Source organism: Myxocyprinus asiaticus, chromosome 20 (genome assembly GCF_019703515.2).
Source record: "Myxocyprinus asiaticus isolate MX2 ecotype Aquarium Trade chromosome 20, UBuf_Myxa_2, whole genome shotgun sequence".
NCBI classification, from domain to species: Eukaryota; Metazoa; Chordata; class Actinopteri; order Cypriniformes; family Catostomidae; genus Myxocyprinus; species Myxocyprinus asiaticus.
Genome location: NC_059363.1, coordinates 14,252,470 through 14,371,381, shown reverse-complemented (window position 1 = coordinate 14,371,381; position 118,912 = coordinate 14,252,470). Strand labels below are relative to the sequence as shown.

The following is a 118,912-nucleotide window of genomic DNA, read 5'->3' as shown; positions in this document are numbered from 1 at the left end:
ATTAGAGACTCTTTGAATAATAATAAAACAAATAATAATAAAAAAGCTATAAAGACCTCAATTATTTGTGAGCTTTAAAGGTGCATTCAGTAACTTTTGTCTTTGTGTCATCTTGGATTTACACTGACACCTTGGATGCAGCAACATTTAAAATCGATAGTTTTCAATTTCAGATGCCATTGTAGAAATGTAGTATTCACAATCAGCCATGATAACTTTAATCAATGAGTGAAAGTGTCCAATAACAGGACGGTTACTTAGATTAAGCGAGTAGTATTTCGCTGGTCATGTGATTCTAAAATGGCAGCCCCCATGTGCGGACCCTCTCCATGTAGAATAAAACAGCTTTTAAAAGGTTTCTGATATGACTGGAGTCTTCATTTGAATGTGAGTGCTCATGATTTCCTTCATATATTGCAGAATTACATTTCATGTCTTTAGGAGTTAAAAAAAAAAATAATTTCCTTGTTAATGCACCTTTAAAAATATATATATTTGAATTACATATGTATTTTTATACCTTTATCTTGTTTTATATTATTCCCTTCCTCTGACGATTTTTTCTTTCTTTTTTATTTTTTGAGTTTTAAGTAATTTTATACATATCCTGCTGTATAATGTTTCATATTTGTAATTACACACACACACACACACACACACACACACACACACACACACACAGAAACGTATATTGCTGATGTTCAATGAAAAAAAATCCACACCTTTGCAGAAATCAGGCATAGAAACATTATAATGAAAAACAGAGCTTATGAACAGACAATAAAAGTTGCTCAAGATCATTTGATTTACCTCCTTTAGAGGTGTCAAACAATGCATAATTATAACTCTAAATTGAATTTAAGGAAGTGGAATTAAATTAAAATGGAATAATATTAATTCACTCAAAGATATTCATATAACTCTATTTTAAGTTTATAATAATACCTTTGCATTTTAAAGTCTGAACTACCCATAAACATGTTATCATACACACAGCATATGGGGGATTTACATAAGCATTAGATTAAATAAATACAATATAATAATTAATATAAATAATTATTGAATAATATATTCATAATTATTAATTAATATTAATAATCGACATATAAATTACCAATGTTGGAATTTTGTATTTCATTAATTTTTCCAGAATGCTCTAATTTACAGTCTACAAAATGGAGCTTAATGGAATTTAATATTTATTTTTAAGTTAATTTTATTTAAAGTTACCTGAAAACAATGTGGGTGACATTTTGTTTGGTGCTGAATTATAAGCTAAAATTGTAAAATATAAAATATATAATTATAGGCTACTATTATTTTAAATGACTGCATAATTATTTAAGTATGCAATCATGCAGAATTAAATACAATTATTGTCATAGCTAAAAATGAACTGAAATGTTTTTATTATTTTGCTGCTTTCTTGATATACAAAAAACATAATGCTGATGACTGTTATCAAATAAATGATCCACTTCTTTATTTTATTTTTTTAAAATGAGTTAATGAGTTAATAGACAATTAACCTACATCTAAATAAAATGTAGAAAAATACCCAAGATGATCTGTTCTGTCTGTTTCAGAACACCTTTGATTATTTGCATTAACTCACCCACATGTTAATACATAAAGAAGAAACCTGCTGCTGAACCATAAGAGCAACAGGTTCTGAGCATGTTATATTTCTTTAAAGCTACCTTTGCCACTCTGAAGCCCATATCACTATTTAATTCATCCCCTATTGAGACCCAGAGAGCCAATTACACTTTCATTGTGCTGTTTTCAATATGGCACCAGCTGGTCTGTCCCTGCTGCTCTCCACCGAGGCCCAGAGTTTTGTTAAAGTTTACAAGGCTGTGGCAGTTATATGACCTGTGCCATCTCCATTCATTACCTTAATTAACCATCATTAGGCCTGCTATATGGGCCAATCTGTGGTTCTCTCCTACACTTTGCGACGTCCCCATCTGAGCGTGAATTTCAGCCAGTGAGTGACCCATAATGATGGGTCCTTATGAGGGGGATGGAGATGGTTTTGATGGTATTCATTTGACGCTTTCCATTTAGTGTATCTCTGAGCACAGTGCGAGCCTGAAAAGACCATATGCTCTCACTTTATGTGTGTGTGTGTGTGTGTGTGTAAGTGTATCTATCTAGGACACAAGGTCCAGCAGGGGGTGAGGGACAACAGACCGCCTTGTATAAGACCGTTCTCACTTATCAAAAAACTCCAAACTGTTTCACACTGACCAGGCATCGCTGCCCCAAAGAGGAGATGCATACATGACTTCCCCCCATTATATCTTAAGCAGTCATTACAGACGTATGTCAACAGTTGCAGCAGAAAGCACTACGCCCCCTCCTTTCTCCCTCCTTGGCCCTGAATACATGACCTGATCATTGTCTTTACTGTCATTGTTTTTATAGCAATAACAGTGTATATATATATATATATATATATATATATATATATATATATATATATATATATATATATACAGTTGTGCTCAAAAGTTTGCGTACCCTGGCAGAAATTATGAAATTTTGGCATTGATTTTGAAAATATGACTGATCATGCAAAAAAAATATTTTATTTAAGGATAGTGATCATATGAAGCCATTTATTATCACATAGTTGTTTGGTTCCTTTTTAAATCATAATGATAACAGAAATCACCCAAATGGCCCTGATCAAAAGTTTACATACCCTTGAATGTTTGGCCTTGTTACAGACACACAAGGTGACACACACAGGTTTAAATGGCAATTAAAGTTAGATTTCCCACACCTGTGGCTTTTTAAATTGCAATTAGTGTCTGTGTATAAATAGTCAATGAGTTTGTTAGCTCTCACGTGGATACACTGAGCAGGCTAGATACTGAGCCATGGGGAGCAGAAAAAAACTGTGAAAAGACCTGCGTAACAAAGTAATGGAACTTTATAAAGATGGAAAAGGATATAAAAAAATATCCAAAGCCTTGAAAATGCCAGTCAGTACTGTTCAATCATTTATTAAGAAGTGGAAAATTCGGGGATCTCTTAATACCAAGCCAAGGTCAGGTAGACCAAGAAAGATTTCAGCCACAACTGCCAAAAGAATTGTTCAGGATACAAAGAAAAACCCACAGGTAACCTCAGGAGAAATACAAGCTGATCTGGAAAAAGATGGTGTGGTTGTTTCAAGGAGCACAATACAACGATACTTGAACAAAAATGAACTGCATGGTCGAGGTGCCAGAAAGAAGCCCGGTTACAATATGCCCGACAACACCTTGACACGCCTCACAGCTTCTGGCACACTGTAATTTGGAGTGACGAGACCAAAATAGAGCTTTATGGTCATAACCATAAGCGTTGTGGAAAGGAAAAAGGCTGGAAAAATCACTCTGGACCCCACTCACCATGCCCATTACCTTTTTGAACTGTTGCCTTCTGGCCGACGCTTCAGAGCTCTGAGCACCAGAACCGTCAGGCACAGGAACAGTTTTTTCCTTCAGGCTATCCATCTCATGAACAGTTAAAACTGCTCCTTTGAGCAATAACTATGTGCAATACACAGTTTAGTCTTTTTTATATTTATCCAACACATCCAACCTCTTCTGCCATTTCATTCCTATGAAAAAACAAAAACAAAAAAACATTTGCACTGTATATAACAGATTTGTATTTGCACTGTACATAACAGATAACAGATTTGTATTAGACTGCACTACATATGTGTATGTGTGTATGTATGTATGTGTGTGTCTGTATGTGTATAACTATTTTTTATTTTTTATTATTATCTATGTCTTGCTGCTGTTTTTGTATTGTTGTACACTGGAAGCTCCTATCACCAAGGAAAATTCCTTGTATGTGTAAGCATACTTGGCAATAAAGCTGATTCTGATTCTGATTCTGGTTATGTTTGGAGAGGGGTCAATAAGGCCTATAGTGAAAAGAATACCATCCCCACTGTGAAGCATGGTGGTGGTTTACTGATGTTTTGGGGGTGTGTGAGTTCTAATGGCACGGGGAATCTTGTGAAAATTGATGGCAAGATGAATGCAGCATGTTATCAGAAAATACTGGCAGACAATTTGCATTCTTCTGCACGAAAGCTGCGCATGGAACGCTCTTGGACTTTCCAGCACGACAATGACCCTAAGCACAACGCCATGTTGACCCTCCAGTGGTTACAGCAGAAAAAGGTGAAGGTTCTGGAGTGGCCATCACAGTCTCCTGACCTTAATTTCATCGAGCCACTCTGGGGAGATCTCAAATGTGCGGTTCATGCAAGACCACCAAAGACTTTGCATGACCTGGAGGCATTTTGCCAAGACGAATGGGCAGCTATACCACCTGCAAGAATCTGGGGCCTCATAGACAACTATTACAAAAGACTGCACGCTGTCATTGATGCTAAAGGGGGCAATACACAGTATTAAGAACTAAAGGTATGCAGACTTTTGAACATGGCTAATTTCATTTTTATCATTGTTGCCATGTTTTGTTTTATGATTGTGCCATTCTGTTATAACCTACAGTTGAATATGAATCCCATAAGAAATAAAAGAAATGTGTTTTGCCTGCTCTCTCATGTTTTCTTTAAAAATGGTACATATATTACCAATTCTCCAAGGGTATGCAAACTTTTGAGCACAACTGTATATATATATATATATATATATATATATATATATATATATACATACATACATACATATAGCCTATACACCATATATACAATAGCAGTAAAACACAGCCACTGGTGTTAATTTTCTTGATTAGCTGAAGAGACGTTATGTATGTTTTCCACCAAAGACATGATCTTTTTGTTTCATTCAATAACTCTAAATTGCAGTGAGATACTGTAATCCCCACTCAAAATACATCTATACAGCATATAAATATGTAATTTAACATGTAAGCCCCTAATAGCTTTTTAGCAGTTCATGCTTAATGGTCCCTTGATCTCTTGCCCACATTTTTAACAATGATGATTAGACCATTAGTGGAGGGTGGAAGTTATGCTGTGGTCTGCATAAACATTCAAAGCAATTTCATAGCAATTACTGTACATCACATTATTAAAAGGCACTCTTAATAGTAAAGCCACTAATCCAGTTCGCTTAAGCTAAACAAAATGGATGGACATACACAGACCATCACTGATCTACCCGTATATTCCCTGCCCTGTTAATGCTGAGGAGATTGGTCTTTTTTTATTTTCTAGATAAAAGTTTTGTTTTTGTTTTTTAATAGATGAGTTGGACCAGATAGTGAAGGAAAAGTACCTAGCATACATGGGAATTCCTTTTTATGCTATTTAAAAAGCATCCTAGGTGGACACCTCATGAAATTGGTTGAGAGCTGTAAGCAAAGATTGGCTATTTTATCCGGTCACTACAACATTCGCATTAGTGGTATTTCATAGTTTTGATGACTTTACTATTATTCTAGTATGTGAAATGGTTATAACAATGAATGAGTAAGTATGTCCAAACATTTATAATGTAGTTCTTTTGAATATTTTGGAAAGGCAAGCAGTTTTTTAGTTTGTCTTCCATATTCATGACTGATTTACCATGATCACTGTTTTGTTTGCTGAATTAAGTCATAACAAAGTCATGACTTGTACAACCCCAATTCCAAAGAAGTTGGGACGCTGTGTAAAATGTAAATAAAAACAGAATGCAATGATTTGCAAATCTCATAAACCCATATTTTATTCACAATAGAACATAGAAAACATATCAAATGTTTAAACTGAGTAAATGTACCAGTTTAAGAAAAAAATAAGGTAATTCTGAATTTGATGGCAGCAACACGTCTCAAAAAAGTTGAGACAGGGCCATGTTTCCCCTCTTCTTTTAACAACAGTCTGTATACATCTGGGAACTGAGGAGACCAGTTGCTGGAGTTTTGGGAGAGGAATGTTGTCCCATTCGTGTCTGATACAGGATTCTAGCTGCTCAACAGTCCTGGGTCTTCTTTGTCGTATTTTTCGTTTCATGATGCGCCAAATGTTTTCAATTGGTGAAAGGTCTGGACTGCAGGCAGGCCAGTTCAGCACCCGGACTCTTCTACTACGAACAGGGTTGGGAGGGTTACTTTTGAAATGTATTCCACTACATATTACAGAATACATGCTGTAAAATGTAATTTGTAACATATTCCATTAGATTACTCAAGGTCAGTAACGTATTCTAAATACTTTGGAATACTTCTTCAGCACTGGTAGATTTTTTCACTTGTTCTGACTATGAAAAATACACGTTAAAAATACATTCTCTGAAAAACCTAAATATCTTATGCAGTGTTATTTCTAAAACAAGATAAATCAAATTGATCTTGTTTTAAGGATTTTTAGATATTTTTACAGGAAAACAATACAAAAATTATTATCAAGAATACGATTTTTGTCCTAATATCAAAGGTCTTACTAGAAAAAAGAAATTATGATCTAACGTGAATTTTCTTGATTAAAAAATATGATCGTGCCTGGTAACATAGCAATTTTAGTTTAGCATAAAGCTGACAATTTACACAAGGTTTATTTCTATTTCTTCTGCTCCAAACTTACTTCAAACTTACTTCTCTGTCTGCTCGTATGAATGTAACACATCATAAGAAAGTGTTTCACCGCTGTTCAATGCACTTTGGATCGCATCATTTACATGTATAAATGTTTTCCATCTGAAAGGACTAAATATTAAATGAAACAAATGACAATAAAATGCAAAGTAATCTCTTCAGTAATCAAAATACTTTTTGAATGTAACTGTATTCTAAATACCAATGATTTCAATTGTAACTGTAATGGAATACAGTTACTTATATTTTGTATTTTAAATACGTAATCCCGTTACATGTATTCCGTTACTCCCCAACCCTGACTACGAAGCCATGCAAATGTAATAGATGCAGTATGCAGTTTAGCATTTTCTTGCTGAAATATGCAAGGCCTTCCCTGAAAAAGATGTCATCTGGATGGAAACATATGTTGCTCTAAAACCTGTATATACCTTTCAGCATTGATGGTGCCTTTCCAGATGTGCAAGCTGCCCATTCCATAGGCACTAATTCATCCCGCGCACAGAGATTTCTCCAGATTCTCGGAATCATTTGATGATATTATGTACTGTAGATGATGAGATATTCAAAGTCTTCGCAATTTTACGTTGAGGAACGTTATTCTGAAATTGTCCCACAATTTGTAGATGCAGTTTTTCGCAGATTGGTGAACCTCTACCCATCTTTACTTCTGAGAGACTCTGCCTCTCTAAGGTACTCTTTTTATACCCAGTCATGTTACTGACCTGTTGCCAATTAACCTATTTAGTTGCAAAATGTTCCTCCAGCTGTTTCTTTTTAGCAACACTTGCTTTTCCAGCCTTTTGTTGCCCCCATCCCAACTTTTTTGAGACGTGTTGTGGCCATCAAATTCAAAATTAACTTATTTTTTTCTTAAAATGGTACATTTCCTCACCTTAAACATTTGATATGTTTTCTATGTTCTACTGTGAATAAAATATGGGTTTATGAGATTTGCAAATCATTGCATTCTGTTTTATTTACATTTTACACAGCGTCCCAACTTTTTCGGAATTGGGGTTGTAAAATTCTTTAAACTTATAAAGCATATTTAAACTATAGCATTATGTACAGTTTAGGTAGAGGTAAACATCTTTCATTTTTTTTTCTCTTAATTGAATGTAACTTGAAATGGAATGGAATGGTACTTTATCTTTTTTCAGAAAAGTACAACTCTTTTTATACAGACTTGTGCTTTTTTGTGTGCATTTTTTAATGCACACAAAATTAAGAAATTATCTTCCTAGAATTAAACAATACATTAATCCTGCTTTCATTGCTTAATCTGAGTGAGCTCACTGCCTTGTGGTGTGTGTGTGTGTGTTTTGGGGGGTCCAAAATTACATTAGATCTGCTGTAGTGGAATTAGTTATTGTTCCTTATTATCAGATTGTTTTTTTTTTAAGCAACATTGCAGGAAATTCCCTGAAAATCCAGTTGAACACACATTTTAATTTCATTTCTGTGGTTTAATCGTGTTGAAGGCAGCGTAAATAATCCAATGGGATTATGTTTTTTTTTTTCTTTTCAAATACTTTCATTTGAGGCTCTTAAGAAAAACGACTGATTCAGTGTTACTCTGTATTTACTGTAAAAGAATAGGCAGAGACAAATGACAAGCGATTACAACCAAACCATAACACCATGTATTTGAACATTAGAAACAGGCATTCTGGTATTGCCGTGCCCAGCTGCATCCTCTCCGCCACACATTCAATCATTCAGTGTAGGCTGCTTTAACATATATGTCCTGTGTGCAGTACATACAGTATATCTAACAGACACAGGATAACTCACTTGGTGAAATTAGATGTTTCTCGCTGTCCAGATGTCCATCTCAGGCTTCTAATCCACAAAGAAATGAGTTGAAATAGGAGTCATCGATTAACAATTATTCTAATATACTTATTGTGAATAATATCCTCCTCTAAATCCTTCCTAATAATCCTCCTTACACCATCACGTGTATTACATATATGTAAAAGTGTGTACATGAAGAGAGTGGGGGAAGTCACATGGTATAGCCGTGTGTTGTCAGTCTTCCAGTATTTTCTGGTATATAAAGTATAGGGAAATATATAAATGTATTTTATGTATTTATAAATGTATATCTTTTCATGCTGTTGTAACCAGAACTCTGAATACATTCCAAAAGTTTATGTCATTAGTGTCATAAAGAGGCTGACATGACGCTATCTTTTTTAACACTTAATTTAGACTAGTGTATCCACATATAAACCAATATAACATAAAGCAGAATAAGAAAAAGTCATATAAGATTTGCAGTATTTGTCAAAGTATCTCTCAGAAGTGCAACAATCCCATGGTTTTTGAGACTGGAAATCTGCAGTTGTCCTCAGTGAAGGTGGCAACCCTGAGATTTCCCATGATGCCATGCTGCACCACTTTAAAACCTCATCCAGACTCTCATTTGTTATGGATGGCATTAGCCTGTTCAAATCCAATTCTCATCTACCAACATACTACATTTTATAGATGGAAAATAAAAGGATAAAGCAGCTAATGCCTTTTTGATTCATTATATAATAGTGTTGTTTTTCTGAGAGCAGACAAGGGAAATTATAATAATAATAATGGAATAATTTAAATAAATTTACTTTAGTTAATGTGCTCTGTGTGGGCTAATCTGAAGGAAATGGCCCATAAATCACACAGAGAAAAAAGAGGGAGAATCCCAACTAAAGTAAATCCTAAAATAAATAAATCACTTTAGTTCATTTGGCTGGTCTGAACAAGAGTGAGAGAAATAATAATGTATCATTATTTGTCATGCCACCAGAGCAAAGTAAAAGAAAGAGATATGTATTACATAGTTAAATTAGTATGCAATGTTTCTGAGAAGAAACACAAGAAAAGTAGAATGAGTTGCACTAAGGTTGCATTTGACCTCTGCACATTTTTACTGTCCAGAAGTCCACTGGATTTATAAATCACACCGGCCATTGCAAGGTCAAGTATTAACAGTATTCTTATATAGCTATTTATGAAATATTTTAGATTGATAAATTATATTGAGTTTAATTTTTATATTTGGGCTTGATCTATGAATGGATTGTTTTCTATTCTATTTGAAGTCTTCTTTTCAAAAATAATGGCCTAACCAAACTGTTCTCCCTACATACAGTATGATAATGACATATTTTTTGCATTATAATAACAATACAACAATAGCATGCATTATTGAAATTATATGTTTGTCTGTTTGTGCTGATTAATCAATATTTTACAGACATACTTTGTTAAACTCTCCTGAAATTGTGAATTGAAGGCAATGAAAGCAATTTTCTTTCAGCCATGTAGGCAACAGTTGATCAAAAATGTACATTTACATTTACATTTATTCATTTGGCAGACGCTTTTATCCAAGGCAACTTACAAAAGAGGAAAACATAAGCGAATCATCTTAAGGAGACAGTGGTACAAAAAGTGCCATATTACAAAGTATCACTAGCATCAGAATAGTAGCATTCAAAACAGATTAAAGTGCAACAAGAAATTATATTTTGTATTATTATTTTTTTTTTAGTGACTGGTTCAGTGCTCATGGAAAAGTTTTGTTTTCAGCCGTTTTTTGAAGACAGAAAGTGAGTCAGCTTCACGGATGGAGTTGGGAAGGTCATTCCACCAACATGGTATGATGAAGCCGAAAGTCCGGGAAAGTGTTCTGGTGCCTCTTTGTGTTGATACAACAAGGCGACGTTCCTTAGCCAACCGCAGGCTTCTAGTGGGCGCGTAGCTCTGCAGAAATTATTTTAGGTATGCTGGAGCAGACCCAGTGACTGTTCTGTATGCCAGCATCAGAGCCTTGAATTTGATACGTGCATCAACCGGAAGCCAGTGAATAGAGACAAGGAGTGGTGTAACATGCGTTCTCTTTGGTTTATTAAAGACCAGATGTGCTGCTGCATTCTGGATCATTTGCAGAGGTCTAATTGCATATGCAGGGAGGCCTGCAATGAGAGCGTTACAGTAGTCCGGTCTAGTTATGACAAGTGACTGAACAAGAAGTTGTGGGGCATGTTCAGAGAGAAAGGGTCTTATCTTCCTGATATTGTAGAGTGTAAATCTACATGATCTTGTGGTCTTTGAGATGTGGTCTGTGAAATTTAGTTTGTTATCGATAGTTACCCCTAGCATAAAGTGGTGTCGTTGGGATTGAAAGACAAGTAGAGTTGCGTGTCATCAGTGTAGCAGTTGTAAGAGAAACCATGTGCCTGAGTGATGTGTCCCAGTGATGTTGTGTATATAGAGAAGAGAAGTGGCCCAAGCACTGATCCCTGAGGTACCCCAGTAAGTAGCTGATGTGGCTTGGACACCTCACCTCTCAAGGGTACCTTGAAGGACCTACCTGAGAGATAGGAATTAAACCAGTCAAGCACAGTTCCTGTGATGCCCAGCGAAGAGAGGGTGGAGAGTAAGATCTGATGGTTGACTGTGTCAAAGGCTGCAGAAAGGTCCAGTAGAATCAGGGCAGATGATCTGGATTCAGCTTTCGCCCGTCTCAGCAGCTCAGTGACAAACAGCAGGGCAGTCTCTGTGGAGTGTCCACTTTTGAAGCCTGACTGATTGTCATCCAGCAGCTTGTTCTGTGAGATATAGGCAGAGATTTGATTGAAAACTGCCCTTTCAAGTGTTTTTGCCATGAATGGGATGAGAGAGACTGGTCTTTAGTGTTCTACTTGTGTGGGGTTAAGTGTGGGTTTCTTCAGCAGCGGGGTTACTCGAGCCTGCTTAAATGTAGTGGGAAAAGTACCTGTAAGTAGAGATGTGTTAATTATGTGTGTGAGTGCAGGTAGGATGGATGGAGAGATGGCCTGGAGAAGGTGAGAAGAAATGGGGTCAAGGGAACAGGTGGTGGGGTGGTTGGAGAGGAGGAGTTTAGAGACCTCAATGTCAGTCAGAGGAGAAAACATAGAGACAGAATGGTTGCATACAGGAGACAGGTGTTTGACAGGGTGTGGTGCTGAGAATGTATTGCTGATGGTTGTAACCTTATTAGTAAAGAATGTGGTGAAGACATCTGCTGTCAGTGATGTGTCAGGTGGTGGAGGGGGAGGGCAGAGAAGTGTGTTGAATGTTCTGAACAAGCTGCGAGTGTCTGTGTTGATTTTGATCTTGCTCTGGTAATAGGAATTTTTTCCAGATTTAACATTATCTGAAGAAGTTGCAAGCAGAGACTGATACTTACCTAGATCTGCTGGATCTTTAGATTTCCGCCATCTCCTCTCAGCTCACCTGAGGTCAGTCCGATGTTCACGAAGGACGCCAGAGAGCCAGGGGCTGGGTAGTGTAGTACGTGCTGGCCTAGAGGAGAGAGGACAGAAAAAGTGTATGTAAACACTTCTTTTTGCAGATGATGTTTTGAGCTAAACAGATGTTCTGCTGAAAATTCCAATTGGTAGGACTTGGTTATAACCCTGTTTCTATTTCATAGAATAATATATTCCCATAGCCACTTAAAAGTAATTAAAAGCAATTTCTCCATTTCTCCCTTTTTTATTTTGGCATCCTAACACTAAAATCACTTTGGATTGTGCTTCTAGTTTTCCTTTAGCAAACAATGTGTCTGGATAACATGCATTTTAGAGAGAATTCTAAAGTTTGGAATTACTATGACATGTTTGTTGTTTTTAAATGATGTGATACATTTACTCACCAAGGTTGCGCTAAACTGATTTAAAAAAACTACAGTAAATTTTAATGTTATATTTCTCTTTCAAATAAATTGTATATTCTGCATACTTTCTTTTCATCCAATAATTGTACAGCAATGACAGCTTTGCAGACAGAAAGCAATTAATTAAAATGAATTATGAATTGTCATCCTATGCTTTCCCATATTTAATTGACTTGTAGAGTCCACCAACTGTAAAAAAAAAAAAAAAAAAAAAAAAAAGACTTTTATTGCTAATGTGCTTGTACCAAATTAGCACATTATTATGATTTCTTCAGGATGAGGGAACACAGAATTGTCTTTGCAGACATAGTATTGAAAATGAGGCATTGCCATCACAAGGAAAAATTGGATTATTAAGCAGTTATTTCAAACTGTATTTATAATTTGCAACAATAACAGTACTTTTGATTGTATTTTTAACAATTAAATGTTAGGTATCTCTTTCAACTCCTTTTGTTTCAAATACATAAAATGCCTTAGTTATTTCAGAATGTTTAATGGCATTGTATGAGAGAAATTGCTATGTATAGAATGATTTCATACACATCAGCCATGTGAAGGTCTGTTCACTTTAACACCCCTGACCTTGCAGATCTAATGCTTCTACACTGAACTCATGCTACAACAGGGGCAAATGAAAACATATGATCCTTTTGGTATTAGCAATAAAATCATGAGGATAATCAATTCTATGTTCTAAAATTAAAGGGCAGTGATAAAGGGGATGATTACTGTCACTGTTTAAAATCCTCTTCACATGCACTATAGGAAGCCAACCGAAAAGATCAAAGATTTTTGCAGCGCAGGAGATCAACGCTTAGGCAGCAATCATAAGATCCCAACTTTAATCAGAAGTATTAGCAAAAACATATTTCTGTTTCATCATTGTCTTCCTTAAATAAAGGATTCTTAACGTAAGCCTGTCACTGTTTTATAGTGTTTTTAATATTCAAAGAGCAACAAAAGAGCAGCTTTCACTGAAAAACCTGTTCCAATCAGATTTGAGGAAAATGGCATTCACAGCTTGTTAAATGCATTGTACGGTTCAATTTACTGCAGCACTGTGCAAAAAAAAAAAAAAAAGATCATGTGGACTTTGACCTTCTGGTCATAAAGTAATTTTTGCACTGTTACACAATTTTTCATTTTCCCCAAATATTTTTAAATAAATCTGAGACTGTTAAACACACAAAACAGAACAAAAGTTGTTTAAAAAAACTACAATAGATGGAAAAAATTTATAAAAACATTTACATAATATACCAAGTAGGGGAGTAGGGGTGACTGGGGCTAGTTGTCACACGGGGAAGTAGTCACACAAAGAAAAAGTCACAAGGGTTATATCTCAGTGTCTATGAGGTTTGAGTCAAATTACACAAATGCATGTTTTCTTTCTTTTTAGTCATTTTGTACTGTATGTTGGTTTTAAACACCCTGCACAAAACTGACATTAATTAAATTTTAATTTCAACATATGTTGCTATAGCTACTGGGTATACAAATGAACACAATAAAACCACATTAGGATACATTCAAGCAAGGGTCAACTAAAAAATGAAAGTAGACTATAACTGAAAACCTGTGTTCTCAGAACAAGAGTATTTTCCATAAATGTCAAGTCAGTGCCAGAGTTGTCACGTGTTTTTTCATGTGTTTAAAACAATGTTTTTATATTTCTGTATGTTATCTTTTACATCTTCATTGTTTCAGTAATTGTTTTATGTGTCATAATTATTTTACTGTTTAAATTTTTCTGAAAAGCCTATAATAGAATGTTTAATGCCAGGTTCCAATATGACAACTTACCCCATATAGTGTGACAACATTCCCCAACGAAGGTCAACATGTGTTCAGTGAACTGATCTTTTTCTTTAAGGAGACTTTAAGGTATGTATCTAAATTGACTTATATTGACATAATATTCACCGTTAAAAACTAGCCCCGGTCTCCCCTACTCAAACCCCCAAACCTTCAGCCCTTGCCCAAAGACTCAATTATTTTGTTTTGCTGGCTTTGCCACCCCTGTCGTCATTAACCCTGATTGAGCTTCAAACAGGAGTCGTTTAATATCCGGATAACCTGGTCATTTCATTGTTTTGTCCTAACAGGGCATTATTACAGTAATGAGAACGAAATCAAATCACTTAATGTGTTACCGAGTGGGGCAGGCTCTCAGCCACCCAGCCAAATCACTCTTCACATTTGCTTTTAATTTAAGCAATCCAGTAGAATACTCATTAGTGGGTGAGAAGATTAACTCAAAGAGATGTCTGCCTTATGATGTCTTTCCTGTGACTTTAATCCGTGTTAACTTGGATTTCTGGCCCACAATGAGATTATCTTTAAAATAAAGTGATGTTCCATCAATAAGATACATCTTTATCATCATCATCATCATCATCATCATCATTAACTAATATTTTAATAGGCTATTGTCGTTGTCATTGTTGTGAAATATTATGAAAGTGCTTTGCATGCATCTTTTGCATTACAGTCACAGAGGTTTTTGAATCCACAGTGAAAAAAAATCTGATCTGAGGACTTTTAATTTATCAAATTAATATTGCTTGTTTTCATATGGCCTACTGTGGGGAAACCACACTGAAAATCTGGGATTTTATTTTCATTTAAACATGGAAATATACAGAACGTTTTTGGAATTTGAACATGTTCAACAAAGAAACCCCCCGCTATGTTATGATTTCAAAACACTTCTACTTTAACACATGATTTTAAAAATGATACATTTTAACACTTGTATTGCAGACCCACCTACTGTACATATACACACTTATTCCTATATTGTAAGTTTGCTTGGTAGCTCACCTGATAGAGTGTTGGACTTTGGGACTCAACAACCGCGGTTTGAGTCCAGTCAAATATGCATTAAAGTGAAAGTGCCATGGAAGCGAAACGGAATGACATGGTTGGTTCAGTAAATGTGTTTTGTTTTTTCATTTTTTTCATTTTGAATTTACATTTTAAAACACAATCGGTTAGGATTAGGTGTTGGTTTTGTTCAGCTCTCACTTATCTTTTTGGACACTATTGGTTAGGTTAACTATTTAGGCTAGGGAGGTAGGCTAAGTTTTACTTATTAAAACCTCCATCTAATATTCACCTTAAAACCTTGTCTGATTACAACCTCATTTTGATAGGTTTTGGTGCCCCCTGCTGGACATTTCACTTGAAAACTGCAGCCAAACATGTAATGAAGCAGTTAATTTCAGTTTTGCAAAAACGTTGCAATGCTCATGTAAATTTCATGAGATCAGCCTGAAAAAGAAGGCCTTCTAAAATCTACTACACCTTCTGAGAAGGCCTGCCTTGATTTCTTCTGTTTTGAAGCCATGTTTGCTATTGTCCATTTGAGATTAACAAAATTAAAATCACAACTGAATGTCCTTCATGGAGGGTAAAAAATAAATAAAATAAAAATTGCCTGATCACCATCTCACTTTCCTGGCAGCTGCAGAGGATGCCGGCTGTCTGTCATGGAGCATATGCACAAAATTAGCCACAGAGTGAATGTCTTACACCAGACAGGGATACAGACGGGTCTCTAACACTGCTATGGCTGCATGCCCCACTGCATCCTCATGCCAACCATGCAGAGAGCTCTACAGACATGTTTCTGTCTGGAAACATGAACAGGAACCAGTCATCTATTCCCTGTGTACTTTTATTTAAAGGTGAAGTGTGTACTTTTTAATGCTAAAATACTTTCTCTTTACCCAGTAAAAATTGTGGCTTTGTGGTGTTATCTGATTTTGATTTTTGAACATCCTGACCAATCTGACACAGCAAGCAACATCATCCCCATCAATGGCATTAGATTGGATTATTTGTTTGTCCGACCAATGGTAGATGAGGGAGTGTTTGAAAAACCTGTTTGAAAAGAGTTCTTTTTGCAATTTAGTTTGGTGACACTAGTGGTACAGAAATGACAGAAATTACCCTATGCTTTTCTTTTAGCAATCACTAAATATTTTGCTTTAGGGGACTTTTCTGGAATAAAATAGTAGTATTTTTAATATTATCTAAAGCTATGTCATTTCTGCGACACTAGCATCACCAAATCAATTACAAAAATAAACATAGTTTTCAAACAGATTTCGGAATACACCCACCATCTTGAAAATTGGTTGAAAATTAGATAGTCCCACCCCAAATTTATGACAGTTTGAGTCAATGTTGCTGTATAGGGCTGGCTGGACAGCTGGACCACAAACAGAGCAATATTTAAAAGCACCACAAAAAGGCACGTTGTTAAATTTTTTGGGGGAAACAACTTAAAAATGATTTACTTGTCTCTGCATATTAAGCTGGGAAAGGAGAACATATTTTAACAATGAAACAAGACAAGAAAAAACAAACAAAACAAAAAACAGCGACTTCAATTTCTACAAAAATTATAGTGCGTCATAAAATATTTATTGTCCATCCTACAATCGTTTCCAATTGCTTAAGGCTCGTAGAGTGTCTTATCTTGGTTGTCATGTTATATGTTATATGTTATATGTATGTTTAACTGTGTTTAATTGGTCATAGCTTTCTTTCCATTGTCCTTAATGCTTAATGCACATTTTTTAAAGATAAATGGATTTCAGTAATGAAAGGTCATTAATATATTTTGTACTTATTAAGCATAAAATGCAATAAACTGTATTTTGCTATGGTTTTGCACAAAATGGTAAAATAATAACGACGTGAAAAATGACGTTAGCTATTTTGAAGGAAATGGAAGGATGTTTTACACTCTCATGTTTCAAATTAATTTAAGACACAAAATTTAGTTAGACATCTGAAATTGAGGAAGTTTCATAAGTTACACTTGAATTGTGTTCATTTACCACATAATGAACTTTTGATCTCTAAATGACAGGAAGGGATAATTCATTTGTCATCCATTGTAAATCAATGTTTGCATTTTTAAAACTGATTTTCTTCTTATTTTCCTTTCCCCCCTCTTTTTCAATCTGTTCTTAGCCTCATTTGGCTTAATCCTGCTACCACAGAGGGTGGGGTGGCCACAGTGGGTGAGTAGATGGTTGGTTGGTGGTAAATCAGGGTGAGAGGGACTCAACGCCAAGGGGACAGGCGCTCTCCAGTGCTGATGGCACTCCCACTGGATTACGGGTAATGGCACTTCGATGAGAAAATGAGTTAAATGTACAGTGCATGTTTTCAGGTTGTGGTTGTTGAAATGTAAGAACAAGCACCTAACTTGTGCTATGGACATGAATGATCTCTTAAATTGCACAGTTTGTTGAGGAGAGGTGTGAAATTACTTTTCTTAATGATTGGACGACTTGTCACCTGGTAAATGAATTAGTGATTGTCGCCTATAGAAAATACTTCTCAACGCACTAAAAACACTCAGCAACACACTCCTGTTCTACCCGCTCCGTAGGCGACTTGAACTGGTGTCTCCGGCATGAGAGGTGGGTGCGCTAACAAGGAGACTATAGGCTACAGCCTCTAGCGTCAGTCACTAGTGCACCTGTTAGGGTCTTTTTTTATACAATTTAGCTTGAATTATATTAATTATATTTTTCATTAGAAGAGATGTTTTTATAGCTTTCTTGTTTAAGAGTGAGGTTTATACACATTGCACAGCAATCTATCAGCTGGCTCGGGTTACACTAACCCCCACAAACCTCACTCCCATCCGGGTCATGGCACCATTATGACGCTCCTGTTCTACCCACTCCATACGGGACTCGAACCGGTGTCTCCGGCATGGGAGGCTAACAAGGAGGCTAAAGGCTACAGCCTCTAGTGTCAGTCACTAGTGTACCTCTTGAGGTGAGTGAGGTTTATACACATTGCACAGCTCTCTATCAGCTGGCTGCGGTTACAATGGTAACTGCATAGGAACACCTTGGCAACCACCCATGACTCCCAGTGTTGTGACTTTTGCACAGGCAAGCACCACTCACAGTTTTTCAGAAAATGTAAAAATAAATAAATAAATTAAATAATTATATTTTTTTAAACTAAATGATAGTTCTAAGGCACTTCCTTCCTATGTCAATTTTTCTGATACTTCTGAAAAGGTATTTTAATGGAATTTTGGGGCTGTGGAACCTCAGTCCAGAGCCCAGAATATTTTAGCTCTCAAGCAACTTTGATTTTTTTTTTATTTTATAAATCTGCATTATTCTCACACTATAAAAATACTATCCTGTATATATATTCATACTGTGTTTACATAAGTACATAAAGTAGGCTATAGTTTTTTATAGTGTGAGAATGAGGCAGGATGGGATGGCCTTGGGGAAAGAGAAGGCTGTCTACTCATGGAGCCGTAGCTATGTGCCTCTGTAACAGATTGAAGCCAGATTGGGAGACATTTTGACAAGAGTCAGGAACTTGTGAGTTTGTCCTGCTCCTCAAGGTTAGCTATTACATATTAGCACATGACATCTGCCATTCAACGACAAATGCCACAGGGCTGAGAGCACTCCATCAAGCTCCATTCACGTTCCTCTGATTAATGGAATTGTTGTAATCTAGAATTACTTAATTTCTTAAGATTTCTTCTCTCAGAGAACTGATCAGTGCAATGTCTCTATACCTCTGCCACCCGAGAGGTAGCCTAACATAAATATTTTAATATGTAGCCAAAACTAATCTGCTGTGGAAATATACAGTATCTGCTGACCTCTCAGGATAAGCGTATTCTCTTCTATGTAAAAGTTGGAAGAATTAAATAATGTCATTGTGGCCTAACAGATAAAGACAGCTTAGGTTCTGACTTTGAACTGATGAATGTTCAAATAATCACGTGATTGTGAGAAAAGATAGATATTTGTAGATGTACTCTGAGTTGGTAATCCTAACAATTGCTCTTTCCTTTTCCCTCCACCCAGATACGAACCATATGCCTCATAACATATGTGATTATTTTTAAGATGGACAATAAAGGGACGATATTCTTTCCACTCATTTAATAATCCCAGCATCTGATTTAATATTGCAACTATTATTCAAATCAAAGGCAGATTTTGTTTTTATTATTCTTTTATAATACTCTTATGATTTCTCCCTATCACTTACAGAAAAGTCCTCTGCCAGTTAAAGCTAAACCCCTTCTCTACTACCATTGAGGATTGGGGCGTTAGCTTGGTGGAATTAACTTCAACATATTTTAATTTTTGTTGTGACGTAAAGTATACAAGTACTGTTTCAAATCTGTTTTTTTGCTGTATTTATTTAATCTAGTCTCACAGATTTTCAGTTTTTGGTTTTAAAATAGGAAGTAACGGTGACCCAAAATGAGCAAATGAAAGCAGATTCATGAAAAAATTGCTTTCTGAGATTCATCCTGACATTATTGCAAAACAAACCAAAATAAGAGTGAGCAGGACCCTGACACGAAGCTTTATTACACTTAATAATTTTTTTTTTTTTGACATTTCAGTTATTTAATATTATTGATATATTATATAATATAAAATTATTTTATAATACCATAATGTTAATAAATATATTATTTTATTTTATTTAATTTTTTTTATTATTTGTGTTGAAGTTATTAAGAGTATGGTTCACCAAAAAATGAAAATTCTCTCATCATTTACTCACCCTCATGCCATCCCAAACTCGTATGACTTTCTTTCTTCTCTGGAACACAAATGAAAATATTCAGAAAAATCTATTATATGTTTTTGTCCATACAATGAAATTTATGAAAAGATAGTGAATAAGGACTTACATTTTGATCTGTTTCTTACCCAGAGCGATTGTATTACTTCAGAAGACATGGATTAAACCATTAAACAATGTCCAACAATAGAGCGTGCTTCCAGTGTTGTTCTAAATTCCCTATGTGTATACTGGGAGGACTTTTATTATGAAACTTTTATGTTGTGTTTGACGCTGGTTGACGATAGTCTCCGCTATTCCGCTATTGCAGTTTCCTTTCACTTCCACTTTCGTTTGCTCTGACATTTCTTCAGGTGTTAATGTGCATGATTGAATGTAAGTTTATTCAGTTATACACAGTTATTAGTGATGTATGCTCATTATGTTGTCGTGTTTAAATACTAAACTTGTCTTAATGAAATTTATGTTGTTCATGATGATTGTAATATGCAAGTTATATACGGTGATTCACATGAATACATTCGCTGTTATTAACACTTTCCTCACCATGATGTTTTACATATATTGTGTCAGTAACAAGTTGTTGTTTACATTTATGTTATCAGATATACACTGGTATATATTTTATTCTGTTTATTTCAGAAAGACCATACTTAATACCATATTTAATGCCACATTTGATATCACCTTTGTGATCATATCACCGCAGCTGTACCATATGCAGTCCAAACTGGATCATTGTTGAGGCATCCATCACTAATGCTTCGTGCCACCATTTGCTCACATCTGTGCTAGATATCTCTTCTGTGCACTACTCAAAGCCTCTTTGATGCCAACTGCTGTGTAACGTGTAGTACTGCTATGCATTCAAAGTCTTCATATAAAAAGAGTTGAACATTTCTCTGTCTCCTGCCACGCTTCTAACCGGAGCCCCATAGTGGATTAACATTCTACCCAACTACCTTCATAATAAAGAATTACAGTCGAGCCGGATGCTTCACTCATTATGGTGATATGGAGCGACAGAGCAAGTTTCACTCACCTGATACCACACATTCTGTTTGCACACATGCAAGAGCACGCCAGCTCTCAACACATCTGCAAGCTTACAAAGTTACATTGCCTAAATCTCTGCTGCCAGGCACTGGGCTTCACGACAGTCCATACCACCAGCCAAGGATGGACCACACAGCAGTGCAACTAACCCTCAGTGGACAGGATGAGCCAGTCTCGACTGTGGAACAGTCTGGTGCACTCGCCACCACCTCCAGTCCCTGTTTACCAGCTACTGCCTGCGGCACCTCCACTCCAGCCAGTTCCAATCCCATCACTACCTAAGAATAATAGTGAAAGAGAGTTTACAGATCTGAAGATGGCATTAGACAATCTCTTCAATCCTCACACTGAGCTTACAGAACATTACAAATACAGGGTGCTGATGGAACAAATAGTCCTGGAGGAAACAAGGCTAATCGCCCAAGCATGCCGGCATTATCTTGCGCCCTATACAGCAGCTATGACAGCCTTGCAACGTCAGTATGACCAACCAAGCATGCTGATGTCACTTGAGGGGCCACAGGACGAGAACTCACTTGTACAGGGCATGTTGATAGACTACTCAGTAAGCTACCCAAGTATTACAGGGACAGCTTCATCGAGCACATCCAGTTATGAGGCAGACTGAGCACTGACAGCCTCAACCCATATAATCTGCATGATCTTTTTGACTGGTTGAAGGTCAAGGCAGAGGCCCAGCATCTATCATCTAAAATGGTACAGTGCTATCAGACTTATAGGATTCAAGCCCCATGCAGAGAACGTCAGCCTGTTCTAAAGCCCCAAACTCGGTCTATTGCTGTCTATCATGGCAGCGACTAGCCCAAAGAGGTCAGAGCAGTGCATTCTGTCCATACAGAGACCGCTCATGCTCAGCAATCAGATAAGAGACTGAAACATCTGTGTCTGTTCTGTAAAATTCAAGAGCACTACTTGTCACAGTGCAGTGAAATCACTGAGCGTTCGCCTGAGCAAATCCTTAAGTGGATAAAGAATGGCAAGAAATGCTGGAAATGCGGACGTACAAGTCATAAATGTGAGGAATGCACACTAAAGAAACCTTGTGGAGAATGTGGCAATGTACACCTCGGAGTCCTGCATCACATCGCCCAGCAGGGTCCTAACATTGTGCTACTTACAACATCACAAGTTCGAGCCTATCTGACTCCTCCTAGCCCAACAGGACGTGTTTAACTGAAAGTCGTTCCAGTGCTGAGGTCTGTATCTACTTATGCTATCCTGGATGATGGAGATCAGTGGAGCATTATCCTTCCAGCAGCAGTTTGGCAGCTAGGACTAGAGGGAAGGGAAGAGACTATGGCTCTTCGCACCATCCGGCATGATATCACCCAGTTGAAGGGACAGTTAATTTACCTGTTGCTTTCCACACAGTCAAGTCTAAAGGAGAAGTACAGCCTTACAAGTGTGTTTACTACTCCTCTCCTTATGTTAACTGAGCAGACTTACCCTATTAAGAGGCTCCAGGGATGCTATTACCATCTTAGAGGGGTTCCTCTTCCATCCTTTGAAAAGGTCCAGCCCCTCCTCTTAATTAGGTCTGACCACACAAGTCTGATCACAGCCAAGGAGCCCATCAGACTAGGACCAGCAGCTGTATGTACACAGCCTGGTTGGGTTCTCCAGGGACCAGATGGAATTCTCCCGTATCAGTTACCTTCACAACAGTGTTTATTCTATTCCCTTACACCACTGCGAGATCCTGTCTAACTTCGGCTCATCTGTGACTGTACCAACCCCCCTTCTTCTAGACTGGAGTTGATTGCTTTGGGACCTTCATTGTTAAAATCGGCCATCGCTCAGAAAAGCGATGGGGTGTCATATTCAAGTGTTTGATGACTCGATGCATTCATCTTGACATCCTCAACAGCACTGACACAGATGCATTTTTGTTGGCACTGAGGCGCTTTGTAGCTCGCAGAGGAACCCCATCTGAAATCCTCTCTGATCAAGGGACCAATTCCGGGGAGCTGAGACAGAGCTAAGGGAAGCTTTCAAGGAGATGGAGCCCAAGCTGCAAGAGCAGCTGGCTGACTATCAGATAACCTTTAAGATGAATCCTCCTGCCGCACCACACTTTGGAGGTGCATGGGAAAGGGAGATCAGATCAGTAAAGTCTGCCTTCGAAGTAGTTGTAGGCAGTCAGCCTGTTCCAGAGGAAGTATTGCAAACAGTACTGATCGAGATAGAGGGCATCCTGAACAGCAAGCCATTAGAATATGTCTCATCGCATGTGGCAGACTTAGACCCTATTACCCTTAACCTTCTGCTCATTGGGTGGTGAGACGGCTCACTTCCCCAAGTGGTTTACACTCCAGAGCCCCTATCTAAGCGCTGCTGGAGTCATTCTCAGACCATTGTTGATCACTTCTGGTCATACTACACCCGACATTACCACGTTTGCCTCCAGACTCGCCAGAAGTGGCAGCGGGAAACCCAAGATCTAACTGAGAATGCAGTGGTGATGATAGTAGATGGTCGGGTCGTCAAACTGATACCCAGTGCTGATGGACACATTAGGTCAGCTCAAGTCCAGGTCAATGATCGTTTATACCTATGACCTGTTGCCAAACTTGTTTGAATTCCAGCACTTCCAGATGGAGGTGAAACTAAACCCAAAGACTAGGGAATTTATCTTCATACATATTAGCTATGCTAATCTGGGGGCGGCTGTTCTAAATTCCCTATGTGTATACTGGGAGGACTTTTATTATGAAACCCTGATGGCGTGGGCCTTCCTCAGGGAGAGTAACAACATTGATTAAACCACTTGAGTTGTATGAATTACTTTTATGCTGCCTTTATGTCCTTTTTGGAGCTTGAAACTTTTGACCCCATTGACTCACAATGCATGGACAAAAATTTCCTCATACATTCTTTAAAATATCTTTGTGTTCTGCAAAAGAATTAAAGTCATACAAGTTTGCCACCTGCTCTGTACTATTTTTGGGAGTAGCATACATCCCCCCTAAAGGGGCAGATACTCTAGAAGTGGTGATTACTGCTTTTAGAAAAAGTCATGACGCATCAATGTATTACTCCCTGCTAATTCAGAGTCTGGGGGACGGAGCTTCAACTTTTCTCAAGAGATTATGGGAGAAATATTTAAACTTGGTATTGGAAGAGGGAGTGTGGGCTCGGATTCAAAAAAACATCAAGTCTACATCTAGAGATTCAAGGGTGCATCTGATGCAATTTAAGATTTTGCATTGATTCTATTGGACCCCTCTAGATTGTATAGACTTGGTCTTAAAGACACACTCAACTGCTGGCGATGCAATTCAGAAGACGGGAACACAACCCATGTTTTTTGGGAATGTGTTAAGATACAAGAATTTTGGTTGAGGGTTCAGACATTTATGTGTGACATATTGGACACACAATTTTCATTTTGCCCCAGACTCTGCATCTTAGGTGATGAGGCAGTCTTTAATTTTGGGGATAGCCACATAAAAATTTGGGTCCTAACCGGAGTTATGGTTGGCAGACAAATTACTCTTAGGGGGTGGAAGATGGCTGGGGCACCCTCGTTTTGGGAGTGATGCGGGGAGATGGGCGGGGTGGCAGCATTTGAGGAGGTGATTTTTAGAAGGCTGGGAAAATGGGATTTGTTTGATAGGAATTTTTGGAGGGTTCTCGGGGAGGGGCAGTGGAGAGGGATTTTTAATTTTTTTGTTTGATGTGTATGTGCATTCTTGATTTTTGAAAGTATATTTTTATAGGTTTAAAAAATAATTTAAAAAATAATGTTACAATTCTAAGTGACCACTGTAGACCACAAACCAATCAGTTTGTGTTGGGTGGGGGGTGGGAATATTCGGGAGGGAGGGGTTTAATTTATATAATTGATTCCGTATTTTATGTTGTGTTTGTCTGTCTTGTGGATGGAATCAATAAAAAAATTTTTTATAACAAAGTCATACAAGTTTGAGGCGGCATAAGAGTGAGTAAAAGATGAGAGAATTTTCTATTTTGGGTGAACCATCACTTTAAAGAGACCGCGGAATGATAAACAGATAACTAGAAAATCCATTGCCTATAATAATAGTAAAACAAACTGTTTAGCAGTCATTATACAAACATATTTAAATGCAGAATGCCAAGATTAACCAAATCAGAATCAAGTATTCCAGAAAACACTGTAATAAAAATATTTGTCCAGAGAATACCATGATTAACCAATCAGAATCAAGTGCTGTATTACATAGAGACATGTAATTAATCAGTGTAATTGTATGGATGAGACAGAAGATGAAAGACACCACAGTTGACACAGAGGCTTTTTATGGCACATTCATAAAACCACATTGCTCATTCTCTCTATGGGGCAGCACAGTGACGGTTGGTTGTCTGGACAGCAGAATGTTTTTCTGATCAAGGCCTTATAATGAGTCCCCATCTTATAATTGACTTGATGATTCCTTTCTAATTAGCACACTTTAAGGAAGTGGATAAAGAAGAAGAGAAAGAAAGGAGAGAGCGAGACAGAAGCGTGTGGTGGTGGGTGGAAGGGGTGGGGGGGGGGGGGGGTTGGGGGTAGTAAGAGAGTGATCACTGTCTAATACGTTAAGTGAGTCAGACAGGCCTTTGCTGGGGTGTGAATAGTGTCTTTGTTAGCTAGGTTAACTGAACTGGATGCACAGAGGTCATTATGAAGCACTCAGTTGGTGTTTAGGAGCCAGGGTGGACTGGGAAGAGAAATCGGCCCTGGATTTGAAATAAAAACCGGGCCAAAATTTGTTGACCGGGGTGTGGGTGGTATTTAAACAAAAGTTGTTTTGCGGGGGGGGGGAGGGGGGGGGGAGTTTTGGCTGTTCGGCCCACTGGGAAATGTCCCGTTTCTCCCTATGGCCAGTCCGCCCCTTTTAGGAGCTATCCCACTTTACACCGTTACCTTAAACTTCTCCCTTCCTCTGTCTGTCTGTCTTGTTTTTTTTAAATATTGAAAATAGATGTCCTGTAACATACATACATAAGTCAAACTACTGTTTCAGGCCTTTTTTTCTTAATTTGGATATTTGGAGAAAGAAACTGTCCATTATTGTATCTGTGCATTAAATACATCAGGGTCACAAAGCCTAGCTAATCACATGTGACTCAGGAAGGGCCAAGCTGTGCCGCCTAAGAGAAAGTGTTGAAGATGGGACACTTGAGTTCCTTGCGAAACCTGTTCCTCTGTTTAAAGGGAAAGGCCTTTGGATATTTTCACATTTTTCAAATGATTTTACCAAAATAAGAGTAAAGCTTTTTTAGAATTTAACAAATTTTTGTAAACATGAATTCAACTGAGCTGTTCTTTAAAATTAACTTTCAAATCTGAAATTACAATTGAAGTCAGAAGTTTACAATTCCTGACATTTAATCGTAGAAAACATTCCCTGTCTTAGGTCAGTTAGGATCACTACTATATCTTAAGAATGTGAAATGTCAGAAAAATAGTAGAGAGAATGATTTAGTTCAGCTTTTATTTCTTTCATCACATTCCCAGTGGGTCAGAAGTTTACATACACTTTGTTAGTATTTGGTAGCATTGCCTTTAAATTGTTTAACTTGGGTCAAACGTTTTGGGTAGCCTTCCACAAGCTTCTCATAAGTTGCTGGAATTTTGGCCCATTCCTCCAGACAGAACTGGTGTAACTGAGTCAGGTTTGTAGGCCTTCAAGCTCGCACACGCTTTTTCAGTTCTGCCCACAAATTTTCTATCAGATTGAGGTCAGGGCTTTGTCTTGAGATGTTGCTTCAATATATCCACATAATTTTCCTTCCTCACAATACCATCTATTTTGTGAAGTGCACCAGTCCCTCCTGCAGCAAAGCATCCCAACAACATGATGCTGGCACCCCCATGCTTCACGGTTGGTATGGTGTTCTTTGGCTTGCAAGCCTCACCCTTTTTACTCCAAACATAACAATGGTCATTATGGCCAAACAGTTACATTTTTGTTTCATTAGACCAGAGGACATTTCCCCAAAAAGTAAGACCTTTGTCCCCATGTGCACTTACAAACTGTAGTCTGGCTTTTTTATTGCGGTGTTGGAGCATTGGCTTCTTTCTTGCTGAACAGCCTTTCAGGTTATGTCGATATAGGACTCGTTTTACTGTGGATATAGATACTTGTCTACCTGTTTCCTCCAGCATCTTCACAAGGTCCTTTGTTGTTGTTCTGGGATTGATTTGCACTTTTCGCACCAAACTACGTTCATCTCTAGGAGACAGAACGCATCTCCTTCCTGAGCGGAATGATGGCTGAGTGGTCCCATGGTGTTTATACTTGTGTACTATTGTTTGTGCAGATGAACGTGGTACCTTCAGGCATTTGGAAATTGCTCCCAAGAGCAATATTACACTTTTTTTTTTCTGAGGTTTTGGCTGATTTCTTTTGATTTTCCCATGATGTCAAGCAAAGAGGCACTGAGTTTGAAAGTAGGCCTTAAAATACATCCACAGTTACACCTCCAGTTCAGTACACCTCCTATCAGAAGCTAATTGGCTAATTGTCTAATGGCTTGACATCATTTTCTGGAATTTTCCAAGTAGCTTAAAGGCACAGTTAACTAAGTGTATGTAAACTTCTGACACACTGGAACTGTGATATAATCAATTAAAAGTGAAACAATCTGTCTGTAAACAATTGTTGGAAAAATCACTTGTGTCATGCACAAAGTATATGTCCTAAACGACTTGCCAAAACCATAGTTTGCTAATATTAAATCTGTGGAGTGGTTAAAATGAGTTTTAATGACTTCAAAGTGTATGTAAACTTCTGACTTCAACTGTATGTAAATGGAACCTAGCTATAATCTGTACGCATGGCATGTGTCTTCTCTGCATATAAACGCATACAAAATTACTGTGGGGAGCTAATCGAGGTTTAACAATGTTTATAAAATACCTCTGGCCCTCTGCATCCCCCAGTAATCTTTAATCCTTAACTGTTATGCATAACGCAGACTAACCATACAGTACATGCAGTTGCATTGTTTATATTTTGACAGATTTGTAACGTGTCTTGCACATTGCGTGGCGTGGCCTCACTTCGGATGTGAGTTACAACGAGACTGTAAGGCTCTAAGAAGACCAAACTCCAGATTTACAGACATCAGAGATCATTAGTGGCCTTGACTAATTTACAAAAATTTAATCCCACGACTACCCGTTGTTTACATCACTGAATTAGGTTAATCTACAAGGAGGGCTATTTGCATAAATGTGCATTTTTTGAATAATTAGTGGGCCAGAGGGGGTGAATGGGGTGTGATCGGCGGGAGGGGTGACGCATGGCCAGACTATTCTTGCCCCCCGTATCTAGTATAAACAATGGACCAGCTAAACAATTAAAAACAAACTCAGTTGGGCCTGATGTTTAGAAGGCATTGTTGAAGATGACCCAGGACATAATCACTGTCTGGATATAGAATTATAGCAATTACTGCTATCGTTTACAATGCTTTTCACATGTGCCGCACAAACACACAAAATCTAAATTATGAAGTTCCTCTCCCATCTGCCAAATTGCCTCATATTCAAACAATCAAGGCTTTGTTGATTCTATGGAAGTTTGTATTAATAAATTAAACTATTAAACATCTTGCGATATGGAATGATACACTTAAACTGATCATTTTGCTTCACAAAAAGGAGTCGCACAAAAGTCTATTAAACACAATGTGGCGAAAACACGGAAATCTGCACTGTGCATTACCATTTGACTTTACTAAGCCTTGTATTCTTCACAGTGGGTGCACAAAAATCAGTTGCATTTCACCAGTTCAGCTGAATTTAGATTGTGTTCCCAAACAGGGGCAGAATATGATTAGCAAGGGCCCCGGGGCCAATTTTCTTTTAAAGAAAGCCCTGCGAAGGCATCATTTAAGCCAAAATCCCATAGACTACATTACATTAACAGAATGTTTATATGAGCAACAAGTCTGTTTTTGAATGTTTGTGATTTCAAACTTCAGCTGTCAAAACTTACACACAGGCCCTTTAATCTGTTTTAAGATGCTCTCTTCTATCTTTCTTTCTTTCTTTCTTTTTTCTGACTGTAAGACCTGTAAAATTTTTAACTTCAAGCATTTAAAACTATTTTAGACATTCAGACAAGGTTTTGTCAAACCAACATTATAGTTTGTCTCGACAAACTTTACATATCTAGTTTAATCGGTACTTTTGTCCAACACAAAATAAAATATCAATATTTTATTTTTCCCAACCACCTAAGCCAAGGTATTTTTTTGTAATGTAAGGCAAACATGCAGTTTTAGCAGTGAATGGTATAATAAACGTTTTTGTTCGACAGCCCATTTATACAACGAAAAAAAGCTTAACCATATAAAATCAAAATCAGCAAAGATTTCACATAAAAAGATGAGTGCATCAAAATATGAAGGTAGCTATTTTGGTAATTATATTACACTGTCTTCTACTTCAAGAAGTGCATGGAAACTTTCACCAGGAGACAGTAGACATCTCATACACATCATGATGATGATGCAGAGGCTTTAGAGAGTCATGTATCAAATATGATATGCACGGCGTTATAGGGTTAAAGAGTGGGTCAAAAAATGTAATTAGATACAGGAAAGCAAAAGTGTCCTATAAGAGGACTGGGGGCCCCCATAGTCATAGGGCCCTGTTGAGAGGGGCCTTGAATAAGCTGTGAGGCACACATATTTAAGAATATATAAACATTTGTTTTCAAAGTTGATGGGCCATGAGACCTTGAACCCCAACCCCATGTGTGTGCAGGGTTTTAATCAACTCAGCTCTCTGAGTCCCAGGTGGGCTTTTCCATGCTTTTATACTTATACTCCAGAGACAAAGAAATCACATCCTAACACCTCACACACTTCCATAGCACACTTCCTCACACAATGCATTTATCTCTGTATGTGTGTGTTCTGGTGTGTGTTTGTTTTAGCTCTTTGCCTTTATTACTCTCAATGGTCTGTAACAGACTGCAAGGACCAACCCAATTTTTTTATTTATTTTTTTATTTTGCCACTAACAGGAAACACATTAAATACTGATCAAAAAGTCTTTAAATTCAGTCTCCAAAAAATCTGCATTCGTTCAGTGTTAGGGCTCTGTTTGTATATAACTGTCACGAAAAAAAAAAAAAAAGTTCTACTCATGCATTGATTTAAGTGTAATTAAATTGCTTTAAAAAGAAAGCAAAAAGCTGGGTTACAGTGAGGCACTTATAATGAAAGTGAACGGGGCCAATTCGTAAACGCTAAAATACATATTGTTTCAAAAGTATAGCCACAAGATGTAAACATTATACATGTTAACAGGATTTTAGTGTGATAAAACTGCTTACTAACCTTATATGTGTAATGTTATATCCAAAATTACAACTTTGTTGTCCTGACAACAAAACCCTGTAATACTGTTTTTGGATATACTGTAACTTTACACAGATAAGGGTTAGTAAACGATTTTATCACACTAAAATCTTGTTCATCTTGTGGCAATACTTCTGAAACAATGTGCATTTTAATGTTTATAGACTGGCCTCTATAAACTTCCATTTTAAGTGTCTTACTGTAACCAATTTTTTTAATAAACGAGGAGTTGAAATCATTTTTTGTGGTATTTAGCATTATGTTTAGCATTAGCAAATGCTGTTGACTGAGCTTGACTTGTATTGAACCTGGAATACTCCTCTAATGCACTGCTTACTCCAGGGGTAGGCAACCTTTTTGACATGGAGTGCCATTTTTTATTTTCCTGGTCAATGGCTGTGCTATTAACAGAAAGTGAAGCACTACCAGCTCTTGATGTGCAAATGACTTGCACGCGCTGCACGAGTCTGTTGGGTATATTGCAGTCTCGTCACATTTTAACTTTTTGTTTAGCCTCCCATTCAGCTCATAAAAACACGCTGCGTTATCATGAGGAAGGATTACATTAAGATGTAGATTGGAATGCAGGTGCGGAATTTATATAAATAAAATAGTCATCTCCTCTCTCGTCGTTGCTGGCGTGCCAGTGATTACCCCTCCGAGTGCCAATGCTGGCACGTGTGCCATGGGTTGCCGACCCGATAGAATAGCCTAAGTCAGAATTGGTTTCAGCAAAAAATGTCAAAGCATATTAGTACCTTGCAATATTTGGTGGCTCATCTGAGCACTATGGGCTAATTTTTTTTTTCTCCCAGAAAGAAAAAGCCTGTATTTTAAGAACTGAACATTCATAAAATCCAATGGAAAAAACATCAGCCACCAGGGAACATTCATTAGGGTCAATGTAAAGATAGTGATTCAACAAAAGGCGAACAAATTTCCAAAACAGAGGAAATTAATTACTAAATCTCACAGATTTGTGCATCCACAGATAAGCTTCCAGTGGAGCTAAGAATATAAAACCTCAACATAAATTATTTAGCACTCCAGGATGAATACTTCACCGGTGTAATTACAATTCGTGGCATTAATGTAGCATAAGTTCCAAAAAACGACTCGCAGCTTACAAAATATAACCCCATCAAAATGCAAACCGTAGCTCTGAATAAGTTACACATTTTGTGCACAAATGCTGTTAAGCCTGTTCTCCTCTAATACAGCAAACTGATTATCTGTCTGGTCTCCCTTTGCATGTTTGAAAGCACCCGAATGAACATAGCTGCATCAGGTGTTCATTATTATTATTATATAAAAGATTATATATGGTTGGGATGAGCAAAAAAAAAAAAAAAAACAACAATTCAGATTACTATTGTGCACACATTTAATTTTGCTTACTATTAATTTACGCTTTATTTTGACCTGATTTGGGACAAATAGGATAGTGGGTTACTGCTGCTTTCTGGATAAGGCTTCTGTGAAACAGACAACAGCTGACCTGAAAGGCGCAGCTGTCTTCTGTAGATTCTGGTGATTGAATTTCTTAGACTATGTGATCCACAGCGTATTTGTGGAACATCAAGCAAGATGTCTCACAGCATGATCAAGGGATCATCCAGTGTTGTGGATGTAAAAGCAATGAGTGGCAGGGCGAGGAGGGAGCTGATAGTCAGGCTGACGACTGGTCAGACTGTGTTGATACAGGGGTTAAGTGGCGGTGTGTCATGTTCTTGGTGATTACAATTTGGCCCGAATCATAATAGATTGTGTGAAACATCTGGAGATCTAAGGGCCCAGATGTTTGCACAACAAACACATAAGACCTTCGATCCTAGAGCACACACACACACACGCACACACACACACACACACACATTTACAGAGCTACCCAAGAATCAAGGATTTGGATTTGAACATCTGCCCAATGTTGTAAAGTGACAAAAGAAAAAAAAAAGAAAAAAACAGAATGACCACACATTTTTGACAAGAGGATCCATGACTAAGTTTTTGAGGGAACTTGTCCCCTGCAGCTTTCAAGAGCAACTTGTGAGCAGGGCTGTCTTATTCGTTCCTTAATGCTAAAATCTATGTAGCCTGTCAAACTTATTTGATGTAAAAGACCTTTTGCCAATTACATCACATGTACCGTTCATGTTCTGTTTGGGTCTGTGAGATCCCAGGCCACTTTAATAGCTCGAAAATATTAGGTTGATGCTTCTTGACTTTTCCTAATCTTTTTAGAACTGACTGTCTGTCCTCCATTAAAATAGTGTATTACTTACTGTATGTTTGTGGATGCAGAGACCCAAGATATAAAATTACTTAATAACTTAAATGCAATGCATTTTGCTATGATTCTCTGACTGGTATACACAAGTATAGGCCAACACTTTTACCTAAACAACATGATCCCAAACAGAAACAATGTTACTAGAATGATTATGAAACATTAGCCTGTATACTCTGAAAAGCTACATGCATTGTTTTACAAGAGAGGGTTAAAGCTTCACTGATAGGCCCTATTTGCCTGTAGATTTGTGAGGAACAATGAAATAATAATAATTTAATTTAAAGGGAATAAGATAATTGAAAGGGAAAATAAGAGGTTAATTTTACACATCTCTCTGGAACCACAAACATAAAAACAGTTAAAAAAAAGTCTCAAAAGAACGGGAGGGATAGCATCTGTATATGTCGTTTTGCTCAATTCATATTTGCCATTCTGTTGGCAGCAATGGGCTATTTCTCCTAGGTGGGTGTTGGGCTCGCACAGAACCGCCCTGCGCGTGCGGGTTTGTTGCTATTCCCAGTGGTGGGATCCTGCTCAGAATTAGGGCACGTGGCATGTCTATTAGTCAAACAATCTCCATGTGCCGCGCGCCATGGCCAGAGAAAATTAGAGCAAACAGCGATTTTTTGATGTTACGCTCTTTAAGAGATTAATAATCTTGGCGGTGGAGAATCGGCTGGAAATCTTCTCTGGAAAATAATGAGCGGAGAAACATTTACTGATTAGTTTAATCCAGGATTATCCTATCTGATGACACCATGAAACCCAGCCTTGTAATCTGGCCCTTAAAATAACATAATTTATTTCCTCGCTTTCCCGCAAACACATTTTAAGTGTGTTGTTAACGTGAGTTACCTAGCTCCGTGAATTAAAGGCTATAAAGGGGTTTGTTTTATCTGTCCTCTTCCATTGAGTTGTGCTTATGAACAAAAGCAGAGCCAGGAATGCAGCCAGCAATCAACGGTCAAGTGTTTGTTTACCCTTGAAGATGCGCCACGGGAATGTTTTCCGTATTATAAAACGTGTATTATTATAACATTATTATATAATAATAATTATTATACAATTATACACAAATGATTCTCGACAACAGTAATATTCATGATTGCAATGTTAATTTGTTTTAACTCTAAGCAACCTGTTAGCCAAAAGACACTCCAGAATTTGAAGGAGTCAGAGTACAGACAAACACCCAAATAGGCCTAAATAAATAGCCTACAAAAAAACAAAAAACGAAAAAACATGTTTGTTAAATAGGAGCAAAACTGTCTCAAGTTTAGGCCATAAGATTTCATGAGTAGCCTACATTTAAAGAGAAATGTAATTATGTAATAGTCGCATATTAATAAATGAATAAATACTTTTATCAAGTTCCGTAATAAGGACATGTCTTCTAATCTGGGGTTTCCCTGATTATTTAGGAAATAATAAATGAAATAATATATAGGCCTACATTGGTTCAAAGTAAGATAATAATAATAATAATAATAATAATAATTTGCTTATAATTATAGTCTATACTAATCTAATAGTAATAATAATAACAATAATAATAATAATACAACTTAATAGCCAGAGCCCTAACATGATCACATATGATCTCTCTCGTTTTCTCTCGTATTGTCACATTTCATCACAGTTTTAGTTAACGTTTGGTTACATTAAGCTACAGTTATGTGGATTAACAGCTCCCTTTAACTGGCAGTTAAAAAGCTGGAAGTCTTCCTCGTGGAAATGGGCCCTAAAAGCAGATTTTACGGAGTCGAGCTCTTTATATGACAGATTAATGTAATAAACGAATTTAATGGACTTCAATTAATTATCTTGATTTCTCTTATTGTTTTTTATTTTTTTATTTTATTTTATTTTTTTACAGACCGACTTTTATTAAAACACCTGGGGTGTTCTATGTCCAATCATCTCGACATGACAACATTACTGTAACTTTGACCTCATTTTACAAAATACTTTTACGCATAAGGAGCTTCAGTTTCTCTGATTGCTGACGTATTACCTTAACGAACGAAATAAAGTAATAAATAAAATAAAATAAAGAAATTATCGCATATAATGTCCAATTAATTGCCAAAAGTTGTCAGGTAGCTCATTTTCTATAACATTTATGTTATTAAAGTTTAATAGGCACTTTTCACTATGTATAATAATTATGATTTATTTACGATATTTAAAAAGCATTATTTTTACAAATAGCATCTGCCTTATTTTTATCGGTTTATATGTTGAAGTAGCGTATGCATTCGCACAAATCATAGCCTACTTGAAAATAGCTTGTTTTCGTAAGCAATGTGGATTTTATTTATTTATTTATTTATTTAAAGCACGAAATCATTTCAAACAGCAAAAACGGCAACGAGTGAATAAACGCCCAAGTGATTTTTATTTACAATCAAACTAAATGAATGATATAACTTTATATTGTATGTATGCAAGGACATTGAGGTCTTTCTTTAATGATGTAAAATGAACTAGCCCTGAGCATTGTGTCAAGAGCACTGCACGTGTAATAGTAATGCCTCTCTGCACAACTGAACAACTATTGAAATTGCATTTTTCTTCGTTTTATTTCTTTTTCAATTTTATTCTTAAGAATACAATTAATTATTTCTGCCTCAAAATGTTTTAGTTATTTGAAATTACACAGATCTCTTGGTTGCCAGGTCCTAATTATTGTACATTCTGATCTCATGTGAAATCTTACATTGTCATAAATCAAACATTTTCAATAACCCATTAACAAGTCGTCCGTATAAGAGCCAGCGCATAGTTATGAGTGAAATCTTCTATCTAAAGGGGGGGAAAAAACTACTTAGAACCAATTCAGATAGGGGAAGAAAATCGGATTAAAGGGAAAATTGGTGGCAATTAATCCTTTGTGATTGAAAAAGGGAAACGCCTCCTCATAGTAGACATATCTGAAGTTGAATCTGATTGGACGATTGCAGTGATGTGCTGGATTGGAGAGTGGGATAAATTGTCCCACCAGACCGCATAACCGTCCCACCAGGTTGCACTCAGCAGAGAGAACGTGACTAAACAGCCATGACGGGAAGAGAAGAGGCAATGGACGAAAAACCGAAAGTCAAACTTTATCCATCTTTCGGAATCGACAAATCGCGTCTTAATGGATCTGGATTTAGGTCCAAAGGGTTTGCCATCACAGACCTGCTCGGTCTAGAGTCGGAACTTCAGCCACATCAGTCTGGTCCATGTGCCAGCGGAGAAGGGCAGAGCGCGGGAGTCGGAGGATTTTCTTTCCCGGGAGGCTCTTTGCCACTCGGGTTAGGCTTTCTGTGCAGTTTGGCGGCGCAGCAACCTCCCGGGGCCCCGTGTTTTCTGCCGGGCCATATCCCGCTCCTACAGTCACGGACAGAGAGCCACTTCATGCAAAACTTGGAGCAGCAACGGGACGCCTATTCTGGTACACATCCCTTACCTTTATTTGTTCATGAATTGGATGGTTTGCCGAGTCGAAGAGCTGTTCACAGAAGCTGGTGCTGAAATTGACCATGCGTTCTGATGTTTCTTATTTGCAATGGAGACCAATGAATCCTCAATATTTTAAGTGAATCATTTGGGGATTTTTGTTTACACTAACTAATTTGGTTTTAAGTTACATATGTGATGGGTTAATTCTATATTTTTTTATTAATATGTATACAATTTTTATTAATATTATTAAACACAGCGTTTGTTTGATGCATTGCCAAAATCAGTCTTGCTTAACATAGCCTACTTTTCTATGGTTATCTGTCAAGGTTTGGTATTTTTAATAAAAACCAAAAAATGTCATTTATTACAGATGATGACTGTCTTTCCGGTGATCGCAATGATGGGAAAAACTCAGGGAACTCACAAAAAAGGAAGAAGCGAAGGCACAGGTATTAGGCTACTCGCTTGTAATTTGGGGTGTTACATAAAATGTTTACTTGTTTGGGAATGGGACTCATTCGTTAACCGCTCATTTTGGGTTTTAGGACAGTTTTTACCTCACATCAGCTCGAGGAGCTGGAGAAAGCCTTCCACGAGGCGCACTATCCAGATGTTTACGCAAGAGAAATGCTGGCTATGAAGACAGAGCTACCAGAGGACAGAATACAGGTTGGCTGATTTTTACAGACAACATATGATTCTATTTTTCTCTTCCTTTTCTTTCTCAATCTCTCTCTCTCTCTCTCTCTCTCTCTCTCTCTCTCTCTCTCTCTCTCTCTCTCTCGAATAATTAATGGTCAAATTTGTTTTTGGACAGGTATGGTTCCAAAATCGCCGTGCAAAGTGGAGGAAAAGGGAGAAGTGTTGGGGCCGCAGCAGTGTCATGGCAGAATACGGGCTGTATGGTGCCATGGTGCGTCACTCTATTCCACTTCCAGAATCCATCATCAACTCCGCCAAGAATGGAATGATGGGCTCGTGCGCTCCCTGGCTTCTAGGTGAGCCAGCAGGTGGTTTTCCTATTTAGTACTCAAAAAACTCAAATATGTATTTGATCACTTGAATACATAGCTGAGGTGTCTCGTGAAGTGTATGTTTGGTCTTTGTGCGTTTTGATATACAAACTGTTTAAAATAGTTCTGCTAGTTATAATTATTTATTAATTTTCTTATTTTTTTATTTTTTTTTAATAGTGACCTTTTTTTCCTCTTTTTTCTAAAATTCAGGAATGCACAAAAAGTCTCTCGAAATTACGAAAAAAGCCCCCGGCACACCTGAATCGACGCATTCCGATTCGTATTCGGACGAACACAGAGTGAAAGACAGCGACACCGCATGGTCAACTAGAGGCAATGCAGCAGACGACTCGGAGGACATGGCGATAGATTTGTCCAGCACTTCCAAACAAGAGAGCAAAAGCACTTTGAAACGATCACCACCTCGCACAGAATCCAGCAGTGATTCTGAAAACGAAAGCTAGACATTAAATATGAACAATGTGAATGTGGACAATTTTGACGAGCACACATGCACACAGAGACAAAAAGGACTTCCGATTTTTTAAAATGTCTCTTGGTCATGCCAACCTTTTGACAATGGTTTTGTCTTTTAGCATTCCTGTGTTGTTATTATATGTTTTTTTGTTTTGTTGTTGTTGTTGTTGTTTCAAATATTTGAATGCTAGAGAGTATTTCTGAATTACTTTTACTTTGATGTGTAAAAATGATTAATGTAAAAAGAGCTAATTAATAGAAAATGTTGCTTTGATGGGCATTATCCATAAATCTGATTTTTCAAAAAGTTATCCTATTTTTTTTATTTTTATTTTTTATTTTTTAACGTTCTTTCTTTTTTCCTCTCTTTAAGAAAATGTAAGTCACCGGTGATGGTGACACTTGTTAATCATCATTGTGAATATCAGAATATTTTCTTGAAAGTCCAGTGTGTCTGATGGAAATATGTGTGAGTTTGTGAGGGATTTTAAAGCACTTTACCAGCTGTGATGATGAATGTTTTGCACTGACAGTGTCATTCACAGAGCAATATAATACCAGCAAAAGCAAATCCACATCATGACAAAAATAAATGATATTTTATGATTTTTGATTGCTGTTTCTTTATTGTTTTGGTGCACCAAAAATAATAATTTTATGTAACAGAGACAATATCTACTATGTCTTAGAGTTTTACTGACTTGCCACATCACTTGAAAAAGAGGGTTGAGAAACTGGCTAATTTCATCACTTGAGCCATTTTCCTGCTCTCAAGGGCATCAACACTGATGTATAGAAGAGGGTTTCCAGTAAGGATGCTACTGACCCATTACATGGTCTGTTAACACCCCTATACCATCTGAAAAAATGTTAAGGAGCATTCAAGCCAGAACAACCAGGCCAACTGGGAAGGTTAAGAAGTTTGTTCCCAGAAACTGTCTAATTACTTAACACCCCAGTATGCCCAGAAATTAATTTAAACAACCTTAAAGAAATATTCTGGGTTCTATACAAGTTAAGCTCAATCGACAGCATTTGAGGCATATTGTTGATTACCACAAAAATAAATTTTTTAATTTAAAAAAAAAAAAAAAAAAAAAAAAAATCATCATTGAGGCACTTACAATGGAAGTGAATGGGGGCAATTTCTGAAGGGTTTAAAGGCAGAAACGTCAAGCTTATAATTTTATAAAAAGCACTTACATTAATTCTTCAGTTAAAACTCATGAATTATTTGAGCTGTAAAGTTTAAATAGTAATTTTTACAGTTGTTTTAGGATTTTAGAGTTGTTGACATTACATCGTCATGACAATGAAGTTGTAAAATTGGCTATAACTTTAAACAGAAAAGGTTAGTAAGTGATTTTATCACACCAAAATCATGTTTACACGTATATTGTTTATGTCTTGTTGGCTATACTTTTGAAAAAGTTAGTATTTTAACCTTTAAAAATTGTCCCCCATTCACTTCCATTGTAAATGCCTCACTGTAACCCAGAGTTTTGCTTTTTATTAAAGAAAAAGAGGGGCAAGTCAAAATTCATTTTTGTGGTAATCAATATTATGCCACAAATTATGTTGATCGAGCTGAACTTGAACTGAACCCGGAATATTCCTTTAACACAACCTCTACTCTTATACAGACATGTTAAACAAACCATTGCAAGAACGTCACCTCACAATAGACCTGCAGCCTCCAGATCAGCTGCGACAACATATCTGAGGACAGTTCTTCTGCTTCTGGGTCCATGATCCCCATACCAGAAACATCCTATGACACAAACACATAGCACAAATATATTTAATTTAAGCAACTATATGTCACTACATGATCTAGAAAAGTAAAATACATAAGTAACTGCATATGGAATAGTTTAATTAAAATACACACAAAAGGAATCGTAAATACTATAAACAGATATATTTGTATTGGCATATGTACTGTAATTTACAAGAAACTTTCAAACGTTATTTATCAGGAAATATTTTCTTTTAACTACTCTGATATCATTTGGTAATGGACATATAAACAATTTGATGGTATCCATTGTTTTCATTTTTTAAGGTAATCTCAATAATATGACATTAGGAAAGTAATTGTTTTGTTAGAGGTTTAAAGAGAGAGAGAGAGAGAGAGAGAGAGTAGAAAAACAGATTAGCAGAGGACAGGGGCATGAAAACAGGGATTAAAAACACTTCAGCCTGAGACAAGCTCAGAACCTTGGAATTAAATCTATTAAAATATTATCAATCAATGCTGATCTCAGTAATCTTTTTGTGCCAACTGCCCTTAACAAAATAACAATTATAGATGATGGGTCCATTATAAACTATTACGCACGGGGGTAAGAAGGAAGATAATCCTGCTTTTTGTTGGAAATTGCCATTAATGCAAAACAATATTAAATAACCTGATTTTAGGGCATCCCAAAAAGGAATTATATAAACATCTGTAGACAGAATGTGACCTAGGAAGGGCCGATCACTGCAAAAGGAAATTGATTAACCATTTTTGTATGTTCAAGATCTAATTTTTTTCTTATTGTATCCATCTTGAGGACATTAAGTTGACACTCACTATGCATACATGCTGCACACAGAAGATGAGGACTGAACACAACTAGTTCCATGATGCCAGTGTCCTGGTAGAGTTGGTTCACATGACCAGTGGTGGAGCTGGTCTCTAATCCCAGTGATTCAATGGGGGCTAGTTCACTCTTGACCCCCACCAGGGATTTAAGTCAAAGACCAATCAACAAAACAGACTGTCAATAAAACACATTAATCAGTGTTGACAGTGCAGTTCTTCAGCATGTGTCTACAAAAGGAATAGCAAATAAAAGTTTAGACAAACTTGACTGTATATACAGTATGTTTCTCATGATCTTAAAATATTTTGATCTGATGGCTTGTGCTTAAATGCCTGAAATTAGTTTTGAAGATCAATGTAATAAATAAAATGTATTTTTAAATACATTTAAAAACTTTCAGTACTGATTATTCAAGAAACATATTTTTTTAAACCACATATATGATTAAATGTCACCTAATATTGTATTTACCCTGTACACAAGACAATGTCTAATAACATCTGCTTTATAAAGCAGAACACAGATTACATGCCAAAAGATCGTTATAAAACAAAAAGTATGTCCAAAAAATATCCAAACAAATGGTATTATATAAAAGATAGCCTAACTTACCATCTGTTCTAGCAAGATGGGTTTAACAGTAAACCCCATCCAGGATATTTTCAGATGCTTTGTAGCCAAGCTCCATTTGTAAAAATTAGCTGTGTTTGTTGTACTTTCAGAAACATCTGTATATGAGAGAGAGAGGGAGAGAGAGAGAGAGAGAGAGAGAGAGAGAGAGAGAGAGAGAGAGAGAGATGTTGAAGGGATTGGCAGAGGCCAAAGTATTGTTGATGTTTATGATAATGGTGAAGAGAAAACATCATGTGCTCTGCTAATTTGTAAGTAGCTTATGAGCAAAGAGAGCTCCAAACGTACAGATGTACACTTGGCATACAGCAGTCCTTTGGCAAGCCCTGTGGAATCACATAACTGAACAAAGCTGATTTGGTTTAGCATTTCCCTAATGAAGTTGACAAGGTTGCCTGAAGCAAGATTATTTGGCATTGCACTGCATTGCTAGTGCACAGCCTCTTATAATGTGGTAATTTTCTTATGTGGTTTTGAAACCAGCCAGTGTTTCATGGGGTTTAGCTTTGAAAGGTTCTCTAGTGGGCCAATATCAAAAAGCATTTCATACCATCTAGTAAAGAAGTATTCAAATGTACAAGCCTAAAGTAAACAAATATACTACACCTCTGCACAATCATTTTGATTTGTGTTTGCTTGTAACTGAATGATGCAGATTTATAAAACAGACACGTACTGTAAAATTTCTGAGTACAAGTATCTATTGTAGAAACGAGGGTCCATTGCTTAACCAAGTAGTGCTGCCATCTAGTGGCTATAGATCTCATTCAGTACCGCCATAATTGATTTTGGAAGGGAATGAAAACGAGGCTGTGAGACTCTTCAATGGCATGCACAGTATAAAGCCTTATAAAGCTCCTAGACCACATCTAAAAGTTTTTTGTCTTCTGAAATTTTTGGAAAGATGATTTTTTTGTTTGTTTTTATCCCCCAATGTTTCATCAGCGGAATAATCTGAAAACATTAAATTACAGTAAATGTTGATATAGTATATGTATAAACCACTAAACAGAAATGTTACATATTTTGTAGAAAGATATGTACAAAGTATGTGCCTTAATTGTTTAACATTTTAACAGTTCATTGGCCCAATTTACCTGAATTCACTGTATTTTTTTACCACCAGTATTATAATTCAAGTAAATTATAATCATTTGAGCATTTTGGTTACTTTTTGAACAAATAAATATATGCATAAAACATTTGTAATAAGACCACAATTTATGAAACATATATGTTTTTTTAAAAGGTATCGTGTAGCATGTGAGCCATATCAAAATGATATGGCAGAAATGGGATTTGAAAGAAAACAGCAGAATGTGACATAAAACCACAGAAAAACAAGCTGATTACTTTCAGCAAGTAAACATTTAACGCACGCAGCAGAGTGCAGTGGTGTGCACAGGATGTAGGCAGTAATTATGTCTGATATGTTGTTTATTGGGATTAGCATTAATTTGCGATTAGCACACAGAACATCTGCATCCTGCATCAAAAATGAATTAGAGTAATCCCTTGATTTTTAGAAGAATATTTCATCTCTGTAGGTCCATGCAATGCCAGTGAATGGGTGCCAAAATTTTGATGCCCCAAAAATCATATAAAGGCATCATAAAAGTAATACATACAACTCTAGTGTTTTAATCCACATTTTTAGAAGTGATATGACAGGTGTGGGTGAGAAACAGATCGATAAGTCATTTTTTGCTTGAAATTCTTCTCCCTGCCCAGTAGGGGGTGATATGCATGAAGAATGTGAATCACCATAAACACAAGAAAAAGAATGTGAAAGTGATCTGTTTCTCACCCACACCTATCATATCACTTCTGACGATATTCATTTAACCACTAAATTTTAGGGATTACTTTTATGCTGACTTATGTGATTTTTGGAGCTTCAAAATTTTGGCACCCATTCACTTGCACTGTATGGACCAACAGAGAAAACTGAGAAATTCTTCTAAAAATCTTTGTTTGTGTTCAGCAGAAGAAAGAAAGTCATACATTTCTGGGATGGCATAAGGGTGAGTAAATGATGAGAGAATTTTAATTTTTGGGTGAAATGTTCCTTTTAATTTAGTCTAGCTTTTATGTGGCATTATGTCTTTACACTGAATTTTGAGCAGGCACACAGCAGGCTTAACTCGGCTGTGTCAAGACACCTTTAGAGTGCATTCCAATTTTACATTTTATTAGTGTGTGCCACAATAATATGAAAGACAAAAAAAGGAAGCGGTCTTCTTTTGATGCAAGTAAGCAAAATGTGGCTTCGCAGTGTGGTTTGGCTGGTCATTGTTGGTTCTGGTTTGTCAACCCTTTCCCCAACTCTTTATGGAGGAAAAAGACAACCGGCTTATTTTTGAACATCAGGTGTTTGGTTTATAAGTGTCTTTTCATTTCACAGGCAGCAGGCTTTTCACACTAGTAGTGATTCACACATTAACGAATCAGTGTTTTTGAACAAATCTTTTAAGTAAACAAATCTTTTATATTCAATTCCATTTTTAATGAATCAGTTGAATCAATGATTCAATGACTTGCTCATCACGCATTGCATACATTTGCGACACCTACTGTCATATAAGATGTAAACTACAGAAATGGTCTGGTTACTGAACGCATCAGTGAATGAATCTGAGTGAATCTCTTTGGTGAACGGATTTAAAAGACTTGCATCAATGGGATGAATCAAAATCCCCACAATCAGGTTTAGGGCTCTCCCCAGTTATTTGTATGGTATTCGCAAACAGTGACTTAACTGTCGTAACATGCTAGTTGACTGTTACGTTCTCTCCTATGATAGAACCACGGAGGTTATCTCAGTAATTAAAGGATCTTTGCTAGAGCTACCATCGTTAAAGTTGCACTCAGTAATTTTTGGAAGTATGTCGAAGTATGGCTTACAGTGACCACTAGTGGCCTGGATGCTGCATCATTCAAACACAGTAGTTTCAGTTACCAATGGCACTGAAGAAATCCACTATTCACAGTAAACCAATAATTTAATCCATGAATGAAAGTGTCCAAGAACAGGGCAGTTATTGAGATAAAGCGATTCGTATTTAGCTGGTCATGTGATGCTAACCTGACTGCCCCCATGAGGTGCCCCTGCACCATGCACTACAAGGTTACTGATATGACTGAACTCTTCATCTCACATGAGTGGTCATGATTTTATACTTTTGATTCAAAATTACTATTAATTTCTTTAGAAGAAAATCTTTTTAAATGAGGAAATAAATTACTGAGTGCACATTTAATGGACCCTTTCAAAGTCTTTCTTTCAAGTCAGTCCACTGGCGGCCATCTTTGGAATGCTCCTGGGAGGCTATTTCCAGTCATGCCAGTGCAGCTCCTATCTACTTGAATGGGGGAACCCCAAAATCTCAAAAACGGTATGTAAAGATTACGATCAAAGAACATATTTCAAATCAGCAGTAAAATCTGACAACGTTGGGATCATTAATTATGCTTCTTTACTTCAAATTACTTCAAACACTCCCTCAGCAGCTGTATTAGAAACCTCATTGTAGCTGTGGTAACTCATTGTTTATAATTAAATAAAATGCACATTTTGTAAAACGTTTGTGAAAAGAGCCCATGGGGTTATTTCTTAGTCCACTTAATTGCGCAGAAACACGTTATTAGGTTTTTGTTTATCCCACTCTGATGATCAATTGTGCCAAATAATGCATTGACAGGTTCCCAGAGACTTTTATTTTGAAGTTTTTATTTCCGCCCTCTGATCGCTGCTTCCTTCACACCCTCAGGCGGAGAAAGTAAGCGGAGATCTGATGGCTTTGAAAAGGATCCAGAAGGTAAATCTTTTATTTTTAAACAGAACAGATGTCTTAAAATTAGAATGTCTTATCGGTGTTTCAAAAGATCAACATACGACTAATACAATTAATCACCTTCCAACCCAAATTACTCTGTAAAGTTAGAAGGTTTGAAGAATTTATCTTTTCTTTTTTTTTTTTTTTTTTTTTTTCTTCTCGGGCAGCTGAAAAGATCTAGATGTGGTGAACAAAGCGAACACAGGAAGTTAAAATTATATTACATTCAAAATAATAATTGTCTTTATTCATCCGCGGTTAAACAAGCTAAACTATATTTATACAGGAAGGAATAGTTCAACAATTATGAAGTAGTAAATACATTATATAAAAAAAGTTAGATGGACATTTGTAATGTTTGTATGTAGGATTTCCTGGGACAGATTACTTTTGCATTCCTTTTTTAATTCAGATGAGCTTATTGTAACAAAAATCACAAGATTGTGGTTGTCAAAAATGCCAGTCGACTAGTTGATATATACAGTTAATATTTGGGTTAAAGTGATTGTTACCAAAGTCCTATTATCAGTTGTCAGTTTTTGGTCTTTATTTAAACCTTGCATTTGTTTTTAAGTGAAGGATAAGATCTCATGAATCTTCATATTTCACCATCAAGTTTGATACTGTGATTTTTCACCTGTTAGCAATATATGTATTGGGAGCCTCACCTAAACCTCACTCCCCTGGCCTCAAGAGGCGCACTAGCTACTGACTCTAGGGGCTGTAGACTTTAGCCTCCTTGTTAGCATGCCCGCCTCAGCAGGACCGGTTACAGTGGTGCCGTGACCCGGATGGGAGTGAGGGTTAGGGGGGTGAGTGTAATGGGAGCCAGTTGGTAGGTAGCTGTGCAGTATGTAAACCTCACTCCCCTGGCTTCAAGAGACGCACTAGCAACTGACGCTAGAGGCTGTAGCCTTTAGCCTCCTCCTTAGCACGCCCGCCTCCAGTGCCGGTTCGAATCCCGTTTGGAGCAGGTTGAGCAGGACTGGTTACATACACAAATCTACTTTTCAAACCTAGTTTAAGCCATAGTACCAGCTTTGATGCTTCTTATAAATCTGTTTTTTGAAGCATAGCAAGTTAACTGTTTGTACTGTTTCCAATGTGTTTGTAGGAGCTACAGGACTTGCAACGGGATCCACCCTCGCAATGCTCTGCAGGACCACTTGGAGAGGACTGTGAGTGTGTTTGCCAGTAATGTACTCAATGACACAATGTCAGTCAATGCTTTGAGTGACTGGATGGTCATTTTACTGTATTGTATTTGCCCTTTTAGTATTCCACTGGCAAGCAACAATAATGGGTCCAGTAAGTACATATGAATAACTTCAGCTCCATATCAATTAATGAATTTACCACTATGGCCTCAACAAAACAAGTGAATTTGCTTCTGCTCGCTCGTTCTCTCTCTCTCTCTCTCTCTCTCTCTCTCTCTCTCTCTCTCTCTCTCTCTCTCTCTCTCTCTCTCCCCCTTCTAGGGTGATAGTCCATATCAGGGAGGGGTATTCTTCCTCACAATTCATTTCCCGACTGATTATCCTTTTAAACCTCCAAAGGTGAGTGGAGAATGACATGCACTGCCACCTGTTCTATTGATTGTATGCTATAAGATGTCTCTAATTAACACCTTTTCAGTAAAACATGATCTCATCTACTTGTATGTTGTTTATATGTATGTAGTCTGCTAAATTGGCAACACATTCACATTTCAGTCTGAACTCTAGGCTTAGTTAAATTGTTGGTAAGGCTGCATTTGATTGAGCGGTAGACAAAGGGATATTTGTTTGAGGTGATGGTGTCAAATCAGATAAGATGATTTTTTGTGTGTCACTCTAACAGGTTGCCTTCACAACAAAAATCTACCACCCAAATATCAACAGTAATGGAAGCATCTGTCTGGACATTCTGCGCTCCCAGTGGTCACCTGCCCTCACTGTTTCCAAAGGTAAAGGGCATATAGACACTCATGCACATTTATTTTCAGTTCTCTCCACCCCTATTTTTAATAAAATATCAATTTTATTCATTTGTTACTTTGATCAATTCCACTGGGGCTCAACCAGTCAGTTATGTGTGGTTGCAGGGTTTACAGTGCATTCAGAAAGTATTCAGACCCCATCATTTTTTTCACATTTTGTTATGTTGCAGCCTTATGCTAAAATGCTTTAAATCATTATTATTTGTTTTTACATCAATCTACACTCCATAATGACAAAGCAAAAAACAGATTTTTGATAACTTTGCAATTGTATTAAAAAGAAAAAACTGAAATATCGCATTGAAATAAGTATTCAGACCCTTTGCTATGACATTTGAAATTTAGCTCAGGTGCATCCCATTTCTGTATTATCTTTGAGATGTTTCTGCACTTTTATTGGAGTCCAACTGTGGCAAATTCAATTGATTTGACATGTTTGGGAAAGGCACAAATCTATCTAAATAAGGTCTCACAGCTGAAAATGCATATCAGAGCAAAAATCAAGCCATGAGGTCAAAGGAACTGCCTGCAGAGCTCAGAGACAGAATTGTGTCGAGGCACAGATCTGGGGAAGGTTACAAAAAAAAGGGCTGCGTTGCAGGTTCCCAAGAGCACAGTGGTCTCCATAATTTTTAAATGGAAGAAGTTTGGAACAACCAGGGCTCTTCCTAGAGCTGGCTGCCCAGCCAAACTGAGCAATTGGGGGAGAAGGGCCTTGGTAAGAGAGGTGACCAAGAACCTGATGGTCACTGTTTGAGCTACAGAGATCATGTGTGGAGATGGGAGAAACTTGCAGAAGGACAGCCATCACTGCAACATTCCACCGATCTGGGCTTTATGGCAGAGTGGCCAGACGGAAGCCTCTCCTCAATGCGAGACACAAAAAAGCACCTAAAGGACTCTTAGACTGTGAGAAACAAGATTCTCTGGTCTGATGAAACAAAGATTGAACTGTTTGGCCTCGATTCCAAGTGTCATGTCTGGAGGAAACCAGGCACGCTCATCACCTGTGCAATACCATCCCAACTGTGAAGCATGGCGGTGGTACCATCATGCTGTGGGGGTGTTTTTCAGTGGCAGGGACTGGGGGATTGGTCTGGGTTGAAGGAAAGCTGAATGCAGAAAATACAGAGATATCCTTAATGAAAACCTGGTCCAGAGCACTCAGGACCTCAGACTGGGCCAAAGGTTCACCTTCCAACAGGACAATGACCCTAAGCACACAGCCAAGACAATGCAAGTGTGGCTTAGGGACAACTCTGTGAATGTCCTTGAGTGGCCCAACAAGGGCCCAGACTTGAACCCAATCGAACATCTCTGGAGAGACCTGAAAATGGCTGTTCACCAATGGTCCCCATCCAACCTGACAGAGCTTGAGAGGATCTTCAGGGACGAATGGCAGAAAATCCCCAAATTCAGGTGTGCAAAGCTTGTCACATCATACCCAAAAAGACTTGAGGGTCTGAATATTTTCTGAATGCACTGTATGTCTTTTTCAGTTATATTTCAATACACTGAGTCACACCACTCCTTGTCAAGTAGTAAATGGTGAAGTTTTATGGTCAAATCTCACCAAGAGAGCTGAAAAAGGACATTAGAGAACTTGAAGTAATAAAAGATAGATTGAATGCTTGAAAAGATTGAATTGGCTGATCCTGCTATGGATGTGCACGGTTACATGGTTACATTTTTTAACATTCGGTTAACCGCAAGGTTTCACGAACGGTTATTCGTTTTTTCTTCTTAAGTCTAGACCAAGAATAAAGAAAGTTTATTGCAATGGATTTTCCTCAAACACTACTCAAAATTGCAGCAAATAAAGTGCACAATGAGCTTTGAGCCTAAATATCACAATACATAGATCTTCAAATTATGAAATCTAACATTAACGGCAAACAAACATAATCCAACTGTCATTGCCTGTATATGCGCTCTGCCTGGGCAGCTTCACATTTATGTGAGGCACCGAATGCAAGTATTGCCAAGTGCGTGGTGATACACTGCTGTGGTTAAAAAAAACCTCTTTGGTGTACTTTGATTTTAAAATGGTTTAAAATCAAATGGCATTGAACTTGTCTAATTATTGTATGTAATTAAGCACACCAGAGCAATAGGGAAAAACACTGCCCCCTGACCTGGTATTAAGGTGCATTTTTGGTGATCTGATCACTTATGGTCAGCGCTAAATACAGGTCTAAACTGGGTCTGAAATGTTTTGTGAGCGGATCACAAAAACCACATGCGAATGTGATCAAAAACGCAGATGACCGCATCACATGTGAGGTGTAAACGCTAATCTGTCTTATATGTGTCATGGCAGCAGTGAAGTACCACCCCTAACCTGTCAATCAACCGTTGCGCTAAAACAAGAGTTTAAACTTTGCCAGTTATGAGCGGTCTAAAAGGAAATATCCATCTGATCTGAAAATGTAAAAAAGCAGATACTGTATATACACAAGCATAAGAACTTCACAGATCTTCTTCAGTGTGTCTGAAATCAACATGCAGAGACTTATGAGAAGCACGAACATCTGCAGTTCAGGTTAATACAACGAATCCACTAAAATAATGGACAATTCTGCTCTAAATGTTGATTTTGTGCTTAGATTAAATTTCAGCTGCATCTGGGAGAAATAGCATGCCGTTTGTTTTTGCGCTTTGTCTTTTCTGACTTTGTTGCGGTTCATTATCATGCAGTAACACACTGACATAGTGACTGATGTATGTCGTCATGAAACAACCTGGAATCCTGTTTAATGGTGTAACAGTCCTCTATGCAACCTGAACTTCTTCAGAATGCAACACAATGAATGAAACATAACGCATGTGTTTCGAGATGCATTTATAAAAATGTACGTTCTTTTGAACTTTTTTTAAAATGCTGCAATCCTGCATGAGACGCTGAGTCAATTCAGCGCAACAGTCAAAGACGTCTGTCTAACGCATGTTAACAAGTATAAATAAAAACAGCGCATTTCACACAAAACATGTTTGAACAGCCCCTAGCTCGCCCTTTATTTGGAAAAACTGACCCAAACCCAGCCAGAAAACCTGTCGGGTTTGTCGGAAGTTACCGAGTTTGGGTTGAAGACCTCTATTGTATGTGTAGAATAACTGAATAGTGATTTTGTTATTCGATTAGTGGTGTGTCGAACGGTTAAACGAATGTCGATTATCCGTACACATTCCTAGATCCTGCTAATCCCAAATTATATTAGAGCACTGATTCTGCACTGTTTATGCAGAATACTTGGTGAATTTGTCGATACATTAACAAATTATTCTGTTTTCTGTTGTTGTTTTTCAGTTTTATTATCCATATGCTCACTACTTTGTGACCCAAATCCAGATGACCCTTTAGTTCCAGATATTGCACACATCTATAAATCGGACAAAGATAAGTAAGTAACCTTGTGTGCATGACTTCTCGCTCTTTCACTCTTTATTAGTTGACTGACTTCTTCAGCATGAACCATTTACTCTGCTAACTTGTCATAACATAAGAGCATTTTGTTCAAAGGAATGTGACGTATTACGATTTTGGCTCAAGTTTTCCTTTATAGCTGAAATGTTCTGTTGTTTAATGAGAGTATGATGACTGTGGTTTACGCAGGTTTGATCATTCCAGAGTTTTTGCCCTTTTTCTCAATTTTCTTCATTTCTGTCGAGCAAAGAGTAGGACAACGTTTGAGTACCAAATGGCTCATACTGATCAGCTTGACAGCTGACACTGTATGTTTTTATAGCTTTGTTAAAACTTATTTAAACATCCACTGAATGGATGAATCAGTATTTTAGATGGATTCTGTTGCCATATATTGCTGAACCAATTTATTATTATATTATTTTTATGGGATTTTTCTCATTTTGGTGATTACATTTCCATAGTGTCATGTGAATTAAGATGGCTGTTCCTCTTTTTTCTTTTTTTTTTTTTTTTTTAGGTATAACAGACTAGCAAGGGAATGGACTCAGAAGTACGCAATGTAACTTAATTTGACTGGACGGCAAGATTTTGAAATGGTCGCACATAGACACTATTACTGCATACAGCTCTGCAACGCACCTGAACGGAGACAGAAATTTACCAACAGAAGAACGTCCCCCACCACAAACGCATACCATGTACGCACAACTTAAACTGAAACTATTTGCTCAGATGGCCAAGTCACGTGTTCCCATTCACCGAGGCATCCTGGAACAAAAGCTACCTATCAGTTCACAAAAATATTTTTATTTTCCAATGGATAAGTTACTTTTTTGGTAATTTTATTGTATAGAAATAATAACAATACTGGATAATTTTTATTGTTTTTTCATTAAAAGGTGTTATAAAAATATATCTCACAGTAGCTGTTTTATGATGACACTCTGTGTGTGTGTGTGTGTGTGTGTGTGTGTGTGTGTGTGTGTGTGTGTGAGAGAGAGAGAGAGAGAGAGAGAGAGAAAGAAGAGACGAGAGACATGATTGTACATGCGTGATCTTGGAATTAGATCACATCAGGGATGAAACAGTACACATTTTGCTCACATTTCTGTTAAAACAAATTAATAAAAAATAATTTAAAGGTGAAGTGAGTAGTTTCTGCACCTGATGTCGTCAAACGGAGTCAAGTTTTAAACATTTAAGTACTATGCATTTCTTTAGAGCTAACACTTTTCAAATGAGGGAAAATACTGAGTGCAACTTAAAACAAGGATAGGACAAATCATTTTTACATAAAAAAAAAATGTGTTGCAGAGGTAGTCCACGAGGTGGTGATATTTATCCCTTTAATTCTCTACAGGGACCTACTTTAGCAGTTCTTAAACTTTTATGAAATTTTAAAGTCAAACCTATTATAACAGTCTCGTGCAGAGACATTCGTTTTATAAAGGTGGCGTTGTTTCAAAAGTGTCTACAAAATGTCAGCATATTTAACCGTTTCAGTGATTAGTTTAATTTCCAGAGAATGTCCCGGGAATACAGGAGGCGCGCAATTTGGATATGATCTGAAAGTTTGGGAGGCGAGTGGGCGGTTATCCTGACACGTGAATGCTCCCATTGGAGTACTTCCATCCATCTATCCATCTCCTCCAACTATAGTGTGTTCTGGTCCCAGAGCCAGAGGAAAAGTAGAGGGGAGAGGAATTTAAGGGCAGATTGATATACTCGGGGGGCAGTAACTGGCCAGAAGGGCTTCAAAGGACGACTGGTGAAAACGTGCCCTGGATTCGGCATGTTTTTCTCCTAATGTTGACATTACGGTTCGCCTCTTGTCCATATAAACCCCGTTTAGTAAAGTTTGGGACACTTCTAAAGCGCAATGGCTGACCCGTTGAGTTTCATGCATCAGTCTGATCAGGGCTCCAGCAGCGAGCGGAGCGACGATTCCCCGTCTGCCGTGTCTGAGGATGACTCGAGCGGCCACATCTCCCCGCCTGACCCAGACTGGACCGAAGAGAGGTTTCGAGTTGACCGAAAGAAGCTAGAAACTATGTTACTGGGTATGTTATTCCTCAGAACCTTTACTCAAAACTTCCTTCAAGAGCTTGGGGGATAATATGATGTTTGAATACTTTTGAGGAAGAGTTCGAGTCTCATAAAGAGTTGTGTCTAAAAATAACACATTTGGATGTTACAATGTTTCCTCGAAGTCCGTCTTTAAGGAAATGTTTTGAGGATGCGGCCTTTGTTGTGTTGGACCATTGATTTATGTAGTGGCCAAATATGACATTCACACGAACTAACAACATTGGCCGATATTTTTGTATTGAAACCATTTGTTGTGTGTAATATTAACTGTCCCTGCTTGAAAAAAGAAAAGAAAAAAAAAGTTAAAACCAGCCTAGGCTGGTTGGTTGGTCTTAGTTGGTCCATAGGCTGGTTTTAGAGGGGTTTGGGGCACTTTTAGCTGGTCAGGCAGTGAGAACTGGGTCTCACCCAGCTGAACCAGCAGATCACCAACTTGTCCAGTCTGGGAGCCCAGTTTAAACGATCTAAGACCTGCCAACCAGTTTAGACTGGTTTTAAATATATACAACCTAAATTTAGCATTAACGTAAAGTACATTTAGTTACCCTTCTTCTTGTTGGGAACTGAACTGATGAAGTCAGAGGGCGCTAGACTTCATCAGTTCGGTTCCCAACAAGAAGAAGGGTAACTAAATTTACTTTACGTTAATGCTAAACTTAGGTTGTAACATAACTTGCATCCTGTGAGTGGGAAGATTTAAAGAGTAGTTAACCTAAAAAAAAAAAAAAAAGAAAATTCTTAACATTTACTCAACCTCATGCCATCCTAGATGTGTATAACTTTCTTCTGCAGAACACAAACAAAGATTTTTAGAAGACTATTTCAGCTCTGTAGTTCTTAAACGCAAGTTAATGGTGACCAAAAAGTTGAAGCTCCAAAAAGCACATAAAGGTTGCATACAAGTAATCCATAAAACTCCAGTGGTTTAATCCGTCTTTTTACGTGATTTAATCGATTCTGGATGATAACAGACAATACATTTTTTATTTTTTTTGCTGTACATCTTGCCATTGCAGTCTTTAGGCAAGATCATGATTTCAAGCTCGATTACACTTCCTAGATACATGCTCAGAGTGCTAGGTGGTGCTAGGAAGTGTAATCGAGCTTGAAATCATGATCTTACCTAGAGACTACTGATGTCAAGATTTATAGTGAAAAAGTCTGTGAAAAATTTTGGTCTGATCTCACCCCAAACCAATAAGATCACTTGAGAAGACATGGATTAAACCAATAGAGTCAAATTGATTACTTTTATGCTTCCTTTTTTGTGCTTTTTGGAGCTTTAAAATTTTGGTCCCCATTCTTTTGCATTGTGTGGACTGACAGAGCTGTGATATTCTTCTAAAAATCTTTGTTTGTGTTCTGCAGAAGAAAGAACTCCTATACATGGATGACATGAGAGTGAGTAGGCTAAATTATTAGAGAATTTAAATTTTTCCTTGAAGCTCCATAAAGGCTAATATTCCCATATTTTTTGGTGCAAATGTGGAATCAGCCAAGGTTTTCGGTGTCCCGGTTGCATATAGCACCTTAAGTGTAATTTTCCCTTAAGAACACCCTAAAGTTTCCCTTAAATTTAAAGGAGTTGCAGAAAATAACCGTTAAGTGTTATTTAAGGGGTTTTATAAGTAAGATGTCATATTCCCTTTCGATTTTCCTTAAGTATTTATTTTTGACTTAAGGACGCCTTTAAAATACGCTAAGTGTTGCATAAAGCCCGTTAAGTGCCATTTTTCTAAGTAAACCTTAAGGTTGGGAAAACTTCACCTTAAGTGTATGTTAAGAGTTAAAAGGTTTCTAAAAAACAAGATGGCCTAGTTTATAGAACCAACTGAAGAGTACAGTAGGTCAAGTAAATTTTTTCCCGATAGAAAAACTATTGCAGGAGTACATATTTGACAATCACATAATATGAGAAATTGCCAGCAAGCTGGAGGGTGATCTAATAGGAACACACACACAGAAATGTGCCTAGTATTTTCTGCTCTCTGCATCTTTATAAACTGTATAAATGGATGCAATACAATCATGTCGCAAGTTAATTTGCAATATATCGCGAATATGTATATAGGCTATATATCTTACAGTCTTACTGACCACCACTCATATTCTTAATTTAGGATGGCAATCAGTTCTCTGCACAGTTATACAAGCATCTAAACATCTTATACCACCATGTGCCCCTTACCTGGCACAGTCATTGAAACTCAAAGATGTCTTCTGCAGGAGGGTGTTTACTGGACGTAAAAGCAGAATCCTTCATTAAATGGTCCACATGCAAAACTCAGGATGTTTTTTTTACTTACACGGGAAAGATTTTAACTCAAAAAAGTGTTTGAATCTATTAATTTCCAGGATTGTACATCATACAAATGGAAATCCACCCGTGTTTCCTCAAGAAATTAGTTAGAAAAAACTTTATGCAGTAATCACAAATGTCTGTGATTGGTGCAGCCTGAAAACTGCTGAGAAAAGGGACCGTTATCGCGTGACAATGCTCCCCTTGTGCTTTTATTTGCCACTTCAGAAGAGGTCGGACAATAATTCACACATTAATAATGATACTGAGAAAGTATAATAGTAAGTTAAATGAAAATAAAAATATAGTATAAAGTTAAAGTATTTTCTATGTGGTAAAATTGCCCAAATGTTGGTCGGGACATCTCCGATCTTCTGAAAGTAGGTAGGGACATGTTGTATCCATGGTAACAGTAGAATTTTATTATGGTAAAATCTGGCTCACTGTAGTAAATTCCTTAATGGTTTCCCTTAGCTAAGAGAACTGTCAAAGGGATTATAGGCAACGCCCTCATGTTATTTCCTTAGGTAAGGGAAAAATCACACTTTAAGTGTTATACTTAAGGGAAAAACTTAAGCTGTTTTATGCAACTGGGCACAGGCATGTTATATAGGCGGATCATGAATACTTGCTTAGACCATTCCCAGTAATTTGCACTCAGCAGTGCAAAAATAAAAATGCCAGATATAGCATATGAAAATGAGATCGACACAGGCACACTGGTACAATTGAAGTCAGAAATTTACATACACTTAGGTTGAAGTCATTAAAACTCTTTTTTTAACCACTACTTAGATTTAATATTAGCAGTCTATAGATTTGGCAAGTCGTTTAGGACATGTACTTTGTGCATGACACAAGTAATTTTTCCAACAATTGTTTACAGACAGATTGTTTCACTTTTAATTGACTATATCACAATTCTAGTGGGTCAGAAGTTTACATACACTAAGTTAACTGTGCCTTTAAGCAGCTTGGAAAATTCCAGAAAATGATGTCATGCCTTTAGGCAATTAGCTTCTGATAGGCTAATTGGAGTCAATTGGAGGTGTACCTGTGGATGTATTTTATGGCCTACCTTCAAACTAAGTGCCTCTTTGCTTGACATCATGGGAAAATCAAAAGAAATCAGCCTCAGAAAAATTGTGGACCTGCACAAGTCTGGTTCATCCTTGGGAGCAATTTCCAAATCCCTGAAGGTACCATGTTCATCTGTACAAACAATTGTATGCAAGTATAAATACCATGGGACCATGCAGCCATCATACCACTCAGGAAGGAGACGCATTCTGTTTCCTAGAGATGAACGTAGTTTGGTGCGAAAAGTGCAAATCAATCACAGAACAACAGCAAAGGACCTTGTGAAGATGCTGGAGAAAACGGGTAGACAAGTATCTATATCCACAGTAAAACGAGTCCTCTATCGACATAACCTGAAAGGCCGCTCAGCAAGGAAGTAGCCACTCCTCCAAAACCACCATAAAAAAGCCAGACTACAGTTTGCAAGTGCACATGGGGACAAAGAGAAATGTTTTTGGAGAAATGTCCTCTGGTCTGATGAAACAAAAAAGGGTGAGGCTTGCAAGCTGAAGAACACCATCCCAGCTGTGAAGCATGAGGGTGGCAGCGTTATGTTGTGGGGGTGCTTTGCTGCAGGAGGGACTGGTGCACTTCACAATATAGATGGCATCATGAGGAAGGAAAATTATGTGGATATATTGAAGCAACATCTCAAGACATCAGGGATTGGGTCTTCCAAATGGACAATGACCCCAAGCATACCTCCAAAGTTGTGGCAAAATGGCTTAAGGACAACAAAGTGAAGGTAGTGGAGTGGCCATCACAAAGCCCTGACCTCAATCTGATAGAAAATATGTGGGCAGAACTGAAAAAGCGTTTGCGGGCAAGGAGGCCTACAAACCTGACTCAGTTACACTGAGGTGGAATGGGCCAAAATTACAGCATCTTATTTTAAGAAGCTTGTGGAAGGCTACCCAAAATGTTTGACCCAAGTTAAATCATTTAAATGCAATGCTACCAAATACTAACAAAGTGTATGTAAACTTCTGACCCACTGGGAATGTGATAAAAGAAATAAAAGCTGAAATAAATAATTCTCTCTACTATTATTCTGACATTTCACATTCTTAAAATAAAGTAGTGATTCTAACTGACCTAAGACAGGGAATGTTTTCTACAGTTAAATGTCAGGAATTGTGAAAAACTGAGTTTAAATGTATTTGGCTAATGTATATGTAAACTTCTGACTTCAGCTGTACCTCAAGGGCATCACTGTCACTGTCAGTCTTTGAAAACATACACTGGTGGCCAAAAGTTTGGAATAATGTAAAGATTTTGCTCTTAAGGAAAGAAATTGGTACTTTTATTCACCAAATTGGCATTCAACTGATAACAGTATATAGTCAGGACAGTAATAATGTGAATTTTTTTTTTTTTTTTTTCAAAATTACAATTTGAATTTTTTTTTCAGAACTTCTTAAACTACTTCATAGTTTCATCCCTGATGTGATCTAATTCCAAGACCACACATGTACAATCATGTCTCTCGTCTCTTCTTTCTCTCTCTCTCTCTCTCTCTCTCTCTCTCTCTTTATCTCTCTCACACACACACACACACAGTGTCATCATAAAACAGCTACTGTGAGATATATTTTTATAACACCTTTTAATGCAAAAACAATAAAAATGATCCAGTATTGTTATTATTTTTATACAATAAAATTACCAAAAAAGTAACTTATCCATTGGAAAATAAAAATATTTTTGTGAACTGATAGTACATTCGGTTTTCATAATTGATTTCTCTTTTGTTGGTTAAGATGTGCATATGTGCTAACAACATTTCTGTACAACTGCGGTGATAATTTTTTACATCTGTAGATTTGACTGTACACAACTAAGCAATTTACATAAATAAATTTCACTGATCAAATGCTCAGCTAAACGGTGCGACCCATGATTAGCAAAACAGTGTAACTAAACTATCACCAGAAAAGCTTAAATATGTGCTATGGTCTGGATAACTAATGACGGCTAAATGCTGTTGCTTGCACCATTGAGCGTTGTTAAACTCATCACTGATTGCTGAGGCTCCCGCCTATGAACAATGAGTTGTGCACAGAGAGCGCTCTGGTATTTCAGATGGCGAAACAATTTAATCAAAAATCAGTTGGAGGGCCAGACAGAGATGATTGGCAGGCTGGATTTGGCATGTGGGCCGCCAGTTGACTAGCCCTGGTTTACTTTATGGAACAGTTTTGCTCTTGTTTTCCAGGAAATGGGAGAGAGTGCGAGAAAGAGACTGAGAGTTCTGATTAAAATCATAAAACAAAAACATTGTGGTGAGGAAGAGATAAAGAGGGGAGACCAACTTTTCTGATTGTTTGAAAGGGTTACTAGGGCTGTTAATTTAACACATTAATGATAAATTATATATATATATATATATATATATATATAAAGCTTTAAAAAAATTAAAGCAATTAATCATGTCCCATGTCTGGACTGTAATAAGGAATATTCCTGTCATCAGAGCAATACAAGCTTTAAGTACCACCTGTTTTCAACAAGGGGCAGTAAGCTAAACTCCAGCTGTATTGGCTATGCACAGCTGTACAGACAACAAACCACACTCAGGCTTTCTTGACACTAGCGACAGCACAAGATAAGGATGAGTTCTTGCGTTCAAACACAGCTGGACAGTGCGCAATTTCAAATGCAGCGATCTTGAGATGTGTTTTTCTACATTTCAAACTGCGTTTAACTTGACACAGCAACCAAAAAAGCGCTGTTTATGACACAACGCAACCAAAGTGAGACAGTCAAAGTATCCTTCTGACGCATGTGTACATTGACGCGTCCTTAAAAAAGTCCTTATAATAAATCTGTCTCAATCAGATTGATGAATTCAATTGCAAACTTAATTGCTGTGGACTGTATGCTAATTAAATGCTTACGTTCAATAATATTGAAAGAAACAATATATTCTAAAGTCACTTTTTGTATTGTCTTATCAGTGCCACAATAATGTAATGCATTTATTTTTTTTTATATATATATATATATATATTATTCTCTATTTATAATTATTATAATATGATTAATTAACCATATACTGTATTATTGTTATCTGGGGGGGCATTCTCAGCATATATTTATAAATGCGATTAATCTACATGTCATGTTAATTAGATTCAGTTAAGTTGATTAGAAATTTGAATCGATTGACAGCCCATTAGTACACACAAAAATTAATATTCTGTCATCATTTACTCACTTTGCACTTGCACTTTTTATCAGACAATGAGACTGAAGGGTGACAAGCTGTAATTGTGCCACAAATCAAGAACAACATGAGGGTGAGTAAATTATGACAGAATGTTCATTTTTGGGTGAACTAATCCTTGTAATATCCTTCTTTAGACAGACCACGACAATATGCGCTCATTTTATAGGCTTATTCAGAAAGAGTAATGGAGAGAAGTGGATCACCTCTGATTCATGTTCGCGTAAGGAAAACTAGAAGCAGTTAGGTTTCATCAGAAAGCACCCTAAGTTAGATAGTCATACTATGATGTCATATAATCACTCAAAGAAGAAGTATGAAATAATAGGAGGGAAAATGCATGTAAACACCCTTTCAAACATGAGTCTCCCTTTCCCTCAGTTTTTCTTGCTCTCTGTCTGATTTGTGCTGAATTTTCTTGAAATAGTTTGTATATTAGGATTGTGTTTTTTTGTTTTGTTTTTTGTACCCTAATGACTTACATCAGATGTCTGGTTTTGATTAAAAACAGAAGAATGTATGCTGGCTTGACCCTTTATTCTGTGTGATAGGGAATTCTGAAAAGAATGAAGTGTTTGTTTTGTAAAGTTTATTCCGGCACTTTTATTAAATTAATTTGTCCCCCTGTGGCTTTTTGATCAAAATGTGTATTTTTGTGGGTTGTTCTCCATCGCAGCAAGAACTAAGACTTTGTATGAACATAATAAAGATATTGCCAGCTCTAATTTTCAATATATCTCACCTACCAGTTAGCTCCTGGCTGTTGTGTGTGCATGTGTGGATTGGGGTGGCAAGGTTTTGTTAGCTACATTTTGAGCAAAAGTACTGCGTGTCAGTAATTTGTTTATGCACATAAATTCTGACATGTGGATTTTATCTGGTGAGTCTAATGTTGTTTGACTGCAAGTTCAGTGTTTATGAACTGTGTGTGTGTGTGTGTGCGTGTGTGTGTGTGTGTGTGTGTGTGTGTGTATATGTATATACTAGTTGCTGCATGTGTGTCTGGGTTTGTGAGTGAAGAAACAGGAAGTGCGTTCTGTTTTGGGAATGTGTTCATGGCTCGGTTCGCTGTTGCCATTGAAACACAGGTCTGTTGCCTGTGGTTTTGGGTTTATATATGCATATATGTGCACATAACTTGAATATTGAAGGCATACTCACATGTTAATTTAGACATTTGTTTAAGGAATAAATTAATAGCAATCAGACATTGATTTGTATTTATAAATTATTAACCATATTTGGTGTTCCTGAATGTAGTGTGTTCATACAAGTGTGGTGTCATCTTGGTAACAAGAGTTTTATGGATTGACAGACAAAGCACAGTGCATTTCAAAGCCAGCAGGCTGATTTAAAAAAAATTGTATTTCAATGGTAAAGACGTTGGCTACCACCCCTGGAGTTCGCTAGTTCGAATCCCAGGGTGCGCTGAGTGACTCCAGCCAGGTCTCCTAAGCAACCAAATTTGCCCGGTTGCTAGGGAGGGTAGAGTCACATGGGGTAACCTCCTCGTGATCGCTCTAATGTGGTTCGTTCTCGGTGGGGCGCGTGGTGAGTTGGGCGTGGTTGCCGCGGTGGATGGCGTGAAGCCTCCACACGCGCTATATCTCCGTGGAAACGTGCTCAAAAAGCCACGTGATAAGATGCGCGGGTTGACAGTCTGAGGCAGCTGGGATTTGTCCTCCACCACCCGGACTGAGGCGAATCACTATGCGACCACGAGGACTTAAAAGCACATTGGGAATTGGGCATTCCAAATTGGCAGGAAAAAAAAAAAAAAAAAAAAAATATATATATATATATATATATATATATATATATATATATATATATATATATATATATATATATTTCAACTGGCAGGTCATTTTAACTGGTGCTATATTTAACTTTAACTATATGCTGCAGTATTCCTCTCAGAAGACTTCCATGTGTCTCTTTACAACTACAAATCTTTTTACTAATTTCATCAGATTTTTTTCATTGTTTTTGTGAAGTGCCTCAGACTTGAGAGCTGAATCTCAAAGAACTGATGTGTTGGATCAAAAAATAGTGAGGAAGAGTTTTAGATTTGCCGAAACCTCACTAGTACTCATAACCCATCAGACAAAAAAAAAAAAAAAAAAAAAAATGCCCCCGTTTCATTTACAGTGTAGCTAAATCCTTGTATATCCGACTTAAACAGACACTTCGGAGAGCCCTTGAATACATTTTCTGCACACCAGATATATATATAAGACTAGCATCATTTTTGCAGATTGATGACATGTAACGGTCTGTGCTATGGACATGAATAATACCTCAAATCACGCGGCTTGTAGAGGAGAAGGGTGTCCTATTCTAATCGACTGGACATATGTGACCTCCAACATTTTGTCACTTTTTTCCCAGAGACACTTTTCAAGTTTTATGCACTAAAGTAAAAAGGAAAGCATTTGAATAATTACTGTAAATCAGCCAAAATGTAAAGAATTCTATCTCGACAATGGTTTAAAGTAGAAACTAGAAGCATAATAATAATAATTATATATTTCAGAAAGCTTAGCTGTTCCTTCTTTATGAGGCCAATCCGTAAACGTTAAAATACTTACTGTAAAATATAGCTACAAGATGTAAACAATATGCATGTTTACATGATTTTAGTGTGATTAAATTGCTAACCATTTCTGTGTAACATTATATTCAATTTTACAACTTCGTTACCATGACAACATAACCCTGTAAACCCTAAAACAGCAGTAAAAACGATGATTTAAAAGTCTTCACAACTCAGAGTTTTATATGTGTTTAAATGTCTTTTAGAAATGATAAGCTTCACATTTCTGGATTTTAAACCCTCCTAGAGCCCTATGATTTCCATGATGTGGAAAACACGGACAGAATCACGTAATCCAGTCATAAAAATGTAATTAACTATAGAACACGGAATGGCATGGAATTTGACACATTTGAGATAAATTAAAATCGAGGTTGACTGATAGTGGATTTTACAAATACCGATAACTAAGTTGGGCAGTACCTGCCTATAACCGATTAATCAACCAATAGTTTTTAAAATTGATACTGAATTAAAAAATTACACTCAAAGTAAAATAGTGCTGAACTTTATTACAAAAATAAACAGTACTGACTGAACCATGAATATGTATAGTACTTTTTTAATTAAATAAATATATAAATATGAATATATATGAACTAATATTTGAATTTTAAAGTCAGCTGATTTTTAAATTGACGTTGTTTCCTTAGTCCACAAGAGGACGCAATAAATACATAAACCATTCAGCACCATCATATTATTGCATAGAACATTCCTATCCTGGCTGTTAAAAACGAGCATTTCATTTTCAACTAATGTGCATAAAATAAATAAATAAAAAGTTTTAGTCGGTCCATATTCTCAAATGTTAAGTCAAAAGTAAAATGGGGAGGGGGGGCTTGAATATACAGTTCACATGATGTTACACTTGCACTGATTCCTACTACTCCAGACTCAAGCTTCATAATAACAGCGAAATACCACATTGTTTTTTATTCAGTACAGTTGTATGTTGAGTAGCAATATTCATAGATAGCAGTGGTATTTGGCTGAACTCGGTGGTGAAGTGGTTCAGACTTTCAGCCCAGGCCATGGGCTGTTCAAACAGATGGAACACAACAGACTGGAACCAAACGCGAGGATCTCGAGACACATATTTCCAAGTTGAACATCTTTCCTGACAAAGCATTTAAACAACTCATTGCTTAAATCTTAGAAACACTTATAAGAGAGCAAGACACAATGGCCAAAGAGCTCCACCAACTGTAAGGGTCTGTTCACACTGAACGCTTTTGCAACCATCCATTTTTTTTTCTATGTAAGTGCGCGTTAGACGAACATCTTTGTTTCCCTTTGTTTTTGTTTATTCAGCGTCTCATGCAGGAGCGCTGTTTTTTAGATGATGTGTCTAATTAAAAAGAACTTTAGAAGCATATTGAGACACCTGCTTTCTGTTAAACTGTATTTGTTGCGCTCTGTCTAGCCTTTTTAGCACAAGAATGTGATCGATCTGAAGTCATTGTATTACAGTGAGTATATATTTTTTTTTTATTGAAATCAGATGCATTTCTGATTTGTTTATATGCTTCCCTCTGCTGCATGAAGGTATTAATTTGCTTTCTCATGTCACTAGCTTTAAATATGCAGCTTAGCTGGCTAACGAATGCATAAAGTGACCAGCTGGATATAAACTAATGCAAATAGATGGTAACAGATAGTAACAATTGTGACATTTAAACTTTTGTGTAGGACTTGCGTGTATTTTTGTCACATTGTTTTAACCGCTTGAGGTTAGCTTTAATGTTTGCATCCCCTCAGCCTTGTCGGCAAAGAAACTGTTGTTCTCTACTAATGCAGCATCTAGTCAACAAATTAATTACTTTATAATGATGTGACAACGTGTACTGTAGTATACTGTATACATACCTTTTCGTTGTTGTTTTAAATCTGCATCTGAAGTGTTCCGCTCCATGCAGAGTGTAGTCTCACGTGTCAAAACAAACACCACAAGGCATCAGTGAAGTGATAGTTTTTATTTTGCCTCTAGAGGCCGCTCTCATACTGTATAACGACAGTGGACCCATGCCAGCAGCTCCAGCACCGGACGCAATGGGGAAAAACTATCAGTGTGGATTTTGCAATCTGTTATCAGTGCAGATTAATCGGCAAAACCGATATATTGGTCGACCTCTAAATTAAATGTATGAATGCACAATTAATCAAAGTAAAATCATGATATGCCTTGATGATGATTAAACCACCAAAGAATTTTATTTAATTAAATAAGTATTCAGTCTACATGTGCTGCGCACGTTCTGTGTGTGTAGATGACAAAGAGCCGAGCACTTATTCACTGTGAAGCATGCAGCACATGCAGACTATGCATTTATAAAATTAAATCGCAGCCTTTTGTGATTTACTAAGCACACTAAGCCAGAGAGCGAACTGCTTATGCGGAAGTGAGAAGCTGTCATCAAAAACATACAAATTAAAGGGCTTTGTTCAGTTTTCCACCAAAATAAAAGCTCAGTTTAAGTAGATGAGTGAAACTGAAGAAATTGTGACAGAAATATATTACTATTGTATAGTAAAATGTAAAATTCAATGTAGTATTAATAAGTACTATTAATAATAAATAATAAAAATCTATCAAAGTATATATTTAAGTAAAATCTCACAAGCAAGAGTGCTGTTGTACTAAATAGAAGTTTTCTGCTGTGCAGCACTGTATTTGAGATAAAGTAGCTCCAATGTTTTGTTTTGGAATGTGCTGTGAGGATCTGCAAGCACTTCATTTGACAAAAATATCACCTCTCTATTGTATTATTGCAATTCCCTTTATTTTGGTCTTCCTCAATCCTCACTTTTCCGTCTTCAATTGGTTCAAAATGCTGCGGCCAGATTTTTGACATCATCTAGAAAATTTGATCATATTACCCCAATCCTGGCCTCTCTGCACTGGCTTCCTATTTATTTCACGATACAATTTAAAATACTGTTGTTTGTTTTTAAAGCTCTTAATGACCAGGCCCCATCATATATTAGGGATTTAATACAGCCATACTTACCTACTTGGTCTTTAAGATATGCTGACAAACTATTATTGCATATTCCCCGTTCACATTTTATACGTAAGGTTGATAGAGCCTTTGCAAGAAATACATTTTACTTACTTTAAAACAAGTAATTCAGAAAACAGAAAACACAGAATTTGGGAAAAAATAAAACAGATTTTATAGGGTTCTACACTCCAAAAACTGTCCCCATTCACTTACTTTGTAAGTGCCTCACTTTAACTTCGGATTTTGCCTTTTTGAAAGAAAAGGAGGGACGAGTTGAAATAACTTTTTGTGATAATCAACATTATGCCACAAATGCTGTTGATTGGACTTGTATTGAACTCTGATTATTCCTTTAGAAAACCACTCAGAACCCCCTATCAACCCCATAGCAACACTTTGGCAACCATTCAGAACACTCTAGCATCATGTAACCCTTTAATTCATGACCCTCATGTTTTCTACAGAAAATTTTACATTTTAAGTAAAAATCTAGTTGATCATATTGCTTGTTTTCCATCTTAAGTCAGATTGGAAAATATCAGTACAGTTTCTGAGGAACATTACTAGCCCAAGTGTTAGTTTCCTGTGGCCAGATGTTTCAGCTTTGGTGTCTGAGTTTGCTTTAGTTCAAACACGCTTGTTTTTCACAATTTTTTAGGACAAGGGCTCTGAGTACAAAAAATTGTACAACCAGTGCATATTGGCATGTGTTCATAAAGTAAAGTTATGCCATTGCACACAAAATGCCTAAGAAGATGAAAGCTTAGAATCTGTAGAATAAGTGGCAGAAGACTTAAGTTTGCACTTTGATAGGGTCGTGCTTACATATGCCGTGATTTATGTTTCCTGCCGTGAGAGGTTTCCGTATCCAATCAGATTACACTCCATTCTATCAAAGGGTGTGACATCACAGCAGAACAAGTTGTTGAAATTAAGACTACAGTTGATGTGAATCACATTAGCCAGTGATCTGCCACCAGTCTTTTTCTCATATTGATGCAGATTTGAATCCAGAGGCTGATCTCGGATCAGTTTCTCTGATCTCTCGCCCACACTTTGGATAATCGTGGAACTTCCCTTAAACTCCAGAGCTAAGACAAACACACTGATACAATTACAGTTATATTCTTACACTCGCTTGCTCAACACATTCCTAACACATATAGTTCACAGGAGCTATTCTATAATCAAACACTAGTCTCTTATGTGTGTGTGAAGCTGTGTTTCATTAGAGCAGAAATGTGGAGTTCTTCTGACCCACATCCTAAACAGAGCACAGGCAAGAGCTGAACTCAACACGTGCACACACTGCATTTAACATTCTGTCTGGTTTGAGGCTTGCAATTTATATTTTTTTGTTCCTCTGTGTTGTCTGTGTGTTTGAATAGGTAGCTTGTTTTTAATTTGACGTATGTTTTTTGTGGATGTGAAAGTAGAGCTGGACAATAGAACTTACATCTCAATGTTTTTTTTAAGCTTTTGACTATATTCAAGAAGTATCACAATGTTTACTGTATGTTTTTGCTCTGAAATGGCTTAGAAGAGTGCTTTTTATTTTATTTTATCAGAGAAACCATTATTTCAACCAGCCATAATACTGTTTTTCAACCAGCAAAACAAGCAGAATGAAGCAGATTCAGTGTTTAATGCAATGCAAGAAACAAAAAAATGTAGTTAACCCTATACTGTACAGCCTTGTTTATCATATTTAATTCATGATTTTCTAAAGGCTGTAAATCATCAACATGAATACTTTGCTGAAAAACCTGTTTTATGCAATGTGCTTGATTTCTACTGGTCCTGGTGAAAGTTTTAGTGCTCTTCTGGAAGTAGACCTTGTAATATCATTGTCAAAACAGTCGCCTTTGTATTGTGATGTACATGACATTTGCTGTGAAATCTTTGCTGGTTTTGATGAAGTAAAACTACAATAATGTTTATATTGCTAATGATATTTCAAAATGAGTATTTGCTGAATTGAAACAACTTGGTTAAAATGTCATCATAATTTGTTTTTTTAGAAAAATCACGTTTTTGAGGTATATCTCTCAATAATAATCCCACCAGAATAAATAACAAATTTTAAGTGGGAACTGATATTTATATGTATGTATGTATGTATGTGTGTATATATATATATATATATATATATATATATATATATATATATATATATATATATATATATATATATATAATATATGCAGCGTTTCTGTCATTACAAATATGTAATTGTTTTACATTACCAGCTATGATGTCATCTTACTATAAACTCCTGAGTTAACTATTTAACTTTTTTTTTAAAGATCAGTATAGTGTTTGGTGCATAAAAGCATATGATAATTGTTTGTGTGTGTGTGTGTATATATATATATATATATATATATATATATATATATACACAGTGCATCCGGAAAGTATTCACAGCGCTTCACTTTTTCCACATTTTGTTATGCTACAGCCTTATTCCAAAATGGATTAAATTCATTATTTTCCTCAAAATTCTACAAACAATACCCCATAATGACAACGTGAAAGAAGTTTGTTTGAAATCTTTGCAAATTTATAAAAAAAAAAAAAAATAAACGAAAAAAAAAATCACATGTTCATAAGTATTCACAGCCTTTGCTCAATACTTTGTTGAAGCACCTTTGGCACCAATTACAGCCTCAAGTCTTTTTGAGTATGATGCTAAAAGCTTGGCACACCTATTTTTGGGCAGTTTCTCCCATTCTTCTTTGCAGGACCTCTCAAGCTCCATCAGGTTGGATGGGGAGCGTCGGTGCACAGCCATTTTCAGATCTCTCCAGAGATGTTCAATCGGGTTCAAGTCTGGGCTCTGGCTGGGCCACTCAAGGACATTCACAGAGTTGTCCCGTAGCCACTCCTTTGTTATTTTGGCTGTGTGCTTAGGGTCGTTGTCCTGTTGGAAGATGAACCTTCACCCCAGTCTGAGGTCCAGAGCACTGTGGAGCAGGTTTTCATCAATGATGTCTCTGTACATTGCTGCATTCATCTTTCCCTCGATCCTGACTAGTCTCCCAGTTCCTGCCGCTGAAAAACATCCCCACAGCATGATGCTGTCACCACCATGCTTCACTGTAGGGATGGTATTGGCCAGGTGATGAGTGGTGCCTGGTTTCCTCCAGACATGACGCTTGCCATTCAGGCCAAAGTGTTCAATCTTTGTTTCTCATGATCTGTGAGTCCTTCAGGTGCCTTTTGGCAAACTCCAGGCGGGCTGTCATGTGCCTTTTACCGAGGAGTGGTTCCGTCTGAATTTAATCCATTTTGGAATAAGGCTGTAACATAACAAAATGTGGAAAAAGTGAAGCGCTTTCCGGATGCACTGTGTATATATATATATATATATTAGGGTTGCACGGTTTACCGGTACTAACGCGGTATCGCAATACCAAAAAAATTAAAATGGTACGATATCATCTTGTTGCTAATTTCAGTACCATATTACAGTATGCTGTCATTAGCAAAATGGTATGAGATGTGAGTTTTGAGATGAAATAAATGACAAATTGAAAATAAAATAAAAAACCTCTGGATATGGCCAAAGGTGATCATTAAACAGCAGAAGGATGTCATTTAATTAAATAATATACAGTAACATGCGCTGCACGCTACAGAATGAACAAGAGGTGCCACTCTGTTCATCTGCTTCACACACACACACAGGCTCACGCATGCGCACACACTCACACAAACTCAACACATGTTACTGGTTCTTAATTTTCATGCAGTGTGTTTATAGTATAAACGGCTGTTAACACTTAAATGAACTCCTCCAGTGCAGCTCGGAGATTTCAGCTCAAGAGTCGCAATAGGATTATCCCAGCACTAATGGAAAGCTTGATATAACTAACCCGAAAAACAGGAAGGACTCAAAAGTCTGTCAGAATAAGTCCCGCTAACATGATAGCTCTATTCAAATGGATGCATGAAATTGAAGACAGAAAAATTTAACTACTGTTTAAAAATGTAATATTCAAAAAGTAGCAATAATACTTATATTAACAATTATATAATATGAAATGGTTGTTTTAATATTATTATTATTATTATTATTATTATCTGTACGCAATATCACAAATGCAAGTGTTTTATCAGCATGTTGTGATTCAGCCATAACAGCCTTGTGCCACAGGTAATCAGATTTGTTTTCCATTAATGTTTTCATAAATACTGTGAAGCTCTGTGTGAAGCATTTTATTTGACCAAAAATAAAATTGCAATTGTTTGGTAAATATATATATATATATATATATATATATATATATATATATATATATATATATATAGATAGATAGATAGATAGATAGATATGTATATAGATTTTTATTTTTTTAATTTTTTTTAATAAAGCTGTATGTATCAATTTGATTAAACACCATTTGATTAAAATAGTTAACATAGAATCCAGAAAAATTAAAACGGAAAACATAATTTGTATCTGTGAGACTTTATGCATTTCTTTTAATCAAGTCATTTTCTGTGTATTTTCATAGAAAATCTGAGGCTTTTTATTTGTTGATTATAGTATCGATTTAGTATTGATACCGAGGTATCAGGGCTGGTATCGTACCGAAGCCAAAATTTTGGTATCGGAGCAACCCTTATATAATATATATATATATATTCACACTGGCGGCCAAAAGTTTGGAATAATGTACAGATTTTGCTGTTTCGGAAGGAAATTGGTACTTTAATTCATCAGTTGCTTACATGTTCATGTCTTTTTAAAGATGTCGTTCCGTTAGTGTTCCTTGTGCGAGAGGCACATCCCACCATTAAATCAGCATGAGAGCTGCATTCTCTGTCTGGGCTGTGCCCACGCAGAGTCAGCTCTCATGGAGACAGACTGCCATCACTGTGAGGGCATGAGTTTCAAGACACTGCTCTCGCGAATCGCCCTCATTCTGAGGGATGATTCAGCCTCATGCGCCCTCCCACCCGCGTCTTTTGTGACACCCAAGGGATCACACGAGGAGGCACGGCGGGGCCGCGAGATCGAGCCAGCACACACCCCGTGAGCCCCTCAATTTCCATGCAGCGCATCTATGCTAATGCATTATGTGCATGGCCTCGTCTCGTTCGGCACAATCTCGCCTTGATGAATGGTTCCTGCAGTCCGGCCACCTTCAGTCGACCGTGTCTCGTAGATCTGCCCCGTTCTTCCCTGAAGTCTATAATGAACTGTCAAAATTCTGGTGCGCACCCTATTCATCTCACCCACGCAGCGATTACTACATCCTCCAATGTGGATCATGGGGAGGAAAATGGTTGTGCCAAACTACCCCCCTGAAGAGGCGGTAGCGGTACATTTCTGCCCAGCGAGTAGCAGGGCGTGGAACTCACGCCCCGTTCATCTTTCTAAGCCGTGCCGACTAATGTCCGCAGTGGCTGGAAGAGCATACTCGGTGGCAGGCCAAACTGGTTCAGCACTCCGCGCGATGACGGTGCTCAGCTAAGCTCCTTAAACAAATGGACGAGCAAGGCTACAATCCAGAGACGTTCAAAGAGCTCCGCACCGCTACGGACTTAGTGCTGCGAGCCACGAAAGTTACTGCACAGGCCATTGGCAAGTCAATAAGCAATTTGGTGTTTTTGGATCGTCACATCTGGCTGACCCTCATGAAAATGTGTGACACAGGAAAAGCCGCTCTATTTGATGCTCCGGTGTCTCCAGCCGGCTTTTTCAGAGGCTCTGTGAATAGAATTGCTGAGTGCTATGTCACGACTCGGCAACAATCACAGGCTATGATACATTTTATACCAAAACAGATAAGTATTTCATCACAACTGACTCGCTCCCGCTCTGTCTCGGTCCAGCGGCCAGCTAAAAACTCCACACCACATTAATCACATGCAATAAAGTTTGCACATTATGCACAACCGCTTCCCAATGGTGAGCGGCGCATTATATCATGTATGAACATACAAAGATTGCAAAAGAGTACAGCGCTCTCACGAGACGCTCACACTTTTTCAGTAAGAGCTTTCTAACTCCAAAGCCCACACATTATGCACAACCGCTTCCCAATGGCGAGCGCCGCATTATATCATGTATGAACATACAAAGATAGTAAATAGTACAGTCATTTCATTTTCCTGTGCATCGCGGTAATTTGCCACTGTCTGACTGCTCTAGCACAATGGACAGCGCCAGCCTTCTACCAACAGGCTGTTATGCTGGGTCAAGTTTACAGAAAGAAAGCGCTGACCGCAAATGCATCCAACACAGATTGGAGCGTGATGTGTAATGGATGCCTGACTTTCGACACCTGAAAACAGGTGCGAAACGGCCGTGACATGCCAACTGCCTAGAGCTACTGGCTGTTTTTATAGCTTTGAGAGCTTTTCATTCCGATATTGTGAATCAACACATTCTGATTCGTTCGGACAACACAACAGTAGTGGCGTAAATATGACACGCTGGCCCAGGTGTGGCCGGTGAAACACAAGTATGCGCTTCGCCTGGTGCACCTCCTTCATTCTGTCATCAGCAAAGTCTGAGTGGACATGGAAACAGTTCTGTTAATTGCGCCAAAATGGCCCAATTAGCCATGGTTTCCGGAAATGATAGAGATGTTATACAGCTCGCCATGGGAATACCGCTGAGGAGGGATCTCCTCTCTCAAGCGCAAGGCACAATTTGGCATCCCCAGCCCAAGCTGTGGAACCTGCATGTGTGGCCCCTGAATGGAGCACGCTAAATGCGTCAGAACTGACACATTCAGTCATGAACACATTTTACAGGCCAGAGCGCCATCCACGAGACGACTCTATGCGCTAAAATTGAATGTGTTCACTGATTGGTGTCTTTCACATGGCAAAGACCCAGTAAATTTTGATTTAATCATAAAGTTCCTTAAAGGAGCAAGATGATTAAATCCACCTCGCCCGGCACAGTCCTGACTTGGGACCTAATTTTGGTCCTAAAAGCGCTCGCAGGGTCCCCCTTCGAACCTTTGGATTCTGTTGATTTGTGCATGCTCTCCATTAAAACCGCACTACTGCTGGCTGTGGCGGTCACTTAAATGCACTATCAATTGACAATTCATGTCTGGAGTTTGGCCTTAGTTTTTCAAAAGCCAGAAAAGGCTATGTGCCTAAGGTTCTAACCATGACCTTCAGAGCACAGGTAGTTCACCTTCAAGCTTTCTTCCCTCTTCCATTTATTCCGGATGAGGAACAATCCTTGCATTTGTTATGCCCTGTGCGGGTGCTACACGCATACATTGAGCGCACCCGCCAGTTCAGACTGTCTGATCAGCTCTTTGTGTGCTATGGAGGATGCACGAAAGGAATGTCCGTCTCCAAGCAAAGACTTTCTCACTGGATCGTTGATGCGATTGTCCTGGCTTACAAATTGCAGGGTAAGATCTGCCCAATTGGTGTTAAAGCACACTCAACTAGAGTCATGGCCTCCTCATGGGCATGGGCGAACGGTGTGTATTTACAAGACATACGTTTTGCAGCAGGATGGTCTTCTCAAAACACATTTGCAAGGTTTTACAACCTAGGCTCAACGCCTCTCTCTTCACAAGTCCTCTTTGTTTAGAGTGCTTGCCATTTCGTTTCCCAAATATATACTTATGCCCCTCCCCTTAAGTACGGGCTCTCCATCATTTTACACAACCGCCCGCATCAGACCGTTGTAATTTACCATAAAGTCACAAGCAATTCATTATAAATAAACTCCCTTCCCGACTGGGTTCGTGAAGGCGTTAATTCGTACTATATGACTATAGTTCATATATTCATTCTGAGTGCTCCCCTCCTGGCTCAACATGAGGGTCACTCACTTGTGGCATACTCATATCGGTTGCCGTCCCGTGGGACTGTGGCGTCATGTTTACTCTCTGGAAGGTTATGTCGTGTAGTGCGGCGTGATGGGATTCTCCTCCCGATATGCGTTAGCACGCTATGTCAAGTGTACTGAGTCGTAAGGGAACGTCTCGGTTACGTATTTAACCGTGGTTCCCTGAGACGAAGGGAATGAGACATTGCAAATGCTGGCCGCACTACAAGACTCAAGAGTTCTTCTGGGGTGCGAGCGATGCACTCCTTGTCCCTCAGTCAGAAAATTCTGAGGAATGGTGTTTGTGCATCTGCTTTTATAGCAGACAGCTTCGCGCCTAAAAGGGCGGGGCTCAAACACCATAGCCAGTATTAGAATATTGGCGTTATTGTAGAGAGGTTTCAACTAGATCATGTGGAAGGACAACTCCCCATATGCGTTAGCATGCAATGTCTCGTTCCCTTCATCTCAGGGAACCGAGGTTACGTATGGAACCTAGATGTTCTCTGTATTCCCACATTGAGTTTACCTGTAATAATGGCCATAAACTATCAAATATTTATTGGAAGTGGGGCATCTATTTTTTAAGCAATCATCACAAAATCTAATTTACATGAGGAGAAAGATTGCATTGCATTCAAATGGTAATTTATTTACACAGACATAACTTAAATGATAATTTGCTGAAAATAGCCTTCTTAGATCATCTGGATTCAGTCAGATTTATTGCACAGAATGTGTTTGTGCATCTGTAACTGCATGTGTAACTTTAATCAAGTCCGACGGACATCTTTTTCGTAACATTATTTTAGGTTGCTTCATAAAAGCCTATATTGCAAAACGGTTGTGTAGATAAATACGTTTAGAATGCATTCCAATATTTTTATTTGCTGAGTTCAGCATGTCCCGCGTGGCGATGAAGGGCTCAACTTCTCTCGCGCATCTGAACACGCAACACCACAATTGCATGCAGATAAGCTTACCGGGCAGTGATGGACCAATGCTCCAGTGACCAGCAAGTACATGAGAATTGGATGATTTTTGAAGGATTGTTCATAAGACAGACATATTTGTAATTGTAGCTCTTGCTCTCCATGTTGGGGTGTAGAAAAGTGCTGAAATTTGTGAATGGATGGGTGGATGTGATTTTGTTTGTGATTTTAGGTTCATTTAGAGTTTTAGATGACGAAGATTGTCCCATTTCCAACCCTTTTATTTCCTCCCATTTGAGGTTTGTTGTTCTGACCTCTCTATGAAATCCATATTTCAACTTTATAGGGAAAGCTGTCACGATCCTGTCACTTGGTTAGTCTGGCTTTTTGTGTGACAGGGTTGTGACATCATTGTTCTGTTCTGTCTTGTGTTTTGTCTTCTGTCTTTGTGCGAGCGCACGGCTTCGGTTGTGGTTTCCCTGCCATGCGCTCTTCGGTCGGTCTCATGTCTCATGATCGGAGCATGGTGTCAGGAACCTGACTTCCCTGTCTGGTTCGGTTTCCGTTTTGGTGTCTGGATCCGGACACTCATGTTCCATGTCTTGTCTTGTATTGGTGTGAGTGCACTGTGCTTATGTCACCTTGGCGGGATGCATTTGCGTCAATAATATGTGTCTGTCTCTCGCGGATGTGCATTGCGCTCACTTTGCACTTCGCGCCCAGGTTGCGAGCTGTCTTCATATTCATGTTCGTCTTATCTGTCGATTGGCATGAGCGCATGGTGGCTCGTGCCATTCGAGTGTCTTCGTTTTTGTGAGAGCACGTGGCGTTGTTTTGTTTCTGTTTTGCCTCGTGTCTGTCTGTCTTGCGTCATACCACTCCTCATTGTTTGCTTATTATTAGTTCATTAGTCACACCTGCCCTGCATGTTAACTTGTTTGATTTCTCTCCTTATTTTAGTCTCCTCGTGTGTGCTGTCCAGTGCTAGTTCGTCTTGTTTGTTGGTCTTGTTCCAGTCGATCCTGTTCCAGTCGGTCCTGTTCCCCATCCAGTCGGTCCTGTGTGTTTTTCCCATTTTCCTGTAGCATCCTTTACCTCGTTTTTACGTAGTTTGAGTTTCTGTCTTTGTTTATTTTTGTATTAATAAAGCTTTTTGTTTTTTACTCTGCGTTTGGGTCCTGCCTTTGCTGATTCTAAAGCAAAGTGCTTGTGAGGGCTTGCCTTGAAGATATTAGATAAATCGCCCGCTCCTCAGACACAAACACAAGATCCAATCTCAACCAAACATCTGGAGACACAGTGTCTCACCAAAGCAAACAAATTCTCAATTTCCCTGTGAACACAATGTTTCCATCGCACCTGTGCTTAAAGCAATTAGAGATCTTATTGAAGTTCTTAAAATGACACTTTAATTAATTTTGTTACATATTTGAGTGATCTGAAGTCTGATGAAGGTGTTGCAAAAATGATGTAGATCATCATATTTACAGTTTAAATGGAGTTTATCTTGTGTTAAAGCCAGTTTTGAGACATGCTTTACATGCGCAAGCCTGCTGCAATGTGGGGGTCAATGAGCTAGAGTGTGTTTACTAAGATTTATGAGGTGTCGTTTTGTTCTCAGTGAGTGAGTGTGAGCTTGCAAACAGTTGCTTGTGAGTGTGTGTGTGTGTGTGTGTGTGTGTGTGTGTGTGTGTGTGTGTGTGTGTGTTTGTGCGTGTCAGAGCTTTTTTGCATATGTGTGTGCATGTGCACTGTGGAATACAAAACAAGCATGTGTGAGACATGAGATATATTTAGTCTCAGCTGGCTGTAAGAATGTGTTTATGTGTTTTAATTAATCTTGTGTGAGTATCTCAGAGAGTTTGTGTGTGCAGAGATTGATCACCAAAATCTATCGCCATCACAATCATTGTGGGCTATAGGACTGCTTATATTTAATCCGTTCATCCTGGACAATTGCTTTCCATTATATAAATGTATTTGTACCTTAAAGCTGCAGTATGTAAGATTTTTTGGTTAAAAATGAACAAATTGCCATTATTGATTGAGCACATATACAATCAGTGTTCAAAACAATGTCCTTACCTTACCCCAATTCACTATGGTAAGCCTATAAAAATTATTTGTGTTTTGAGCTGTCGGGTTTGATTTGTTGCAAAATCGCTGGCTTATGACGTACAGTACGTCTTTGCATCATTACGTCATGTCCTTGAACATAGGAAAGAAGAGCCAGCTGTCTCGTTCCCATGTAAACAGTGGATGGCTGTAATGCACTGTTTTAATTTGCAAGTAGCTGTTAAAAAGAAGAAAGAAACTACAGTTCAGTGCAGTCACACGGTTTCGGACAGAATCGCAACAATCTGGATGGATGTTTATCTGTTATCTGTTTGGCGAAGTTGTTTGCCTGCTATAATGCTTGGAAATGTTGTCTGGTGGGGTTGTTGAATGTAATTTTGCTTGTCATGCTTGTATGAATCGAACAGTACTCGTGTTAACGGATCGCGATGTATCTACGTTGTCGGGGGGAGTTACTGTGACATGTTTATTTATATTTATGTCTTTTGAAATTGACTTAACTGTTGTATTGCATTTTTAATCATATTATTTTCATGTTTAATAAAGTATATTTTATCCCCATCATTATTGAATCCTCATTTTATGTTTTTTGTTTACCGTGTTATTGGGTGCATTCATAGACATACTATTTTAGTATTACAGTCACTTGCATTATCAACTGAGGATGTACAATATTATGTAAAAATAATTAAGTCTTCCATTGAACTCATATCAGCCATATCACGAGTATCACCACTAAATTGATAAGTGTAGGTCAATACAAATGTTAATAGTAGATAAAACACTTGAAAAAAAAAAATTAAAATATACTGGTAGTGATTGAGGTGATTGAGTCTTTACGTAAAAGCGCTTTGAGTGTAGTGTCAGAAAAGCACTATATGTGTAAAATTCATTCATTCAGAATACGAGTGTTGTTTATCTTCATCAAAACAAGTGATATTTCAGCTTTAAATGTTTCATCATATAACATTATATCAACATGAAAAAGCACGTTGTGACTCCGGCTCTGAATATCTCCAGTCATGATCACACAGGCGATGTGCAGTTAAGCTCAAATCATGAGATTCATCTGCCAGAAGAGAAGTGCCAAAACACGAATCACGTTTAGTATTCTTTCGCAAATTGCTTGCAATTTTAAGTTTCAACCACAGATGTCGTTAGAGAGCACAAAGTTACGTAGTGCAGCTTTAATAATATTCTGGTGAGCAGAGATAACTGTGAATTGCTAAATGTAAATGTATATCTCTCTTTTTCTCACGCAGCTGCCAGTGAGGAGAGGATAAATGGAGGAGAGGATTTTTTTCAGAAGGTGAGACAGTTTATGTTTGTGTATTTCTCAAAAATTCAAACAGTTACTTTAACATGCTTCATTATTAGCCTCAAAGTCTGCATCTCCTCTTCATTCAAACACATCAGTTTACTCTGTATTGCTCATTTTAAGTTAGTTTTTGGTCATTCAACTGTAATTGGATATCTTTTATTCTGTTCAAATTACAAAAAAGAAAGAAAAAAAAAGTCAGAACTCTAGCACAGTGGTTAGCAGACATTACTTGTCTTTAACTTGTCTAATAAAGAGACAAAAGTCAAAATTAAAGAGATGAATGTTGACCTTAGTCACCATTCACTTTCATTGTAACTTTTTTCCATGCAATGAAAATGAATGGTAACTGATGCTAACATTCTGTCTAATATTATTTTGTGTTCCAACGGAAGAAAGAAAATCATACAGGTTTGGAACAACATGAGGGTGAGTATAAAGAAGAAACATTTAATTTGAGGGTAAACTATTCCTTTAAGATGTCAAAAGAAAGAACGAAAATACTTGCTTCTATTTTACAATTACCTGTAATTCCACTACCTCTAATTTTCAGTTTGGGTGCATGTAGCAAGTTGTTGTTTAAACACAATAAATTTGACTAAAGATATTTGATGAAGGAACCATGACAGAAGGGATTTCTAATAGGAATGATAATTGCACTAGTATTTCACTATTTTCCAAACAAAATACAATCCCTGCTTCAGGAGATAACAAGGGCCAAAGAAATCATCAAAATACTCTTGGTTTGCCTCAAATGAATTTGGTTTGCTTATTGTCTGTGACCAACGTTACTCTGGTTGCAGTTTTGATCACTGGTTTCTTTCCTAACTTGCACTTTTGCTGTGTTTCCATGGTTGATCCTCAAATTTTGATAATAAATGATAGTAGGAAGGCAGTGCAAAGTGGTAGGTGTAGACAATTCTATGCAACCAAATATATATTTTATATATATATATATATATATATATATATATGAAACCCAGTGGTGGCCAGTGCTTTCAAAAGTGGGGAAGCACAGATTTCTCAATAATACAAAAGCTGCTTCTCAAACTATTACTGAAACTGTGAAATTACCAAATAAAAATAACTGATCAAGTTTAGAACTGCTTTTGCAATTGTTACACATGCCAGTTTGGCAAAAGAATGAATTATGAAAGCTAAAATACTGCAAAGTTCCACCTATTTGGGAGCTCGGCCAATCATCAGATAGTCAAGCCGAGCTTCCTGGCGGGACAAAAATGCATTGATTGAAAGCGCAATATTCACGAAACTCCCATGACTCTCAGAGAAGCACATTGTCTGGGTGGGACCCAAAATGTCATGTTTAGAGCCTCTCGTTCCATAAAGATCCATCTTTGTTTACACCCTGAAATTTAATGGTACAGCTATATGACTTAGACACCCATTGAAGCACAACTTCATTAGTGTTCTGTGGGTCATGCATCCACTGCCTTCAATGGATATATGAATGTAGAACAAAGCAGATTGTGTATGTGATGATGTGTTCTGTTTTACACTGTTATTCCTTAAACTATTTAAGTTTATAGGGTTTATAAGTTGTTAATTTGTACATGCTGTATAATAAACATGTCATTGCCACTTTTCCGATGACATTTTAAGGAGAAGCCGTGCTTCCCGTGCAGTCTTGAAACAATCGCCACTGATGCAACCAAAAATATTGTTCATTACTTATGTTACACTATGAGCTCATCTAGCGGTTTTGTAAATATACAGTACTGCAGAATGTATAATGGATGTTTGTTTCATTATCCAGGTAAATACCTGTGCAGTTCAGCCTCTAGTGAAAATGAAGGCATTCCTAGCCTTCCTTGCTCGTTGTCCCTCATGTTCTCTTCCTTACACCTCTTTTCTTTCCTTGTCTTCTTAGTGCTATTCAGCTGAATCAACAAAGGAAACAGGAAACAGATTTATATACACACACTCTTGCACATACTCACTTTCATACACATCATTTGTAAAATATAAACACACTGTTCTCCATCACGGTGCCCATTATAATGACTTTAATGAACATAAGAGTTTGTGTGATGCGTCCCTGGTGCTTTGAAGTCCCTGCTGTTTGAAACTCTTTCTATTGTAAATGTGGAGTGTATATATTTCTCTGACAGGATGATATTGGGTGTGGGGAAGTAAGAAAGGAGCATTTAAATGTATAGTTAACCCAATTTTCTGAAATCGCCTGACCCATTTGAGAGGTATGTGCTGGTCCGTCACAAAAAGAAACCGCAAACCCCAAAACTGCTGTGTGGTCTGTCAGAAATCTCCCTCATCTGCAGACTGAAGCCAAAAAAAGTAGGCGAGAGAGAAAGTGAGAGCAGGTCAGGAATAAAGACCTATAGAACACACAGCAGCGGGGCAGCACAACACAAACACACAGAATGGAAATTGGAACTGGCTCTCGACCAGTAAAAACTTTCAGCACCGTTCACCTTTTCATCCCAGTCTAAATTGTTCAGAGGGTTTCCTTCCAACATTTTTGATTCTGTCTCCATTTGGCTCAGGGTCATCAGTGCGGAGTGCTCTGACATTATTGCATTGCTTAACGGAAACACATTAGCTCAGGTTTCAAAACCTACTGATCTGCCTACTGCCTACATAGTGCATAGTGTACTGCCTACATAGTACATAGCAATCTGATAAAGTAATGAGCACTAAAAGGTATCTTCTCCTTGTTAATCAGTTTTTGTCCTAACCAGTCACAACTACGACAAGCGGCGAGCGATTGTGAGTGATTTCGTCAATCACTTGGTTTATATTTCTGTATATTTTTTGGTGTGGCATAGTGGTTAAAGTTCAGTGCTTGCAACTGTCCCTGTTTCCAGGTGGACTGATAAAAAACACCCTGTGCACCCTGACACCTGGAAGTTGTCAGATTGGAACTAACCAGTTTTTAAGGCATTTTTGTGTGCAATTTACACCAGACAGACTAAATGACTACTTACTAGATTCAGTCAGTCTGTCAGATAGGAACAAAACTCTACCATGCTAATTAAAATAAATGTAATTTAAATGAACTGAATTCTATTTAGTATTAGTCCAGAGACTGTCACACCAGATAACCCTGCCCACTGTGAACTCTCATTGATTCAAAATCCTGCTCCAGAACATCAGTGGCTGTGATTTTTGCGACAATTATGTGTTCAGTGTAGACAGACAGATTACTTGTCGCTAGAATCTCATCACACCTGGTTAGTACACAGTGTGAGGCAGAGTGTTAAAAGAGTGTTAATGGTCAGAATACAGACATATGACAATAAGTGAGGCATATCTTACTTTGGGCAGATGTGTGGATGGCTTTCGGCTGCAGATGGCACACGAGTGAAGCAGCATAGTAAACAACAGAGTGAATGGGCACTAAAGAGTATTTGAGTGGGTTTGATTCCTTTTGCAGACTAATTGAACAAAAAATTGCATGACATATTCTTTGAAAATGTCTCTATGCAAATGGTTGTACAGATATAGGTAAGTTTGCACCAGCATGCTAATAACTCTGCATGCCGGTGTGTTCATGTTGACCGATTCTTATTGCTGCAGGTCACACCTCCCGATGATGTGGACCAATGGCAGTAAGTTGCTAAGCAGCCAGTATGAAGTTTTCATGAAAGTTTGTGCTGAGGAGCTGTTACAGACCACCAAAATGAACTCAAAAACCCCTTCGCTTTGGACAGATTTTGTTCTAAATTACCTCACACCTGTTCGTTCTTCGATTTCGTATAAAGTATACTGGGGCCTTAACAGTGTGATACTCTAATAACCATAAAAATACATAGCAAACATAAGTGTGTGTGTATTTTTTTTTTTATACAAAAAACTGCCTTTTTTATTACACCAAATTATTATCAAATCTTCTCAATTTAGAATTAGATATACAGTAAGTGCATTTGTAATCAACGATGCTTGAAACCAGTTTGGCCAAAATGAGGTTTCTTCTAAAAGATGGCAGCATGATTAAGACGCCTACGTTTTAGAAATGCTGCCTCATTAGGTAGCTCACTACTTTTTGAAACAGAGCAATCTGAAATTGACTGACAAATACTCTATATTATGGCTAATATTGCAGTACAATGAAGAGATGATCCGCACACAGATACACTTGTTATTTTTTTATTAGATACATTTTAGGGGAATAGACACAGATGTATAGGTGCATAGGCCTTTTCTCAGTGTAAAACGATCAATATATCCACCCTCTTTTTATACAAACAACATCTATGGCATCATCACATGATTTTATGTTCTCAGTCATGATTTGTCACAAGATAGAACCAATTAGTGCTTAAAAGATCACCAGGTGCTCACAATAATAAACACACAATTAACATATAATTCAAGTTACCGTCCCAGACACACCTGAATACAAATTTATAAAATCGCTAAATCACATTCAATACTAAACACAAAGAATTACAAAATGCTCATGATTTTATAGTCACTAAACAAGAAGAATCAGTAAAGTGTGAAAGATCCAGTCGTTGAAACATCAGGTATACACTGTTGTAAATCAAACGTAGTCTTCACAGTTTAAATTCCTGTTGATGTCCTTTGCCAAAAAACATACATTGGCAAAAACTCGGTTAACAAATTAATCAAATGTTTAATTGTAATTTGATCAAATGAAAATTGATAGGTCTAGTTCTTCATTAAAATTATTCGGGGCTAGTGCTTTGAGTTTTAGTTTTAATACTACAGAACAACATTCTCTTCTGCTTACAAGTGTCGGAATTCGAACTCATCACTCTGTTTTGGAAAGTGGATTGGACACCCTAGGTTGTATGGCCATGGATTCACAAAGGGCTGTTTATATTCACCAATGTTACAGAAGCACAAGTGTTTTTAATATTAAAGGGTGCCATTTATGTCTACTTTTTAGATAGCTTTCAATTCTTGAATATCACATATACTGAATGAGGCATGATGCATTTAATTTTTGACTGCTTTTGGGGCCTTGAATTTCATGACACGAAAGTTGCCGGCATAGAAAATCTAATGACTATAAAGTTTTCAGATTACTGATACAGATTTTGTCTGATGCAACAGGTTAGATGTTATGTGCTGAAGAGTATTTTGTGAAAAGTCTTTCATGAGGTTTTTTCATGGTATTCAAATTTGAAAGATACACATCCTCATTCAAGCAAACCGCAGAATTCCCAAAGAGTGTGTAGTCCACCTTTGCATTATAGCTTTGAACTGAACTTTGCTGTTCTTAAGCCATAATTTTACACATCTAATCACCGGGTCTGTCACAGCTATGCATGTGATTTACAGACTTATGAAAATCTGGAGAGATTAATAAAAATGCACTGTTCCCCTTATGTAAAAAAAAACATTCTCATGTTCTTTTGTCCTCCTGTGGTGTTAAAACAAAATACAAACTGAAGCCTGCTGTTGAACCACAGGTCCCAAGACTAATGAAACCTGGAAAAGCATGGCTCGTAAAGTCTTGAGGAAAACACAGCACTGAATGTTCCCAGTTAATGTGTGAGCACGTGCAACACTGGGTGTAAACTTATTGTAAGTGAAATATGGGGGTATTTGTATGGCGTGATGTCATATGTACTTTATGACATCACACACTGCTGCTCAAAACTTCTCTAAGGTTTTGTGGTGTGGCATAGTGGTTAAAGTTCAGTGCTTGCAACTGTCCTTGTTTCCAGGTGGACTGATTAAAAACACCCCGTGCACCCTGACTTCTGGAAGTTGCATAACAGCCAATCAGATTGGAACTGGCCATTTCAGCCAGTTTTTCAGCCTTTTTTGTGTGCAGTTTACACCAGACAGACTAAATGACTACTTACTAGAGTCAGTCAATCTGTCAGATAGGAACAAAACTCTACCATGCTAATTAAAATAAATGTAATTAAAATGAAATGAATTCTATTTAGTATTAGTCCAGAGGCTTGAGATTCTCCTCAAGGTTGTGTGAAAAACTACACTAAAGCTTTTTTTTTTTTTTTTGCGGCAGTTTCATGCTCAGATAATATTTTTCTGAGAGAAATTGGGTTTGTAGCCAAAACTTGTCATGAGAACTGCTGTACAGTAAAGCCCCTCTGACCATGAAAGCCAAGAGGTTATTATAGGCAGGAAGATACAGAGCACTCCACAAAACGGCTACAGAAATGTGTTTTCTATAGAGACAAAATGTTTTGTTGCCAAAGTTGTGGTTTGCCCTAAAAAATGAATTTACATGAAAAACATTAGACAAAACCACTAAAAATAGAGAAGCACTGTGCTTTTTTCCAGAAAGGTTTTAAGCTCAACAGAAAATCAGGGCAGAATTGTATTAAACATTGCCTATAGGCAATAAACATGCATATACAGTGGCCCCAAAAGTATTTGGACACTTTTGGACCGGTAAGTCACACTTCAAATATTTGAATGCAATTGTTTTAGAAACAAGGTGTTTTCAAGGTGTTTAAACTGTGTCGTTTGTCACATTAGCTGTGGCCACATTCCTAACCTAACGTTTGACAACCAGACAGTGTCACTATCTGTTGTTGTATAACCTCAAGCCTAATCCAAATGGCACTTGGTTAAATACTTTATACAATGCAAAGATAATTATATATTTTTAAGTGCGGCTAAAGTGTCCAATTACTTTTTAGGGGCCAGTGTAACCATGTAGGTGTGAATTACCGTAAGTATCTCTTTTGTGGATGTTGTATGCACACAAAACTTAGCGCTATTGGCTGTCTCTCTTTCTCCTTTCACATATGCTACTGGTTAGTATACTAGGCTTCTCAAAGGTACGTTGCCAACTGGATGTTACATGTTTTCATTTGAGCGTGTGTGAGAGAGTGGGGCATGTTTTAGTCCAAGTCTTCTTTTTTTTTCTTTTTTTTTTTTATAAACAGCTTGAATATTTCTGTCAGTGTGCATATTTTAGCATAATTGAAATGTGTGAGTTTGTGTGCGTTTGTGTTTGAGAATAACAAAACTTGGATTTGACAGTGTTAGTATAGTGTATGTTTTAGTATGTGTGTGTATGAGTGCTTAAGAATATGTATTTTTGAAATGCTATTCCACACTCTCAGCATTGTGATTTTTGTTTCAGGTCATAGATGAAACCAATACTCAAATTGCCTGGCCGTCTAAGTTAAAGATTGGAGCCAAGTCCAAAAAAGGTATACACACATGCACACAGACAGACGCCATAGTTATGGCAGATGTCCCTGCACTAGTCACAACGCACAAACCCACAATATGCTCAGAAGCAGCTGTCTCTAACTAAGAATGTGGTGGTTATATCCAGCTGGTATCTTACTGATTTGTTTGTCTTTGCAGAATGGATATCATGATCATGTTTCATTTGCAGACTGTACTTTTGGTAGTTTATTGAAAGAATGTTAAAGCCATTTTTGGCTTTAAAAAGCCAAGAACCTAATTAGACCCTTAAGGCTTTTCTTAAAGGAATAATGTGAGACGATCTGGCATCATGAGGCAAATCTGTCTGTGTTTGTGGTTCCTCACAATTTTTTAAAAAGTGAAAGAGTGAAGGCATAACAAGTCTTTTTTTGGGGGGGGGGGGGGTTTCCCCTTTTTCACCCAGTTTGGAATGCCCAATTCCCAATGCGCTTTTAAGTCCTCGTGGTCGCGTAGTGATTCGCCTCAATCTGGGTGGCGGAGGACGAATCCCAGCTGCCTCCGCGTCTGAGACCGACAACCCGCGCATCTCATCATGTGGCTTGTTGAGCGCATTGCCACAGAGACATAGCGCGTGTGAAGGCTTCACGCCATCCACAGCGGCATCCACGCTCAACTCACCACGCGCCCCACCGAGAGCGAACCACATTATAGCGACCACGAGGAGGTTACCCCATGTGACTCTACCCTCCCTAGCAACCGGGCCAATTTGGTTGCTTAGGAGACCTGGCTGGAGTCACTCAGGCATAACAAGTCTTGATATATTGTCAGACAAAACACATTCTTGCACTGAAAAAAATTTAGACGCTGCGAAACAAATAAAACAGAACGCAGGTGTATCAAGATGCGTTTTTTTTTTTAAAGCTCTTTTTAACTTGACAGGACATCTAAAAAACGAAGTGCTCCTGCATGTGATGCTGAAAATATAGCGAGAAGTAGCAGTGAAAAATGTCCATCTAGCGCATGTTTACGTGGAAAAACAAAAAACTGTTGCTCATTTAACATATAAGAGGTCATTGAACTATAAAAACGTTCTGTAAGTTTGCATTTGTTGAATCCAAGCTGCCAAAATGACTCGTTCTCTACTTCCTCCACATTGTGATGTCACACTGTGGAAGATATTTGCATCTGACCGCCTCCAAAACAACACATTGATGACAACTTTAACGAATTACTTCCGCAGCCCCGCCCAGTAGTGGTTAGCAGTGAGAAGGCAAGAAGAGAGCAGGTCAATCAAGAGCAGAGAGCCAGTAATAATAGTGGGCGTGTGCTGCCAAGTCTTAAAGGAGAAGCAGCACCAAAACAGCGTGGGTCACAATGAGGGTGGAAAATTGTCATATTTTACAAATATATGACTTTTATTTATTTTTTTGGTGCAAAAAATTTTACTAAAATGATAAGTGAACCTCAAGGAACATATTAAAATAATAAAAAAGGGCTCAGGGCCTGAAATTTGGCACGGAATTGAGGGTATATCGTGCAATTTTAATCAATCCCGCAAGTTCCACGTTCATAGCGCTGGGAATTCCTGCACACTTTTATTTGCTTTACAGTGCAGCTGAGAATTATTAAACCAATAGATACAGATGAACAAATCAAATCAATAAACTTGTTTTTGTATCAAACTGTAATTCCAGAAGATGCGCAAGTAAATCCGCTCTGTCTCTCCCTCTATTTCAGCTGCTGTCAGCAGCGCGTTGAGCACTTGTTGAGTTTGGTGTGAGTGCGCGCAGTGAGGGAGCGCTTTGCCACATAGTTACTGAATGTATCTATACATCTGTAAGATGTTACAGATGTAAACCTTTTAATTCAACATGCAAATGGCGTTATACTGCGTTTCCGTTAGTGAGCAATGCGATAAAACTATTGCTTCTGTTTATAATTAACAAAGCTGTTAATACTGCAAGCGCGTGACGTTGAAGCGATCTATAGTTTTGACGCTGCACGTTTGACAAGAAAGACAGAAATAGCAAAAATGCTTTGTGTACAAGCTGCATGGTGAAGAGAGTCACTTATTCACCTGTTCCATCTCTCATCTTCCATCCAGGGTCGGAAATGAACGGGGGCTCTGGGCAAAAATGCCCCAAATTCAAAATATGGTGGCTGTTGTTTTATAAATAGCATCTGATGCAGGCCTAGTCTAAATATACACATCGCAATCTTCATTTGCCATCCGTTGTGCAGATGTTGCCGAGTCAGTGGCGGATGCTCACACCATAAACACGCACAGGAGGGCACTCAGATTCTCACACTCCGCATCAATTCAGTGTCGTGCTCACATGCTAAATTACGTGACTGTTCAGACCATTCATTTAAAATATACTGTCCTAGTGAGTAACACTGTCACTCTGCTATCCTACTTCCCTGCCCATCGGCTCATGATAACTTGCATCTGTCTGTTTGAAAAGCCTCCTCACCAGCTAGTAGCCAAAAGTGCGGGACGGATGAATGTGGTGTTAATCAGGTCTGAGAACACAAAATATAATGCAACCAAATTCTACAATGTAATTAATAATAATATTAATAAAAATAATATCTGTATAAATAGCCTTGATGTTAAATAAAACATTATTAATGATACAATAATAGTTTTACATTAATCACTTTTAGTGTATGAATCATATTTTTGACTAATTTTCATTGTGAAATGTTTATTTTTGCATTGATTTTATCAATTGGCGTGAAGAAGTTGCGACGTTTTTTTTTAAGCTCCTCATTCCAAATCTGGAGAAATGCTGTCATCTCCTCTATGTCAGTGCATTAGTTTAGTAGGTTATGTTAATTTAATAGCCAGAATATTTGGAAATATGTGAATGAGAACAATGTTTCAGTAACAATGCACATATGCAATGTACAGATCATGTAATTTTGTAATTATTGAAACATTGAAACATTTTTCAAATTGAATTAATTGTTTAAATTATAACATAAAATTATGACAGGGTAATTTTATAAGGTTAGAATAGAAAAAAAAAAAAAATGCCCTTGTAAAGGTAAAAAATGCCCCTGTAAGTCATATACTGCCCCTTAATGGAAAAGCTGATATCTGACCCAGGTTCCATCTGACCTATTTGGGAATTAGAAAAGTAGCTCCCCCGTGAGATTTAGGTGAGTTTGTTGTAAAATTCAACCTTTTGTTAATATGTTAAGATCTCTCCAGATATTTACTTCCATAAATTCACACTTTTCGCTACTTTTCTTTTGTCCCTTTCTGTTTCTCCCAAAAGGCCGCCTTTGATCGTGTTTTAAATATGGTCAGTGTTTGTGACTCACAAAGCTGAACTATATTTTACATTCCCAGATCTTGAACTGTTTTTCTCATTTTCTCTTTCTCTCTCTCTCTCTCTTTTTTCTTTTTTCGGCCACTGCCTGTAACAGATGTTATCAATCTGAGAGATGTCTATTCTGCTCTGTCCTGAGTCAGTAAATCACTTTTAAATGAGTCTGTCTGCTGGACAGAAAAATCACTCTTCTGTCTTCTCAACTGGGTTGCAGAGAGGCCAGACAATTTGGTTCAAATGAAAGATAAATTCTCCAACGATTTGAAGCCAGATCCAAGAAAATTACCACCCATTTTGTTTCATTCTATAATATACTATATTTGCGCACACTGTACAGTATGCACCTCTTCTTTAACATTTTAAATAAAAGGTTTTGCAGACATGAAACACCATAGAATGTACGCTTAGAAACTTAAAGTGGGGTTCAAACGTCCACTTTTGTGTGCTGCTATTTTGCTGCTTTTAGTATTTATATCCTCCTTTTGCTTCAATGATAGCTCTACAAGTCTATAAAACCTGATGATCCATGTACTCCCAGCTTGATTTGAGAATGTTCCCAAGAGCATCTTGAGTGCTTCAGTGATAGCCAGAAAAGCTGAACTTCTGTACATAGTTAACCTGAGTCTCAAATTTGCCTATTTGATAAGTGACCTATAAATAGTGCAGAATGTTAAATATTTCTTATTCATTTGATATTATAATAACATTTCTTTGTTTTGCTTTACCAAAATCCTTGAACTTCCAGGTTTAAATTAGATTTTGAATCCTAGACTTTCAATGTGGACTCAGACTTCTGAACCCCACTGTACATAGATATAAACCACATGCAAGCATGCATTAACTATAAACATTTTCTACAGACATGCATAGACATTCTCCATTCATAAATATGCAGGCCACACATACAACCTCATACACACATTCACATACTGGAGCTGATGACTACCACATGGCAGGAAGGGGATCGTATGGTAGGTTGGACAGGAAGACCCCTACTGGTGTTACTCTAATACCTCCCCAAAAAACAGCGTACTTTGTGTGTTTGTGTGTGATGCGTGTGATCCTTCCTGTTTCATATCCCCCCTGCTCTCCTAGCTTCAATCCCGAAAATCTGGGGGTGTATTTGAGGTTTAGAGGGAGAGAGAATGAGTCAAGGAGTGTGTGTAGAGAAAAACAGAATTCCAAGAAATAACTACAGGAGCTATTTTTAGAGCACTGCAGTACGCCAGTAATGTACATTTCTGATGATGGGGGTGGGGGGGGGGGGTAAATTATTAAAAACACAGTTGTGATTTTATTTGTTGTAAAAGTATGAAACGTATTGAACCATGTCTATTAAAACCTATTTATTAGTAAATACACAGTTAAGACACGCAACAGTTGCTAATCCTAATTTGGCTTCATTTGGAACTTTTTTCATTAGTGGAACAAAAACAGAGAAAACATTGTCCATACTGAGTCTAAAATGTAAGTTAATCAATATAAACTTATTTTTTTATAAAACTATTGTATAAAAGCAATATCACACAAATTAGAATGCTGTTATACTAAATTTAATTGTTTTTATACAACCGTTCATTTACTTTCTTTTCTTCTCTTCTCTTGTCCTGTTCATAATCCTCACAGATCCACATATTAAGGTCAGTGGAAAGAGGGAAGATGTGCGAGAGGCGAAAGAGAAAATAATGTCCGTTCTTGACACAAAGGTAACTACGTGGAACATGTGATTGTCATGTTACTGTAACTGATGGAAAACTCTCCAGTGACTGGTCTGTGAGGGATGATATTATCTTGAGAGAAGGTTCTGTCAGTCTAAACTCACTGAAATTAGTTTAGGATCATATAAAGAATTCTTATCTTTTCAAGAAATGAAAAAATAACAAGAAAATATCCCTCTTAGCTTCTTTTAGCTATTAACTAGATATTGACCTTGAAGTTAAAACTAACAGACTTAGTTTTTTCATACTCCATTATCCACTCATAGAAAATGAGTTTGTAACCCCAAAATCTGTTAATATGTATGGAAAAATAGAGAGGATTATTATAATGTATTATTAATAGATTTTAGTGTATGATTAAAGTGATAGTTCACCCTCATGCCATCCCAGATGTGTATGACTTTCTCTCTTCTGCAGAACACAAATGAAGATTTGTAGAAGAATATCTCAGCTCTGTAGGTCCATACAATGCAAGTTAATAGTGACCAGAACTTTGAAGGTCCAAAAGGCAGGATAAAAGTAATCCATAAGACTCCAGTGGTTAAATCCATATCTTCTGAAGTGATATGATTGGTGTGGGAGAGAAACAGATCAATATTTAAGTCCTTTTTTAACTGGGAATCTAAAATTTCACTTCACCATTCACGTGCATTGTTTGGACCAACAGAGCTGAAATCCCTTGCACCCGCATGCCAGTCTACTTCTTGCAGTAATCCTTCCACATCGTCACGTGGCAGTGGCAGTTTTGGGTTCACGTGGAACCCAAACACTTTTTTTCGCAGCGTGGACAAACCATTTACATGATAAACAAGCTGCTAATAGCACAGTGCAGCACTTTCATATTTGACCTCACCTCAGTTAAAACCAGTTGTACTGTATATGATGTCTTTTTCACATATGTATTTCATGTTATGTAATTCAGGCTTCATTGGCCATTGTTTCTTGTATTTAAAATGTTTAATGGGACATGACTGTCAAACAGTCAGAGCAGTGACCCTAACACTAAATACTCAATTTGCCGCACTTACATTATACGGCTTGTGATTTTCAGGACAACAGAACGAAGCTTGAAACAAATGTACAAGAGAGCAAAGAATACTTGGACACTTGTCTAAGATTGTCAGCAGTGTGCTTATACGGACTTAAGAGCATCAGTGGTGTGTTGTTATTCTAAATCATGACCTTTGACACACAGAGTAATCGTGTGACCCTGAAAATGGACGTATCACACACAGAACACTCGCATGTGATTGGAAAAGGAGGAAATAACATCAAACGAGTGATGGAAGAGACGGGCTGCCACATACACTTCCCTGACTCTAACAGACACAGCCAGGGAGAGAAGAGCAACCAGGTATACATACACACTCTAAGTCAACAGACCCAACTAGGAACCAGCACTCACTCAGACACACATTCAAACCTGGTGTGTCATGATCGATCAAGACATGCAAGAACCATTTGTGTCTCAATTTCTGCATGGATGTGAATGTAAATTAAATATAGTTCTAAATTCTCATTTTGAAAAGGTAGGTCATATCCTACTTGTAGAGCAAAACATTTCCACCAGCAGCGGCTGAACTTGGCTGAATCAGTTTATTTATAGGGACATGAAGCAGTTTGTGTTGGCTGGTGGATGAGAATGGTTCACAGTATGATGGATCTGATTGGCTGCTGCATGGCTCTCAGGTTTGAATAGACTGCTGAGTGGCCTGATGAGGCATGTAGACAGTTTGGAATGTTACTTGTGTGTGAGAGAGAGGGTTTACTTTGCTATACTTTGTGGACAAATTTGTGACAAAACATCTCTTTAGGGACATTAGGGGACATCCACATTTGGAAAAATTAAATATAATTCAATTAAATTCTAAAAATGCTAAAATTCTAAAAATTTTCATTTAAGGTTAGGGTTTGTTTGATTAGTTAGTTTATATTAATTATAACAAGATAGGTAAAGTTTGTCGAGACAGGTTTGACAAAGCCTTGTCTGAAAGTTTAAACTAGTTTTATAATTTTTAAGTTGATAGATACAGATATTATAGGAAGTAAAACAGCCAGCTAGCTAGCTAGATAGTCAGATAGAGTGTCACATATAGGCCACGTACCAGAGAGTAATTAGCAGAGACGAGTCACCTCTATTAAAATGAATGGGAGAAATTGGGAGAGCCCAATGGTCAACGGATGTAGAAAAGACGTCCTACCATACAGGTAAAAGAGCCAGTCACCTTGTAGACACAGACATCACCTGTCAATCAACTAGAGAGCGCGCATTAGCTATACAAACCAAGAAAAATTCGTTTTTCTAGCTTAATCTGAGATAATGAAGCATAATTTATGATACCAGTGTTATCAGATTTTACTGCTGATTTGAAATAATATTCTTTGATTGTAATCTTGACCAACTGTTTTGGAGATTTTGGTCTTTCCCCATTCAAATATATAGGAGCTGGACTGGCTTGCCGCTTGTTTACATAGAAAATAGCTGCCCAAGAGCGTTCCAAAGATGGCCGATGAGTGAACAGACTTGCTAAAAAGACTTTGTCACATACACACTACAGCTAAATACGGTTTTCAGTTCACCTTTTTGTGCTTAATCCCGTTCTGTACTCACACAGTTCAGTCATTTATGGGAGTGACAACTGCATTCTACTACCGAATTAACTCCCGAAAAATTCAGGTAGTGACAACTGCATTTTCATAAATTCCATGCAGTGTTTTATGGAACTGAACTTAACAACTAGTTATTAATGATGTGATCAGTAGCATGTGTGACATGTGCCTGTCTTCTCCTGATGTAAATCGTGCAAACAGATAACATATATTCCAGTCCCTTTCTCCACTGTATTTTCTCTCATCAGCCCAGCAGTCCCAGGGTAAATCATACATTATAGTCCAGAGGGAGCACGTGCACTGCTTAGAAAAGGCTGCTTAGATGCACATAAACAAAACAAGGCGACTCTGTCGAAACATTGCCGGATGATAATATGTCTCTGGTTGATAATCTCCTTGCTCAAAAACAACCAACACAAAATGGTTTAAACTGGTGGCATTCACGCTGCTTGTTCACAGTCACGAGATGCTGCAGCGTTGCTATGGTTCTCACTTGTCAATCATCGCAGTAGAGCGCAACAGTGCCCCGCCCACTTATTCAGTATCTGGGTTCCAGAAGTATTTTTCCCATTCATTTTTGGCATTGGCTTTTCATAAAATCCTCCATAAAAGTTGGAAGCCATGAAGCAAACAATCAGCTCTGAGATGAATCACAACATCACAAACATTGTTTTGAGGCAAAAAAGTATTTGAAAATCTGACAAAAAGACAAAGGTACAAGCAGTGATGTTCCTCACTATAGGCAAACTAAGCAAGTTGCTTAGGGCCCCCGAATACAAATTTAGGGGATTCATTTAAATTCGGTTGTCACTCCAAAACTTTGTAGTGTGTATGTGGTCATAGAGTCAGATAGATGGAGAGGAGCTTAAAGCAGATTAAAGGCCTTTTATGGGTTTGTTGGCATTTTAATTTTTTTGACCGTTGGAATTTGAATTAACAATTCCGTTGGCCCATTTGAACATTCTGTCAATGTCAGTCTATGGAATTTCCATGATTTTGATTGTTCACTGTGCGAAAACTGTGAGTCTGGTCTGTTAGAAAAGATATACCACACTATTCCAGAACAGTCTGAAGGTTTCTGCTGAGTTTGGTGGATGCAGCTTTAAAGCTTTTGGAGGAGTTAATGTTTGGTCTCGGTTTAGAGATTTAGCAAAAACCCTAAACAAAGTTTGTAGATAGCAGTATGTTGGCTAATTTGTGCCAACATAATTAGCTTTATACTGTATAAAAACAATGAATTCTATGTCCCCATTTAGATATCCAAGTAAGCGTGTGAATGTGTGTGTGTAGGGATGAAAAGATGGAAAAGAGAAATTAAATCGTTCATTCCCAAAGCAGGATCTTAATTTAGTGCTTAGGCCTCATGCCACACTGGTCCTTTGCCACGCACACATATTTAATGGGTAATAAATCAGGTTTCTGGATGTATGACTGTATTATTGGAGCTTTGCTTAAGATTAACAAAAAATTCTTAGAGGATGAGAGAAAGGAATAAACATCTGCACCTATTATGAAGAAAGTACAATAATCAAGAAGTACAATAATTTCTTTGTTTCTCTCTCTCGCTCTCTCTCAGGTGTCAATAGCAGGGCAGCCTGCTGGAGTAGAGGCAGCGAGAATTAAAATACGAGTAAGATGAAGTTTAAGGTCCTTTTTGCTTGCTTGCTTTTCTTGCTTTTCTTGCTTTTCCTTCTTGTCTGAAAGAACTTTCTTTCTCTTCTTTCTTTGCTTCATGTGTTGCAACTTAAGCCATGCATTAGTGGTTTTATGTGCTGCACCCTAGTGGCCAAAATGAAATTATCATTCAACAAATCAGCATTTTTGGTTCTATATTCTCTTCAACAAAACAAATCAAACAGAATTGTTCTCCACCCTCTCTGTAGGAGTTGTTGCCATTGGCGCTGATGTTTGAATGTAGTGGGGTGGTACAGCAGGTGGACTGTAGCTCTCCTGTAGTTCAGCATATATCCCACACTTACAACGTCTCCATCTCCTTCAAACCACCCTCTCGTCTCTATGGCAACACTGCCATTGTCCGCGGCAACCAGAACAATGCCAATGGCATTAAGGTGAGGGATGAAGTGGTAGACACATTATATTAATGCTGTTGAAAGAACATTGTGTTAAAGAAACTGAAGTGGAATCTTGAGTCAGGTTTCAAATAACGGCAAAAAAACAAACAAACTCTTTAGTCATTAATACCTCCCCAAGGTTTTTGTGAACTAGAGTCAAATACAGTTGTGAATAAGGCCACCAAATCTTCACATCTCCCTTCTACAATATAAATAAATTGGTTATCTTTTCTCCGTAACGTCTGCATTTCAAATTTGCAGAATACAAACTAGCAAGATTCGTAATGCAAGGTTTATGTTGCCTTATATTTCAAATTAAGTCATAAATAAGGTTAATAGGTCTATTCTCAAGTAATTTCATATTTGTCAAGTCAGCAAAATTAAGACTCATCTCAGGTCTCGAGTCATATACATAAATTAACCTACACATGCTCTCACGCATAAACACAAACACACTTAAATCCCTGTGCTGAAGTTTCCTTCATAGTTGCAGATATAAATGACTGAAGCTCTTGAGTAGAGGGAGAAAGAATGAAACTAGGTCATTCTATGAAATGGAGAGATTTAATTTTCAAGTAGAGCTGCCAGAAATGAAACCAAAAAATACTGCAGCCTCCTCAACATAATGTAATGCTTTAGAAGAGATGGGCAAGGGTTTTGAGTTCTCTAAATGTGTTTACAGTGGCCTAAAAATTTATTTGGACACTTAAGTCCCACTTCATTGCGTTGGATACAAAATATCATCTGCAAACAATATGTCACCTACAAACAAATGATGCTAGATCTTTTCTCAGAAATAACTTTATTTTTGCAATACTTTCAACCAACTGGCCCAAAGGTCATTGTGGATGTATTAAATCAGTTCCTCTCAAGTTCACAAGGATGTCCTAGCAGAGAAACTACAGGTGTTGTTCATCACATTAACTATGGACATGTTCCACAAAGTTTGTCAACCAGAAAGTGTCCAAATACTTAATTTTGAATAATACTTATACTTTTTTTGTCATTTGGAACCTAGCACACTTTTCATAAAATGTTTGGCTTGAGAAATTAACTTTTTTTAAATAAATGTTACTTGGTTTGATATTTTTTTATAATGCAAAGACTTCCATACCTTTTAAAGGAATATTCCAGGTTCAGTACAAGTTAAACTCAGTCGACAGCATTTGTGGCATAATGTTGATTGAAACTCATGTATTATTTGAGCTGTAAAGTTTTTAAAATTGTAATTTTTACAGTCATTTTAGGGTTTGTTGACATTGCATCGTCATGGCAATGAAGTTGTAAAATTGGCAATAAGTTTACACAGAAAAGGTTCGTAAATGATCTTCTCACACTAAAATCATGTTTCCACGTATATTGTTTCTGTCTTGTGGCTATATTTTTAAGTGAGTATTCAACATTAAAAAATGGGCCCCCATTCACTTCCATTGCAAGTGCCTCACTGGAACCCAGATTTTTGCTTCTTTTAAAGAAAAGGAGGGGCAAGTCAAAAAAATTTTTTGTGGTAATCAGTATTGTGCCACAAATGCCGTCGATTGAGCTTAACTTGTATTGAACCAAGAATATTCCTTTAATGCATGGCTGAGGTGACCTAATAAGTTTAGGGGCCACTGTAGATTTATTTACATGTTGTTGTTGTGCGTGTATGTCTATTTCAAAATGGAAAAAAGTTGTATTTGGAAGAAATGGTGTATTTGGAGTAATTAAGATGTTCTTTTTTTTTATTTTATATTTTGGTGTGTTTGTTTCAGCGAGGGACAGCTTTGCTGTTGGAGCACCTCGCTGGGTCTTTTGCCGGCTCTGTTCTGGTCAGCACACAACTGGACATCGCACCCCAGCACCATCTCTTCCTGCTGGGCCGCAATGGAGCCAACATCAAACACATTACCCAGTGCACAGGAGCCCACATACACTTCCCTGACCTCAATACACACTCACACTCCCCCACGCACACTAGCCGCTCCGGAGTCTACATACAGGGGAGCATTGACGCCGTATGTGCGGCTAGACAGCAGCTCATGGTATGGAAACAGTTTGTCTGCCTTTCTTCTTTTCTGTCTGTCTGCATGTCTGCCTGTTTGTCTTTTGCCCTAATTTAATACTGCTGTACATATTTGTGGCCAGTTGGTGAAAAAGACTCCGTGTCATGCAGAAAGAGGTGAAATTGAGAGAGATGTTTGGATGAGAGTCACTACAAATGCTGACAGATGATTGGACTTGTACTGGTCTGGATGAAGATCTTGAGGCTTTTAGCAATGTGCCAAAGCAGAGGGGTTTCAAGACACGTGCCAAATTGATTATACACCTCGCCACTTGTTGTTCAAAACAGGAAATCCAGATTTAGCAGTTTGTCGTTTTAGTCTATAATCTGTAATCTAATCTCATTTAAGGCCTCGTAGTGGTCATGTGTGAGCGAGAGAGTGTATACATAAAACATAGATTATAGCCTGTCACTTCCTGAAGGGGACATTCTTATGTGGTGTGGGCGTGTGTGCTTGTATTTATTTTGTGACTCTAAATGACACTGATTATTGAGTACTGGAACAATGCATGCTACAGGACTGAAAACAAATTATTTATCTTTTGGATAAGTTATTTTGGATTCTTCTGTTAAACATGTTCAGAGGTATTCGCACGTTTGTGTGCAACCTCCTGCTTCTTCAGATTTTTTTTTACAAAATGTGTGTTTTTCCTTGCCTATCTCCCAATATGGTTCAACACCATCAGATAGAAAAATTATGTGTATTTAAAGGGATGGTTCACCCAAAAATAAAAATGTTCTCGCCATTTACTCACCCTCATGCCATCCCAGATGTATATGACTTTCTTTCTTCTGCAGAACACAAATAAAGAATTTTAGAAGAATATTTCAGCTCTGTAGGTCCTCACAGTGCAAGTTAATGGGTACCAAAATGTACCTTTTTTACTATAAATTCTCCTCCCTGACCACTAGGCGGCGATATGTGGGAAGACTGTGAATTGCCAAAAACAAAAGGAGGTGAAAGTGAAAGTGGAGATTGATATTAAAAAAGGACTTAAATATTTATCTGTTTCTCAACCACTTATATTGCTTCTGAAGATATAGATTTACCCACTGGAGTCTTATGGAATACTTTTATGCTGCCTTTATGTGCTTTTGGAGCTTCAAAATGTTGGTATCCATTCACTTACATTGTGTGGATCAACATAGCAGAAATATTCTTCTAAAAATCTTCCTTTGTGTTCATCAGAAGAAAGAAAGTCATACACATCTTGGATGGCATGAGGGTGAGTAAATGATGAGAGAATTTTCATTTTCGGGTGAACTATTGCCTTTGTATTTACAAATCTGGACCTAATTGAGTCTACAGGGTGGATTCAAACTGATTCCATCTATTGAATTTTTTTCTTGACAGCTAACGGTGTTGAAAAAAAAAACATATTTTGCACATCACACATGTATTAAATGCATTAACCTTTTTTTCTGGTGTTGCTAGCTACTAATAGGGCCAACTTAAAACAAAATATCTATATAAAAAAACTTGGTTTACAATTTGTGTGATGCAGTTGACAGATCATGGTTGTGACAGAAAACATAAGCACAGTTACTTAAAATGTTAAATAAAATTTGTGTTATAAACATTTTAATGATCATCTCTGATTAATTTCAAAGTGCAATTGTTATTTTCAAAATTAATGACAGGTTGTGCAACATCTTTTAATTCATGTCTCAAGAATCTGTGGTGTGTGTTTCAGGGCTGTCTGCCGCTGGTGTTGATGTTCGATATTAAGGAGGAGATGGAGGTGGCGTCTCAGGTCATCACTCTACTTATGGAGCACCTAGACGTCTTCATCAGTATTAAACCCAAACCGAAACAACCCAGCAAGGTAACAAATACCTTGAAACATACAAGTGAGACTTCCTTGCTTATTATTTATAATCCTACTTGTAATTTAAAGTAGTTAAACTACAGTCAAGCTACTAATATAAAGTAGTTAACTAGACAATATCATTTATTTTTTTACAATCAAAGCAAATCAAAACCTCTGTCTAGCACATAAACAATAAGGATCTGGGTGACCTGAAGAGATAAATGTACACCAAATACAACTGATGAAATTGGTAAACATCCCAAGTTATATAACTGGATCAAGAACATAATGATAAACAGTAGTAGTAGCTCGATTTGTCATTTTTCTACAAAAGAGATGTTAATGCAGCATAGGGACTTCTGTACAGGGATTCAAATGATTTGTTGAATCTTTTTTTGAACCTGTTCATTTAAAGGAATGTTTTGGGTTCAATACAAGTTAAACTCAATTGACAGCATTTGTTGCATAATGTTGATTACCATAGAAAATATGTGTGTATTATTACCCGTCCCTCATTTATTTTAAAAAAAACAAAAAGCAAAAATCATGTTTACAGTAAGGCACTTGCAATGGAAGTGAATGGGGGCCAGTCCATAAATGTTGAAATATACACTGTTTCAAAAGTATAGCCACAAGATACAAACATAATAGGTTTATACGTATGTTAACATAGTGTGATAAAATCCCTACACAGTTATACACAATTTTAGTGTGATAAAATCACTTACAGGGTTTACCGGTGTTGGTTCACTATGGCAACGAAGATAAGGTTAGTAAGTAATTTTATCACATGTTAACATGTATGATCTTCCCATTTACTTCCATTGTAAGTGCCTTTCTGTAACCATTATATTTTCCCTTTTTTTTTTTTAAATAAACAAGGGATTTTATAAACGACTTCCCAATGCTACAATGATAAATTGTGCCTCTTTGTCTTTCTGTCTTTTAGTCTGTGATTGTGAAGAGTGTGGAAAGGAATGCTGGTAGCATGTATGAGGTACGCAGGATTCTGTTGGGGCTGGAGTCCAGCTGCGTCCCCTCCTCCATTAGTCCTGTCGCTGTTAACGGACATACTTCTGCCTCCCCTCCCCTGATTGGCTCTGTTGGACAGGACACTCTAGCCTCAGCTGGACTGAGGCTAAGCACTTTGGGTAATGTAATGTTAATGTATAGATTTTTATTACTAAACCTCAGTGTTGGCTTTACAATCTTTAAGTAATTCCTTGATTGTGCATTCTAAGTAAAGCCTGTTTGTATCCATACTTTACGCACACAGACACACACAGTGCTGCTTTAGATGCAGTCACTATAATTACTACTGTCTGTGTTTGTAGATTACAGTTCATGCTGCCAAACAGCTCCATAAGTAGCTACAGCTGTGTGTGTTAGTGTGTGTTTGTCTGTGTTCCATATTCAGACTTGCTCGCACACTATTAGTGTGAGTTAAAACAGTCCTTTCTGTTGTGCAGTCCTTTCATAATGCGCTCTTTTAAAGATCTTTATGGTTATGCCTTTGTTTGCAGTACAATATTAAGTTTGCAGTTAAGGTCACTACCTGTAATATTTAAATTACTGTAGGAACATTGTAACATTGGTAACATGCATCAGAATAAGGGCTGTCAATCGGTTCAAATTTGTAATCAAATTAATTACTTGATATGCTGATTAATTAATCTAATTGTGATTAATTTGATTAATCAGCATGTCAAGTAATTAATTTAATTTAAAAAAATTATTGATTGACATCGAGCCATGTTTTATATTATCTAATAAATTCTTTCCTTTTCTGCCAGTATAATGTAATGTATTCTAATTATCTGAATTATTATACATTACATTATAGTGGCAGAAAAGGAAAGAATTGATTAGATAATAGCATGGCTTTAGAAGGCAATACATTTATTATTTCCATAACATTGAACATAAGCATATCATTGGCCTACAGTCAACAGCAATCCGTTTTGCAATTGAACTCGTCAATCTCACCGAGGTACACTTATTATATGGGCTTTTCGTAGGTCGCGTCTTTGTACATATGTGTCGGAAGAGCGCTTTTGGAGAGTCTCACTTTGGTTGCGTCGCGTCATAAACGTAGCATTAAGTTAAACTATTTGCATTAAGTTGAACCCTGCATTTTGTCTGGATAGCTGCATGTTGCCTGTTCAGCTGGAGTTGTGCTTACTGCCCCCTGCTGACTGAGACTCGGAAGCATTCCTTATTATGGTCCAGGGGCATGATTAATTGCATACATTTTTTTAGCATGTTATTTTTAATATAATTAATCGCATTAAATCAACTCGTTAAATCGACAGCCCGAATTAGAATGTCTTAGTATTCATATTAGTAATTTTAACATTGTTCATGGAATGTTCCATGTTAAATACAATTTAAAGGGAAAAAAGACAAATAATTAAAAAAAACTAGATGAATATTCTGTCATCATTTACTCACACTCACGTTTTTACTAACCTGTATGCCTTTCTTTCTTCTGTGGAACACAAAAGGAGATGTTGGGCAGAATGTTAGCCTCAGTCACCATTCACTTTAATTGCATCTTTTGACTAAGACTAGTATTCTGCCTAACATCTCCTTTCAAAGAAGAAAGTCATAGGAGTTTGAAGCAACATGTGGGTGAATAAATGACAATTTTTGGTTTTGGGTGAATTATCACTAAGATTTTAAAACAGAGTATTCCTTTAATGCAGTTGCAATTACTAATATGAATTCTAACACATAGTCATGTAATTTGTTTCATACTTTTGCATTCTGGGGTAATCAAGAGCAGGCCACAGATGCTGTCAAAAGAGCTTAAATTGTATTTAACCCAGAATATTTCTTTAATATTGCTGCAATATCATATGCATTCCTCTCTGATCTTCTCTCTGTCCCTGTCTCTTCAGTTGGTCTTCTAAGGTCTTCAGTCAGCCCCGTTCCAAACGGTTCCTCCAACCCAAACTGTGTCCTTAACGGACAGGGCTCTGTGTTAAACATCCAGAACGGAGCATCGAACAACACACAGCATATTCATACGCCCTCTCACACACCTGCTAATTCACACACACATTCACATGCTCCTGTTCACACAGCGTCTCTTTGGCCCAGTGCCTTCAGTTCAACAGCTAACACAGCAGGTGAGTCTGAGTCTCTCATAAACCACATATATCACAGTCAGTTTATACATAGAGTCCTTGTGTTAATTTCTACTGATACCCTCGACACTGTTTTTAAGAAAGTCAGTCCAGAATCAATTATTTACGTTTTTATTTGTTTTACCTATTTTTATTTTTTTTATTTTTTACGTGTTTTTGCCATTAAAACAGCCATACAAGCTGTCATGGCGGCAACACCTAGTATTAAAGGATGTTCACCCAAAAATTATTTTTCCATCATCTTTTATTCATCCTCATGTCCTTTCAAACTCATATGACTTTCTTTCATCCATGGAACACAAGAGAATTTTGAAGAATGTTGACAATGTTGCAGGGCAGTGGTGGCTCAGCAGTTAAGGCTCTGGGTTACTGATCAGAAGGTTGGGGGTTCAAGCCCCAGCACCACCAAGATGCCACTGTTGGGCCCTTGAGCAAGGCCCTTGACCCTAACTGCTCTAGGGGTGCTGTATCATGGCTGACCCTGCACTCTGACCCCAGCTTAGCTGGGATATGTGAAAAAAAGAATTTCACTGTATATGTGCAAAATGTATAATGTGTGATAAATAAATACAATTAATTAATTAAAAAAATTAACTGCTCTATTTTCCATACAAAGAATGAGAATGTTGACTGAGCAATGCAAGGAGAATTAAAAAAGGAGGAGCAAATGAGCTGTTAATACCAGCATCAAACGGGTTCAGATTTGGATATAAAGTAAACCATCTCTCTCTGTTTCAGGGTTTTCCTCCGATCTGATGTTGCAGTCTGTGTCTCAGGCGACTCTTAGTGGTCTTCTTCTCTCTGGCGTCCAGAGTCAAACACACACACCGTCCCCTCCACCTGGACTCGCACCGATACACAAACCAGCCAGCGCCGAACATCTCAATGGACATGTGAGAATCTTACCAAAGTTTGTTTTTGTGTGCTGTTTTGTTTTAGACTCATTATGCTTCCTGTGCTTGTTACTGCTGGAGGCCATTGTGTTTGTTTGTGATTGTGTGTGTGGGTTTGTTGTAGCTTGCCAGTTCTGTGTACAGTAGGATCTCCTCTGTATCGCTTAACCCCGCCCACTGTGACACTGCCCAGGAAGTTATCGGACACGCCCAATCCGAATCCATTTCCAATAAATCAACAGATGAAGGTACAGAACACACATACACATTACAAAATGTTTTCTCTGGATCCTAAAGCATCATGCCCATTCAAACTGCATGTGCCCCCTCAGATTTTTAAGCCAAGTGGATTTTGAATGCAACTTCCAAAATTGTTGTCGTATCTGTGCCTGAATTCACTTATTCACATGTCTAAATTTGGTCAGTCCAATTGTGTCATCATCTGCACATCCTCATATTGCTTAAATTAAATGACTTAAGGCCCCAGCACACTCACGACGAAGTGCTTCTTAGCTCAGAGCCAAAAAGACGTTTGAAATAGTTGAGTAATGACATACTGTTTGCGAACATTCAGACACCAGCCACATCGCTGGAGGTGTTTAGAGATACATTGAAGTATGAGAATGCACAAGACTACATGTAAAACATCGACTTGTATGGCATTAAAATGTGATATCAATAACTTCATGCCTTTTATAAGTAGAATTCACTTGAGATCATAAAAGGAGCTGTTTTAACTACTCAATGATGATTTAAAGTAATATACATGTGCAGTAGATAATATGTAATTTGCAATGTTTAACTTTTGCATTCTTGGTGCTAATGCACTAACATGCTATCCGCGGTCATAATATGCGCCGATTACACTCTGTTATTGTAATTAATGATGACACTGATACTACTGCAAAAATGTGTTTATAAAAGAGTGTTAACTGGCAGAATACAGACAAAAGAATGATGATAGGCATATCTTTGGGCAGATGTGTGAATGGCTTTCGGCTGCAGACGGCACATTAGTAAAGCAGCATATCAAACAACAGAGTGAATGGGCACTAAAGAGTTTTTGAGTACATTTGAGTACAACTGCCACAAATGCTGTTGATGGAGCTTAACTTGTATTAAACCCGGAATACAGTTGTGCTCAAAAGTTTGCATACCCTTGTAGAATTGGTAATATATGTACCATTTTTAAAGAAAACATGAGTGAGCAGGCAAAACACATTTCTTTTATTTCTTATGGGATTTATATTCAACTGTAGGTTATAACAGAATGGCACAATCATAAAACAAAACATGGCAACAAAGAAAAAAATGAAATGACCCCTGTTCAAAATTCTGCATACCCTTAGTTCTTAATACTGTGTATTGCCCCCTTTAGCATCAATGACAGTGTGCAGTCTTTTGCAATAGTTGTCTATGAGGCCCCAGATTCTTGCAGGTGGTATAGCTGTCCATTCATGCAAAGTCTTTGGTCGTCTTGCATGAACCACACATTTGAGATCTCCCCAGAGTGGCTCGATGAAATTAAGGTCAGGATACTGTGATGGCCACTCCAGAACCTTCACCTTTTTCTGCTGTAACCACTGGAGGGTCAACTTGGCCTTGTGCTTAGGGTCATTGTCATGCTGGAAAGTCCAAGAGCGTTCCATGCGCAGCTTTTGTGCACAAGAATGCAAATTGTCTGCCAGTATTTTCTGATAACATGCTGCATTCATCTTGCCATCAATTTTCACAAGATTCCCCGTGCCTTTAGAGCTCACACACCCCCAAAACATCAGTGAACCACCACCATGCTTCACAGTGGGGATGGTATTCTTTTCACTATAGGCCTTGTTGACCCCTCTCCAAACATAGCGCTTATGGTTGTGACCATAAAGCTCTATTTTGGTCTCGTCACTCCAAATTACAGTGTGCCAGAAGCTGTGAGGCGTGTCAAGGTGTTGTCGGGCATATTGTAACCGGGTTTTTTGTGGTACTGGCTTCTTTCTGGCAACTCGACCATGCAGCTCATTTTTGTTCAAGTATCGTCGTATTGTGCACTTTGAAACAACCATACCGTCTTTTTCCAGAGCAGCCTGTATTTCTCCTGAGGTTACCTGTGGGTTTTTATTTGTATCCTGAACAATTCTTTTGGCAGTTGTGGCTGAAATCTTTCTTGGCCTACCTGACCTTGGCTTGGTATCAAGAGATCCCTGAATTTCCCACTTCTTAATAAGTGATTGAACAGTACTGACTGGCATTTTCAAGGCTTTGGATATATTTGTATATCCTTTTCCATCTTTATAAAGTTCCATTACCTTGTTACGCAGGTCTTTTGACAGTTCTTTTCTGCTCCCCATGGCTCAGTATCTAGCCTGCTCAGTGCATCCATGTGAGAGCTAACAAACTTATTGACTATTTATACACAGACACTAATTGCAATTTAAAAAGGTGTGGGAAATGTAACTTTAATTGCCATTTAAACCTGTGTGTGTCACCTTGTGTGTCTGTAACAAGGCCAAACATTAAAGGGTATGTAAACTTTTGATCAGGGCCATTTGGGTGATTTCTGTTATCATTATGATTTAAAAAGGAGCCAAACAACTATGTGATAATAAATGGCTTCATATGATCACTATCCTTATATAAAAGACAGTTTTGTTGCATGATCAGTCATATTTTCAAAATCAATGCCAAAATTTCACAATTTCTGCCAGGGTATGCAAACTTTTGAGCACAACTGTATTCCTTTAACTGGCAGTGAAAATTCATGCCAAGCATTTATGCCAAGTAGAACTTTTTTCCAGAATCCTGGGCTCCACTGTATTGCAATTTCCAATTTCCAAAAGCAGCAGGGGTGGAGAACTGTTTTGGCAATACTTTATGATGATAAACATTACAGTACATCTCAGTGTCACTGTTTGTGGCATTATTCTTTCCACCCTGTGTTCACTGTATAAAGAAAGGAAACATTTTAATCTTACACATGTATGTGTGTTTCAGGCTCTGATACCTTTGTTGAAGTGGGCATGCCCAGGAGCCCGTCTCATTCAGCCAATGGGAGTGAACTAAAGCAGATGCTGACCTCCTGCACGGCATCCTCAGTGAAACGACAAACGGTGGAACTTCTGCAGAGAACCAAGAACTCGCTTCTGCAGTATGTTAAGTCATACATTTTTCTTGCCATTATCATGGCAATTCAGTGATGTTAAAGATGAAGTGTATAATATCTATGGCACCAACCGGTAATGCAAAATAATGACTGCTTTCAATTTGTCCCCCCGTCTTTCACTGGTCCTGCCCCAAACTCATGCCACTGGCTGTCAAAGGCTGGTCAGAATGCTCAAACAAACAGAGCAATGTTGCGACAGTTTTTACACTTATTAAGGAATCAACCTACTAATGAATTGCTTCTTGTTATCTGTGTATATTAAGCTGGTATAGGAGAAAGTATTTGTGACCTGCTCCATCATTTTGAGTGACATTGACCCAGAATCACATTTTGAGATTTTACATTTTATATTTACATTACTTTTACATTTAGTCATTTAGCAGATGCTTTTATCCAAAGTGACTTAGTAATTAAGTTTTTTGAAACACTGTTGAAACACTGATTGGCAGAGTACATTGGAGATATTTCACCCAAAAATGAAAATTCTCTCATTGTTTACTGCCCGTCATGACATTCCAGATATGTGTATGACTTTCTTTCTTCTGCAGAACACAAATATTTGTAGAAGAATATCTGAGATCTTTAGGTCCACACAATGCAAGTGAATGGTGGATAAAACTTTGAAGCTCCAAAAAGCGCAGAAAGGCAGCATAAAAGTAATCCATATGACTCCAGTGGTTTAATCAATGTGTTCTGAAGTAATCTAATTAGTTTTTGGTGAGAAAAGACCAAAATGTAACTCTTTTTTTTTTTCACTGTACATCTGCTTGATGCATGCGCAGAGCTCTAGATGGCCCATTGGTACTAAAATAGCCTGTTGCATAACAAATAAGCTACACGTATGTATTTTTTCAGGCACTTTTTAAATCTAAATAGATGCACAACTAACATAACTTTCAGTATTACAGTACACCCATATCTGAGCTGAGTCATACTGTTAATATGTTACACTTGCTATAGTTTACTTCCACATTACTACTTTGTCAAATTGCAATGTCAAATGTAAATCAAGTCAATCACTGAAACATCAGTGCCACCTTGAGCAAAAAATAGCATTTATAATACGTATGTGTACATGCATATGGATAATTCACCATTGTCGCATAGAAAATCAATGTGATATAGTATTCAATTGACTGGTAATAAACAAAGAAATAGATATCCTGTGATAGTAAACTTATATAGATATGAAATCATCATAAAAATATTATTTATTCAAAAACTATTACATATCTCAGGTCTTTAATGACCCCATGCAGTTTTGGTAATTAAGCAGTTATAAAAAATATATATATATATAATTTTGCCTTTTTTACACTATTTGGAAGAGAAAAGTTAAGGAATACTAAAGAGGCATAACTCCAAAAAATGGATGAGGTACAGTGGGTGGAATGAGGTCCAGGGTCACTAAAGACCTGAGGTATGCATTATTGGCTTAACATAGAAAAAAAATTCACACTTCACCTTTAACTATTAACGTTACACTGCCACAATGAGGTGGTCATTAAATGTTGTATGTTTGCATGTAGTGTGGAGTGTGTGTTGGCAGATTCTGAATGTGAGAATACAGTCACTGATAAAAGAGCGCCAGGGAGTGAGAGAGCAGCAGAAAGAAGACTTGCACCACATTTACAGGTACGCACACATATACACATACACTACTCACATACAAGTGTACAAAAATTAGAACACATTTACTCACCTGCTTTGTGTCTGATTGTGTTTCAGGCTTTTGACTATGAGAAAAAAAAGCTACTAGCCACTAAAGGTGAGAGAAGACTTAATCTGTTGATTAAACATGCCTGAATGTAAGGACACCAGCTAGGTTGTAGCTAAAGAAGTGGCTAACATGTGTTGTCTTTGTATAGCCATGTTAAAGAAGCCAGTTGTAACAGAGATTCGGACCCCGACAAATACCTGGAGTGGGTTGGGCTTCTCTAAATCATTGCCAGCAGAGTGCATGAAAGAGTTGCACAGGGTGAACCGTGTGCCATATAAACCCAGCATGTGCACGACATATGAGGTACACACAAACAGAAACTCACAGGGGGGAATTCACCAAGAATTGTGCCATTTATTTTGACAATATTTTAACGTCTAGCTGGATCAGGGAAATTTTACGGTAACTTTTACACTCACTTGGATCTTTGTCCTTTTTAAGAATCAGACTGATCCGGACTTGTGTCATGGTTGGGCGGAAGCTTTCCATTCTTTAATGATTCTGTATGAACTTTTAGCAAAAGTGGAGCCAATTCTGTAGCATAAGATCTAAAAGATTCAGTGGCAAAGACATCTGGCCTTGGAGCCTTGCCTGTAGCAGGGCCTTAATTACCTTGTCAAGCTCCTCCAAGGTTATCTCAGAATCAAGAGATTTTTTTTGCTCAATCATCAGTTTAGGGAGTTCTAATGGTTCCACAAATTTTTTATTTCTTCATCAGTAGATGAAGACATGGAACTATAAAGATCAAGATAGAATTCTTTAAAAGCATTATTAATATCAATGACTAAGGTAAAAATTTCACCACCAGCAGATTTCACTGAGGGAATGGTAGAAAAAGACTCTCTCTGCTTTATATATCTAGCCAAAAGCTTCCCTGCATTGTCCCACGACTCAAAGTATGACGGTCTTGCCCTGAATGGCCAAAACTCCACCTTTTGTGACAAAATAGTATTATATCTGCATTTCAATCGGGTCAATTCTCTGAGGCCATCAGACATCATTCGGCGTTTCAGCTCTGCCTCGGCACTTTTAATATTCCCTTCCAACTCCATGAGTTCTCGTGCTTTGGACTTTTTGATGAATGAGGCATACTGTATGATCTGACCCCTAAGAACCGCCTTAAGTGCCTCCCAAGCCACACCCACAGAGGATACTGAGGACCAGTTGGTCTCCATATAGACATTGATTTCAGCCTTAAACATTTGTTGGAATTCAGGATTTTGCAAAAGGGATACATTAAAGTACGACCTATATGATTCCTTTTCTCCGTACGTGGCAACACCTCTAAACTCACCAGGCGTGATCTGAGACTAAAATGTTTCCAATTGATCAATCCACAAAAGATGAAATGAGGGACTTAGATATTTAAAAAAAAAATCTATTCTAGAATAGATCTTATGGACTGATGGAAAAAAAAATTATAGTTCCTACCAGATGGGTTCAGTAGTCTCCAAATATCTAAAAGACCAAGATTTTTACACATCCTATGAAGCGTCAATGTTGCTCTAGTGGGCTTACACACTTTTGCTTCACCATGATCAAGGACTGAGTCCATCAAAAGATTAAAGTCTTCTCCCAATATTATATCATGTGGGGTGCCAGCGGCAACATCCCTTCAAGATCTATAAAAAAGCCCTGATCATCAGCGTTAGGTGCGTAAATGTTAGCCAAAACCAACCTTTGCCCCTGAATTTCTGCTAAAACTATAATGACGCTTCCTAATTTATCTTTAATCTGTTTGAGACATTTTAATTGTAGATGTTTACTTATCAATATAATGAATCCCCCTCTCTTACTTGAGCCAGCACTAAAGAAAACATGTCCACCCCATATCTTCCCAAATTTTTCAGCTTCCTGCGGGGAAAGATGCGTTTCTTGAAGAAACACTATATCAAATTTCTTTACTTAAGAAATGAAATAACCTTCCTTCTTTTTATGGGGTGCCCCAACCCATTCACATTCCACGTGGAGAGAGATAATCCACTCATATTATCATTTGACATTTTGATATATTAGAAAAAAATAGATTGTGTCAAAAACAAGAGTATAAAGACCACTTTCCAACATTACTGCAACAATCCAACCCTGAACCTCCCCCCGAACCAAATAAACAGAAAAAAGAAAAATGTGCACATTAACCCCACACACGAGAGCGCCAACCGGCGTGCATCCCTCTAAACTCAAACAGTCCATGTATGCCTACGAGAGCCCCCATGACAAACTTGCCATCGGATTGCTCCAGTCGGTGCTTCTATACAAATTTTGTGAGACAGAATTACATAACAGAAGAAAATCTATAAAACAAACTACAGCCAATAAGCAGAATAAACTCAAAGAACGTGTAGATTCATCCATATAACTGTCCCGAAGGTGTGTTATTCCACAAAACAAGCTCCAGCCTTAAGCAGAACCAACACACACACACACAAATAATAATAATAATAATAATAATAATAATATATATATATATATATATATATATATATATATATATATATATATATATAAACCTTCAGTTTCCTCGGGCAGTCAAACTAATATTCAGTGAGCCGGCTGTTCATAAGTGCAGCAGATGACCTAATCCTTCCAATGTCCTGCAAAAAAATATTCCACAAAACAAACTCCATCCAATAGGAGGCACAAGCACAAAGAACAAGCAGATTTATCCACAACTGTCCCAAAGGAGTGTTATTCCACAAAACAAACTACAGCCGCTAGGCAGAACCAGCACAAAAAGAAACAAAGAAGGTGCCCAGCTTCCTCGGACAATCAAGTGTATGTTTAAGGAGTCAAGATCACTCGGGAACACCATGAAAATCACCAAAATAACTTACTCATTCCATTGACTTTATGAAAGACATCACTTGTTGTGGGTATGTAAATACTTTGCGGCCATCCTTAGTATCTATTCTCAGTTTGGCCGGAAACATCAGTGCAAAAGCGACCTTCCGTTGGTGTAAGAGTTTCTTGCATTCATTGAATCGATCACGTTTCTCTCTTGTTGAATTCGCAAAGTCTGAGAACAAGAAAATTTTGTGGTTCTTCCAAGAAAGCTTTCCTTTGCTCCTCGTCTCGCATAACACGAGATCTTTATCGGATGATCTCAGAAATTTGGCCAGAATTTATTGGGGCCTGTCTCCCTCCACAGATCTGCGAGCCGGGACCCTGTGAGCTCGCTCAATTTCCAGCTTATGGCCTGTTATGTCAAGCAGACTCGGGAAGAGCTTGTCTAGGAATTTCACGATATCTCGGCCTTCCTTTTTCTCAGGAATTCCAACAATTCAGACATTGTTTCGTCAATTGCGATTCTCAAGGTCTTCCAGCTTTTCCCAAACCCGCTGCAAATCTGCTTTGGTCGCTAGCGGATTAGCAGCTAACTCCCTCTCTGATGACTCCAGATAATCGCCGTTTCTCGACGTCTAAATATCTTGTAACCAACTCAGAGTATTTCGCCTCCATCGCCGTAATCGATCGACGTATTACAGCAAGATCCTCCAGGTCTGCTACAGCCTTCATCAGCATCACAGACATGTTTGACAGTTGGTGATGAATTTCTCCCGCCGCACCGTCCAAACCGAGTCCCTGGTCTGTTGCCTTGTCAGGGGCTTCAGCTTGAGCATGTAAGGGTCTTCTAATGTCTCCAGAGCCCGAGGCTTTTGAATTCTTTGACATAATTTCTTCATAGAACAGTTATGAAACAGAGTGTATCGAATCTCACAAAAAGTATTAAAAACTAGCAAAGTGCGCAGAGCTCACCGTTTACAGTGCATCCGGAAAGTATTCACAGCGCTTCACTTTTTCCACATTTTGTTATGTTACAGCCTTATTCCATAATCGATTAAATTCATTATTTTCCTCAAAATTCTACAAACAATACTCCATAATGACAACGTGAAAGAAGTTTGTTTGAAATCTTTGCAAATGTATTAAAAATAAAAAATGAAAAAAAATCACATGTACCTAAGTATTCACAGCCTTTGCCATGACACTCAAAATTGAGCTCAGGTGCATCCTGTTTCCACTGATCATCCTTGAGATGTTTCTACAACTTGATTGGAGTCCACCTGTGGTAAATTCAGTTGATTGGACATGATTTGGAAAGGCACACACCTGTCTGTATAAGGTCCCACAGTTAACAGTGCATGTCAGAGCACAAACCAAGCCATGAAGTCCAAGGAATTGTCTGTAGACCTCCAAGACAGGATTGTATCGAGGCACAGATCTGGGGAAGGGTACAGAAAAATTACTGCAGCATTGAAGGTCCCAGTGAGCACAGTGGCCTCCATCATCCGTAAATGGAAGAAGTTTGGAACCACCAGGACTCTTCCTAGAGCTGGCCGCCTGGCCAAACTGAGCAATCGGGGGAGAAGGGCCTTAGTCAGGGAGGTGACCAAGAACCCGATGGTCAATCTGACAGAGCTCCAGCGTTTCTCCGTGGAGAGAGGAGAACCTTCCAGAAGAACAACCATCTCTGCTGTACTCCACCAATCAGGCCTGTATGGTAGAGTGGTCAGACGGAAGCCACTCCTCAGTAAAAGGCACATGACAGCCTGCCTGGAGTTTGCCAAAAGGCACCTGAAGGGCTCTCAGACCATGAGAAACAAAATTCTCTGGTCAGATGAAACAAAGATTGAACTCTTTGGCCTGAATGGCAAGTGTCATGTCTGGAGGAAACCAGGCACCGCTCATCACCTGGCCAATACCATCCCTACAGTGAAGCATGGTGGTGGCAGCATCATGCTGTGGGGATGTTTTTCGCGGCAGGAACTGGGAGACTAGTCAGGATCGAGGGAAAGATGAATGCAGCAATGTACAGAGACATCCTTGATGAAAACCTGCTCCAGAGTGCTCTGGACCTCAGACTGGGGCGAAGGTTCATCTTCCGATAGGACAACGGCCCTAAGCACACAGCCAAGATAACAAAGGAGTGGCTCCGGGACAACTCTGTGAATGTCCTTGAGTGGCCCAGCCAGAGCCCAGACTTGAACCCGATTGAACATCTCTGGAGAGATCTGAAAATGGCTGTGCACCGACGCTCCCCATCCGACCTGATGGAGCTTGAGAGGTCCTGCAAAGAAGAATGGGAGAAACTGCCCAAAAATAGGTGTGCCAAGCTTTTAGCATCATAATCAAAAAGACTTGAGGCTGTAATTGGTGCCAAAGGTGCTTCAACAAAGTATTGAGCAAAGGCTGTGAATACTTATGTACATGTGATTTTATTTATTTTTTTTTTCGTTTTTTATTTTTAATACATTTGCAAAGATTTCAAACAAACTTCTTTCACGTTGTCATTATGGGGTATTGTTTGTAGAATTTTGAGGATAATAATGAATTTAATCCATTTTGGAATACGGCTGTAACATAACAAAATGTGGAAAAAGTGAAGCGCTGTGAATACTTTCCGGATGCACTGTACATATCCGACCCTCGCATGGCGTCACGCGACTCTTGAATGAGCATTATTAATGATAGGGCAGTTAAAAACTCTATTGTACCTAATGCAAAACCGTAAGTAAACAGTTTCATAGTACTGGGTGTATGTTATGTGTAAACCCTGAAATGTAATTTTATAATGCTGCGGACCTTGCTGTTCATTTTCTTCCAATTGAATTTCAAATATGGCTGAATTGGAGGGGCTGCATGATGTTAGCCAATCATAATAACAGTGGGCATTTACACTGAAGTCTTAAAGAGCCAGAGAGCTTAAAAACAAGCGTTTCAGACAGAGGGCCAGAGACAAGGTGGAAAATCATTATATATTACTAAATTATGACTGTTTTGGTGCAAAAAACTTCACTAATATAATAAATGGACCTCAGGAAAGACGCTGACTACCACCCCTGGAGTCGCGAGTTCGAATCCAGGGCGTGCTGAGTGATCAGTGATCTGAGTGCCTGATCTTCTTAAAGAGGTATTATCAGTTTGCATAAATTCTTTTCAATTTGGTAAAGCTTTTCGGTTGAGATCATTTGTTTTTTAGTTTGTTTTGTACTTCAATAGATGTTCTCGCAGTTATCTCGATCAAATGTTAATCCGTGTAGATCCACTCAGTTTCTTATTGGCAGAAATAAAGTCTGTTCTGTTTTCTGTAGAATGTGAAGAATAGCAGTAAAAAGTCTAGTTTTGGCGAGTGTTTGTCGGTGTGTGTGGGTGTCCGAAAATTTGCGTGTGTATCCTTCACTCATAGCACAAAGTCATTTATAAACTCAAGGGCTACCTTCATTAAAACTATGATTTTCAATGTCTTTGATTTTAAGTGTCCTTGAAAAAAAAAAAAAAAAAAAAAAAACATCAGTTTATGTACTTTCATTAGTTATTTCATTAGGGGTATTTTTGGTTTTTACAAGCAGATTGCGTATGTCATCTTTGGATGTATTCAGAGTAATCAAGGTTATGCAGCATTTTGTATAAGGTTTGTAGTGCATTCATGGTACAGGTTACAAGAAAGAATGTAAACCATGTAGAAAAAGCATCTTTCTACTCCAGCCAGGTCTCCTAAGCATCCAAATTGGCCAGGTTGCTAGGGAGGGTAGAGTCACATGGGGTAACCTCCTCGTGGTCGCTATAATGTGTGGTTCTCACTCTCTGAAATTCTCGCTTTTGTTGCATCGCCAGCTCGCTTCTGATGTAGACAGGGCATAAGACAACAGTGAATTCTTTGGTGAATTCTTCCCACAGCCTGATTCCAGATCAGTTAAAGAATAGTTTTTTCCATATCCTTTTGTGCGTGCATGTTTGTGTGTATGTGTGTATGTTTTTGCAGGACTCTCATCTGTCTGTGTCACACTCTGGGAGTCGAGAAAGTTTGGGTAATGGCACTGAATCTGATAATTGGGATGATCGGAACGGGAATGTTAACATCAATGGGAACGGACTCTCAGGAAACTCTGAATTTTCCCCCGCTGTCAGCAGCCCAAAGAGAATCAAGAACAGATCTAGTGAGACTAAAGATCTTATACTTATTGAACTCTATCCTTACTAAAGAAACAATGTAATGCCTCATTTACTTACTACCACTTTCGTTCTCTTTATCTGTGTGTGTCTGTCAGTAGGTGAACAGTATCTCAGCAGCAGTAATTATATGGACAGTATCTTTAGGTCGGGTAGTAATGGCTGCTCTCTCAGCTCATCTCTTAAAGGAACAGACCTCCCTGAGCTTTTCAGCAAACTCGGTCTCGGCAAGTACACAGACATCTTCCAGCAGCAGGAGGTAATTAATGAACAAAGCCATCAATGAATCAGTATGGTGAACTTTTATTATTTTTGACTCTGCTAATTTTTGGTGTGTGTGTGTGTGTGTGTTCTCTAATAGATTGATCTGCAGACATTCGTCACCCTGACGGATCCAGACCTGAAGGAACTAGGAATCACGACATTTGGTGCTCGCAGGAAAATGCTACTTGCGATCTCAGGTCAGCTGGTTTGTATGTAATGGAAAGAGAAAGAAAGGATAAAACTTAATAAAGGATGTGTAAAGAAAAATTGGGAAGTCATTGTTGTGTAATGGAGTTGTTGGGTGTATGGCATTTCTTTCACCAAGACCTTCTAGTCAAATATGAGTTGCTGCCTTTTAAGGAAGCTGTCTATGTAGGCAGCAAGGCAGAGCTTGTGTGTTTATTAATTTTTTTATTAATTACTTATCATATTTGAATGTTTCCTCCTCAGAGCTGAACAAGAGCAGGAGGAAGCTCTTTATCACACCCAACATTCGCTCCTCCTTCCTAGAAGGTGGGGCCAGTGGTCGGCTGTCACGCCAGTTCCACGCGGACATGGCGAGTGTCAGTGGCTGCTGGTGATCTCATATCTTTACTTGCTCACAAGCATCTGTCCTTTCCATGGTCTTGCATCAGAGGTGAACCAAGCATCCCTTACCTAAACTGGACTCTAGCTCTTATTCTTACTGGACTCTAGTTGATGTGGAAAGCCAAAATGAGATGCAGCGACGGAGCCCATAAATACACAAAAGGGAAATTATTCAATATTGTTAGAGAATGTGCCAATAATGTTGTCTTACATTAAGTCTGGGTTAACAGGCAAAGCACAGAGATTATAAACTAACCATACTGTCAGCGGCAAGCACGCTGCAGTATTGGTGTCTAGCACTTTAATCTGTATACTCTGCTGTTTTTGCCTGTTTGTTGAATGCAACTTTTGTTTTTTTGTTTTTTTTTTGGGGGGGGGGGGGTCTTTCCAGTGCCAAAGCCAAACACAAGCACTTATTCAGCTTGAAATTTCCAGGTCACACTCAAAGATCAACTGCTTGGTAATCACAACCAGGCGATGCTTATGTTGTTTAGCGCTTTTGATTGACTGTTGTACTCATGTTCAGTGTTTCAATACCCATTGCAGTATTGTTGTATTTTAAAGACATTTTATTTTATAGTTGCATTATGTTTTCATATTTTTTGTTAATCTTTTTAAAGAGGTATTATCAGTTTACATTAATTTTTTCAATTTGGTAAAGCTTTTCGGTTGAGATCATTTGTTTTTTTAGTTTGTTTTGTACTTCAATAGATGTTCTCGCAGTTATCTCAATCAAATGTTAATCCGTGTAGATCCACTCAGTTTCTTATTGGCAAAAATAAAGTCTGTTCTGTTTGCCGTAGAATGTGAAGAATAGCAGTAAAAAAAATAAAAATAATGTTTAGAAATTTGCTTCTGAGTTGTATTTACGTTTTACCTGTTGCACAAATATCAAATATTATTTGCATTAGCTGCTATAACTAAAAATTTAATTGGGTCTAAAATCTAAGCATTTTGATCTAGTTTTGGCGAGTGTGTGGGTGTCCGAAAATTTGCGTGTGTATCCTTCACTCATAGCACAAAGTCATTTATAAACTCAAGGGCTACCATCATTAAAACTATGATTTTCAATGTCTTTGATTTTAACTGTCCTTGAACAGGAAAAAAAATTTAAATCATCGGTTTATGTACTTTCATTTGTTATTTCATTAGGGTTTTTTTGTTTTGTTTTTTACAACCAGATTGTGTGTCATCTTTGGATGTATTCAGAGTAATCAAGGTTATGCAGCCTTTTGTATAAGGTTTGTAGTGCATTCACGGTACAGGTTACAAGAAAGAATGTAAACCATGTAGAAAAAGCATCTATTGTTAAATACTAACACTTATCTTAAGAAACCATGCTAATCTCTTTTATATGCATAAGTTTGTTTTATGAAAAAAAAAAAAAAAAATATGACAGTTTCTGAAGTATTGCACAAAAAGTTTGCAGTATTCTTGTATTTTTGCTCAGTGATGTTAGTAATGTTTGTTGCTCATTATGTCCAATGTAAAACTCTTGTATGGTTCACGTGCAAAGTATGGACTTTGATTATAAATCCTCACAATAGTGGAACCAATGTATATGGTTACATTTCTTACAGAGCAGGGAATCCTGTCAGGATTTGTGATCAAGAATAATTTTCTTGTTTTTGCATCTGACAAATCATGTCTGTTCCCTTTTCAAAGAGTTATTCCCCACTTTTCACCTGAAATAACTTCTGTTGCAATAGTGTCTTTCTTTTTTTTTTTTTTTTTTTTTTGCTTAGGGAACAACTGTGTTGTTCTGTTTATTGGTTGAGCTACCTTCCTCTTGAAGTAGAGCATTATGGGGGCAGTACTTTTTTTTCTACCGATGTGACACTGGCAATTGGATCACATTTAAATCTTTGACAAAGGGAACAATGTTCATGTTTATTCCTTTTAAGAATGTTCTGTAATTCCAAATCAGTGTCCCTTAAATGGACAGAAGCCATTTGCTGCCTGTGATTAGTGTTGCCAGAGTATTCCTATCTGTAATTAACAGAAAAAAGGGAATAAAAACAAAAATATTTAAAATGTTCACCACAGATTTGTGGTATTGTTTCAGAAAATAAAAAATGTATGCAAGCCAAGTCAAACTGTCTGCATTTTTATTACAAATTCCATTGTAATTTGACATTAATAATCAAACACAATCTTAAGGTTCATACAGCTCAGTCACTATTCTCTTTCAGTGTATGAAAATGTAATGAAAATGATTGGTGACTGAGGCTAATATCTCCTTTAGTGCTCCACAGAAGAAAGTCATACGAGTTAGAAACAACATGAGGGTGACTAAATTATGACATTTTTTATTTATTTTTTAACTGTCAAAATTTGAAAAATGACAGAATCAGCCCATATTCTGTACCCAGCAAAAGCTACCAATGACATCTTAGAGAAAAGACATAAGGAAAAGCTCCTAAAGGGAAAACCAGAGACATTACATAAGATTGGGGAGGTCAGCAACATAATATCTTATACAGAACGCCCAGAAGCCTGGCATGCTGCAATTAGACAACACTACCTCACAGTAATCAGAAAGGGCATCAGTAACAGATGGAAATCACAGATTAAAGAAGAAGAGGACTCTGATGTGATGACAACAGTAAACCTATATAAGAATGGATGGTAATTGTACAGGGCAGTCTAAAACAGTTTCAGCAGGACTTCTCCACATTAAAGCAAAAGCGGGGGCCTGGGTAGCTCAGTGGTTAAGACGCTGGCTATCACCCCTGGAGTTCGCTAGTTCGAATCCCAGGGCATGCAGAGTGACTCCAGCCAGGTCTCCTAAGCAACCAAAATTGGCTAGGAAAGGTAGAGTCACATGGGGTAACCTCCTCATATTCGCTATAATGTGGCTCGTTCTTGGTGGGGCACGTGATGAGTTGAGTGTGGTTGCCGCGGTGGATGGCGTGAAGCCTATGTCTATGTACGTGATAAGATGTGCAGGTTGACGGTCTCAGACGCTGAGGCAACTGGGATTCATCCTCCACCACCCAGACTGAGGCGAATCACTACGCAACCACAAGGACTTAAAAGCACATTGGAAATTGGGCGTTCCAAACTGGGAGAAGGAAAAAAAAAAAGTGAAAGCTCTGCCAGAGAAGAGTACCAGTGAGAGTACCAGTGAGGGCAGTAGCCCCCAACACCAAAGCAGATGAAAAATAACTGCACACAAGACCCCTCCCATGAGCTGCTCAGAGAGGACAAAGAAGAGATCATCTTCCTACACAACAGAAGTTCACACAGATGGAAATAGAGCTGGTACAGCTGAAAGAGGAGGTGAATGCTGCTAAACAGAGTGACCAAAGCAAGTGGTGATGCTTAAGGCTGAGATTCAGAAACTAAAGAGAGAGGGAGGAATATAATGAGCAACAATCTAAAATGATGGAAGAGTTGAGAGAGCTGAGGGAAGACAGGGAGTCATGTAGAAGACAAATGTCAGCTCTAACAGAACAGTTGATATGAGAAAGAGAGCAGACCCCTCCCTCTTCATCAGTGCAGCCAACTAACACAACATCTACCCCCACAACCCCTCCTGATGCTCCCATCCCTCCTTCTGATGACTCCACTCCACCCCACAGTGAAACACAGCCCCAGATTGTACTCCTTATTGATTCCAATGGTAAATTCACTGATGAAACAAAACTGTTCCCCAGATACAGCATCAAGAAAATATAGTGTCCAAACACCCAGAAGGCCCTGGAGCTGTTGTGTGAAGAGCAGTTGGGCTCCCCCAGCCACATCATTATCCACACTGGCACCAATGACCTGAGAAGACAGCCGGAGAGAGTAGCCACATCTCTCAGGAGTGTGATAGAAAAGGCATCCTCCAACTTCCCAAACTCCAGAAATAATCATCTCCACCCTACTGCTGCGCTCCGATTTCCACCCAGACATTATCAGAAGCATTAACGCTTGAGTGTCTAGTTAGATACTGTACTCTAAAGCCCAACGTACACCTGGTTCAACACCCCACTCTGGACTGGAGCAGCCTTTTTGACCATGTCCATCTCCACAAAAAGGCAGTCCCCATCTTTGCCAAAACACTTAAAGACATCACCCTCAACCGCAGCCCCACCACCGTGAAGACACCCCTTGGACATCCCAGATCCCCCCTACTGCAGCTCCCTCCAACACGTCAGGGTCAACAAGCTCCTTACTCTAGCTCCACCTCAGGCCCAACCGGAAAAATCCTTTGACAGACTCCAGGTACCTTCCTCATAGCCTCCTCATCCACACTCAAGCAGCAAGCAGAGCACTAGTCCCTGCTCCTACCCCTGCCTCTATCACCAACAACCCCTCACCGGGAACCAAGGAACTCCAAGACATCTAGCAAATGCTAAGCCTGCTCTGCTGTCATCCAGTGGTTTAGTAACTTTTGAAGGGGGGTGGGGGGCTCACTTGAAAAAAGCAAATAAAAAAATAAATAATGATAAATGCGAGTATGTGTGTGTGTGTGTGTGTGTGTGTGTATGTATGTGTTAGGGTTGCTCCGATACCAAAATTTTGGCTTCGGTACGATACCAGCCCTGGTACCTCGGTATCGATACTAACACGATACTTTCCAAACAAATTTTAAAAAAAAGAAAAAAACTCAGATTTTTGATGAAATTACACAGAAAATTACTTGACTAAAAGAACTGCATAAAGCCTTATAGATACAAATTATGGCTTTTCTTTTCTAATTTTTCTGGATTCCATGTTAAATGTTTTAATTATATGTTATGATCAAATTGTGTTTAATCAAATACATACTGTACAGCTTTAATCAAATAAAAATATAATAATTTGCAACAATACAGAGCCAATAATAACATTTCAACAATAATAATATATATATTATTTTTGGTAAAAAACAAAAAAGCTGCACCGTATTAATGACAACATTAAATGAAAACAATCTGATTACCTGAGGCAAAAGGCTGCCATGGCTGAATCACAACATGCTGATATTCAGTATACTTGCTTTTGTGATATTGCTTATAGATAATAATATTAATAATTGTAACAAAGTTCAATGGAAAGGAGGAGGCAAGAACCGGCTTGACAATA

The 118,912-nt window shown here is 37.9% G+C and overlaps 3 protein-coding genes across 5 annotated transcripts; all 3 read left to right on the top strand.

The window, feature by feature from the left end:
* Window positions 1–35,640: 35,640 nt before the first annotated feature.
* Window positions 35,641–38,122, top strand: LOC127411400 (visual system homeobox 1). Of its 2 annotated transcripts, none has more exons than XM_051646936.1 (5): window positions 35,641–36,042; window positions 36,424–36,502; window positions 36,599–36,722; window positions 36,871–37,051; window positions 37,280–38,122. In XM_051646936.1, the coding sequence occupies exons 1-5, from the start codon at window positions 35,664–35,666 to the stop codon at window positions 37,531–37,533; spliced, it is 1,017 nt and encodes a 338-aa protein (XP_051502896.1). In that variant the 5' UTR covers window positions 35,641–35,663; the 3' UTR covers window positions 37,534–38,122. The 2 variants fall into 2 exon arrangements, with proteins under 2 accessions (XP_051502896.1, XP_051502894.1); XM_051646934.1 differs by having other exon boundaries at window positions 36,871–37,063.
* Window positions 38,123–44,515: 6,393 nt separating this feature from the next.
* Window positions 44,516–50,923, top strand: LOC127411406 (ubiquitin-conjugating enzyme E2 D4-like). Its single transcript, XM_051646943.1, has 7 exons — window positions 44,516–44,585; window positions 45,718–45,781; window positions 45,880–45,911; window positions 46,082–46,159; window positions 46,443–46,548; window positions 49,889–49,982; window positions 50,526–50,923. Exons 1-7 carry the CDS (start codon window positions 44,562–44,564, stop codon window positions 50,569–50,571), a joined length of 444 nt encoding a protein of 147 aa, XP_051502903.1. The 5' UTR covers window positions 44,516–44,561; the 3' UTR covers window positions 50,572–50,923.
* A 147-nt stretch (window positions 50,924–51,070) lies between these two features.
* Window positions 51,071–115,940, top strand: LOC127411382 (protein bicaudal C homolog 1-B-like). 2 transcript variants are annotated; one of them, XM_051646908.1, is made up of 21 exons: window positions 51,071–52,068; window positions 76,389–76,435; window positions 83,517–83,586; window positions 88,513–88,592; window positions 89,800–89,958; window positions 92,791–92,844; window positions 93,098–93,283; window positions 95,041–95,310; window positions 97,025–97,156; window positions 98,091–98,292; window positions 100,042–100,272; window positions 101,029–101,183; window positions 101,308–101,431; window positions 104,166–104,319; window positions 105,864–105,969; window positions 106,063–106,102; window positions 106,203–106,357; window positions 112,818–112,992; window positions 113,104–113,264; window positions 113,367–113,466; window positions 113,720–115,940. In XM_051646908.1, the coding sequence occupies exons 1-21, from the start codon at window positions 51,888–51,890 to the stop codon at window positions 113,848–113,850; spliced, it is 2,913 nt and encodes a 970-aa protein (XP_051502868.1). In that variant the 5' UTR covers window positions 51,071–51,887; the 3' UTR covers window positions 113,851–115,940. The 2 variants fall into 2 exon arrangements, with proteins under 2 accessions (XP_051502868.1, XP_051502867.1); XM_051646907.1 differs by having other exon boundaries at window positions 105,864–106,102; window positions 113,107–113,264.
* Window positions 115,941–118,912: the final 2,972 nt, after the last annotated feature.

Bases quoted from the DNA above. Each gene is read 5' to 3' on its own strand.
- LOC127411400 (XM_051646934.1), top strand. From the start codon at position 35,664: ATGACGGGAAGAGAAGAGGCAATGGACGAAAAACCGAAAGTCAAACTT. The intron at 36,043-36,423 runs GTACACATCCCT...CATTTATTACAG, and splicing joins GCAACGGGACGCCTATTCTG to ATGATGACTGTCTTTCCGGT. The intron at 36,503-36,598 runs GTATTAGGCTAC...TTTGGGTTTTAG, and splicing joins AGGAAGAAGCGAAGGCACAG to GACAGTTTTTACCTCACATC.
- LOC127411406 (XM_051646943.1), top strand. From the start codon at position 44,562: ATGGCTTTGAAAAGGATCCAGAAG. The intron at 44,586-45,717 runs GTAAATCTTTTA...ATGTGTTTGTAG, and splicing joins CTTTGAAAAGGATCCAGAAG to GAGCTACAGGACTTGCAACG. The intron at 46,160-46,442 runs GTGAGTGGAGAA...TCACTCTAACAG, and splicing joins ATCCTTTTAAACCTCCAAAG to GTTGCCTTCACAACAAAAAT.
- LOC127411382 (XM_051646907.1), top strand. From the start codon at position 51,888: ATGGCTGACCCGTTGAGTTTCATGCATCAGTCTGATCAGGGCTCCAGC. The intron at 92,845-93,097 runs GTAAGATGAAGT...CCCTCTCTGTAG, and splicing joins CAGCGAGAATTAAAATACGA to GAGTTGTTGCCATTGGCGCT. The intron at 113,467-113,719 runs GTCAGCTGGTTT...TTTCCTCCTCAG, and splicing joins AATGCTACTTGCGATCTCAG to AGCTGAACAAGAGCAGGAGG.